This window comes from Pseudophryne corroboree, chromosome 8 (assembly GCF_028390025.1).
Source record: "Pseudophryne corroboree isolate aPseCor3 chromosome 8, aPseCor3.hap2, whole genome shotgun sequence".
Taxonomy (NCBI): domain Eukaryota; kingdom Metazoa; phylum Chordata; class Amphibia; order Anura; family Myobatrachidae; genus Pseudophryne; species Pseudophryne corroboree.
Window position 1 is genome coordinate 26,632,971 of NC_086451.1, and position 125,465 is coordinate 26,758,435.

The 125,465-nt window shown below is 47.5% G+C and overlaps 1 protein-coding gene and 1 pseudogene across 1 annotated transcript; one reads left to right on the forward strand and one right to left on the reverse strand.

Annotated features, from left to right (window-relative positions):
• The first annotated feature begins 46,143 nt into the window (after positions 1–46,143).
• Positions 46,144–47,082, forward strand: LOC134949718 (olfactory receptor 10C1-like; annotated as a pseudogene).
• A 2,778-nt stretch (positions 47,083–49,860) lies between these two features.
• On the reverse strand, positions 49,861–103,020 carry LOC134949719 (extracellular calcium-sensing receptor-like). The gene is made up of 6 exons (XM_063938472.1): positions 102,998–103,020; positions 102,402–102,687; positions 99,563–100,612; positions 59,686–59,898; positions 58,475–58,598; positions 49,861–50,838 (listed from the first exon to the last, which is right to left on the reverse strand). The coding sequence occupies exons 1-6, from the start codon at positions 103,018–103,020 to the stop codon at positions 49,940–49,942; spliced, it is 2,595 nt and encodes an 864-aa protein (XP_063794542.1). The 3' UTR covers positions 49,861–49,939.
• Between the last annotated feature and the right edge of the window lie 22,445 nt (positions 103,021–125,465).

A 125,465-nucleotide genomic window follows, 5' to 3' on the forward strand; every position in this document is an offset into this window, starting at 1 on the left:
TGCGGGAGTCTTGGGGAGCGGTAAAAGAACCTAGTAACGACCCTGGACAGTAATATAAACATTGTTGTTTTTTTACATTGGATACTGTAAGGAATACAGTATTAATATCTAACACTACAGATGATCTCTAACTATAGATGGTCTCTAGCATAGGCTGTATCAAACATTTAAATAATTTAAATAAAAGGTCAGGAAAAGGTTAAACATATCATAATAAATAAATACACAAACATAATAGAACCAGTACTGCACTTTCTAAGCACACATTCTCCCACCTCATGGTAAGGCTCCTGTCTCTTCTTCCTGGTAGCTACTCTCTGGTCCAATGCACTAATTGAGGACTCAGATCCACACACACAGCAAACTTGGTAGAACTGGGGCATGTGCAGCAGCTCTGCAAAGTCCCTTAAATGACACGATGTGGCGGCAGCTCTAGGAATCGTACTATATACCATAGCTATTGTTGGCATGATTTGATCCACTTGCCAAGAAAAGGGCAACTGGAAACCCCCCCCCCCCCCTCTGCGTTTGCCTATTTGCCTATTGCCTTTTCTATATGAGCCATAGTGATGCTCATTAAAATTGGCAATGTAATGGCTACCATAATGCACAGTCATACATTGTAGCAGTACATCGCCCCTAATTGAATTGACACGTTCGGTATTCAACAAGAGACTCTCCTGCTGCTGTGTAACTACACATCCCAGCATGCCAAAACACAGTTTTAGCAGAACTTCATAGTAAACTATGCCAGTGCATGCTGGGATGTGTAGTTCAACAGCAACTGGAGGGCCGCATGTAGCATACCCCTGCCATAGTGTTTTCTTACACAGTGCTTCTCAAATCCAGTCTTTAGGAGATACTAACAGCGCATGTTTTCCATATTTCCTTGCTGGTGCACAGGTGTTTATGCATCACTGACCGACACATTTTAAAAGATCCACAGGTGGAGACCTGAAAAACATGCACTGCACAGCATGGAAACCCCATTTATTAATATGTGACCTCATTTGATCACAGAGTGGGGACAGAGCTCTGTGTTTAGCCTAGCAATCCAGTGTAATAACGCGTAGCAACCAGCGAGTGTGTCTGTTGCTAGGACACAGCAGTTCAGTATTTCTGCCTCTTCTATGGAGGCTTTCATTATTTCTTACAGGAGTGCTGGATCAAGTCCTTGTGATGTCCCACAGTCAGGGATAGTCCTCCTGCTACTAGGCTGACAGCCATTCTGATCACATGATCCCTCAGGGGTCACAGGAGGAAGTGGCTGGGGCAATTCATTTACTCTGACCCCTTGCAATTCTATGTGGGGCTGGGGCAACCAAGAACTCAGGCAACCGAACCCAAAAGGATTTGGTTGCCTGGTGGTCCCAGAAGTGCCATAATGAAAAAATTAGAGATGAGCACCTGAAATTTTTCGGGTTTTGTGTTTTGGTTTTGGGTTCGGTTCCGCGGCCGTGTTTTGGGTTCGAACGCGTTTTGGCAAAACCTCACCGAATTTTTTTTGTCGGATTCGGGTGTGTTTTGGATTCGGGTGTTTTTTTCAAAAAACACTAAAAAACAGCTTAAATCATAGAATTTGGGGGTCATTTTGATCCCAAAGTATTATTAACCTCAAAAACCATAATTTACACTCATTTTCAGTCTATTCTGAATACCTCACACCTCACAATATTATTTTTAGTCCTAAAATTTGCACCGAGGTCGCTGTGTGAGTAAGATAAGCGACCCTAGTGGCCGACACAAACACCGGGCCCATCTAGGAGTGGCACTGCAGTGTCACGCAGGATGTCCCTTCCAAAAAACCCTCCCCAAACAGCACATGACGCAAAGAAAAAAAGAGGCGCAATGAGGTAGCTGTGTGAGTAAGATTAGCGACCCTAGTGGCCGACACAAACACCGGGCCCATCTAGGAGTGGCACTGCAGTGTCACGCAGGATGTCCCTTCCAAAAAACCGTCCCCAAACAGCACATGACGCAAAGAAAAAAAGAGGCGCAATGAGGTAGCTGACTGTGTGAGTAAGATTAGCGACCCTAGTGGCCGACACAAACACCGGGCCCATCTAGGAGTGGCACTGCAGTGTCACGCAGGATGTCCCTTCCAAAAAACCCTCCCCAATCAGCACATGATGCAAAGAAAAAGAAAAGAAAAAAGAGGTGCAAGATGGAATTGTCCTTGGGCCCTCCCACCCACCCTTATGTTGTATAAACAAAACAGGACATGCACACTTTAACCAACCCATCATTTCAGTGACAGGGTCTGCCACACGACTGTGACTGATATGACGGGTTGGTTTGGACCCCCCCCAAAAAAGAAGCAATTAATCTCTCCTTGCACAAACTGGCTCTACAGAGGCAAGATGTCCACCTCATCTTCACCCTCCGATATATCACCGTGTACATCCCCCTCCTCACAGATTATCAATTCGTCCCCACTGGAATCCACCATCTCAGCTCCCTGTGTACTTTGTGGAGGCAATTGCTGCTGGTCAATGTCTCCGCGGAGGAATTGATTATAATTCATTTTAATGAACATCATCTTCTCCACATTTTCTGGATGTAACCTCGTACGCCGATTGCTGACAAGGTGAGCGGCGGCACTAAACACTCTTTCGGAGTACACACTTGTGGGAGGGCAACTTAGGTAGAATAAAGCCAGTTTGTGCAAGGGCCTCCAAATTGCCTCTTTTTCCTGCCAGTATAAGTACGGACTGTGTGACGTGCCTACTTGGATGCGGTCACTCATATAATCCTCCACCATTCTATCAATGTTGAGAGAATCATATGCAGTGACAGTAGACGACATGTCCGTAATCGTTGTCAGGTCCTTCAGTCCGGACCAGATGTCAGCATCAGCAGTCGCTCCAGACTGCCCTGCATCACCGCCAGCGGGTGGGCTCGGAATTCTGAGCCTTTTCCTCGCACCCCCAGTTGCGGGAGAATGTGAAGGAGGAGATGTTGACAGGTCGCGTTCCGCTTGACTTGACAATTTTGTCACCAGCAGGTCTTTCAACCCCAGCAGACCTGTGTCTGCCGGAAAGAGAGATCCAAGGTAGGCTTTAAATCTAGGATCGAGCACGGTGGCCAAAATGTAGTGCTCTGATTTCAACAGATTGACCACCCGTGAATCCTTGTTAAGCGAATTAAGGGCTGCATCCACAAGTCCCACATGCCTAGCGGAATCGCTCCCTTTTAGCTCCTTCTTCAATGCCTCCAGCTTCTTCTGCAAAAGCCTGATGAGGGGAATGACCTGACTCAGGCTGGCAGTGTCTGAACTGACTTCACGTGTGGCAAGTTCAAAGGGCATCAGAACCTTGCACAACGTTGAAATCATTCTCCACTGCACTTGAGACAGGTGCATTCCACCTACTATATCGTGCTCAATTGTATAGGCTTGAATGGCCTTTTGCTGCTCCTCCAACCTCTGAAGCATATAGAGGGTTGAATTCCACCTCGTTACCACTTCTTGCTTCAGATGATGGCAGGGCAGGTTCAGTAGTTTTTGGTGGTGCTCCAGTCTTCTGTACGTGGTGCCTGTACGCCGAAAGTGTCCCGCAATTTTTCTGGCCACCGACAGCATCTCTTGCACGCCCCTGTCGTTTTTTAAAAAATTCTGCACCACCAAATTCAAGGTATGTGCAAAACATGGGACGTGCTGGAATTTGCCCATATTTAATGCACACACAATATTGCTGGCGTTGTCCGATGCCACAAATCCACAGGAGAGTCCAATTGGGGTAAGCCATTCCGCGATGATCTTCCTCAGTTGCCGTAAGAGGTTTTCAGCTGTGTGCGTATTCTGGAAAGCGGTGATACAAAGCGTAGCCTGCCTAGGAAAGAGTTGGCGTTTGCGAGATGCTGCTACTGGTGCCGCCGCTGCTGTTCTTGCGGCGGGAGTCCATACATCTACCCAGTGGGCTGTCACAGTCATATAGTCCTGACCCTGCCCTGCTCCACTTGTCCACATGTCCGTGGTTAAGTGGACATTGGGTACAACTGCATTTTTTAGGACACTGGTGAGTCTTTTTCTGACGTCCGTGTACATTCTCGGTATCGCCTGCCTAGAGAAGTGGAACCTAGATGGTATTTGGTAATGGGGGCACACTGCCTCAATAAATTGTCTAGTTCCCTGTGAACTAACGGCGGATACCGGACGCACGTCTAACACCAACATAGTTGTCAAGGACTCAGTTATCCGCTTTGCAGTAGGATGACTGCTGTGATATTTCATCTTCCTCGCAAAGGACTGTTGAACAGTCAATTGCTTACTGGAAGTAGTACAAGTGGGCTTACGACTTCCCCTCTGGGATGACCATCGACTCCCAGCGGCAACAACAGCAGCGCCAGCAGCAGTAGGCGTTACACGCAAGGATGCATCGGAGGAATCCCAGGCAGGAGAGGACTCGTCAGAATTGCCAGTGACATGGCCTGCAGGACTATTGGCATTCCTGGGGAAGGAGGAAATTGACACTGAGGGAGTTGGTGGGGTGGTTTGCGTGAGCTTGGTTACAAGAGGAAGGGATTTACTGGTCAGTGGACTGCTTCCGCTGTCACCCAAAGTTTTTGAACTTGTCACTGACTTATTATGAATGCGCTGCAGGTGACGTATAAGGGAGGATGTTCCGAGGTGGTTAACGTCCTTACCCCTACTTATTACAGCTTGACAAAGGGAACACACGGCTTGACACCTGTTGTCCGCATTTCTGGTGAAATACCTCCACACCGAAGAGCTGATTTTTTTGGTATTTTCACCTGGCATGTCAACGGCCATATTCCTCCCACGGACAACAGGTGTCTCCCCGGGTGCCTGACTTAAACAAACCACCTCACCATCAGAATCCTCCTGGTCAATTTCCTCCCCAGCGCCAGCAACACCCATATCCTCCTCATCCTGGTGTACTTCAACACTGACATCTTCAATCTGACTATCAGGAACTGGACTGCGGGTGCTCCTTCCAGCACTTGCAAGGGGCGTGCAAATGGTGGAAGGCGCATGCTCTTCACGTCCAGTGTTGGGAAGGTCAGGCATCGCAACCGACACAATTGGACTCTCCTTGTGGATTTGGGATTTCGAAGAATGCACAGTTCTTTGCTGTGCTGCTTTTGCCAGCTTGAGTCTTTTCATTTTTCTAGCGAGAGGCTGAGTGCTTCCATCCTCATGTGAAGCTGAACCACTAGCCATGAACATAGGCCAGGGCCTCAGCCGTTCCTTGCCACTCCGTGTGGTAAATGGCATATTGGCAAGTTTACGCTTCTCCTCCGACAATTTTATTTTAGGTTTTGGAGTCCTTTTTTTACTGATATTTGGTGTTTTGGATTTGACATGCTCTGTACTATGACATTGGGCATCGGCCTTGGCAGACGACGTTGCTGGCATTTCATCGTCTCGGCCATGACTAGTGGCAGCAGCTTCAGCACGAGGTGGAAGTGGATCTTGATCTTTCCCTAATTTTGGAACCTCAACATTTTTGTTCTCCATATTTTAATAGGCACAACTAAAAGGCACCTCAGGTAAACAATGGAGATGGATGGATTGGATACTAGTATACAATTATGGACGGGCTGCCGAGTGCCGACACAGAGGTAGCCACAGCCATGAACTACCGCACTGTACTGTGTCTGCTGCTAATATATAGACTGGTTGATAAAGAGATAGTATACTCGTAACTAGTATGTATGTATAAAGAAAGAAAAAAAAACCACGGTTAGGTGGTATATACAATTATGGACGGGCTGCCGAGTGCCGACACAGAGGTAGCCACAGCCGTGAACTACCGCACTGTACTGTGTCTGCTGCTAATATATAGACTGGTTGATAAAGAGATAGTATACTCGTAACTAGTATGTATGTATAAAGAAAGAAAAAAAAAACCACGGTTAGGTGGTATATACAATTATGGACGGGCTGCCGAGTGCCGACACAGAGGTAGCCACAGCCGTGAACTACCGCACTGTACTGTGTCTGCTGCTAATATAGACTGGTTGATAAAGAGATAGTATACTCGTAACTAGTATGTATGTATAAAGAAAGAAAAAAAAACCACGGTTAGGTGGTATATACAATTATGGACGGGCTGCCGAGTGCCGACACAGAGGTAGCCACAGCCGTGAACTACCGCACTGTACTGTGTCTGCTGCTAATATATAGACTGGTTGATAAAGAGATAGTATACTCGTAACTAGTATGTATGTATAAAGAAAGAAAAAAAAACCACGGTTAGGTGGTATATACAATTATGGACGGGCTGCCGAGTGCCGACACAGAGGTAGCCACAGCCGTGAACTACCGCACTGTACTGTGTCTGCTGCTAATATATAGACTGGTTGATAAAGAGATAGTATACTCGTAACTAGTATGTATGTATAAAGAAAGAAAAAAAAACCACGGTTAGGTGGTATATACAATTATGGACGGGCTGCCGAGTGCCGACACAGAGGTAGCCACAGCCGTGAACTACCGCACTGTACTGTGTCTGCTGCTAATATATAGACTGGTTGATAAAGAGATAGTATACTCGTAACTAGTATGTATGTATAAAGAAAGAAAAAAAAACCACGGTTAGGTGGTATATACAATTATGGACGGGCTGCCGAGTGCCGACACAGAGGTAGCCACAGCCGTGAACTACCGCACTGTACTGTGTCTGCTGCTAATATAGACTGGTTGATAAAGAGATAGTATACTCGTAACTAGTATGTATGTATAAAGAAAGAAAAAAAAACCACGGTTAGGTGGTATATACAATTATGGACGGGCTGCCGAGTGCCGACACAGAGGTAGCCACAGCCGTGAACTACCGCACTGTACTGTGTCTGCTGCTAATATAGACTGGTTGATAAAGAGATAGTATACTACTAATATTATATATACTGGTGGTCAGGTCACTGGTCACTAGTCACACTGGCAGTGGCACTCCTGCAGCAAAAGTGTGCACTGTTTAATTTTAATATAATATTATGTACTCCTGGCTCCTGCTATAACCTATAACTGGCACTGCAGTAGTGCTCCCCAGTCTCCCCCACAATTATAAGCTGTGTGAGCTGAGCAGTCAGACAGATATATAATATATATAGATGATGCAGCACACTGGCCTGAGCCTGAGCAGTGCACACAGATATGGTATGTGACTGACTGAGTCACTGTGTGTATCGCTTTTTTCAGGCAGAGAACGGATATATTAAATAAACTGCACTGTGTGTCTGGTGGTCACTCACTATATAATATATTATGTACTCCTGGCTCCTGCTATAACCTATAACTGGCACTGCAGTAGTGCTCCCCAGTCTCCCCCACAATTATAAGCTGTGTGAGCTGAGCAGTCAGACAGATATATATAATATTATATATAGATAATAGATGATGCAGCACACTGGCCTGAGCCTGAGCAGTGCACACAGATATGGTATGTGACTGAGTCACTGTGTGCTGTGTATCGCTTTTTTCAGGCAGAGAACGGATTATAAATAAAACTGGTGGTCACTATCAGCAAAACTCTGCACTGTACTGAGTACTCCTAATGCTCCCCAAAATTAGTAAATCAAGTGTCTCTCTAATCTATTCTAAACGGAGAGGACGCCAGCCACGTCCTCTCCCTATCAATCTCAATGCACGTGTGAAAATGGCGGCGACGCGCGGCTCTTTATATAGAATCCGAGTCTCGCGATAGAATCCGAGCCTCGCGAGAATCCGTCAGCGTCATGATGACGTTCGGGCGCGCTCGGGTTAACCGAGCAAGGCGGGAAGATCCGAGTCGCTCGGACCCGTGAAAAAAAACATGAAGTTCTGGCGGGTTCGGATTCAGAGAAACCGAACCCGCTCATCTCTAGAAAAAATATAATCCACTATAAAGGCTCTGAATAATATACACCTAGACTTGCTAGATTATTGCACCATTAGCGGCTGCCTCTCTCGATACATATTAAAAAAATCTGGAAAAACCAAGTCGCACAGCGCACAACACCAATATAGAAAAAGCTGATAGGGCAATGCCGTGAGATTTCTAAAATTAAAAATTAAATCAAATGTAAATGTTTGCTGATCACCACAGTCAAATTGAAAAAACATATACAATAAATATCATATCAAGGTCACTCATAGGAGTCTGTTGCTACGTTACTATGCAAGAATCTCAGCTAAAAACTAGAGATGAGCGCCTGAAATTTTTCGGGTTTTGTGTTTTGGTTTTGGGTTCGGTTCCGCGGACGTGTTTTGGGTTCGAACGCGTTTTGGCAAAACCTCACCGAATTATTTTTGTCGGATTCGGGTGTGTTTTGGATTCGGGTGTTTTTTTCCAAAAACACTAAAAAACAGCTTAAATCATAGAATTTGGGGGTCATTTTGATCTCAAAGTATTATTAACCTCAAAAACCATAATTTACACTCATTTTCAGTCTATTCTGAATACCTCACACCTCACAATATTATTTTTAGTCCTAAAATTTGCACCGAGGTCGCTGTGTGAGTAAGATAAGCGACCCTAGTGGCCGACACAAACACCGGGCCCATCTAGGAGTGGCACTGCAGTGTCACGCAGGATGTCCCTTCCAAAAAACCCTCCCCAAACAGCACATGACGCAAAGAAAAAAAGAGGCGCAATGAGGTAGCTGTGTGAGTAAGATTAGCGACCCTAGTGGCCGACACAAACACCGGGCCCATCTAGGAGTGGCACTGCAGTGTCACGCAGGATGGCCCTTCCAAAAAACCCTCCCCAAACAGCACATGACGCAAAGAAAAAAAGAGGCGCAATGAGGTAGCTGTGTGAGTAAGATTAGCGACCCTAGTGGCCGACACAAACACCGGGCCCATCTAGGAGTGGCACTGCAGTGTCACGCAGGATGTCCCTTCCAAAAAACCCTCCCCAAACAGCACATGACGCAAAGAAAAAAAGAGGCTTTTTACTGATATTTGGTGTTTTGGATTTGACATGCTCTGTACTATGACATTGGGCATCGGCCTTGGCAGACGACGTTGCTGGCATTTCATCGTCTCGGCCATGACTAGTGGCAGCAGCTTCAGCACGAGGTGGAAGTGGATCTTGATCTTTCCCTAATTTTGGAACCTCAACATTTTTGTTCTCCATATTTTAATAGGCACAACTAAAAGGCACCTCAGGTAAACAATGGAGATGGATGGATTGGATACTAGTATACAATTATGGACGGGCTGCCGAGTGCCGACACAGAGGTAGCCACAGCCGTGAACTACCGCACTGTACTGTGTCTGCTGCTAATATATAGACTGGTTGATAAAGAGATAGTATACTCGTAACTAGTATGTATGTATAAAGAAAGAAAAAAAAACCACGGTTAGGTGGTATATACAATTATGGACGGGCTGCCGAGTGCCGACACAGAGGTAGCCACAGCCGTGAACTACCGCACTGTACTGTGTCTGCTGCTAATATATAGACTGGTTGATAAAGAGATAGTATACTCGTAACTAGTATGTATGTATAAAGAAAGAAAAAAAAACCACGGTTAGGTCACTGGTATATACAATTATGGACGGGCTGCCGAGTGCCGACACAGAGGTAGCCACAGCCGTGAACTACCGCACTGTACTGTGTCTGCTGCTAATATATAGACTGGTTGATAAAGAGATAGTATACTCGTAACTAGTATGTATGTATAAAGAAAGAAAAAAAAACCACGGTTAGGTCACTGGTATATACAATTATGGACGGGCTGCCGAGTGCCGACACAGAGGTAGCCACAGCCGTGAACTACCGCACTGTACTGTGTCTGCTGCTAATATATAGACTGGTTGATAAAGAGATAGTATACTCGTAACTAGTATGTATGTATAAAGAAAGAAAAAAAAACCACGGTTAGGTCACTGGTATATACAATTATGGACGGGCTGCCGAGTGCCGACACAGAGGTAGCCACAGCCGTGAACTACCGCACTGTACTGTGTCTGCTGCTAATATAGACTGGTTGATAAAGAGATAGTATACTACTAATATTATATACTGGTGGTCAGGTCACTGGTCACTAGTCACACTGGCAGTGGCACTCCTGCAGCAAAAGTGTGCACTGTTTAATTTTAATATAATATTATGTACTCCTGGCTCCTGCTATAACCTATAACTGGCACTGCAGTAGTGCTCCCCAGTCTCCCCCACAATTATAAGCTGTGTGAGCTGAGCAGTCAGACAGATATATAATATATATAGATGATGCAGCACACTGGCCTGAGCCTGAGCAGTGCACACAGATATGGTATGTATGTGACTGAGTCACTGTGTGCTGTGTATCGCTTTTTTCAGGCAGAGAACGGATTATAAATAAAAGTGGTGGTCACTGGTCACTATCAGCAAAACTCTGCACTGTACACTACTGAGTACTCCTAATGCTCCCCAAAATTAGTAAATCAAGTGTCTAAACGGAGAGGACGCCAGCCACGTCCTCTCCCTATCAATCTCAATGCACGTGTGAAAATGGCGGCGACGCGCGGCTCCTTATATAGAATCCGAGTCTCGCGATAGAATCCGAGCCTCGCGAGAATCCGACAGCGTCATGATGACGTTCGGGCGCGCTCGGGTTAACCGAGCAAGGCGGGAAGATCCGAGTCGCTCGGACTCGTGAAAAAAAACATTAAGTTCTGGCGGGTTCGGATTCAGAGAAACCGAACCCGCTCATCTCTACTAAAAACACCCTGAAGAATTGAGATAAAAAATATTGTTTCTGTGCAGAGTAAATACTGGCTGCTTTTGCATGTTTGCACTGCAAGTTAGATTTCAGTTTGGACACACCCCACCCAAATCTAAGTCTCTCTGCACATGTTACATCTGCCCTACCTGCAGTTCAGCATGGTTTTGCCCAGGTGCTTGCTTTTTTGCTTTATTTACAGACATTGGTTTCTACGTAAGGACTAAATCTCCTTAACCTAATAAAAAAAGCTTAATATTTGGAGTTAAAGTTTACCTGATGTTTCTTCCTCCCTTTAGTACACAGGCCCTCTTGTGGGGAAATGTCCATGAGCAAGATGGTTTCCGGCAATGTCTCTTCTGCCTTTTAGTACGGGGATCACCTATGGATACAGAATGTTAGTCCAATACTGGAATTCCAAAATGGAGTGACACATGTTTCGTTAACTGCAACTTCATCAGAGGAATAACACTATAAAGTCCCTGCACCCATTTTGTCTGGATACTTTTTGTTGAAATTGTTGCTCCTAGCATCATATCCTTGAGTGCCGAAGTCATATTTTATAAGGTAATCTCCCAAACTCTGCCCCATCTTAAACATTATGTGCAGTGGGGACCTGGGCACGTACCCCCCCCCCTTTCCCCCCTCAACCGTTTACACTACAGTGAGCGACCGTTCTGGGGGTAAGTATATACAGCTACGAGGGGGCAGAATAGAGCAGGGGCAGGGCAGAGCGGCAGGCAGAGAGAGAGAGGCAGGCAGGACGGGGTCAGAACAAGGCGGAGCAGTGGGCAGTAGGAAATGACCTCGCATACACTGGGTCCTTTAACTTGCCTAATGCCCCCCACTGTCATTTAGCTGACCCTGGTGTCAAGGACTGCCTAGTATTAGCACTAGCCCAGAAGTTATTGGTGGTCATTCCGAGTTGTTCGCTCGCTAGCAGTTTTTAGCAGCCGTGCAAACGCTATGCCGCCGCCCACTGGGAGTGTATTTTAGTTTAGCAGAATTGCGAACGAAAGGATCGCAGCGCGACTACGAAATATTTTTGTGCAGTTTCAGAGTGGCTTCAGGCCTACTCAGCGCTTGCCATCACTTCAGACTGTTCAGTTCCTGTTTTGACGTCACAAACCCGCCCAGCGTTCGCCCAGCCACGCCTGCGTTTTTCCTGACACGCCTGCATTTTTCCAAACACTCCCTGAAAACACCCAGAAACACCCTCTTCCTGTCAATCACTTTGCGGCCAGCAGAGCGACTGAAAAGCTTCGCTAGACCCTGTGTGAAACTGCATTGTTCATTGTAATAGTACGTCACGCGTGCGCATTGTGCCTCATACGCATGCGCAGAAGTGCTATTTTTTGCCTCATCGCTGCACAGCGAACGAATGCAGCTAGCGATCAACTCGGAATGACCCACCTTGTCCATAGCAACCATCATTTTATAGAATGTACTTAAAAACTATAAGCTTATTGGTTGCTATGGGCAACTCACGTTTTTGGATTATTTTAGTTCAGTGATGGACAGAGGGAGATACAGTATAACTTACCTGCTAGAACCGGCCGGTGTGGACCCTGAGCTGTTCGGGAAGGAGCTGTCCGTGGTTCTGTTTGAGACTAGAATTTATATTGTGACTGATCTGCTGGGAAAACGTTTGGCAGCTGTACTGGGATTTTCTGCAACGCCTCTTATCCTGCTGCCCATTTATCATTATAATTAATCGCAGCGTCCACACCATATATTTTATTTTGATGATTATAGTTTCTGAACTGTAATTGCACCACATTATATAATTATTATTAATTTAACATGCAGCATTATGGATATTGCTGCCAGAAATCCACTGGGACTGTTCCAAATCTTTTTATCTCAAAGGCCAGGTCCCCGTATTAGAAACAGCTGCCATAAGAATCATTTACATTCTAACTTTATTGATCAGAGGGAATACACCCCCCATAGTGCACACTGCCGGGGAATTAGTTAATTATAAATGTCTTTTAAAAAAAATTCCTCAAAAACTACCTAATCAGCAAGACGTAATATTATAGATCAGTGTTTGTTTGAGATGTTTTGGGCAGAAAAATCTTCCTGCATAAGTGTGACAGGTATCACTCATGACCATGTGGTTAGAGAATTCAGCTCATTTAACTATATAACTCTCAGTCTGTGGCTTCCCGCTGCCTCCATTCCCCTCCTCACATCATGTCACTGCCCCTGTCACATGCAGCCCTGTCCTCACTGACACATCACTCATCTCCTGATATACTCTGTGCTGCTGGGGACCCTGCTCCTCCCACTATATAACTCTCAGTCTGTGGCTTCCTGCTGCCTCCATTCCCCACGTCACATCATGTCACTGCCCCTGTCACATGCAGCTCTGTCCTCACTGACACATCACTCATCTCCTGATATACTCTGTGCTGCTGGGGACCCTGCCCCTCCCACTATATAACTCTCAGTCTGTGGCTTCCTGCTGCCTCCATTCCCCTCCTCACATCATGTCACTGCCCATGTCGCATGCAGAACTGTCCTCACTGACACATCACTCATCTTCTGATATACTCTGTGCTGCTGAGGACCCTGCTCCTCCCACTATATAACGCTCAGTCTGTGGCTTCCTGGAGCCTCCATTCCCCTCCTCACATCATGTCACTACCCCTGTCACATGCAGCCCTGTCCTCACTAACACATCACTCCTCTCCTGATATACTCTGTGCTGCTGGGGGACCCTGCTCCTCCCACTATATAACGCTCAGTCTGTGGCTTCCTGGAGCCTCCATTCCCCTCCTCACATCATGTCACTACCCCTGTCACATGCAGCCCTGTCCTCACTAACACATCACTCCTCTCCTGATATACTCTGTGCTGCTGGGGGACCCTGCTCCTCCCACTATATAACGCTCAGTCTGTGGCTTCCTGGAGCCTCCATTCCCCTCCTCACATCATGTCACTGCCCCTGTCACATGCAGCCCTGTCCTCACTAACACATCACTCATCTCCTGATATACTCTGTGCTGCTGGGAATCCTGCTCCTCCCACTATATAACTCTCAGTCTGTGGCTTCCTGCTGCCTCCATTCCTCTCCTCACATCATGTCACTGCCCATGTCACATGCAGCCCTGTCCTCACTGACACATCACTCATCTACTGATATACTCTGTGCTGCTGGGGGACCCTGCTCCACCCACTATATAACTCTCAGGCTGTGGTTTCCTGCTGCCTCCATTCCCCTCCTCACATCATGTCACTGCCCCTGTCACATGCAGCCCTGTCCTCACTGACACATCACTCATCTCCTGATATACTCTGTGCTGCTGGGGGACCCTGCCCCACCCACTATATAACTCTCAGGCTGTGGTTTCCTGCTGCCTCCATTCCCCTCCTCACATCATGTCACTGCCCCTGTCACATGCAGCCCTGTCCTCACTGACACATCACTCATCTCCTGATATACCTTGTGCTGCTGGAGACCCTGCTCCTCGTACTATATAACTCTCAGTCTGTGGCTTCCTGCTGCCTCCATTCCCCTCCTCACATCATGTAACTGTCCCTGTCACATGCAGCCCTGTCCTCACTGACACACCACTCATCTCCTGATATACTCTGTGCTGCTGGTGACCCTGCTCCTCCCACTATATAACTCTCAGTCTGTGGATTCCTGCTGCTTCCATTCCCCTCATCACATCATGTCACTTCCCCTGTCACATGCAGCCCTGTCCTCACTGACACATCACTCATCTCCTGATATACTCTGTGCTGCTGGGGACCCTGCTCCTCCCACTATATAACTCTCAGGTTGTGGCTTCCTGCTGCCTCCATTCCCCTCCTCACATCATGTCACTGCCCCTGTCACATGCAGCCCTGTCCTCACTGACACATCACTCATCTCCTGATATACCTTGTGCTGCTGGAGACCCTGCTCCTCGCACTATATAACTCTCAGTCTGTGGCTTCCTGCTGCCTCCATTCCCCTCCTCACATCATGTCACTGTCCCTGTCACATGCAGCCCTGTCCTCACTGACACATCACTCATCCCCTGATATACTCTGTGCTGCTGGGGACTCTGCTCCTCCCACTATATAACTCTCAGGCTATGGCTTCCTGCTGCCTCCATTCCCCTCCTCACATCATGTTACTGCCCCTGTCACATGCAGCCCTGTCCTCACTGACACATCACTACTCTCCTGATATACTCTGTGCTGCTGGGGACCCTGCTCCACCCACTGTATAATCAGTCTGTGGCTTCCTGCTGCCTCCATTCCCCTCCTCACATCATGTCACTGCCCCTGTCACATGCAGCCCAGTCCTCACTGACACATCACTCATCTCCTGATATACTCTGTACTGCTGGGGACCCTGCTCCTCCCACTATATAACTCTCAGTCTGTGGCTTCCTGCTGCCTCCATTCCCCTCCTCACATCATGTGACTGCCCCTGTCACATGCAGCCCTGTCCTCGCTGACACATCACTCATCTCCTGATATACTCTGTGCTGCTGTGGACCCTGCTCCTCCCACTATATAACTCTCAGTCTGTGGCTTCCTGCTGCCTCCATTTCCCTCCTCACATCATGTCACTGCCCCTGTCACATGCAGCCCTGTCCTCACTGACACATCACTCATCTCCTGATATACTCTGTGCTGCTGGATACCCTGCTCCTCCCACTATATAACTCTCACTCTGTGGCTTCCTGCTGCCTCCACTCCCCTCCTCACATCACATCATGTCACTGCCCCTGTCACATATAGCTCTGTCCTCACTGACACATCACTACTCTCCTGATATACTCTGTGCTGCTGGGGACCCTGCCCCTCCCACTATATAACTCTCAGACTGTGGCTTCCTGCTGCCTCAATTCCCCTCCTCACATCATGTCACATGCAGCCCTGTCCCCATAGTGACAGCTCATTGTGGGTCAGATGTGTTAAGTAGTGATGAGCGGGTTCGGTTTCTCGGAAACCGAACCCCCCCGAACTTCACGCTTTTTACACGGGTCCGAGGCAGACTCGGATCTTCCCGCCTTGCTCGGTTAACCCGAGCGCGCCCGAACGTCATCATCCCGCTGTCGGATTCTCGCGTGGCTCGGATTCTATCGCGAGACTCGGATTCTATATAAGGAGCCGCGCGTCGCCGCCATTTTCACACGTGCATTGAGATTGATAGGGAGAGGACGTGGCTGGCGTCCTCTCCGTTTAGAGTAGACTAGAGAGTAGTAGAGACACTTGATTTACTAATTTTGGGGAGCATATTAGGAGTACTACTTGCTGATAGTGTGACCAGTGACCTCCAGTTTAATTAATCCGTTCTCTGCCTGAAAAAAAACGATACACAGTGTGACACAGTCACATACCATATCTGTGCTCAGCCTCAGTGTGCCCTCAGTGTGCTGCATCATCTATGTAATACTGTATATCTGACTGTGCTGAGTGCTCACTGCTCACACAGCTTAATTGTGGGGGAGACTGGGGAGCAGTTATAGCAGGAGTACATATTTTAACAGTGCACACTTTTGCTGCCAGAGTGCCACTGCCAGTGCCAGTGTGACTGACCAGTGACCACTGACCACCAGTATATTGTGATTGTCTGCCTGAAAAAGTTAAACACTCGTCGTGTGGTGTTTTTATTCTATAAACGCATTCTGCTGACAGTGTCCAGCAGGTCCGTCATTATATAATATATACCTGTCCGGCTGCAGTAGTGATATATATATATTTTTTATATCATTATCATCCAGTCTATATTAGCACTGCAGCAGACGCAGTACGGTAGTCCACGGCTGTAGCTACCTCTGTGTCGGCAGTCGCTCGTCCATCCATAACTGTATACCACCTACCCGTGGTGGTTTTTTTTTTTTCTATCTTCTTGATACTAGTAGCTTACTTTAGGAGTCTGCAGTGCTGAGCTGACAGTGTCCAGCAGGTCCGTCATTATATAATATATACCTGTCCGGCTGCAGTAGTGATATATATGTATATTTTTTATATCATTATCATCCAGTCTATATTAGCAGCAGACACAGTACGGTAGTCCACGGCTGTAGCTACCTCTGTGTCGGCAGTCGCTCGTCCATCCATAATTGTATACCACCTACCCGTGGTGTTTTTTTTTTTTCTATCATCTTGATACTAGTAGCTTACTTTAGGAGTATGCAGTGCTGAGCTGACAGTGTCCAGCAGGTCCGTCATTATATAATATATATCTGTCCGGCTGCAGTAGTGATATATATATATATTTTATATCTCATTATCATCCAGTCTATATTAGCAGCAGACGCAGTACGGTAGTCCACGGCTGTAGCTACCTCTGTGTCGGCAGTCGCTCGTCCATCCATAATTGTATACCACCTACCTGTGGTGTTTTTTTTTTTCTATCTTCTTGATACTACTAGTAGCTTACTTTAGGAGTCTGCAGTGCTGAGGTGACAGGATAGTGTCCAGCAGGTCCGTCATTATATAATATATACCTGTCCGGCTGCAGTAGTGATATATATATATATTTTTTATCTCATTATCATCCAGTCTATTTTAGCAGCAGACGCAGTACGGTAGTCCACGGCTGTAGCTACCTCTGTGTCGGCAGTCACTCGTCCATCCATAATTGTATACCACCTACCTGTGGTGTTTTTTTTTTTTTCTATCTTCTTGATACTACTAGTAGCTTACTTTAGGAGTCTGCAGTGCTGAGCTGACAGTGTCCAGCAGGTCCGTCATTATATAATATATACCTGTCCGGCTGCAGTAGTGATATATATATATATTTTTTATATCATTATCATCCAGTCTATATTATCAGCAGACGCAGTACGGTAGTCCACGGCTGTAGCTACCTCTGTGTCGGCAGTCGCTCGTCCATCCATAATTGTATACCACCTACCTGTGGTGTTTTTTTTTTTCTATCTTCTTGATACTACTAGTAGCTTACTTTAGGAGTCTGCAGTGCTGAGCTGACAGTGTCCAGCAGGTCCGTCATTATATAATATATACCTGTCCGGCTGCAGTAGTGATATATATATATATTTTTTATCTCATTATCATCCAGTCTATATTAGCAGCAGACGCAGTACGGTAGTCCACGGCTGTAGCTACCTCTGTGTCGGCAGTCGCTCGTCCATCCATAATTGTATACCACCTACCTGTGGTGTTTTTCTTTTTTTCTATCTTCTTGATACTACTAGTAGCTTACTTTAGGAGTCTGCAGTGCTGAGCTGACAGTGTCCAGCAGGTCCGTCATTATATAATATATACCTGTCCGGCTGCAGTAGTGATATATATATATATATATTTTTTATATCATTATCATCCAGTCTATATTAGCAGCAGACGCAGTACGGTAGTCCACGGCTGTAGCTACCTCTGTGTCGGCAGTCGCTCGTCCATCCATAATTGTATACCACCTACCTGTGGTGTTTTTTTTTGTTTCTATCTTCTTGATACTAGTAGCTTACTTTAGGAGTCTGCAGTGCTGAGCTGACAGTGTCCAGCAGGTCCGTCATTATATAATATATACCTATCCGGCTGCAGTAGTGATATATATATATATATTTTTATATCATTATCATCCAGTCTATATTAGCAGCAGACGCAGTACGGTAGTCCACGGCTGTAGCTACCTCTGTGTCGGCAGTCGCTCGTCCATCCATAATTGTATATCACCTACCTGTGGTGTTTTTTTTTTTTTCTATCTTCTTGATACTAGTAGCTTACTTTAGGAGTCTGCAGTGCTGACAGTGTCCAGCAGGTCCGTCATTATATAATATATACCTGTCCGGCTGCAGTAGTGATATATATATATTTTATATCTCATTATCATCCAGTCTATATTAGCAGCAGACGCAGTACGGTAGTCCACGGCTGTAGCTACCTCTGTGTCGGCAGTCACTCGTCAATCCATAAGTATACTAGTATCCATCCATCTCCATTGTTTACCTGAGGTGCCTTTTAGTTGTGCCTATTAAAATATGGAGAACAAAAATGTTGAGGTTCCAAAAATAAGGAAAGATCAAGATCGACTTCCACCTCGTGCTGAAGCTGCTGCCACTAGTCATGGCCGAGACGATGAAATGCCAGCAACGTCGTCTGCCAAGGCCGATGCCCAATGTCATAGTACAGAGCATGTAAAATCCAAAACACCAAATATCAGTAAAAAAAGGACTCAAAAATCTAAAATAAAATTGTCGGAGGAGAAGCGTAAACTTGCCAATATGCCATTTACCACACGGAGTGGCAAGGAACGGCTGAGGCCCTGGCCTATGTTCATGGCTAGTGGTTCAGCTTCACATGAGGATGGAAGCACTCAGCCTCTCGCTAGAAAAATGAAAAGACTCAAGCTGGCAAAAGCACAGCAAAGAACTGTGCGTTCTTCGAAATCACAAATCCACAAGGAGAGTCCAATTGTGTCGTTTGCGATGCCTGACCTTCCCAACACTGGACGTGAAGAGCATGCGCCTTCCACCATTTGCACGCCCCCTGCAAGTGCTGGAAGGAGCACCCGCAGTCCAGTTCCTGATAGTCAGATTGAAGATGTCAGTGTTGAAGTACACCAGGATGAGGAGGATATGGGTGTTGCTGGCGCTGGGGAGGAAATTGACCAGGAGGATTATGATGGTGAGGTGGTTTGTTTAAGTCAGGCACCCGGGGAGACACCTGTTGTCCGTGGGAGGAATAGGGCCATTGACATGCCTGGTGAAAATACCAAAAAAATCAGCTCTTCGGTGTGGAAGTATTTCAACAGAAATGCGGACAACATTTGTCAAGCCATGTGTTGCCTTTGTCAAGCTGTAATAAGTAGGGGTAAGGACGTTAACCACCTCGGAACATCCTCCCTTATACGTCACCTGCAGCGCATTCATCATAAGTCAGTGACAAGTTCAAAAACTTTGGGCGACAGCGGAAGCAGTCCACTGACCAGTAAATCCCTTCCTCTTGTAACCAAGCTCACGCAAACCACCCCACCAACTCCCTCAGTGTCAATTTCCTCCTTCCCCAGGAATGCCAATAGTCCTGCAGGCCATGTCACTGGCAATTCTGACGAGTCCTCTCCTGCCTGGGATTCCTCCGATGCATCCTTGCGTGTAACGCCTACTGCTGCTGGCGCTGCTGTTGTTGCTGCTGGGAGTCGATGGTCATCCCAGAGGGGAAGTCGTACTCGTAAGACCACTTTTACTACTTCCACCAAGCAATTGACTGTCCAACAGTCCTTTGCGAGGAAGATGAAATATCACAGCAGTCATCCTGCTGCAAAGCGGATAACTGAGGCCTTGGCATCCTGGGCGGTGAGAAACGTGGTTCCGGTATCCATCATTACTGCAGAGGCAACTAGAGACTTGTTGGAGGTACTGTGTCCCCGGTACCAAATACCATCTAGGTTCCATTTCTCTAGGCAGGCGATACCGAAAATGTACACAGACCTCAGAAAAAGACTCACCAGTGTCCTAAAAAATGCAGTTGTACCCAATGTCCACTTAACCACGGACATGTGGACAAGTGGAGCAGGGCAGGCTCAGGACTATATGACTGTGACAGCCCACTGGGTAGATGTATGGACTCCCGCCGCAAGAACAGCAGTGGCGGCACCAGTAGCAGCATCTCGCAAACGCCAACTCTTTCCTAGGCAGGCTACGCTTTGTATCACCGCTTTCCAGAATACGCACACAGCTAAAAACCTCTTACGGCAACTGAGGAAGATCATCGCAGAATGGCTTACCCCAATTAAACTCTTCTGTGTATTTGTGGCATCGGACAACGCCAGCAATATTGTGTGTGCATTAAATATGGGCAAATTCCAGCACGTCCCATGTTTTGCACATACCTTGAATTTGGTGGTGCAGAATTATTTAAAAAACGAGAGGGGCGTGCAAGAGATGCTGTCGGTGGCCAGAAGAATTGCGGGACACTTTCGGTGTACAGGCACCACGTACAGAAGACTGGAGCACCACCAAAAACGCCTGAACCTGCCCTGCCATCATCTGAAGCAAGAAGTGGTAACGAGGTGGAATTCAACCCTCTATATGCTTCAGAGGTTGGAGGAGCAGCAAAAGGCCATTCAAGCCTATACAACTGAGCACGATATAGGAGGTGGAATGCACCTGTCTCAAGCGCAGTGGAGAATGATTTCAACGTTGTGCAAGGTTCTGCAACCTTTTGAACTTGCCACACGTGAAGTCAGTTCAGACACTGCCAGCCTGAGTCAGGTCATTCTCCTCATCAGGCTTTTGCAGAAGAAGCTGGAGACATTGAAGGAGGAGCTAACACAGAGCGATTCCGCTAGGCATGTGGGACTTGTGGATGGAGCCCTTAATTCGCTTAACAAGGATTCACGGGTGGTCAATCTGTTGAAATCAGAGCACTACATTTTGGCCACCGTGCTCGATCCTAGATTTAAAACCTTCCTTGGATCTCTCTTTCCGGCAGACACAAGTCTGCTGGGGTTCAAAGAACTGCTGGTGACAAAATTGTCAAGTCAAGCGGAACGCGACCTGTCAACATCTCCTCCTTCACATTCTCCCGCAACTGGGGGTGCGAGGAAAAGGCTCAGAATTCCGAGCCCACCCGCTGGCGGTGATGCAGGGCAGTCTGGAGCGACTGCTGATGCTGACATCTGGTCCGGACTGAAGGACCTGACAACGATTACGGACATGTCGTCTACTGTCACTGCATATGATTCTCTCCCCATTGAAAGAATGGTGGAGGATTATATGAGTGACCGCATCCAAGTAGGCATGTCAGACAGTCCGTACTTATACTGGCAGGAAAAAGAGGCAATTTGGAGGCCCTTGCACAAACTGGCTTTATTCTACCTAAGTTGCCCTCCCACAAGTGTGTACTCCGAAAGAGTGTTTAGTGCCGCCGCTCACCTTGTCAGCAATCGGCGTACGAGGTTACATCCAGAAAATGTGGAGAAGATGATGTTCATTAAAATGAATTATAATCAATTCCTCCGTGGAGACATTGACCAGCAGCAATTGCCTCCACAAAGTACACAGGGAGCTGAGATGGTGGATTCCAGTGGGGACGAATTGATAATCTGTGAGGAGGGGGATGTACACGGTGATATATCGGAGGATGATGATGAGGTGGACATCTTGCCTCTGTAGAGCCAGTTTGTGCAAGGAGAGATTAATTGCTTCTTTTTTGGTGGGGGTCCAAACCAACCCGTCATTTCAGTCACAGTCGTGTGGCAGACCCTGTCACTGAAATGATGGGTTGGTTAAAGTGTGCATGTCCTGTTTATACAACATAAGGGTGGGTGGGAGGGCCCAAGGACAATTCCATCTTGCACCTCTTTTTTCTTTAATTTTTCTTTGCGTCATGTGCTGTTTGGGGGGTGTTTTTTGGAAGGGCCATCCTGCGTGACACTGCAGTGCCACTCCTAGATGGGCCAGGTGTTTGTGTCGGCCACTAGGGTCGCTTAGCTTACTCACACAGCTACCTCATTGCGCCTCTTTTTTTCTTTGCGTCATGTGCTGTTTGGGGAGTGTTTTTTGGAAGGGCCATCCTGCGTTAACTGCAGTGCCACTCCTAGATGGGCCAGGTGTTTGTGTCGGCCACTTGGGTCGCTTAGCTTAGCCATCCAGCGACCTCGGTGCAAATTTTAGGACTAAAAATAATATTGTGAGGTGTGAGGTGTTCAGAAAAGACTGAAAATGAGTGGAAATTATGGTTATTGAGGTTAATAATACTTTGGGATCAAAATGACCCCCAAATTCTATGATTTAAGCTGTTTTTTATGGTTTTTTGAAAAAAACACCCGAATCCAAAACACACCCGAATCCGACAAAAAAAATTCGGTGAGGTTTTGCCAAAACGCGTTCGAACCCAAAACACGGCCGCGGAACCGAACCCAAAACCAAAACACAAAACCCGAAAAATTTTCGGTGCTCATCACTAGTGTTAAACCTGGAGAAGTGATAAAGCAGTGATAAGTGCAAGGTGATAACGCCCAAGCCAATCAGATCCAATATGTAAATTTACATATTGGAGCTGATTGGCTGGAGCGTTATCACCTTGCACTTATCACTGCTTTATCACTTCTTCAGGCTTAATACATCTGCCCCAGAGTTCAGTAAGGTCAGCGCAATGATGATAACTACAGACCTGCTGGTTCTCAGACACAGCTTATGGAATGCAGGATACAGGATACATGACTCAGCAGAGTGCTGCTGCCACCCACTGGTCACATGGTAGAAAGCAGAGAATCCTGACACTACTGTATTTAAACATAGTACTCTACAAGATGCATTACCTAATGAGAAGAACGTAAAGCGCTGTCTCGCTGGCTATCACATGAGCAGGGAATCAGAAAGCCGCCTGCTTATTTTTAGAATTATAAAGTTTCAAGTAGATTTTATTTGTTTTTTTTAAAAAGAACAATTTCATTGCAGTAATCCGCTAAATGCTTTATTCATTGACTAAACCAGTATAAATGCTCTTGTTCTGTTATCACCTTCATCGTACTGTACCCTTGTGATCCATATTACATAGGCTGCACCATGCTACGACATGCGGATAAGTCACACGTACCAGGTTTCACCATCATTAAGGCTCGTTATTAAATAAAGGAGAAAATGACTTTATTGTAGATAAGGGGCAAAAATATCTGTACCTTATTTCATGCAACAACAAAAATATGACTGAGCATGACTTGCAAATGTACACAGGCATGTTTTTTTGCACTTATTATACCCCTATAGTCAGTAGATATCTTTTTAATCCATCCCACCCAAATCAAGAGGCGTAACTGTGTGAGGCAATGGTGTTGTGCTCTTTAGGGGGGCACCTCTCCTCCAGTTCCGTGACAACATTCAATTAAGTGAATGGACAGTCACCGCTATCTCTTCCGTGGCCGACTCTCCTCCCCCACTAGTCGCTGCACCTTACAAGTCACACCCTCTTTATTATAGGTGCACATTTTAAATGTGTCATACCCAGGATTAGAACCCACAACCTATTATACTGGAAGCCGGCACCTTACTGATGGAGCTATTCGCTCCTGTATATGAAGCATGAGAATTTTAACTATTATGAAGTTACTTCTCTAACAATTACTAGTAACTTCATATAGTTAGAATTCTCATGTTTCCTATACAGGAGCAAATAGCTCCATCCTGGGTATGACACTTGTAAAATAATTGTCAGAGAAATAATCAGCATTGTGAGTTTCTGAGCAGATCTATGTAGTGTGTGGCTGCACACTACATAGATCTGTATAGTTGCAATGGTTTTGAATTGGCAATTCTAAGTAGCTTCATATGATTAGAATCTGCAACCTTGCTACGCAAGCTCTATCACAGTAGCGGATCTTGCCACGGGCAAGCAGGACTTTTGCCCGGGGCGTCGCCTTCTGGAGGGCGCTGGTGCCATCCGGAGGGCGCCGCACCATGGCAAGATCCGCCACTGCTGTGCCCTCCGCTGCCCGCTGTGTCCCCCGTCTGTGCCCCCTGTGATGGGAACTAGACGCGTAGCGTCTCGTTTCCCTTCGTGGAGAGTACCTTGCTGAGCGGTGCGCAATGACGTCATCGCGCACCGCACAGCAAAGGTCCTCTCCACGAAGGGAACTAGACGCTATGCATCTAGTTTCCCTTCGTGGAGAGGACCTTTTGCTGTGCGGTGCGCGATGACGTCATTGCGCACCGCTCAGCATTTAAGCGGCGCTACTACTGTACAGGGGGCGTAACTGACCACGCCCCCTGTATTAAGCCACGCCCCATTTCCTGCCCGGGACGCAGAGCGGGCTTGAACCGGATCTGCTCTATCAGTAAGGCATCTGCCTACAGTGTAACAGGTCATGGGTTCTAATCCTGTGTATGACTGCTAAGAAATGTGTAATTTAAAATAAATGACAATTAAATGTATATATAAATGTTTTCAGAACATTCTCTCTCTCTCTCTCTCTCTCTCTCTCTCTTTATTTTATGTATATTTAATACATACATATATACATATATTTATCTATATATAGGGGAGTGGGGCACCAATATGTATATTGCCTCTGGGGCGAACTTCTGCCACGGCCCAAATCTAACTCTCTCTGCACATGTTACATCTGCCACACCCGCACTGCACATGGGGGCTAGTTCAGACCTGTTCGCTGCTGTGTGTTTTTGCACAGCGGGCGATCAGGTCTGAACTGCGCATGCGCCACAGTGTGCCGGCGCATGCCAGAGATGCTATCGGCATCTCAGCCCAGTGGTCGCCTCTGCCTGATTGACAGGCAGAGGCGGTCCCTGGGCGGGAGGGGGCGGGCCTGCGACGTTCGGACGCTCGTTCGGACGCTGGTTTGGGGGTGTGGTACGTTCATCGCAGGCGTGCCCAAAATGTGTGGGGGGGCGGACTGCAGTGGCTGCGTGACGTCACACGCAGCCGCTGCGACCCGGAGAGTGACGGGTAGCTCCCTGCCAGTGTGCAGGAGTGGCACTGGTAGCTACTCTTCAGGATTCAAAAGCATCCCCGCTGTGTGCAGGTTTCATCCAATGAGGCAAGGGGAGTCTACACCCTGGACAGGGACTGCACTGAAATAAGCTGACTGCAGTGCGGCTTTTTCATTGGCCACTGAGGACCACGCAGCTGTCTCCCCACAGTAGTTTTCTGGAGCTCTGTGGAAATAATTGTTTTGTATTGAGATATTAAGTGGACGATGTTTGAAAGTGGATACAGTAGGGTATGATTAATATAATATAATGTGCGCTACGTTATATTATTAGTGAGGTCTGATATGTTGGAGAGTATAGGATTGTTGGTCTGTATATAATATATATTGTTTTTGGCTCTTTGTAAATCATCTCCATGGTAAATAAGACTGCTCATTAATAACTGAATCCGGTTGCATTGGACAAAAGTTGCCCTGTAAATGTTGATAATATCTAAGAAAATGAAATCCACATTTTTATAATTATTATTATGGTTTATTTATATGACACCACAAGGGTTCTGCAGCGCCTAACAGAGGACATAAATGAGCAAAAACAAGAAGACAACGACTTACAGTACAAGAACAATGTAGGACAAGAACATGGTATATAAACAGTGTGGCATCAAGGGACAGGATACTGAAGTAATCATCAGGGTGTAAGAAAATTGAGGGTAATGTGACGTTAATCTAGGTATAGAGTAGGAAATAGTCTACGAGAGAGAAAAGCACATGAGGGGAGAGGGCCCTGCTTGTGAGAGCTTACATTCCAAAGGGGGTGGGCAGACAGACAAGAACACAGAAGGGGTAGAAGTGAGCCATGTAGCAGAGTTTTAGAATGAGAGACGCCTGGGTTTGGGAAAGAAGTGGGTCTTGAGAGCACGTTTAAAGTTTTGCAGAGAGGTGGAGAGTCTGATAGTGAGAGGTAGAGAATTCCAGAGGTAGGGAGCACCACGGACAAAATCTTGGATGCAGGAATGGGAGGAAGTAATCAGTAGGCATGAGAGGTGGCCTGAAGTTATGGAGCGAGGGGGGTGGGTGGGAGTGTAAAGGGCGATAAGGTCAGAGATGTAACTGGGAGAGGAGTGAGTGAGGATTCGGAAGGAGAAGGGAAGCCAGTGAAGGGCTTGTAAGAGAGGAGAGGTGGATGTAGTGCGCTTGGTGAGGATAATGAGCTGGGCAGCAGCATTGAGGATAGATTGGAGTGGAGAGAGGTATTTGTCAGGGAGGCCGGATAGGAGGAGATTACAGTAGACCAGTCTGGAGATGACCGTGAGTGGATGAGCGTCTTAGTGGCATCCTGGGTGAGAAAGGGTCTGATCCTGGAAATATTTTTGAGATGGAAATGACAGAACTGTGAGCAGGGCCGGATTAAGCCTTGGGGTGATAGGGGCACTTAAAACAGGGGGGCCCTGGTGGAAGGTGGGGGATGTATATTAGATTGTGCAGACCTCTCAACATGTCCCATTTCAGGAGGGACAAAATGCTCTCTACCTGGACTTCCCTCTTAATATATGATTGATGTCACCTGTGTTGATAAGAAAGGTGTTTCAACACAAGCGTTTGCAATCATAAATTAAGAAAGAAGTACAGGTAGAAAGCATTTTGGCCCTCCTGGAATGGGTCAAGGGTGGGAGGTACAGATTGTGTATATTAAATTTAAACCAATGGTGTATATTAGTTTTAAACTAATAGTTTACTAATGCTTGGGTACTGTTTATACAGTAGCTCCACCTAACTGAAAGACAACTATTTTAGAAAATGTTCTTGTAGTGGAACAAAGACAACTAAGCCTTAAAATACACATAGAAAAATAAAATAATTTATCTTGTCAGCAGCCTCTGTACTACTTACACACTGGGACAGGACTCAGGAGGACTCTCTGTGTGTGTCTATCTCTAGGCCTAAATGGCTTAGTTGCAAGAAAATATAAACAGGACTCAGACACTTAGGCAGGAAGGAGGAGAAGCTGGGATCCCTGTGTCACTTACAGCTCTCTCCACCCTTCTATCTCTCCTCTTGTCACAAAGCTCCATCTGTAGCTCATGAAACATGATATTCCTGTGTCTCTGCCTGTACTGCATACTGTCCTGCTCCCATTCTGGCTTTCACATTAAGAGGGAATGCTAGTGATATCAGTGTGCTTTGGCCGAGGGGGCCCCTGATACAGGGTGGCCCGGTGTACAGTATGCCCTGCTTCCCCCCTTAATCTGGCTATGACTGTGAGAGGTGCTGAATGTGTGGTTTGAAGGAGAGGGATGAGTCAATGATAATGATGACATAATACATGGGGGCTAAAGGAGATGGTAGTGCCATTAATAGAGAAGTTGTGAGAGGTGAGGTTGTGCGAGAGGGAGGGAGGGAAGATAACCAGCTCAGTATTAGACATGTTAAGTTTAAGAAAGCGCTGGGACATCCAAAAGGAGATAGCGGAGAGACAGCTGGAGATACGAGTGAGAAGAGATGGAGAGAGGTCAGGGGAGGAAAGGTAGATTTGAGTATCATCAAAATAGAAATTATATTGGAATTCAAATGAGCTCACCTAAAGAGGATGTATAGAGAGAGAAAAGGAGAGGTCCAAGAATAGAGCCTTTGGAGACACCTACTGTTAGTGGAAGTGGGAGGGAGGTGGAGTCATGAGAGGAGACAGAGAAGGAAAAATCAGAGAGGTAGGAGGACAGCCAGGAGAGGGCAGTATCACACAGACCAAGGGAGTGAAGGATTTGCAGGAGGAGAGGGTGGTCCACAGTGTCAAAAGCAGCAGAGAGGTCAAGAAGAATAAGCAGAGAATAGTGGCCCTTAGATTTGGCAACATGGAGGTCTCTGCAGACTTTTGTGAGGGCAGTTTCAGTTGAGTGAAGAGAACGGAAACCAGACAGGAATGGGTCCAGCAGTGAGTGGGAGAAAAGAAAGGAAGCCAGGCGGTTGTAGACAATTTGCTCTAGGAGTTTGGAGGTAAAAGGGAGGAGAGAGATGGGTCGGTAGTTGGAGAAAGCATTAGGATCAAGGGTAGGTTTTTTTAGGAATAGGAATGACAAGGGCATGCTTGAAGGCAGAGGGGACAGTGCCTGATGAGAGGGAGAGACTGAGGAGGTGGGCAAGATGGGAAGAGGCAAAAGGAGAGAGGTAGTGGAGGTGGTGGGGGGTGGGGGTGGATGAGGGCTATTACTTCATCTCCAGATACGTTGGAAAAAGAAGTCAGAGCTAGTGAGATGGATAAGGAGGGGTGGCCAGGAAAATGAGGGGGCAGATTGTTGAGGGTCTGTTGGGAAGTGATGTCCTGACGTATGGAGTCAATTTTGGATGTGAAGTAGGTGGCAAAGTCAAGGGCAAAGAGGAGGGAAGTCAAGGTAGGAGTGGGCAGAGGAGGTAGTTGAATATTGGGAGGACATGAGGTTCTTGAAGTATGACTGTGAAGAGATGGAAAGGGAAGCACTATGATGAGAACATATATTAAAATAAAGGAAGTCGACTTTAGAGCAGGATTTCCTCCACTGCTGCTCAGTGGTACGTGAACATTTTGGCAGATATCTGGTGAATTTGGTTGCGGTGTTGATCTGCGAGGGTGATTAGTGGTCGCTGGAGCAACAGAGTCAAGTGCGAAGTAAGGGAGGCATTGTATAGGGAAGTGGCTTGTTCAGGAGAGAGAGAATATGATCGAGAAGTGAGTCAAACACTGAGGAGAAGGAAGCAGTGTGGGTGGCCTCAATGTAATGCTTAGTGATGGCAGCCTTGGGAAGTCTTGGCACATAGTTGCAATTCACCATTTTTGGTTAAAACCAACAATTACAGATGGAAGAAAGCTATTCTAGGACATCTCAACTAAAGAATAGCTTGTTTCCATCTGTAATTGTTGGTTTGAACCAAAAATGGTGAATTGCAACTATTTGTGTGACCTGGATTGTAATTCCGTTGTTCTTTTACAATTACAATAAAGAATATCTATCTATCTATCTATCTATCTATCTATCTATCTATCTATCTATCTATCTGTCTGTCTGTCTGTCTGTCTGTCTGTCTGTCTGTCTGTCTATCTATCTATTGAAAATCTAAGTGAAATATTTGTCATAATGTCAGTGTGTAATGTTATGGGGATGTCTGCACTAATGATTTTGTAAATGTAATGAAGCATTGATTTCCTTAGAGTTGCTGAAGCTCAGTTAATTGATTGAAGAGGGGTCCTGGTGTCTGAACCACTGGCCGGAGGATCTCTGCGCTCCAAGCTGTTTGCACGCTTGCATCCAACCCACACCAACGGGAGGAATACAGCGCTGACGTCAGTGATAGAGCCGCTGAGCACTATGTGCGGCAGAGACGGAGCCCGGCGGGAGATGTGGCAGCTGCACAAACCGGTGAGATAAGCTATCTCTACAGTTCACCTGCAGTGGACATTCAAGTTACTGTGCAATCAGTTTATTTCATAAGAATCTCATCCATAATTATTTTATGCTTAGACGGGGACGCCTGTCAGAAGCTAATTAGCTGGAAAGCTTCCATAGGAGACTTGATTCTTTGTTACATATTCAGCCTGATTCTAAGGCAGAGACACTTTGGACACATTGTATCACTACGCCGTCCCAGCGGGAGGTGAAAAAGCATTTATCAACTGTATGCATTTCCTCTAGATATGTTTGGGCTGTGAAAATAAGTGTTCCATATACGTGTACTTAAGTATTTAGGAGGCTGATTAATATAATTTGCTACTAAGAATTGTTCACTGTGGAGCTAATTAGAGCACCTATTGCATGCTATATTGTTCTAATCAGCAATCTAGTATTCATTACCAGTGCAATCACAAGGTACCTGTGATAAAGATCACTGAAGAAATAGGCTTTGTAGATATACATATGTCAAAGTCGAAAAATATAGTAATTCACAATGCCTTGTACTAACCCCAATGCACATGCCCGCTGCTCGTGCATTCAGTCAGGTGTGCGTGCACATGTCCGCAAATTGCGTAAACTCGCTCCGGCGATTACGCGCGGTATATGCATATTTACGGTAGAGTTTATGAGCTTGTAGCGGGCGACTCGTTTATAGCATAGTTAACCCATATAGCGTGTTTTATAGGTAATAGTCCCCTTAATAATATCTGCAAGTATGTTTAGTGTAACTGGTTCATGGACATGGGGATTCCCCTTTGCATGATACGAAGGGTCAGGCAAAGGTTGAACGGTGGTGCCTAGTATCCAACGGAAGAGTATTTTATTAGAAACATTCCGGTGTTGGTTAGGAAGAGATTAATCGCTCCTGCGTATAGTTATGTTTATAAGAAGCTTATGGACATTTACTGTATTTGCAGTTCATTATCCATGCAGCGGGAATCCAGTGGATACCTCCCACCTGAGCAGTTTGAAATAGTCACAGCCCACCTGTTCGAATCCACCTATGACCTTTTGTTATAATGCAGAGTCACATTCCTGTGTCCAATGAACAATAAGATTATAGGGACCATTGTGTTGTACTGTAGGATGTGTATATAAAGACCCCCATAGCGAGACCAGCCTCACTTCTCTCTACAAAGGTTTTCCCCGTGATGACTGAGAGCTGGTTTCCAGATAGCGCCTGCGAATCATTCCCACGTGTGTAAGTTTCTCTGTGGCCATTTCGTTACTCTGTGTGTATGCAATTGTTCTCTTCTTGTTATCCTTTAAGTGTTTGCCATTTATTCTCTTTTTGTTTATCTGTGTTTGCGATCGTTCACTGTTGTTTATATTTCTGTTTAGTTATTCTGTTTAGTTATTAATGTTAGGTCTGTAGTGTATGAGCTGTTACTGTTTTCCCCTTTTACGTACAAAATATCATCTATAAAGGTGTTGGAACCTTAGCAAGCAGTGTGTGTTTCACCAGTTATTATAAAGGGTTTCTGAGTGTCTCAAATCGCTCAATCAGCTTTCATATACTCAAGGTTAATCAACGTTACTTTGTGGTAATATTACAGTACTAAGGTTTACAGTATAAGCATACCCTTACAGTGTTCATTGAAAAGGTTTAAAGGTTAACAACTGTGTGTACGCTCGCTGCGTGGATTCCATACACTCAGCGCAGCGTGTGTACGCAACGTGCGTACCACATACGGTTCTTTATACGCAAACTGCGTATAAAGTACGCAGCACGTGCACGTGGTTTAGCGGCCATTACGGCTACACGGTATTAGTATATAGCTTATGTTAAAAGGTAGATATTTGACTCTATCAATTGGGGCCTCGTCCGTCCTCCTCATATCCACAGCTTGGCGGAACCAGGCAGACTTTATCTATCAGCAAAGGGCGGGAAGGTAGTATCCCTTGTATCCGTGTTTGTGGTTGGGGACACAGTAGTGCTGATTAAATAAGCGTCTGCTCCACTCGGTTTGCAGGAATGCTGGTGGGATCCGGAACCGAAAGGTAAGAACATACAGCTATTGTTTTAATTCTGGTTTAAGTTTCTGTATTGGTACAAATTGCATACGCAACATACACGCACACACCGGTACTTTCATTTGGTGTATTTTTTCCTATCGCACCATCCTGTTTGCCATTTGCATTTGATAACGCACTGAGAAAAGTTGCTGCTATTTTAGTTCAAAGTAAAAAGTAATACTTAAAGGGAGTAATTGTAAAAACACGCACACAGCCTGGCCTAGTTAAAGGTTGATACAGTGGAATCTGTGTGGTGTTTGGTAAGCGATTATAGTTAAATATCATTTGCATTTATAGAAGCGTGTTATTTGTGTTACTGCGGACGTATCTGGCCCGTGTACACGTGTCTCTCACCGAGTGCGAGTCAAGCGTACGCGACGCAAAAGGTCACACACGTAGCGTGTTTACGCAGCGTGCGTAAGGGTACGCCCACTAGATACAAATCACACAATTGCATTATTTTAGTAGGTGATCCATACGATAATAGCACAATTTCTTTTAATTCCCAAAACTAGTTTAAAAGGTTCCTTCTCTTGCTGCAGCTCCTCTGGGATTAATCTGTGTTACCTGAATGAAAGTAATTTTCTGTACAGAAAAATCAAAGTATATTTGAAGAAGCGTGTGTATGCAAGTGAATTTCTCTTTGGGTGAACCCTCAGAAAAGTCGAGATCTCGTGGAAGACGCCCGTGAAGTGATATCACGTGGTGGCGTGGGAGGCATCTCACGTTAAACAGTAAATAAGGTAAAAAGGAGCAATTAGTGTTACAGTAGACCAGGAGGTCCGCTGAAAGTAAGTATAGTGGGCGCAACCCACAGAGGGGGGGTTGGCGCAGTACCCATATAGGCCTGGTAAGCTCCGGCTGAAGGTTTCGCAGCCTAAACAACCGATTCCGTTGGTCGTTCAGCGTATAAATAATAGTTATTTATACGCAGTGCGACTTTACCGCATGTAATTGTGTGCATTAGTTTGTTACCTTGATACCCAATTACGCAATTTGCGTACGCTTTGTGGGATCATAAACGCTATTTATACATTCTAACGTGATTTGTGTAGGTTTTTTTTATTTTAAGGGAGGTTCGCTGATCACTCAGGAATTCTCCAACAACCGATACTTACTGGGGAGGGTAATCTACTCCCACACGCCCCAGTAAATACAGGTTACATAGGGGCCCTAGGTTGAGTACGCCAGCGCTAAAGCAGTTTCTGGGTGTATTAGTCAACGTGGGCGAGAGTGAGTGAAGGCACTCGTCGAACTTTCACCGTCACTTTACCCAGGGCAATTTGTTTTTTTTGTGGGCATTAGCTGAGAAGGCAATACCTGCAAATAATGGGGGCCAGTTGCTCAAGTAAGGGACGATCAACCAAGGTTCAGGTTGATGTAGTACCCCGACCTGCTGGGTCGGCCAGGTACATAATGTGTGAGAAATATGGTTCACACGCCGAGGTTTTATGCAATGAATGGGAACGTATGACTGTGAATGATGGGGAAAAGTTCCCCAGGGTGGGCAGTTTTAATCCCGAGGTGTTGCACAATTTAAGAAGAAGGATATGTCTAATAAAGTCCGGGAAGCAAAGAATTAGACATTATGATTATTTACAGTTATGGCAACAGGAAGGTGAGATTCAAAAAGGATTAGCTCAAGCAGCTGGTTCCAATCCTATCAGGAAACTGATAGCTACCGCACCACCACCACCATACATAACAGGAGAGAAAATGGCTGCAGAGAATGACACCGGGGTATATGATAAAAATGTACTTGATAAATGTGTTAGTGATAAGAGTAAAATGGATAAGTGTATTGATACTCATGTTAACCCGTGCAAGTTGTATCACATCTTAAACTTCCCCCAGGATTGCGAGCAGGAAGATGAACCTACCACAATATCGGCACTCTCTCTAGCAGCCACCTTAGCAGAGACTACAGTGGGCACGGCCCAACCAGTAAGAGGAGTAGCAAAGGCCCCTAGTGGAGGGACAGGTGAGGTCGTGTCGGCAGGTAAGTACGGCACTGTACACTACGCAGAAACAATTACACCACATATTGTAGAATCAACCCAGAGGGATGTTATTGAACTTAATCCTGTCAGGGTAATTGCGGTCCCAAATGGGAAAACTGACACTTCGGGAGTCACTCCCGTCAGAAACATTGCAATGCATTGCCCCTTTTCCCGGACAGAATTAAGAGCAATTATGTCGGAATTCCCAGATCCTAGGAAAGATCTAGTTGCATGCCAAAGGTTCGTTAGAGAACTGGGTAATTCCGCAGAACCCAATAACAAGGATTGGCAGACAGTGCTGAGGGCATGTTTGCCCCCCAACATTGATTCTGTGAGATTTATCACTGATTGTGTGTTAGATGAAGAGATGCCCCTCACTGATGAGTACAATCAGGAGAATGTAAGACGTATAAACCTGCAGTTAGGAGCATATTTCCCAGCTGTTGTCAAGTGGAACAAAATCTTCTCCATAAAACAAAAAGAGGGAGAAATGGCTTCTGATTATTTCCATCGGGCACTGCAGGAAATGGCTAAGTATACAGGAATAGAAGACATTAAGACAAATGTGAATCATAGAGAAGTAGCAGTTTCTATGTTAATGGATGGTTTAAAGGAAGTATTAAGGACGAGGGTACAGACCACCCAACCATGTTGGCGAGGTTTGTCGGTGGCTACTTTGAGAGAGGCCGCTATTGACCATGATCGGAACATCATGAGACACAGGGAGTCACAGGGCGATAAGCTGATGGCAGTGAGTATACAAACCCTTACAACTAAGCCACCTCAGTATAGGCCCCAGACCCCTGTGGGTAAGTCAAATGTAATAACATGTTACAACTGTCGGAAAGAGGGACACATGGCACGGAATTGTATGTTTAAAGACACACACAAGGTATATCAACCCCCTAGACAACGACAAGACACACGTCATTGGGATCAGGGACCGCAGAGACGGAGTTATGAGCCACATGCAGGGGAAACAAAAAGGTATCCACCAAAAAGAGACTGGCAAGTCTCTGATAATTCCAAATTGCCTCCCTCACATGTTGTAGCTGCCAACGCACTCCAGGGAGGTCACCACATACAATAGGGGTGGGGCCACATCTGTGGTCTGCAGCCAGTGAAATTAATTGCGAGCCTTGGTAGTGAACCCGAGGTCACAATTGATGTAGCTGGTAGATCTCTACCTTTCCTTGTAGATACGGGGGCGGCCAAGTCAGTGATAAATTCAACAGTGGGTATGAAGACCACTGGTAAGACAATTTATTGCCATGGGAGTAACAGGAGTAGTACAACACTACCCTTTAAGCAAACCAGCAGAGATTACGATAGGGCCTTTGCAGACCAAGCATTCCTTTTTGCTAGCTGCATCGGCTCCGACTAATCTACTTGGGAGAGATTTACTGTGCAAGATGGGATGTGTCATATATTGTACTCCTGGAGGTGTATTCTTAGATATTCCCGAGAATCATGCTCAGAAAGTACAGGATATGCTAGATTCCCCACAAAGGTTAATGATGCATACTGCTGTTACAGGTAAGTGTCCGTCCAAGGTAGAAGAGATGATTTCCCAGATACCGGAATCACTTTGGACCAAGGATGGACAAGACACTGGATTAATGGCAAATGTAGCTCCTGTAGTAGTTCAAGTAAAAGATGGTAGGATAGCTCCAAAAATCCCACAGTATCCTCTGAAGCCAGAGGTGGAGTTAGGAGTTTACCCAGTAATAGAACGATTGCTACAACAGGGCATTCAGGTTAGAACGTCCAGCACTGCCAATAGTCCCATCTTTCCTGTGAAAAAGAGTGGGGGGAGGGGTTACAGGTTAGTGCAGGATCTAAGGGGGATCAACAATATAGTTGAGAGCCAATTCCCTGTAGTGCCAAATCCAGCTGTCATCCTTATGCAAATCCCTCCCACTGCCAAATTTTTCACTGTAATTGACCTCTGCTCCGCCTTCTTCTCTGTACCTCTGCACCCTGACAGTCAATATTTGTTTGAATTTACATATAGAGGAGTACAGTACACCTGGACTCGTTTACCACAAGGTTTCATCGACAGCCCAAGTATTTTCTCACAGGCTTTGCATGATTGTTTACAATCCTTTCAACCTGAGAGTGGATCAATATTAATACAGTATGTAGACGACTTACTGCTGTGTTCTGATTCACTCGAATCATCCTTGAGAGACACGAAACAGCTTCTGTTTCATCTTTCGGATACAGGACACAAGGTTTCAAAGGACAAGTTGCAATTATGCCAAACCAAGGTAAAATATTTGGGGCATTGTTTGACACAAGGACTGAGACACCTCACTACTGATAGAGTACAGGCAATTCACGACATGACTCTGCCACAGACTCAGCAACAGATTCGCACATTCCTAGGAATGTGTGGGTACTGTCGTAACTGGATCCCAGGATTTTCCATACTGGCCCTACCTTTGCAGGAGATGGTCTCATCAAACAAACCAGATCGGATCTCGCACACAGATGAGTCTGAACTGGCGTTTGAGAGACTCAAGCAGTGCCTAACGCAGGCACCAGCATTAGGTATGCCAGATTATGGAAAACCCTCTGAACTGTACGGTACGGAAAATGCTGGATGTGCGGCAGGTGTCTTAACCCAGAAGCACGGTGATGCCAGCAGGCCGGTAGCCTACTACAGCGCTCAGCTAGACACGGTAGCGCGATCCCTCCCCACATGCCTGCGAAGTGTTGCAGCGATAGCATTGCTAGTGAGTAAAAGCGAAGATATAGTGCTAGGACACAACCTCACAATCCATACACCTCATGCAGTGTCAGCATTATTAAATTCTGCCCAAACCAGACATGTCTCATCAGCACGGTTTACAAGGTGGGAATTGGCATTAATGGCCCCTGTAAACATCACCATAAGGAGATGCAGCGCACTAAATCCGGCAACGTATCTCCCAGGTGTGCCTGGACAGGCACAAAGGGTGGGGGATGAGAATGATGGCGAAGGAGGATTTAGTACAGACACTGACTCACATGATTGTATGGAATATTTGACCCAAAATTTCACGGCAAGGCCTGACATCAGTGACAATCCACTGGAAGGTGTAGATTTTACTTTCTACACTGACGGTAGTAGTCAAAGACAGACAGACTTGGCAGACTTGTGTACTGGATACGCAGTCGTAGATGACAAAGGTACCATAGAAGCGGAACCCCTAGGCCCACCACACTCAGCACAAGTTGCCGAGCTGGTTGCTCTAACCAGAGCGTGTGAATTGGCTAAAGGTAAGTCAGCCAATATCTACACGAATTCTAGGTACGCCTTTGGAGTAGTTCATGATTTCGGGGCCCTATGGCGCCTTAGAAATTTCATGACGGCAGCTGGCACACCCGTGGCACATGCAACCCACATCAAAAGACTTTTGGCAGCAATACAAGAACCTGACAGAGTGGCTGTTATCAAGTGTAAAGCCCACACATAAAGCCAAGACCCAGTGTCACTTGGTAACAGCCGAGCAGACGAAGCTGCTAAATCAGCAGCCAGTACCCCCATACAGACAGACACCACTCAACTGATGGTATTTAATACTGTACACACACAGAAATTGTGTGAAATGCAAAATTTGTGTTCACCACAAGAAAAGGCAGTTTGGAGGTCAAAAAGATATGGCCAGGAGTCCTCAGGACTCTGGACAGATGGACAGGGTAAGCCAGTGGCACCCAGAGCATACCTTCCAAGTCTAGCGGAAGCGGCACATGGGCTGACTCATCTAGGCAAAGAAGGAATGTGTAAGTTGGTAAGAGCCTATTGGTGCGCCCCAGGATTTTCTTCCCATGCGGGAAAAAGAGCGATGACATGTCTCACCTGCTTGAGGAAGAATATCGGAAAGGCAATACCAACAGAGCCATCCCATATCCCTCCTACAGATGGTCCTTTTCAGGTAATACAAATCGATTTCATACAATTACCACCTTGTAGAAATTTAAAGTATGTATTGGTTTGTATTGATGTATTTTCAAATTGGGTTGAAGCATTCCCCGCTGCCACAAATACCGATACGTTTACTGCAAAGAAAATTGTGCAGGAATTTGTGTGCAGGTACGGTATCCCTAGGATAATTGAAAGTGATAGGGGTACCCATTTTACAGGTGAAGTCTTTCAGGTAATGTGTAAATTGATGGGATTTAATAGTAAGCTGCATACTCCATATCGCCCCCAGGCGAGTGCGAAAGTAGAAAGAGTAAACAGCACTATTAAGAACAAGTTGAGCAAAGTGATGGCTGACACAGGATTGCTGTGGCCAGAAGCTTTGCCACTTGTATTGTATAGCATCAGAACCACTCCCAGGTCCCCTCTTAATCTGTCTCCCTTTGAAATTCTTTTTGGTCGACAACCCCATGTAATGATTGACCCCCAGGATGATTTGAAATGTAACAATGAAGTAACTGTAAAGTATCTGGTTAAAATGAGTAAGCAGTTGGTCGCCTTTTTACATTTGCATGCTCGGGAGGTGCCTGGGGAGTGGAGGAGGAATCCACTACTGTGGAACGTTAAAAAACTATGGACTGATATGCGTAATAAACTAGATTTGAACTCCCACAAATCACTGTACCTTCCGTTCATGGCTAATCCAGACTTCCAGGAGGGTAGGGCGCATTATCCATTCAACATCTGGCGGATGGGTGGTGTCTCCAAAATAGCTCATTTGGTGGATTTGCAAAGCTTGGGGCCGCTCACATTCCAGGAAGCCACTGCTAGACACCCTGTTCTACTGGCCTATCCGGTGGCCTTTCTACTAGCCCAACATTATGTTTCTACTACTATTGGCTGTTTATCACCTATGGATTGGAACAATCCGCTAGATAAACTACTGCAACAAGCCCCTAGAGTTAGGAAGGCAATATCAATGGCATATGGGTACTTTAGGACTGTTCTAGACTACTCTACGGGACAGGGAGGTATCCGGTCCAGGACGGAATGTCTCCTGGGGATCGAGACGACTGACTTGCTCACGGCCCATGTAAAAGCATGTAAACTGTTTCCCTCTTCTAGATGTAAAGAAATGTCTCTCAATATTTTGCACAGGACTTATCTATCGCCTCATAGACAATGTCTCATAGGGCTAGCTGACACACAGGCTTGTTGGAAGTGTGGTTCTCCCCAGGCAGACCTTTATCACTGCCTGTGGACATGCCCTCTGATTAGACAGTTCTGGATAAGGATAAGGAATTACTTAACGAATAACCTAGTGAATTATTGGAGTTTGTACCCACAATGGGCGCTTTTCGGTATATTCTCCCCGGACCTACGTCTCTCTCAGGGAAGTAGAAAGCTACTGCTAGCAGTTAGTATAGCAGCCAGAAAGGCTATTCTGCAAGTATGGATTGCTAGGGATCCACCTACACTTTCGTTGTTTAAGGCCAAATTATTCTATCTTTTTCGGATGGAATGGATAGGATGTTTGCTAGACAAAGATACTAAGATACAGAGATTCTTTGAAGTATGGGAAAGCTATATAACGACCTTGTCTACAGCAGTCAGGACACAGCTCCATAACTCTTTCTCTAATACAGAATGGTTTTTGACTAGAATGATTGCGGGAGATCCGCCGATTGTGCTATTGGACTGAATGCCATTTTCAGCTCGGTAGACGACCGTGAGGGAGTTGGCAAACGGACACGGGTTTTGTTGTGTTTTTTTTTTTTTTTTGTTATCCTCACTTTTGTGTCTGGGGCAGCTGACCAGACCAGCTCTTAATCTAATGTTTACTGAAGCCCAGAGAGACATGTTCCATATAAGTGTAATATGGTTGTTTGGACTGTCTTTAAAATGTCTCTTGATTGGGAACTTTGTTGTATTAATATTTACTCCCCTTTCGCTTTTTCCTATTTGATATAGGGTTGACCTACTGTGAAAATTTTTGTATGTATTGCATATATTGCTTCAATAAAAATATGTTTAAAAAAAAATGAGTAAGCAGTTAAGGAATCAAAATGACAACCTAAAACTAGTGATTCCTGATCTGCCAGACAGTAATTGTCATGACATTGAACCTGGGGATTATGTAATGATTCGAAACTTTTTACGCTCAGGTTGCCTTATTGACAGATGGGAAGGACCATTTCAAGTCTTACTGACCAGCACGACAGCGTTAAAGGTTGCAGAGAGAGAGACTTGGGTCCATTCGTCTCACTGTAAGAAGGTCGCTGATCCAGAGAGGTCCCGTGACAAAGAACAGACGGTAGAGGAAATTGTATCACTAGAGTGTCTGTTCCAGGAAGGTTGAGACGGCACCTGAGCACTGAAAACAATAAGATCGGAGGCGGTTGTCGAGCCAGAATTTCTTTTTCCCTATTGTTATTTTCTCCAGCTCCCATCTCCCTCCTATTCTCCTCCCTCCCTTCTTATTCTTCTCCTTTTCCTCCTCTAAGATGGACTTACCCCAAGAGACTGTGTTCCGGATTTTCCTGTTGACCCTGTTGTTGACCAGAGCAGTCTGTTTCGGTGAGAGTACCAGAGAGGCCAAAGAAGGATCTGGAATGGGTTCTGATGATCAGGATGGAGGCGTAGAATTCCAAGAGCAACACAATCACCGAGCAAAGGCGAGTATCAGAAAACGATCTGGTAGCCATGTTATTCATAGACATTGTGAAGGATTGTTAGCTGAAGAGAATTGCATCTGTAAGAATTGTAAAAACATAGTTGAGGATGATTGCATCAAGCAATGTCAGTCCAGTTTCAATATCAACATGGACCAACATCCATTGAGTGACTATCACGCATTAGTGGGTAAAGTGTTAAATCAGACAGACTGTTGGGTATGCTCTCAAGTACCTCAAGGTCATAGAAAGTCAGGACTAGTGCCATATCCTTTAACGGTAGATGAGGTATTTGAGTTAAAGGGTGGGAGACCGGTGGACAAGAGATTTAATATTTCTAGTCCTCCTAGTTTAAAGCTCCACCAATACCATGTAGATAGGTCCCTAATATGTTTTAACATTTTCAATCCCCGAAAGCCGGGAAATTGGGAAGTGTCATGGAACAACCAAACCATGACCTTTTCACATAGAGCCGACAGAATGCCCATAGATTCAGAGCTTATACGCCACATAGCCGACAGTGGAAAATATTTCCGGTATAGGTACACTCTAGGAAGTAGGATCATGCGAGTTGGAGAAGTATCACCAGGATACTGTGCACATGTCATACAGCCTGATACGTGTACTAGACAAATGAGAGAGTTAGGGATAGGACTGTTCTCGTGGAAGGTTTGTAATATGGTTATGTCATTTTCTATCCCATATGTCCTCCCCGATGATGCATATTTCATATGTGGGAGGAAGGCGTATAAGTGGCTTGCCCCAAACTCAGAGGAATTGTGTTACGTTGGAAAAGTACTGCCTGAAATAATGACCATTGCCCATAACAAAATGAAAGACATTCACAGCAGTGCCCAAGCTCCTTACACTCACACTCATTACGAACACATCGTTAAAAGACACCTTGTAGATAGGACAGAGCATGCGGCCTCTGATTTGATTCACGAATCCACCGGGATTCAATTCACCCGTACCGCCAGAGAAGTTATAAATTATAGGTATATTAATGCGCTAGCGAACCTGATAGACAATATCACCGAAATGTATGATGACACCTTCAGATATACTGGAAGAGAGCTACAAGCCTACAAAACAGAGCTGGTCCAGCATAGAATGGTTCTCAATTACCTCAAAGCGGTAACAGGCGGGTATTGTGTCACCCTAGCAACTCAGTATGGCGTGAAATGTTGTACATATATCACTAACAGCACTGAGGACCCAACAGAGGTTATAGATCGAAAAATGGATGATATATTGCAATTGAAGTGGGAGTTTCGAAGGAGGCACAATCTTACACTCGCTGCTGTGGGTAATGAATTGACTGGCTGGGTGTCATGGTTGAACCCACGGAATTGGTTTTCAGGTTTAGGCGAATGGGCTCAGGGAGTCATCATGGATGTAGGAAAGTTCCTCTTGTGTATTCTGGGAGTTGTCATACTGATTGGCCTGGTATTCAGATGTGTTCGGATTTTAACAAATTGCAAGCGTAGTACAAAGGTGATGAGTCTGAGGAGTGAGGGCATTGTGACAACTACTAATTTGATATATGACCCGTCAATCGAGATAATGTTGTGATAAAATGTGAATCCACGGTCCGTTTCTTTCACCCGTTTCTCCTTTGATTTTCTCCGAGGTACCAAGAGATCCACCTGGAGGAAGAATTTGATGACCATTTATACAAGACCACTGATGAACTGTGTCACAGACACCTAATGAACTTTTAGAGACTGTAATTTTTTTATGGACACTTGAAGAAGCTTTCGATTGCCAATAACCGCAAAGCTACAGTAAAGATACGACAATCCGGACGACAATCCAGACAAGACATCAACAAGACCCCAATCGGCGAACACATACATGATCATATGACTGCATTTATAACGCATGTTTCTTATCTTCATCTCTACTATCTTCAGGTAGTGACACACATAGTCGACAGGGAATATAGACACATATATCAGCACTCACATATTCTCCCCCCCTTCATGTATCATCAACTAATGTGCACCCCATTTGTTGCAACCAAAAGCCGAAGAGAGCTCGGTAGAGTTTGACAGCCCATCCACAGACCCTTAATACGGGATAAGAAGGATTCAAATGTATACTTCGCAATACCTCGAAGCACGTGCACATGGTTTAGCGGCCATTACGGCTGCACGGTATTAGTATATAGCTTATGTTAAAAGGTAGATATTTGACTCTATCACATATTATGTTTTAGCTTTTTAAGTGTTTATATTAACAGTTATCAATACAAAATAAATACAATTTTATCTATCCTTTATTGTGGACAGCGCTTCCAATCTAGTTCTTTCTTGTCACAATAAATATATTGGGAACCAACAACCCAATAACTTGAGAGCGGCAGTCCTTAATAAGGAGAGGAGTATTAATGAACTGATAAAGCATTTTAGCAATTTGAGTTGGGACAGCTGACACACATAATGGGAGTATAACACTCTCGTCCCTTGCATCAATTCACCGCTTAATACATGCTAATACCTTGTTTGCTTTTTTTGCTGCAATCCTACTTTGGGTACAACTGCTAAGTTTGTTATCTATGTGAACACCTAAATCTTTTTCCAGTACAGAATTCCCTAGTTTCTCCCCATTTAGTAAGTAGGTAGGTAGTGTTCTTATTCTTGCTTCCGTATTACTTTACATTTTTCTATATTGAACCTCATTCTCCATTTTGAAGCCCATGCTCCAAGTTTAAATAAGTCGTTCTGCAGAGACTCAGCATCCTCCACCGAATTTATAACCTTACACAATTTGGTATCGTCTGCAAAAATTGACTCTATGCTCTCTAGACCTACTTCTAGATCATTTATGAAAATGTTGAGCAATAGTGGTCCAAGTGCAGACCCTTGTGGCACGCCGCTGAGTACCTCAATCCATTTCGAAAAAGTTCCATTTACCACCACTTGCTGGTCCCTTTTATCCAACCAATTGCTCACCCAAGTGCATAATGTGTTCCCTAGTCCAAGTTCTCTAGTAATGGCTTTTGTTTCCTTCAGTGTTGTCTTTCCTTCTAGGGAAGCCATTCCGTCTCTATTTAATTTCCCTCCCGATGTTGTGATTTCATGTAGTGTAACCATTCCATCTAATGGTGTATTATCTTATTATGGATCCATTCTGTATAGCAGTGCTTCTTTATACTTCATAATTGTTCTGTGGTATGGATGCTGGAGTTCATGTGACCAATGCTGGAATCCCAAAACCACTCAGGAAACCAGAACTGACAGCTGACATCCGGAAAATTTCTCTAATGAAACTGAAACGTTGAGGAAGTCTCCGCTGACGTTAATTAGTGATCTGCTGTGAGTGTCACCTCGTACCCCGTGCATTACATATTCTGTTGGGAGGGCACCCAGCCAGTTGCTTTTATGGAGTGGAGAGTGCAGAGTCTTTGACTATATATATGTATATTACACTCTTCCACACACACACCACATCTTGTCCACACTAACAATCAAAGAGCCTGAGAACCTGTCCTCTCATACCTTGCTTACTCTCACCCCTCTTAATGTCACCACCCATGACCTAACCACATGTAGGTGTCCTCATGTGTTGCCATTTAGTCAGATGGAGTGACCTCTAACCCACCATAGGGCCACTTTCTTGGGCTGGTCACAGTACCCTTACCAAGAGACAAACCATCTGGATAATGGTAATGAGAGGATAGGTATTGCCCTGACCCACTGCTCAAAACAAAATGGTTGACTGTAGACTTAAATCATCTCCCTGCAGTGGAAGGGCCCATTCATCACATCCCTTCATAGTAGGGAATAGTTTCCCGAATGGTAAATGGTTGGGGGAGTATCTACCACATGCTAAAGCCCTGTTTTATGGAGTCTCAGCCACTATCACTTACTCCCCCTCAGGCCTATGCAGCCTTCTAGAGGAGACCCCTAGAGAAGCCATATTCTAGTCTCATAATTCTTGTTACTGAGCCCTCCCTTCTCATGTAGTGGCTCAGAGATAAGCCATTCCTACAAGTTTAGTGTTGCTTTTATAGTCAACCTATTTTTTCCAATTTACTTGAGTTTGATGTTCTTCAAATTTCGCCCATTGTAGTGTTTTACGTTTCTGGGACTGGGGTGCTACTTCCTATTCTGGCTCATCCCATTTTCCGATAACCATTACAAAACAGTGGATGTTCCGGCACAATGGTATTTACGCTTGCAGATAAGTAAAGCTATACAAACCAGGAGTTTTTTTGATGCATCGTGCAATGGAGTAAAGAACAAAAATAAATAACACACAGGGGACAATTTTTGTTGGGATAATCTGCCATAAAGCAACTGGGAGAGAGACCTATTATATCCCCAATGTATAGCTGATGCCTAGAAAAAGAGCTTGTCAGCCCGAACACTTACATCATTTAACTACATGCCGAAGGTGGGCAATTCTCTGTATGTTGCATGCAAATCTTCCTCCTGAAGATCATACGCAGCTCACCAAATCCTGCAGAGCTTTCTAACTGAGTAGATCAGTGGTTTCCAAACTTTTTTGAATCACTGCGCCCTAGAATATCAGAATTTTTTTCACTGCATCCCTAGGCCAAAAATTTCTTATTGAGACATTTAGAAATAAATATTCCATCCTTAGGGTCAGTTGTGTGGTGAGGGACAACATTTGCTTCTGTTTGGCCACATATTTTATGACTGGCAGCCACCAGCACAGGTTTTGCCTATTATATTGACCATGAATAATTTGAATTGGTCCTGGACCACCAACCCAGGACACCCCTGCAAGTGTCCCCAGGCACCCCAGGGAGCCACGGCACACAGTTTGGGAACCTCTGGAGTAGATGTTCTGTATTGATGGTCTTGCACACGATATACATTGTTCTGCTTGGATTTCTCACACAGAATGTAGAGCACTCTATACATATCCCCTAGTATAGCATGACAACAAATTACATTATCATTTTGCCGTAAAGACACAAATGGAGGATTCAATTAAATGTAAACAGGTCAGAAAAAGTTCTATAGCCCTGGCTCCTAATTCTGGACACCTTTTAGCCTTTCAGACAGCCCCAATGGTCAATTCTTACTTCAACAATAGCAATAAACCAGATACAGCTGCTGTTTTATGTTGTATAATTTAAGACCCAATGTTTTGTTTTTTGGGGTTTCTTTTAAAGGAAAAGTGGGGTAAGAGCTTTTTCATTGTAAAAATCAGTTTTTGTAATGGAGCATCACCGTTGCATAGCCACGTCTATTATTTACTGAATTTAACAAACCAGAAGCGTTTAAATGAATGAGGGTTGTAATGTCATGACAGGATGTGTGTTGAGACGAGTTACATGATGCCATGGTCATGTGACCTTTTAGCAATGGCCGCTATGCCCGAGACTGGTCTGGTATAGAAACTAGCAGATCATCTCACATTTAACCATAATATGATTAACATGTATGTATAGCACTATCTTTATACTGTCACCTTAAACTTCTGATTAATCTGCACTGGAAGAACATTTATATCCGCAGTGCCTTGGTGCTACTCCTGGATACGGGTAACGGATGAGTTTCAAAAACTTTATTTGTGTTATATAATCATTTCACTTGCGCTTTCACTCGCAGTTCTCCACAATGCAAAGTGCCCCTTGATTTGAAAAACTATTGTGCTATTTTTACAGGGAGGACATACAGAGCTAAAAAAGACATATTTGAGTAGAATGCTCTTTTAACAATTTTTTTTTCTTTTTAATTTTTGCAACCGCACAGGTTCCGTTCCCAAATTAAGATACGTGATGATAGCACTGAGAATCTGAGAAGATAGAGCCAGTAATTGTGTAAAAAAATGCATAGTAAAAGATTAGTCGTCGAGATGCGCTATGCTAATTTCGTCTACCGCTAATGATCATCGTAGGAGGATATATATATATATGTACAAATGAATGTAAAAAAGTGCAACAATTCCCTCTCTTGTGCGTTTAATGAGGATCAATCTTTGCTACTTTCATTGGTGGTTTCTTGACGTCATGCTGTTTATCCAATAACATTCTATATTCCATATTCATTGTCAGCCATCACTGACCCGTCACCTAGTCCACCATACTCCGGTACTGTTTGTCAAGCAGGATGAAGGCTGATCGCCAATGACCACAATGAGTAACCAAACCACGGTGACCAGTTTCTTAATTCTTGGCTTCTCAGCTTTCACAGAAGTCTGGCTTCCGTACTTCGTCTTCTTCCTCTTCGTTTACCTGGTCACTCTGATGGGTAATGGGGCAGTTGTCTACATTGTGCACTCAGACCATGCTCTCCACTCCCCCATGTACTTCTTCCTGTGTAACTTGTCCATCCTGGAGACAGTGTACTCATCTGTCACTCTTCCGAACATTCTTAAAAACCTGGAGTCAGGGGATAAAAGAATTTCGTTCCTTGGCTGCGCCATCCAGATGTTCTTCTTTCTGTTCTTAGGGACCACCGAGTGTCTTCTCTTGGCTATTATGGCATTTGATCGTTACACAGCTATCTGCCAACCGCTCTTCTACAATATGGTGATGAGCAAGCAGAGGTGCGGCTACCTGTCTGCTTTGGCGTGGTCCTCCGGCGCGCTTCTTTCCTTAGGGCAGACAACCTTTATCTTTACGCTACCCTACTGTGGTCCTAATGTCATTGACCACTTCTTCTGCGACATACCTCCAGTCCTAAAGCTGGAATGCTCAGAAACCTACCTGAACGAGATTGCCATTTTCAGCGTGTGTGCGGTCATCCTCTTGACGCCCTTTCTCCTGATTCTTGCATACTACACCCGAATGATCTCAACCTTACTGAAAATGACTTCGGTGGAAAAGCTGGGGAAGGCATACTCCACTTGTGTGTCCCACCTGATGTCAGTCACTCTCTTCTATGGCACAGCCTCGTTTATGTACTTACGACCCCGATCCCTGTACTCTCTACACACTGATAGGTTCCTAGCACTCTTTTATAGCGTAGTGACTCCCATGCTGAACCCACTCATCTACAGTTTAAGGAACCAAGAAGTCAGAGGGTCACTGCAGAAGATCATCAAGGAGATTCACAATTAACACAAAAAATAATAACACAAACCAAAAATCTAATCTACGGATTAAATAAATGTTCAGGCAACCTGTAGTCTTCTCTTAACTTTGCAGCTGAACCTTCAAGGCTTGAGCTGATCTTCCTTGATTTACAAAATTGATTAAAGATGGTGGGCAAGGAAGTCTTTTGTTTTGGTGGCATATACTGGAGCTTAAATTGTTGGAAACAGTTGAGGATGGTTGGTGATATGGTGTGAGTGACTAAGGGGTCTAATTACTAAGCCTTGGATGGAGCTAAAGTACCAGTCAATCAACTCCTAACTGCCATGTCACAGGCTGGGTTTGAAAAATGACAGTTAGGAGCTGATTGGTTGATACTTTATCTGCATCCACTTTATCTCTATCCAAAGCTTAGTAAATAGTAAGTAGGTGACTGACTGACGGAGTGAGTGGGAATGATGATAAGGTAAGTGGAACATGTAAGGTACCTAAAATGTCCTCAGCAAATTGGACTGTAAGCTAAGCATTGTCTTTCTTCAAATTTATAAAATAATACCTAGACCATTTATTAAAAGGGTAAACAGTATCTTAGGGTTCGTAAAGCCATTACTCATCATATTTTTATTACATTTTAACCTTAATTTATGCAACACCAACATTTTACACAGTGCTCATAAACATTGGACATCTTTTTCACATTACTGGAACTCCAACTGGTTCTGCTGCAAGGCCAACTGGCAAAAAGTGCACCTCCGATTTAGGGGTCACGTCGCAAATCAATATAACTTTGAATATGGGCGTATATAACTATATATCCGCCGTTCCTGTAAACCTATCTTGGTAGCCATATGCGCCCAATTTATACCAAATCTGTATCATACTCTTAACTTAATGAGTCCAGTGCCAGCTATCTTATACTGCAGCCTGTCCATAACCGGGTACTGTTAATGTTGGTATACATTTTCATACTTAGACAAATATATTTAAAATATTGTTTTTAAATGGCTATAGTTTTTTAAAATAACTTTATTAACACTCCCCAATACGTTACATAAAAAAATAGTATGCAACAATATAAAGATCAGATATTGGAAACCACCCCACAGGTGGCCTTATTTAGGGTTAGGGTAACACCTCCAACTGAAGTGTCCTAACTGACGTCTGCCCATGAGTTGCAAGTAGTAAAGAACAAAGAGGCAAAACTTGGAGAGAGATAAAGTAGAGAAAGATAAACTACCAACCAATCAGCTCATGGCTGTCATCTTTCAAACACAGCCTGCAAACTGACAATAGCTGATTGGTTGGTACGTTATCTCTCTCCAAGGTTTATTACATAAAGATGGAGCCTCGCTCATCTAGGCTTCTCTGCTGCGCCTAGGTGCACCACGGCTTATTAGCATAAACCTTTCATCTATTGTTCTCAGCTGCAATACAATACACAGAGAACAATACAGCAGGGGATTAAGGGGGTCATTCCGAGTTGATCGTAGCTGTGCTAAATTTAGCACAGCTACGATCATGTTCCCTGACATGCGGGGGGACGCCCAGCACAGGGCTAGTCCGTCCCGCACGTCAGTTCGGCTTTCCCTCGCAGAAGTGCAAAGGGTATCGCACAGCGGCGATGCCTTTGCACTTCAGGAGTAACTCCCGGCCAGCGCAGCTTTAGCGTGCTGGCCGGGAGCTACTCCTCGCTCCCCGGCCCGCAGCGGCTGCGTATGACGTCACACAGCCGCTGCTGGCCTCCCCCACGAAATAGCGGCCACCGTTTCACCTCCCCCCGCCCAGCGATCGCCCCTGCCTGTCAATCAGGCAGAGGCGATCGCAGCCCTGCTACGGCCTTCGGCCATCTGGCATGCGCAGTAGGGACCCGTTCGCTCGGCTGCGACAAAAAGCAGCGAGCGAACGGGTCAGAATGACCCCCAAAGCCCAATGTCCTCTGTTTGGCCATCGACCAGATAACCTTTTGTAGTGCATCTTTAGTAAGGCGACAAGGGGTGCTCTAAGAACCAAAAATATGACCCTGCAGGTGCTACCTTGGGGTCTCGTGTGTCTATTCTTCAGCGACTATTCCTATTTATACAGTTTAGCGCATGCCTTGCGTTCTAGATGGCGTTCTTTGGTAAAGGCAAGTGAGGTGCAATCATGCATCTTGTATTGTGTCCATGTATAAAAACAATATTTAATATTGCAGGATGAAATGATCTTTAATGGGTGTAGATGGAACATTTAGGGATATGTACATTGTGTAGCTGGTGGGTCTGAGAACTTTATTTCCTGCAAAAATTAACTGATTTTACAGCTGTCAGTGGGACCCCTTTGTTTGTTTGTTTTTTATTTTTTTATGAGGTCAATATAAAATATGAATATAATATGTATATAATATGAACATTTATAGCGACACATGTAGTCATTGTCTACATAAGATATACAGAATATAAGGCTCAAACAAGCAACTTGTTAGGCTCCTCTTTGTAGTGCAGAATGTTCCACAGCCGGGGGTATATATATGGTATTGGTTACATATATTGTTCATAGAATTTGAAGACTGTGCACACATATCGTGTAAGAAAATTTTGGTGAAAGCCAAAAATGGAACCCTCCCCCCCATGCAAATCCATTGTTTGCACTTACTCCAAGGGATAAAATTACTAAGATGGGAGTTCTATTTAAGATGGGATGTTGCTCATGGCAACCAATCAGATTCTAGTTCTCATTGATCTATCACCTTCTAGAAGATAATACCTGGAATCTGATTGGTTGCTATGGGCAACATCCCATCTTAAATGGAACTGTCATCTTAGTAAATTTACCCCCTAGTGATGACTACGGGATACCCCGCTCCTTCTGCTGCAAGGTAACTCCCATTATTTAAAAATATTTCTTGCAGTGTCTAATTTTATGCATTTGACCTTAAATATTCTCTTGTGTTCATTGATGGCTTCAGGAGGATGACATTGCATTTGGGGCCAAATATAAAGCACAGAAGACCAAAACTGGACAGTAATATGGCAAATATCTCACTGGCAACAACGTACTTGCCCTTAGTGCTGAGATAGGTGGGAATAAAACTCGCCCAGACACTGAGGAAGGTCAGCATGCTGAAGGTGATGTATTTGGCCTCATTGAAGCTGTCCGGTAAGTTCCTAGCCAGAAAAGCGACAACAAAACTGATCGAGGCCAAGAAGCCCAAGTATCCTATGGTGCAGTAGAACATGATGACGGAACCCTCGTTACATTCCATGAGGATGACACCAGTTAAGACATGATAATTAGGCTCTAGAAATGGTGGGAACCTGACCAGCCACACAAGGATAATTATCACCTGGACACAGTTTGAAGTAAAGACAACGAGAAGGGCTGTCTGGAAACCAACCCACGCCCTCAAATTACTGCCAGGTCTGGTGGCATTAAAGGCAATGACAACGATGATGGTTTTGGCCAAGATACAGGAGATACACAGCGAGAATATGACCCCAAAGAGAGCTTGCCTGATGGTGCAGGTCAGTCTGGATGGGCGGCCGATGAATGCCAAGGAGCAGAGGAAGCAGAATGTTAGGGACAGTAGGAGGAGGTAGCTGAGGTTGCGGTTATTCGCTTTCACCACTACAGTGTCCCGGAACCTGAGAAACACGCACAGCACCATCATTGTGGCCAAAGAGAAGATCACTGAGAATGATGCCATCACCAGCCCCAAGGGTTCCTCATAGGAGAGGAATTCGATGACCTTAGGAACGCATTTGGTTCTTTCATTATTTGACCACTGGTCTTCTGGACAAATGAAGCAAGACATAGAATCTGCAAAATAATATTGAGTAAATAAGATCACTACACACAAAAAAAAACATGAATCCCTGCTATTTGGGTGGGTTATATTGTTTCTGTGCAGGGTAAATACTGGCTGCTTTATTTTTACACTGCAATTTAGATTTCAGTTTGAACACACCTCACCCAAATCTAACTCTCTCTGCACATGTTACATCTGCCTCACCTGCAGTGCACATGGGGGGTCATTCCGAGTTGATCGCTCGCTAGCAGTTTTTAGCAGCCGTGCAAACGCATTGCCGCCGCCCGCTGGGGAGTGTATTTTCGCTTTGCAGAAGTGCAAACGCCTGTGCAGCAGAGCGGCTGCAAAATCTTTTTGTGCAAAGCAAGACCAGTCCTGCAGTTACTCTTCATGTGCGTTGATTCTAACGACGGAGGGACGGCTTTTGACGTCACACACCTGCCCAGCGTTCGCCCAGCCATGCCTGTGTTTTCCCCCGACACGCCTGCGTTTTTCTAAGCACTCCCTAAAAACGTCCGGTTGACACCCAGAAACATCCTCTTCATGTCAATCTTCTTGCGTTGTGCTGTGCGACTAAAAGCTTCGCTAGAATCTGGGCAAAACCACAAAGAACTTTGTACCCATACATCGTGCGTGCGCATTGCAGTGCATACGCATGCGCAGATTAGCCATTTTTCTCTATCGTCCTAGTGGATGCTGGGGTTCCTGAAAGGACCATGGGGAATAGCGGCTCCGCAGGAGACAGGGCACAAAAAGTAAAGCTTTAGGATCAGGTGGTGTGCACTGGCTCCTCCCCCTATGACCCTCCTCCAAGCCTCAGTTAGATTTTTGTGCCCGGCCGAGAAGGGTGCAATCTAGGTGGCTCTCCTAAAGAGCTGCTTAGAAAAGTTTAGCTTAGGTTTTTTATTTTACAGTGAGTCCTGCTGGCAACAGGATCACTGCAACGAGGGACTTAGGGGAGAAGAAGTGAACTCACCTGCGTGCAGGATGGATTGGCTTCTTTGGCTACTGGACATTAGCTCCAGAGGGACGATCACAGGTACAGCCTGGATGGTCACCGGAGCCTCGCCGCCGGCCCCCTTGCAGATGCTGAAACAAGAAGAAGGTCCAGAATCGGCGGCATGAAGACTCCTCAGTCTTCTTAAGGTAGCGCACAGCACTGCAGCTGTGCGCCATTTCCTCTCAGCACACTTCACACGGCAGTCACTGAGGGTGCAGGGCGCTGGAAGGGGGGCGCCCTGGGAGGCAATGAAAACCTATTTTTGGCTAAAAATACCTCACATATAGCCTCCGGGGGCTATATGGAGATATTTAACCCCTGCCAGAATCCGTTAAGAGCGGGAGACGAGGCCGCCGAAAAAGGGGCGGGGCCTATCTCCTCAGCACACAGCGCCATTTTCCCTCACAGAAAGGCTGGAGGGAAGGCTCCCAGGCTCTCCCCTGCACTGCACTACAGAAACAGGGTTAAAACAGAGAGGGGGGGCACTAATTTGGCGTTAGAAATATATAAAAAAGATGCTATAAGGGAAAACACTTATATAAGGTTGTCCCTATATAATTATAGCGTTTTTGGTGTGTGCTGGCAAACTCTCCCTCTGTCTCTCCAAAGGGCTAGTAGGTCCTGTCCTCTATCAGAGCATTCCCTGTGTGTGTGCTGTGTGTCGGTACGTGTGTGTCGACATGTATGAGGACGATGTTGGTGAGGAGGCGGAGCAATTGCCTGTAATGGTGATGTCACTCTCTAGGGAGTCGACACCGGAATGGATGGCTTATTTAGGGAATTACGTGATAATGTCAACACGCGGCAAGGTCGGTTGACGACATGAGACGGCCGACAAACAATTAGTACCGGTCCAGACGTCTCAAAAACACCGTCAGGGGTTTTAAAACGCCCGTTTACTTTAGTCGGTCGACACAGACACAGACAGGGACACTGAATCCAGTGTCGACGGTGAATAAACAAACGTATTCCTTATTAGGGCCACACGTTAAGGGCAATGAAGGAGGTGTTACATATTTCTGATACTACAAGTACCACAAAAGAGGGTATTATGTGGGATGTGAAAAAACTACCGTAGTTTTTCCTGAATCAGATAAATTAAATGAAGTGTGTGATGATGCGTGGGTTCCCCCCGATAGAAAATATGGGCGGTATACCCTTTCCCGCCAGAAGTTAGGGCGCGTTGGGAAACACCCCTTAGGGTGGATAAGGCGCTCACACGCTTATCAGAACAAGTGGCGGTACCGTCTATAGATAGGGCCGTCCTCAAGGAGCCAGCTGACAGGAGGCTGGAAAATATCATAAAAAGTATATACACACATACTGGTGTTATACTGCGACCAGCGATCGCCTCAGCCTGGATGTGCAGAGCTGGGGTGGCTTGGTCGGATTCCCTGACTAAAAATATTGATACCCTTGACAGGGACAGTATTTTATTGACTATAGAGCATTTAAAGGATGCATTTCTATATATGCGAGATGCACAGAGGGATATTTGCACTCTGGCATCAAGAGTAAGTGCGATGTCCATATCTGCCAGAAGATGTTTATGGACACGACAGTGGTCAGGTGATGCAGATTCCAAACGGCACAAAGGTGTATTGCCGTATAAAGGAAGAGGAGTTATTTGGGGTCGGTCCATCGGACCTGGTGGTCACGGCAACTGCTGGAAAATCCACCGTTTTTTACCCTAAGTCACATCTCTGCAGAAAAAGACACCGTCTTTTCAGCTTCAGTCCTTTCGTCCCTATAAGAGTCATATCTGCCCAGGGATAGAGGAAAGGGAAGAAGACTGCAGCAGGCAGCCCATTCCCAGGAACAGAAGCGTTCCACCGCTTCTGACAAGCTCTCAGCATGACGCTGAGACCGTACAGGACCCCTGGATCCTACAAGTAGTATCCCAGGGGTACAGATTGGAATGTCGAGACGTTTCCCCTGCGCAGGCTCCTGAAGTCTGCTTTACCAAGGTCTCCCTCCGACAAGGAGGCAGTATGGGAAACAATTCACGAGCTGTATTCCCAGCAGGTGATAATTAAATTACCCCTCCTACAACAAGAAAAGGGGTATTATTCCACACTATATTGTGGTACTGAAGCCAGAAGGCTAGGTGAGACCTATTCTAAATCTAAAAAAATTTGAACACTTACAAAGGTTCAAATCAAGATGGAGTCACTCAGAGCAGTGATAACGAACCGGGAAGAAGGGGACTATATGGTGTCCCGAGACATCAGGGATGCTTACCTCCATGTCCCAAATTTGCCCTTATCACTAAGGGTACCTCAGGTTCGTGGTACAGAACTGTCACTATCAGTTTCAGACGCTGCCGTTTGGATTGTCCACGGCACCCCGGGTCTTTACCAAGGTAATGGCCGAAATGATGGTTCTTCTTCGAAGAAAAGGCGTCTTAATTATCCCTTACTTGGACGATCTCCTGATAAGGGCAAAGTCCAGGGAACAGTTGGAGGTCGGAGTAGCATGATCCCGACAACAAGTCTCCTGTGCTTAGGGATGATTCTGGACACAGTCCAGAAAAAGGTGTTTCTCCCGGAAGAGAAAGCCAGGGAGTTATCCGAGCTAGTCAGGAACCTCCTAAAATCAGTGCATCATTGCACAAGGGCCATGGTAAAAAAATGGTGACTTCCTTCGAAGCAATTCCAGTCGGCAGATTTCATGCAAGAACTTTTCAGTGGGATCTGCTGGACAAATGGTCCGGATCGCATCTTCAGATGCATCAGCGGATAACCCTATATCCAAGGACAAGGGTGTCTCTCCTGTGGTGGTTACAGAGTGCTCATCTTCTAGAGGGCCGCAGATTCGGCATTCAGTTTTGGATGTTGGTGACCACGGAGGCCAGCCCGAGAGGCTGGGGAGCAGTCACACAAGGAAAAAATTTCCAGGGAGTGTGATCAAGTCTGGAGACTTTTCTCCACATAAATATAGCTAAGGGTAAATTTATAATGCTCTAAGCTTAGCAAGACCTCTGCTTCAAGGTCAGCCGGTATTGATCCAGTGGGATAAAACATCACGGCAGTCGCCCACGTAAATAGACAGGGCGGCACAAGAAGCAGGAGGGCAGTGGCAAAAACTGCAAGGACTTTTCGCTGGGCGGAAAATCATGTGATAGCACTGTCAGCAGTGTTTCATTCCGGGAATGGAAACTGGGAAGCAGACTTCCTCAGTAGGCACGACCTCCACCCGGCAGAGTGGGAACTTCATGAGGAAGTTTTCCACATGATTGTAAACCGTTGGGAATTACCAAAGGTGGACATGATGGCGTCCCGTCTGAACAAAAAACGGGACAGGTATTGCGCCAGGTTAAGAGACCCTCAGGCAATAGCTGTGGACGTTCTGGTAACACCGTGGGTGTACCAGTCGGTGTATGTGTTCCATCCTCTGCTTTTCATACCTAAGGAACTGAGAATTATAAGACGTAGAGGAGTAAGAACTATACTCATGGCTCCGGATTGGCCAAGAAGGACTTGGTACCCGGAACTTCAAGAGATGCTCACAGAGGACTTATGGCCTCTGCCGCTAAGAAGGGACTTGTTTCAGCAAGTACCATGTCTGTTCCAAGACTTACCGCAGCTGCGTTTGACGGCATGGCGGTGGAACGCCGGATCCTAAGGGAAAAGGCATTCAGGAAGAGGTCATTCCTACCCTGGTCAAAGCCAGAAAGGAGGTGACCGCACAACATTATCACCACATGTGGCGAAAGTATGTTGCGTGGTGTGAGGCCAGGAAGGCCCCACGAAGAAATTTCAACTCGGTCGATTCCTGCATTTCCTGCAAACAGGAGTGTCTATGGGCCTCAAATTGGGGTCCATTAAGGTTCAAATTTCGGCCCTGTCGATTTTTCTTCCAGAAAGAATTGGCTTCAGTTCCTGAAGTCCAGAAGTTTGTCAAGGGAGTATTGCATATACAACCCCCTTTTGTGCCTCCAGTGGCACTGTGGGATCTCAACGTAGTTCTGGGATTCCTCAAAACACATTGGTTTAAAACCAGTCAAATCTGTGGATTTGAAGCATCTCACATGAAAAGTGAACATGCTCTTGGACCTGGCCTGGACCAGGCGAGTGTCAAATTGGTGGTTTTTTTCTCAAAAAAGCCCATATCTGTTTTTCCATTCGGACAGGGCAGAGCTGCGGACTCGTCCCCAGTTCTCTCCCTAAGGTGGTGTCAGTGTTTCACCTGAACCAGCTTATTGTGGTGTCTTGCGCCTACTAGGGACTTGGAGGACTCCAAGTTGCTAGATGTGGTCAGGGCCCTGAAAATATAGGTTCCAGGACGGCTGGAGTCAGGAAAACTGACTTGCTGTTATCCTGTATGCACCCAACAAACTGGGTGCTCTTGCTTCTAAGCAGACTTTTGCTAGTTGGATGTGTAATACAATTCAGCTTGCACATTCTGTGGCAGGCCTGCCACAGCCAAAATATGTAAATGCCCATTCCACAAGGAAGGTGGGCTCATCTTGGGCGGCTGCCCGAGGGGTCTCGGCTTTACAACTTTGCCGAGCGGCTATTTAGTCAGGGGCAAACACGTTTGTAAAATCCTACAAATTTGATAACCTGGCTAAGGAGGACCTGGAGTTCTCTCATTCGGTGCTGCAGAGTCATCCGCACTCTCCTGCCCGTTTGGGAGCTTTGGTATAATCCCCATGGCCCTTTCAGGAACCCCAGCATCCACTAGGACGATAGAGAAAATAAGAATTTACTTACCGATAATTCTATTTCTCGGAGTCCGTAGTGGATGCTGGGCGCCCATCCCAAGTGCGGATTATCTGCAATACTTGTACATAGTTACAAAAATCGGGTTATTATTGTTGTGAGCCATCTTTCAGAGGCTCCGCTGTTATCATACTGTTAACTGGGTTCAGATCACAGGTTGTACAGTGTGATTGGTGTGGCTGGTATGAGTCTTACCCGGGATTCATAAATCCTTCCTTATTGTGTACGCTCGTCCGGGCACAGTATCCTAACTGAGGCTTGGAGGAGGGTCATAGGGGGAGGAGCCAGTGCACACCACCTGATCCTAAAGCTTTACTTTTTGTGCCCTGTCTCCTGCGGAGCCGCTATTCCCCATGGTCCTTTCAGGAACCCCAGCATCCACTACGGACTCCGAGAAATAGAATTATCGGTAAGTAAATTCTTATTTTTTCACTGGTCGCTGCGCTGCGAACAACGGTAGCTAGCGATCAACTCGGAATAACGTCCATGGTTTGGCCCAACTGCTAACAAATTTGCTGCTGCAATCAACTCTCAACTAGCTACGATCGCCTCTGCCTGATTGACAGGCAGAGGTGGTCGCTGGGCGGGTGGGAGGCAGAACGGCAGCGTTTGGCCGCCGTTTTGTGGGCGCGGTCCGGCCAACGCAGGCATGGCCGGACCGAACGGGGGGCGGGCCGCAGTGGCTGCGTGACGTCACACGCAGCCGCTGCGGGCCGGGGAGTGATGAGTAGCTCCCGGCCAGTACGGTAAAGCTGCGCTGGTCGGGAGCTAATCTTGAAGTGCAAAGGCATTCTGTAGGGGAACTTCTGTGGGGGGGAGGGGGGGGGGGGTTGGCACTGACATGTGGGGCGGACTAGCCCTGTGCTGGGCATCCCCCCGCATGTCAGTGTGAATGATCGTAGCTGTGCTAAATTTAGCACAGCTACAATCATCTCGGAATAACCCCCATTGTCATTAAAATGCATTGAGTCTCTATCAGAAGCAGATAGCACTGGGAGTTCTGTTTCTAAGGTTCTACCCACAATTGTAAATTATTTTCTGATTCTCTCATTCCTTATAAATATAAATAACCTGCACCCCTATCCTATCCTAGAGGTGCCCTGTATGGTAATATTGATTGATTGGCTCCATATAAGTTATCAATCATGTCTCACAGGGCTCTAATAAAAGGGTTGTGGAAATTAGCTATTTAATGTCAACAAAATCTGTGGCATGCTGCACCACGCAGGCAGAAATATTACACGCAAGTCACTTTAATCCCTATAATTCTGCATTTTAAAATAAATCTATCTATGTAACACCCCCCTGCTGCCTCCCCACACCGCTAACCTGTCTGCTCCCTCCCAGAGTGTGGATCAATGTGTGAAATGTGTATTGAGAGCCTGATATAGATGCAGCCGCAACTTCAATGGTGTCACAGCTGAGCTATTATCAGCAGAATCCGCATGCGTCGCGGCTGAAGTGCGCACCCGCCAAGAGACCTTTGCGATGCCGCTTGCGGTGAGGAGTCAGTCGCAGAGTACATAACAGGAAGGGGACATTTGGGGGAGGTAACGGGGAGTGTCTGCAGAAACAGACGCGCCGTGACCGTTTTCAGGGCGTGTCTCGGCACGTGACTGTGAAGCCGTACGCATAAAACATGGCGCCAGTGCTGCAGCTTCCGCTGCTTTTCTGCATTAGCCGTGGAGACACTCAGGGAGTCGGTGTTCCTCGAATCTGCGTTGCAGTTGCGACGGGGTACTCAGTTGCTGAGCATGTTGTGATGGCTTTGGAGGGCCGTCTGTGTGCACTAGTGGGCGGCTGCTACACTTGCGATGCCGCACAGTTCCGTCACTAAAAAAGGTCACTGCTGCGTCGGCATTGCGAATGCATCTCAATCAGGCCCTGAGTCAGTATTGAGCAGAGAGTGGGACTAATACTCACTTGTTTGGTTGGAAATCATCCCCTCTGGGCACAGAAGGCAGTCAAAGCAACAGACCGGCTGACCTCTCCGCGGCGTCTTCCTGTAGCCAGGAGGGCAGTCAGAGCTGCAGACTGATTTTGGAACCTGGTATATCAAACAGAACAAATACAGCATCTAAACTTTCCTTTTATTTGACTCATTTTTAGAATAAGGCACATAAGTGTATAGTATTAAGCAGAGCCGGTTCTACACCTTGTGGCGCCCAGTGCGAAAGTTTCCACTGACCCCCCACCCCCCCAACCCCCACCCGCGGCAAAACAGTTCACGAAAAATAGGGGCGTGGCTTCATAGGGGAGGGTCGTGGTCACAGTTATGTCCCCAGTAGCTGTGCCCCCAGATTTGCCCCAAGTAGTTGTGCACCCCAGTTGATTTGCCCCCTGTAGCTGTGCCCCCTGTACTTGGCCCCCCTGTAGATTTGTCCCCAGCAGCTGTGCCCCCAGTTAATTTGCCCCCAGTAGCTGTTCCCCCTGCAGTTGTGCCCCTAGTACTTGTGCCACCTGTAGTAGTGCCCCCAGTAGCTGTTCCCCCTGTATCAGTGCCCCCAGTATGTGCCCCCTGTAGTTGTGCCCCCTGTAGACCTGCCTCCAGTAGCTGTGCCCCCGGTATGTTCCCCATGAAGTAGTGCCCCCAGTAGTAGTGCCCCTAGTAGTATTGCCCCCAGTATGTGCCCCCTGTAGTAGTGCCCCCAGTATGTGCCCCCTGTAGTAGGGCCGCTTTGAAACCCTAAAAAAACAACAACACTTACCAGCCTCGCTCCTGCTTCCGGACCGCTGCCGCTGCTGCTGCTGTCTCCTGGCGCCGGCTCCTCTCTATGGGAGAGACATCATGACGTCTCTCCCATAGCAGCGCCGCACTGACACTAGGGTTCAATTTTGACCTCTAGCGTCAGTCAACGACACCGGCTGCAGCGGGCGCACACGGCGCTCGCCGCAGCCGGTGGCCGGGGAGCGGGGAGGCAGGATTATTAGTGGCTCTTGCCACTGCGGCTGCGCCCCCAGGGTAGCGGCGCCCCGGGTAAAAAGCCTGCTTGCCCGTGGCAAAAGCCGCTACTGGTATTAAGTAATAAAGCTATGGACATAAAACGTAATACATAATCTCTATCCCTAAAACACTTTACGAAAACAAGATTGTTTTAATAGTGCATGGTACTAGCATGAAAACGGAAATTCACCTTGCCCGGTCCTCCAGCCCAGTAGATGGCGCTGTTATTACTGGAGAATCCCTGACTGGGGCTGACCGTCCCGACTTTCACATATTTACCAATGTTGTCTTCTAGCTGCCAATTCAGAATATCAAAGTAGCCGTTGATGTCTCCGTTAGCATCAAATGACACTTCTTCGCCGGCAGTGTTGACAAAATGGACTCTTCTCAAGTGATAAAGAAGCTGAAATAAAAACATAATAACATTTGTTACGCCACAGCAAGGAATAAAGAGGAGACCACAAAATCCACGTTCATTAATGAATCATAATCTGAGGAGAATTATGGTTTTGAGCTGAGAGCTCTGCAGATACTAACACTCAGGGGTCTTGGATGCAGATAAAGTACCAGCCAATCAGCTCCTAACTTCCATGTCACAGCTGGGTTTGACAAATGACAGTTAGGAGCTGATTGGCTGCTACTTTATCTCCACCCACTTTACCTCCATCCAAGGCATGGATTCAGCATATACCGTATGCACAATTTTGTCCTCATAATTGTCAGGATTTAGATTTTCTTTTGGAAGGTGGGGGGGTGGGGGGGGGATTCTATCTTGAGGCAAAGGTATAATTTGGTATATATACACAAAATATCAGAATATATATCTAGCACTGACTAGTCTTTTTCTTGACCTCTGCATAGGTTTATCTCAAATATTTATGTGACTTCAATTACCAGCATGCACATGTCTGTGTTCCCAGGGTACCAAGGGAAAGAGGGTAGGAATATTGGGGGTCATTCTGAGTTGTTCGCTCGTTATTTTCTTCCGCTACAGAGCGATTAGTCGCAAACTGCGCATGCGCAATGTACGCAGTGCGCCTGCGCCAAGTAAATTAGCACAAAAGTTTGGTATTTTACTCACGGCGTAACAAAGTTTTCTCTAACGTCCTAAGTGGATGCTGGGGACTCCGTAAGGACCATGGGGAATAGCGGCTCCGCAGGAGTCTGGGCACATCTAAAAGAAAGCTTTAGGATTATCTGGTGTGCACTGGCTCCTCCCCCTATGACCCTCCTCCAAGCCTCAGTTAGATTTCTGTGCCCGACGAGAAGGGTGCACACTAGGGGCTCTCCTGAGCTGCTTAGTGAAAAGTTTAGTTTTAGTTTTTTTATTTTCAGTGAGACCTGCTGGCAACAGGCTCACTGCATCGAGGGACTAAGGGGAGAAGAAGCGAACTCACCTGCGTGCAGAGTGGATTGGGCTTCTTGGATACTGGACATTAGCTCCAGAGGGACGATCACAGGCCCAGCCTGGATGGGTCCCGGAGCCGCGCCGCCGGCCCCCTTACAGAGCCAGAAGAGCGAAGAGGTCCGGAAAAATCGGCGGCAGAAGACGTTCCTGTTTTCAATAAGGTAGCGCACAGCACCGCAGCTGTGCGCCATTGCTCTCAGCACACTTCACACTCCGGTCACTGAGGGTGCAGAGCGCTGGGGGGGGGGGGGGGGGGGGCGCCCTGAGACGCAATAAAAACATGATAAAAATACCTTACATGGCAAAAAATACATCACATATAGCTCCTGGGCTATATGGATGCATTTAACCCCTGCCAGAATATACAGAAAAACGGGAGATAAGGCCGCCGAAAAGGGGGCGGAGCCTATCTCCTCAGCACACTGGCGCCATTTTCCCTCACAGCTCAGCTGGAGGGAAGCTCCCTGGCTCTTCCCTGCAGTCACTACACTACAGAAAGGGTTAAAAAAGAGAGGGGGGCACTAATTAGGCGCAGTATTAAAACATACAGCAGCTATAAGGGGAAAAACACTTATATAAGGTTATCCCTGTATATATATATAGCGCTCTGGTGTGTGCTGGAAAACTCTCCCTCTGTCTCCCCAAAGGGCTAGTGGGGTCCTGTCCTCTATCAGAGCATTCCCTGTGTGTGTGCTGTGTGTCGGTACGTTTGTGTCAACATGTATGAGGAGAAAAATGATGTGGAGACGGAGCAGAGTGTCTGTAACAGTGATGTCACCCCCTAGGGGGTCGACACCTGAGTGGATGTACTGTTGAAAATTACGTGACAGTGTCAGCTCTGTATAAAAAACAGTGGTTGACATGAGACAGCCGGCTACTCAGCTTGTGCCTGTCCAGACGTCTCATAGGCCGTCAGGGGCTCTAAAGCGCCCGTTACCTCAGATGGCAGATACAGACGCCGACACGGATACTGACTCCTGTGTCGACGGTGAAGAGACAACTGTGATTTCCAGTAGGGCCACACGTTACATGATTGAGGCAATGGAAAATGTTTTACACATTTCTGATAATACGAGTACCACCAAAAAGGGGTATTATGTTCGGTGAGGGAAAAACTACCTGTAGTTTTCCTGAATCTGAGAAATAAAATGAGGTGTGTGATGATGCGTGGGTTTCCCCCTGATAACAATTGATAATTTCTAAAAAGTTATTGGCAGTATAGTATACACTTTCCCGCCAGAGGTAAGGGTGCGTTGGGAAACACCCCCTAGGGGGGATAAGGCGCTCACACGCTTGTAAGAACAAGGGCTCTACCCTCTCCTGAGATGGCCGCCCTTAAGGATCCTGCTGATAGAAAGCAGGAGGGTATCCTAAAATGTATTTACACACATACTGGTGTTATACTGCGACCAGCAATCGCCTCAGCCTGGATGTGCAGTGCTGGGTTGGCGTGGTCGGATTCCCTGACTGGAAATATTGATATCCTAGATAAGCAGTGGCGGAACTGTGGGAGGCAGTGGAGTCGGCTGCCGCCGGGCTCCTGACCTCAAGGGGGCACCTGTCCTCCATTGCCTCCCACTGCCCGATAATCAATCGCCGCTCTGCCAAATGTGGATGGAGGATCGGTGTCAGTGTCGTGACACGGCTGCAGCAGCTGCCTCCTCGTATCCACAGAGACGAGCTGGCAGCTGGCTGCAGCTAGGGGGAGCTCCAGCGCACAGCTGATCACAGGCACTTCCAAAAGAGCTGGCCGTCTATAGCTCTCTCTTCCTCCATCCTGCTGCTAGCCGAAGGTAGGCACTGGCACCACCTGCCTCATGCTGCTGCACTGTGTGTGGTGTGTGTGTGGTGTATGTGTGTGTATGGGGTTGATTACTGGGGGTATCTTTAATAAATATTGGCAACACTGACTGTTTATGTGTGTTGATAATTTTAAGGGAGGTGTGTGTGTGTGTCTGTGTGTTTTAACGAAAGTTGTGTGTTTAAGTGAAAAAGACGTGTGTGTGTGTGTGTGTGTGTGTGTGTGTGTGTGTGTGTAATTAAATGAGGCGTGGTGTGTGTAATTGTGTGTAAGTGTGTGTGTGTAATTGTGTGTGTAATTAAATGAGGTGTGTGTGTGTAATTGTGTGTGTGTGTGTGTGTGTGTGTGTGTGTGTGTGTGTGTGTGTGTGTGTAATTGTGTGGGTAATTAAATGAGGCGTGGTGTGTGTGTGTAATTGTGTGTGTAGTTGAAAGAGGCATGTGTGTGTCTGTTTAATTGAAAGAGGCATGTGTGTGTAATTGTGGGTGTGTAACTGTGTTTGTGTGTAATTGAAATAGGCGTGTGTGTATGTAAGTGAAAGGCATGTAAGTGTGTAAGTGAAAGGCATGTGAGTGTGTGTGTGTGTAATTGAATGAGGCGTGGTATGTGTGTGTGTGTGTGTGTGTGTGTGTGTGTGTGTGTGTGTGTGTGTGTGTAATTGTGTGTGTGTAATTGAAAGAGGCATGGGTGTGTCTGTTTAAGTGAAAGAGGCATGTGTGTGTGTAATTGTGTGTGTGTGTGTAATTGAAAAAGGCGTGTGTGTGTGTAATTGTGTGTGTGTAATTGAAAGATGCATATGTGTGTAAGTGAAAGAGGCATGTGAGTGTGGGTTTACGTGAGAGGCATGTAAGTGTGTGTAAGTAAAAGACATGCATGTGTGTGTAAGTGAAAGATGCGTGTGTGTAAGTGAAAGGCGTGTGTGTGTAAGTGAAAGATGCATGTGTGTGTGTGTGTAATTGAAAGAGGCATGTGTGTGTCTGTTTAATTGAAAGAGGTTTGTGTAAGTGAAAGAGGTATGTGTATCTATGGGATCAGTACTAAATGCCGCCGGCCGGAATCCCGGCGGTCGAAATACCGACGCCGGAATCCCGACCACACAATCCCGACAGGGGTGGCGAGCGGAACGCAGCCCCTTGCGGGCTCGCTTCGCTCGCTACGCTGCGGGCACGGTGCCTCGCTACGCTCGGCACACTATTATATTCTCCCTCTATGGGTGTCGTGGACATCCACGAAGGGAGAATATGTCGGGATTGTGGCGGTTGGGATTCCGGCGTCGGTATTTCGACCGCCGGGATTCCGGCCGGCGGCATCTTGACCGCATCCCGTATCTATACTACTATTGTGAAAGTACTATTGTGAGTACGCTGCTACTGTTCACCCCAAGTACCAGATATCTACATATGGTGTGTGTGTATATATATATATATACTTGCAATTGTCGGATCGGCACTCTCCTAGCGATGGATATGTTGCTCAGGTGCCATCTGGAGGAATTAATGCAGGTAGCAAACTGTGTAACAAACAGCGGCACTCAGAGACTGACACAGCGTGAATAAAGTGCTGGTGCTTTTAATTCATGGCTGGTAACTCCAACGTTTCGGGGCGCGCAAGCCCCTTTTTCAAGGTGAGCCAAATATATATATAAAAGTGCCGGCACTCTCTCCTCCTCCAGTTAATGCCCAGGTGCCTCCTAACAGGTCTGTGGGACCTTGTAGCTAAATCAATGAAGTGGCACTCACGGGACTTGATTGATAAAAATAAGACTCAGGACACGGCGGTCTCAGCTGAAAGATCTTTCATCTGAGACCGCCGTGTCCTGAGTCTTATTTTTATCAATCAAGTCCCGTGAGTGCCACTTCTTCATTTTATATATATATATATATATATATATATATATATTCCTATATGTATAGGGGGGGGGCACCAGCATTTTATCATGCCTCCGGGCGACTGGGGCGAACTTACGCCACTGTAGATAAGGACAGTATATTATTGCCTATAGAGCATTTAAAAGATGCATTTCTATATATGCATGATGCACAGCGGAATATTTGCCGACTGGCATCAAGTATAAGTGCGTTGTCCAATTCTACCAGTAAAGTGGTCAGGTGATGCGGATTCCAAACGGCATTTGGAAGTATTGCCTTTGAAAGGGGACATTTGGGGTCGGTCTTTCAGACCTGGTGGCCACGGCAATAGCTGGGAAATCCACGTTTGTACCCCAGGTCGCCTCTCAAAATAAGACGCCGTATTATCAGGCGCAGTCCTTTGTTGGCAAGCGGACAAAAGTTTCCTCTTTTCTGCTCGTGACAGAGGGAGAGGAAAAAGGCTGCAGAGATCAGCCAGTTCCCAGGACTTTCCCGCCTCTGCCAAGCCCTCAGTATGACGCTAGGGCTTTACAAGCTCAGGCACGGTGGGGGCCCGTTCTCAATGAATTTCAGTGCGCAGTGGGCTCACTCGCAAGTAGACCCCTGGATCCTTCAGGTAATATCTCAGGGGTACAAATTGGAATTCGAGACGTCTCCCCCTCGCCGTTTCCAAAAGTCGGCTTTACCGACGTCTCCCTCTGACAGGGAGGCAGTTTTGGAAGCCATTCACAAGCTGTATTCCCAGCAGGTGATAATCAAGGTACCCCTCCTGCAACAGGGAACGGGGTATTATTCCACACTATTGTGGTACCAAAGCCAGACGGCTCGGTGAGACCGATTCTAAATCTTTGAACACTTACATACAGAGGTTCAAATTCAAGATTGAATCACTCAGAGCAGTGATTGCGAACCTGGAAGAAGGGGACTACATGATGTCTCGGGACATCAAGGATGCTTACCTTCATGTCAAAATTTACCCTTCTCACCAAGGGTACCTCAGGTTATGGTACAGAACTGTCACTATCAGTTCAGACGCTGCCGTAGGGATGGTCCACGGCACCCCGGGTCTTTACCAAGGTAATGGCCGAAATGATGATATTCCTTCGAAGGAAGGGAATTTTAGTTATCCCTTACTTGGACGATTCCCTGATAAGGGTAAGATCCAGGGAACAGTTGGAGGTCGGTGTAGCACTATCTCAGGTAGTGTTGCGGCAGCACGATTGGATTCTCAATATTCCAAAATCGCAGCTGGTTCCGACGACTTGTCTTCTGTTCCTAGGGATGATCCTGGACACAGTCCAGAAAAGAGGTGTCACAACTGAGGGCCTGAGCTGACGGGAGGCAGCCTCAGTTGTAGGGGCTGAGATGTACCGGAACCTGGGAGGTTGTATCAGACCCCTGGACATGTAAGTAACATGAATAATAACTGCCCGAAGGCGTGACCACGACAACTTGGATAAAAGTCAATGATGTTTATTATGACAACTCCGCAACACAGCAGCAGTAAAAGAAAACGTAAAAGTCAGCAAAGAATAAATACAGTTCCTGGGTACTACAGGATGGCAGGAGCCACAGGGCACTGGTAGTGTGAGATAGTTCTTATGATCTTCTAGATGGAAAGTCCTTACCAGGCCCGACTGTAGCAATGGAGATAACCCAGGATTGTGCCAGCTGGTGTTCCAGGAAAAGCTGGGTTGCTGAAGATAAAACAGCTGCTGTGGATACTGGCTGGAACCAGACTGTTGTTAGCACGGAGTGGATACTGGCTGGAACCAGTTAAATAATAAATGAACTTGGGAGCGATGAAATATGAACTGAAATGTAGAACTTGAGAGCGGAGAAATAATAATACCGGTGGAGAGTGGTAAAGTGTAGAAAGGACACCGGCCCTTTAAGGGAAGCTGTACTCTGCTGGAAGCTGAGCTGGAAGCAGGTAATGTTGTAGCTGGAAACAGATGAATCCACAATGGATTGGAGAGTCAGGCTACACCGCAGGTGGAATGCTGGTGCGGGTCTCTATGGTGGAAGTCTTGAGACAGGAGCTGGAACCTGGAAGACAATCACAGGAGAGAGACAAACAGGAACTAGGTTTGACAACCAAAGCACTGACGCCTTCCTTGCTCAGGCACAGTGTATTTATACCTGCAGCAAGGAAGGGATTGGCTAGGCAATTATGCAGATTATCAATACTGAGAACAGATTGGTGGAAATGATCATCTGACAGAATCCAAGATGGCTGCGCCCATGCAGACACTTGGAGGGAAGTTTGGTTTGTAATCCATGTGCTAATGAAAACAGTAATGGCGGCGCCGGCCACCGGAGACAGGAGGCGCCAGGCTGACAGATGCAGATCCAACCACGCGGACACAGCGGAGGCCGCGGCTGACGTAATCGCCACTCAGACACTCTGCATGCAGAAGTTCAGGGACGGCGGCGGAGGCCGCGGGAGACGCCATGCCAGGTGTAATATGGCGTTTACTGTGACAGCGTCCCAGAGTGACAGGAGAGGATACAGGAATGTACACATCAGGATAACAGATGGGATCCGGTCCAGGAGCGCTGAGCCAGCCTTAGGAGGCATCTGATGGGTAAGAAATGGCGTCCAGATACCCGGATCGTGACAGCACCTCCCCCTTTAGGAGTGGCCCCAGGACACTTCTTTGGCTTTTGAGGAAACTTGGAATGGAATCTCCGGACCAAGGCAGGAGCATGGACATCAGAAGCATTGGTCCATGAACGTTCCTCAGGACCATAACCCTTCCAGTCAATAAGATATTGTAGTTGACCGTAACGGTGACGTGAGTCCAGGATCTTGGCCACTTCATACTCAACGCCTCGATGAGTTTGGACTTTCGGAGTTGGAGGAAGTGAGGAATGAAACCGATTCAAGATCAGCGGTTTCAACAGGGAAACATGGAATGTCCTGGGTATTTTTAAGAAGGGAGGCAACTGGAGTCTGTAAGCAACAGGATTGATGACTTGTTCAATCTTGAAAGGACCGATATAGCGAGGTGCAAACTTCATACTGGGAACTCTTAACCTCAAATTCTTCGTGGATAACCATACCCGATCACCCACCTTGAGAGCAGGAACTGCTCGACGCTTCTTATCCGCAAACTTCTTGTACCTGAACGATGCCTTGAGCAGAGCTGATCGTACGCTCTTCCAGATATTGGCAAACTGATGCAAGGTGATATCCACTGCGGGAACAGAAGTTGCTGGAAGCGGTTGGAACTCAGGGACTTTAGGGTGGAATCCAAAGTTAGTGAAGAATGGTGTTGAAGCAGATGAAGAATGATACTGGTTGTTATGACAGAACTCGGCCCAGGGAAGTAATTGAACCCAGTCATCTTGAGAGGAGGACACATAGATGCGGAGGAAGGCCTCCAAGTCCTGATTCACCCTCTCGGTTTGACCATTGGTCTGAGGATGGTAAGCCGTGGAAAACTTTAGCTTGACTTGGAGGACTTGACATAAACTTCGCCAGAATTTGGCTGTGAATTGAACTCCTCGATCTGAGATAATTTCTTCAGGAAGACCGTGGAGTCGGAAGATCTCTTGTATGAATACTTGAGCCAACTTGGAAGCTGACGGAAGACCGGTGAGAGGAATGAAGTGTGCCATCTTGGTGAACCGGTCAACTACCACCCAGATGGTATTGAACTTGTTGCACATGGGTAAATCTGTAATAAAATCCATCGACAAATGGGTCCAAGGTCGACGGGGAACAGATAGTGGAACCAGTTGCCCCGCAGGCGACTGGCGGGATACCTTATGTTGAGCACACTTTGGGCAAGATGCAATAAACTCCAAGATGTCCTTTTTCAGAGTTGGCCACCAATAGGACCTAGAGATAAACTCCAGGGTTTTTTGGATACCTGTATGTCCGGCAAAACGGGAAGCATGGGCCCAATGCATGAGCTTCTTCCTTAGCATCGGTTTCACAAAACTTTTCCCTGATGGGGGCGTAGAGTCCATCCCTACCGTGGAGAATGCCAACGGATTTATAATAGGATGCTTGTCTGAAGACTCTGACTCATTTTCTTGCTCCCATGAGCGGGAAAGGGCATCGGCCTTGCGATTCTGAGAGCCCGGACAGAACTGGAGTTTAAAGTCGAACCTGGAAAAGAAAAGTGCCCATCTGGCCTGACGAGGGTTGAGACATTGTGCGCCTTTCAGATATAAAAGGTTCTTGTGGTCTGTAAGTATGGTGATTGAATGAGAAGCTCCCTCCAACAGATACCTCCACTCTTCTAGAGCGAGCTTGATGGCTAGCAACTCCTGGTCGCCAATGGCATAGTTGCGCTCAGCTAGGGAGAACTTCCGGGAGAAGAAACTGCAAGGGTGTAAATGGCCATCTTTAGCCCTCTGAGATAACACCGCTCCTACTCCAACGGAGGAGGCATCCACCTCTAAGATGAAAGGAGAGTCGATGTCAGGCTGTTTCAGAACAGGCGCAGAGATGAACCTTTGTTTTAACAGATGAAATGCTTGCATGGCTTCTTCAGACCACTTGGACGGGTTAGCACCCTTCTTAGTGAAAGCAGTAATAGGCGCCACAATGGTGGAAAAGTCTCGTATAAACTTTCGGTAATAGTTGGCGAACCCTAAGAACCTCTGGACCCCTTTGAGGGTTAAGGGTACCGGCCAATTTTGGATTGCTTGTAGTTTCTCAGGATCCATCTCTAGTCCGGAACCGGACACAATGTACCCTAGAAACGGAATGGACTTGACTTCAAAGACGCATTTTTCTAATTTGCAATAGAGATGATTGACACGGAGATGGGACAGAACCTCTTTAACCCAAAAACGATGTTCCTCTAAATCGTTGGCAAAAATGAGGATATCGTCTAGATAGACCACGACATGACGGTATAGAATGTCTCTGAAGATCTCATTGACAAAATGCTGGAAGACAGCTGGAGCATTGCTCAATCCGAAGGGCATGACGAGGTACTCATAATGTCCGTCACGGGTGTTAAAGGCGGTCTTCCACTCGTCACCCTCACGGATCCGGATGAGATTGTATGCACCTCTCAAGTCCAGCTTTGTAAAGATGGTAGCTCCGCTAACTCTGTCAAAGAGCTCAGTAATCAGGGGTAAAGGATAACGGTTCTTGATGGTAATGTCGTTCAAACCTCTGTAGTCAATGCACGGCCGCAGACCACCATCTTTCTTTTTTACAAAAAAGAAGCCTGCGCCGGCTGGAGAAGAAGAAGGTCGAATGAACCCCTTTGCTAGGTTCTCTTTAATATATTCCTCCATAGAATGCGTCTCAGGCAGAGACAACGGATAAGTTCGGCCTCGAGGTGGAACCTTCCCTGGAACGAGATCAATCGGGCAGTCCCATTCTCTATGAGGAGGAAGGATATCAGCAGAAGCTTTACTGAACACATCCGTGAAATCTTGATATGGAGGAGGTGGAACATCAGACGACCTGGGGGAGGAAGAACAGACAGGCAATACTTTAAACAAACATGTCTCAGCACAGGAGGAACCCCATGCCAGGATTTGCGTAGTCGTCCAATCAATTGTAGGATTGTGAAGACGGAGCCATGGAAGGCCCAGGACCACAGGATGTGTGGCTCTTGGAATCACTAAAAAAGAAATAAGTTCGGAATGAAGAACTCCCACTCTCAGACGAACTGGTAGAGTCCTTAAAGAAATAACTGCATCAAAAATTTTGCTGCCATCCACGGCAGTTAAAGAAATGGACGAAGGAAGTCTCTCGGTGGGTAGGGACCACCGTTTAACATAGGCTTCGGTAATAAAGTTCCCAGCTGCTCCGGAATCAAGGAGGGCAATGACGTTCCGATAACGTTGAGCAACTTGAAGCGAGACTGGGAGATTACAATCTTGAGGAGATGGAGAGGAGATCATTACTCCTAGCCGGCCCTCTCCTTGGCGAGCTAGGATTTGGAGTTTCCCGGACGTTTGGGACAGGCATTAATGGTGTGAGACGGAGCTGCACAATAGAGACAGAGAGACTCGGAGAGACGTCTTCGGCGCTCAGCAGGAGTTAAACGGGAACGGCCAAGTTGCATGGGCTCATCTTTAGATGGTGACAGTTGACGAGGAGGAGGAGCAGAAGATTTTGGAGCAGATGATCTTCCACGCTCAGTTGCTCTCTCTCTGAAACGTAAATCAACTTTCGTGCAGAGTGAGATTAGCTCATCTAACTTAGAAGGTAAGTCTCTGGTAGCTAACTCATCTTTAATACGCTCAGATAAGCCATGCCAGAATGCAGCATACAGGGCCTCGTCGTTCCATGCCAGTTCGGATGCCAGGATCTGGAACTGTATCAGATATTGTCCTACAGTACGTGACCCCTGGCGTAAACGGAGAATCTCGGATGAAGCTGAGGTTACCCGGCCTGGCTCGTCGAAGATGCGCCTGAATGTTGACACGAAGGCAGTGTAGGAAGATAGCAGGGTGTCGGACCTCTCCCATAACGGTGATGCCCAATCAAGGGCTGAGCCACTGAGAAGAGAAATAATGTAGGCAATTTTTGTACGGTCACCGGGAAAATTGCCAGGTTGTAGCTCAAACTGAATCTCACACTGGTTGAGAAATCCCCTGCAGAATCTTGGAGATCCGTCAAATTTTGCTGGCGTTGGAAGATGAAGACGTGGAGCAGAAATGGGTAAGGTGGGTGGGGTTATAGCTGGAGTCACTGTGGTTGACGCACCAGACGCGCCTGATCCACGGAGAGTTGTCTGAATCCCATCCAGCCGAGTAGAGAGATCCTGGAGACAGCGGATGATGTGGCCCTGTGCAGCCTCCTGATGTTCTAGTCGGGCTGCCAGTTCTTGCATCGGCCTGGCCGCTTGATCCTGGTCTCCGGCTGGATTCATTAGGTCAGTGCTTACTGTCACAACTGAGGGCCTGAGCTGACGGGAGGCAGCCTCAGTTGTAGGGGCTGAGATGTACCGGAACCTGGGAGGTTGTATCAGACCCCTGGACATGTAAGTAACATGAATAATAACTGCCCGAAGGCGTGACCACGACAACTTGGATAAAAGTCAATGATGTTTATTATGACAACTCCGCAACACAGCAGCAGTAAAAGAAAACGTAAAAGTCAGCAAAGAATAAATACAGTTCCTGGGTACTACAGGATGGCAGGAGCCACAGGGCACTGGTAGTGTGAGATAGTTCTTATGATCTTCTAGATGGAAAGTCCTTACCAGGCCCGACTGTAGCAATGGAGATAACCCAGGATTGTGCCAGCTGGTGTTCCAGGAAAAGCTGGGTTGCTGAAGATAAAACAGCTGCTGTGGATACTGGCTGGAACCAGACTGTTGTTAGCACGGAGTGGATACTGGCTGGAACCAGTTTTAAATAATAAATGAACTTGGGAGCGATGAAATATGAACTGAAATGTAGAACTTGAGAGCGGAGAAATAATAATACCGGTGGAGAGTGGTAAAGTGTAGAAAGGACACCGGCCCTTTAAGGGAAGCTGTACTCTGCTGGAAGCTGAGCTGGAAGCAGGTAATGTTGTAGCTGGAAACAGATGAATCCACAATGGATTGGAGAGTCAGGCTACACCGCAGGTGGAATGCTGGTGCGGGTCTCTATGGTGGAAGTCTTGAGACAGGAGCTGGAACCTGGAAGACAATCACAGGAGAGAGACAAACAGGAACTAGGTTTGACAACCAAAGCACTGACGCCTTCCTTGCTCAGGCACAGTGTATTTATACCTGCAGCAAGGAAGGGATTGGCTAGGCAATTATGCAGATTATCAATACTGAGAACAGATTGGTGGAAATGATCAGCTGACAGAATCCAAGATGGCTGCGCCCATGCAGACACTTGGAGGGAAGTTTGGTTTGTAATCTATGTGGTAATGAAAACAGTAATGGCGGCGCCGGCCACCGGAGACAGGAGGCGCCAGGCTGACAGATGCAGATCCAACCACGCGGACACAGCGGAGGCCGCGGCTGACGTAATCGCCACTCAGACACTCTGCATGCAGAAGTTCAGGGACGGCGGCGGAGGCCGCGGGAGACGCCATGCCAGGTGTAATATGGCGTTTACTGTGACAGCGTCCCAGAGTGACAGGAGAGGATACAGGAATGTACACATCAGGATAACAGATGGGATCCGGTCCTGGAGCGCTGAGCCAGCCTTAGGAGGCATCTGATGGGTAAGAAATGGCGTCCAGATACCCGGATCGTGACAAGAGGTGTTTCTCCCGGAAGAGAAAGCCAGGGAGTTATCCGAGCTAGTCAGGAACCTCCTAAAACCGAGCCAAGTCTCAGTGCATCAATGCACAAGGGTTCTGGGTAAAAATGATGGCTTCCTACGAAGCAATCCCATTCGGTAGATTCCACGCAAGAACTTTCCAGTGGGACCTACTGGACAAATGGTCCGGGTCGCATCTTCAGATGCATCAGCGGATAGCCCTGTCACCAAGGACAAGGGTATCCATCCTGTGGTGGTTGCAGAGTGCTCATCTTCTAGAGGGCCGCAGATTCGGCATTCAGGACTGGGTCCTGGTGACCACGGATGCCAGCCTGCGAGGCTGGGGAGCAGTCACACAGGGAAGGAATATCCAGGGCTTATGGTCAAGCCTGGAGACATCACTTCACATAAATATCCTGAAGCTAAGGGCCATTTACAATGCTCTAAGCTTAGCAAGACCTCTGCTTCAAGGTCAGCCGGTGTTGATCCAGTCGGACAACATCACGGCAGTCACCCACGTAAACAGACAGGGTGGCACAAGAAGCAGGAGGGCAATGGCAGAAGCTGCAAGGATTCTTCGCTGGGCGGAAAACCATGTGATAGCACTGTCAGCAGTATTCATTCCGGGAGTGGACAACTGGGAAGCAGATTTCCTCAGCACGACCTCCGCCCGGGAGAGTGGGGACTTCACCCAGAAGTCTTCCACATGATTATAAACCGTTGGGAAAAAACTCAACAGGTATTGCGCCAGGTCAAGGGACCCTCAGGCAATAGCTGTTATGGCTCTGGTAACACCGGGGGTGTACCAGCCAGTGTATGTGTTCCCTCCTCTGCCTCTCATACCCAAGGTACTGAGATTGATAAGATGGAGAGGAGTAAACACTATATTCGTGGCTCCGGATTGGCCAAGAAGGACTTGGTACCCGGAACTTCAAGAGATGCTCACGGAGGATCCGTGGCCTCTACCTCTAAGAAGGGACCTGCTCCAGCAAGGACCCTCTCTGTTCCAAGACTTACCGCGGCTGCGTTTGACGGCATGGCGGTTGAACGCCGGATCCTGAAGGAAAAAGGCATTCCGGATGAAGTCATCCCTATCCTGATCAAAGCCAGGAAGCATGTAACCGCAAAACATTATCACCGCATTTGGCGAAAATATGTTGCGTGGTGCGAGGCCAGTAAGGCCCGACGGAGGAAATTCAACTGGGTCGATTCCTACATTTCCTGCAAACAGGAGTGTCTGTGGGCCTGAAATTGGGGTCCATTAAGGTTCAAATTTCGGCTCTGTCAATTTTCTTCCAAAAAAAAGAACTAGCTTCAGTCCCTGAAGTTCAGACGTTTGTAAAAGGGGTACTGCATATACAGCCTCCTTTTGTGCCTCCAGTGGCACTTTGGGATCTCAATGTAGTTTTTGGGTTCCAAAAGTCACATTGGTTTGACCCACTTAAATCTGTGGAGTTAAAATATCTCACAGGGAAAGTGGTCATGCTGTTGGCCCTGGCCTGGGCCAGGCGCGTGTCAGAATTGGCGGCTTTATCCTGTAAAGCCCTTATCTGATTTTCCATTCGGACAGGGCGGAATTGAGGACTCGTCCTCAGTTTCTCCCTAGGGTGGTTTCAGCGTTCACCTGAACCAACCTATTGTGGTGCCTGCGGCTACTAGGGACTTGGAGGACTCCAAGTTGCTAGACGTTGTCAGGGCCCTGAAAATATATGTTTCCAGGACGGCTGGAGTCAGGAAATCTGACTCGCTGTTTATCCTGTATGCACCCAACAAGCTGGGTGCTCCTGCTTCTAAGCAGACTATTGCTCGTTGGATTTGTAGTACAATTCAGCTTGCACATTCTGTGGCAGGCCTGCCACAGTCAAAAATCTGTAAATGCCCACTCCATAAGGAAGGTGGGCTCATCTTGGGCGGCTGCCCGAGGGGTCTCGGCTTTACAACTTTGCCGAGCAGCTACTTGGTCAGGAGCAAATACGTTTGTAAATTCTACAAAATTGATACCCTGGCTGAGGAGGACCTGGAGTTCTCTCATTTGGTGCTGCAGAGTCATCCACACTCTCCCGCCCGTTTGGGAGCTTTGGTATAATCCCCATGGTCCTTACGGAGTCCCCAGCATCCACTTAGGACGTTAGAGAAAATAAGAATTTACTTACCGATAATTCTATTTCTCGTAGTCCGTAGTGGATGCTGGGCGCCCATCCCAAGTGCGGATTGTCTGCAATACTGGTACATAGTTATTGTTACCAAAAAATTCGGGTTATTGCTGTAGTGAGCCATCTTTTCTAGAGGCTCCTCTGTTATCATGCTGTTAACTGGGTTCAGATCACAAGTTGTACAGTGTGATTGGTGTGGCTGGTATGAGTCTTACCCGGGATTCAAAATCCTTCCTTATTGTGTACGCTCGTCCGGGCACAGTATCCTAACTGAGGCTTGGAGGAGGGTCATAGGGGGAGGAGCCAGTGCACACCAGATAGTCCTAAAGCTTTCTTTTAGATGTGCCCAGACTCCTGCGGAGCCGCTATTCCCCATGGTCCTTACGGAGTCCCCAGCATCCACTACGGACTACGAGAAATAGAATTATCGGTAAGTAAATTCTTATTTTTTCATTGTTCTGCTGATCGGAGTGTGATTGACAGGAAGTGGGTGTTTCTGGTCGGAAGCTGGACGTTTTCTGGGAGTGTGCGGAAAAACGCAGGCGTTTCTTGGAAAAACGCGGGAGTGTCTGGAGAAACGGGGGAGTGGTTGGGCGAACGCTGGGCGTGTGTGTTACGTCAAACCATGAACGAAACTGACTGAACTGATCACTATTTGTGAGTAGGTCTGGAGCTACTCAGAAACTGCTAAAAAATTTCTATTCGCAATTCTGCTAATCTTTCATTCGCAATTCTGCTAAGCTAAGATACACTCCCAGAGGACGGTGGCCTAGCGTGCGCAATGCTGCTAAAAGCAGCTAGCGAGCGAACAACTCGGAATCACCCCCATTGGGTGCAAAGGCCCTTGACCTGGGTCTCCAGTCAAGCAGGAACCCAGGAATGTTGTACCTCATCCTCTACCTTGTGTGAGGCACAGCCATACTTACATGAGACTGTGACGGACTGATATTAACAACACGCTTAGGGGAGTATGTACCAGGCATTGGAGAGAGAAAAAGTGGAGAGAGATAAGTACCAACCAACCAGCTCCTAACTGCCATGTTACAGGATGTTTGAAAAATGACAGTTATAAGCTGATTGGTCGGTACTTTATCTCTTTCCACTTTATCACTCCCCAAGACTTAGTACATATGTACCTTAGGGGGACATATACTAAGCAGTGATAAGAGCGGAGAAGTGAGCCAGCGGAGAAGTTGCCCATGGCGATCAATCAGCACCATACTTGCCTACTTTTGTAAAGTAGTTTCAGGGAAATTGTAATCGGTAGCAGTATGCAGCGCGCGCCGCTGAGGGGGTATCATGGTCCGCCAAAAGTGCATGTCTAGCTCCACGTATGGGCGTATCTATTACCACTTAGGGGTGTGTCCAGCAGTGGCCGATGAAATCTCCAGTATGAAGTTGCATATACAACTTGCAAATAACATTTGTTACTTTTAAGCGAGGCCAGTGAAAGAGATTGGCTTCCTTTTACACTAACCCAGTGGTTCTCAAACTGTGTACCGTGGCACCCTGGGGTACCTCACGACACTTGCAGGGGTACCTTGGATTGGGGATCAAGGACTAATTCAAATTATTTATGGTCAATGTAATAGGCAAAACCAAAAACAAGTATCTAGACAAACAGAGGCAAGTTCTGTCCCCCACCACATAATTAAACCTAAGGAGGAAATATAAACACAATTTACTTAACTTTATATTTCTTTCAAAATTTCTCTGTAATAAACTTATGGCCTAGAGGTGCCATGAAAAAAACTCAGATATTCTAGGGTACCGTAATGTTAAAAAGCTTGGGGACCACTGCTCTAACCCAAGATCCATATGCCGATAGGAAAAAGGGGAGAAACTGGGTGCTGAGTGTCACAGCATTACCTGCCTCCAGAGAGAGCACTCACTGACAGCCATGTCAAAATCCCCATCTCTCTTCTATTCCTCCTGTCTCCAACTATACCTACTGTCTTCCCCTATTTCCCCCTATTCATTCCATCTCACCATATTATTCCTTTACTCTACCCGTCTCCCCCTATTCTTCCCCTATTTCCCCCTATTCATTCCATCTCACCATTGACAATTCTAAATACTTTTGTCGTATAAACAACCCTTTATGAAGTCTAAGAACACTGTACGCTGTTTGCTTAAGAAGTACCGTAATGGTACGCTATTTGCGTAATGATCGCTCCGCCGTAGGCGAGACGCTCAAGCGTCACGTTCGCTCACGGCCCAGTGATCACAGGACACGTTATTGGTTATGACTAGAGTAATGATTCGCTATGGCGTAGCATACGCTCGAGACCACGAGGAGGTCACCAGCGGCGCAGACGCTCACAACGCTATACCTTAATGTTTAAACCTTATACCAATGAAATACACAGAATAACTTAATGTGAATACAGGGTGTAAGTGCAACCTTGTGTAACCTGACTAACTACAAAGCTGCTTGAGCGTCACCGACGCTCAAGTGAACACTTAACACTATAGAAAATACACAGATACTGGTTTAGGTTCCAAAGCCTATTAACTGTATTATATCTAATATACTTGTAAAAAGGGGATAACAGTACAAATGATACACTACAATATAACAGAGACTTCCTAACCACAGAACTAAACAATAAATACAAAAAGACAATACTACACTGACCTAAATGCAATACAATACTAGCCTAGTCTAGGGGAGATATGAGAGAACAGAACAGAGAGAGAGAGAGAGAGAGAGAGAGATGAGAGAAATTGGCTCACAGAAAGACAATGTTTACGGAGAGAAACTTACGCACAAAGGGTATGATCGCCTGCGCCTCGATATCCAGCTCCCGGCTATCAGCAGATAACCGTTGATGAGAGAGTGAGAGCTGGATGTGGTCGGCCTGCCTATTTATGCCCCACACACAATGCAATCTCATGGTCCTACAATCCCATTGTCCATTGGCCGAAGGAATTCGGCCCTGCATCATAACAAAAGGTCATAGGGTGATTCATACAGGTGGGCTGTGACGATTTCCAACAGCTCAGGTGGGTGGGAAACTGGGTTTCCCGCCGCATACCTGAGTATGTGTAAATAATAGAAATGGACATAAACTTCTTATGTCCATAACTATTCGCACGAGCGATTAATACGCTCCAAACCAACACCGGAATATTACTAATTAAATACTCTTCCGATGGGTACCAAACACTGCTGTATGATTCCTGTCAGACCCTTCGTACAATACAAAGAGGGATTCCTTTAACCAGGGACCTTCTATTTTAACCAAACTTTCAGAATCTATCAAGGGGACCATGATCTACAAACTACATTAATTGTGAACATTTGTAACGAATGAGTCGCACGCTACGACTACATAAACTCTACCGTAAATACGCATACCGCGCCTGCGAGTGCACGCTATTGCGGGTATGCGCCTTCACGGGAGAGCGTACGCATGCGCAGCGCGGACCAGTGTGCGGTGCAAATATGGCAACGTGCATAGAGACATTTTTCTGACTTTGACAGTCCACCCTTTGGCAGTCAATAATAACTGCCACCTTCTAAAATATTTAAGGAGAAAAATGTAAGTCAGGGGTTAATTGATTTCCATGGTTGGGTAGGGGAGAAGAGTGGAGTAGGTGTGAAGAGGGTATGACCTAGTGAGAAAGTAGAAGCATGTGTGTATGAGTCCATGTTTGGAGGGTCATGTATCATCGTGCCGTACGTGTGGTAAATCTAGCTTCGAGGTATTGCGAAGTATACATTTGAATTCCTTCTTATCCTGTGGTACAGGTCTGTGGATGGGCTGTCAAACTCTACCGAGCTCATTTCGGCTGTGGTTGTAACAAAATGGGGATGCACATTTTAGTTGATGATACATGAATGGGGGAGGTATGTGGTTGCTAATATCTGTGCCTGTATTCCCTATCGTCTATGTGTGTCGTTACCTGAGGGTTGTAGAGATGAAGATAAAGAACACTTACGAAAAATGCAATGATATTCTATGTCAGGGAAATGTACATCTGTTGTTGAAGTTGTGTTCGGTATCTGTTGAGAGTCGTCTTCTTTGCGCTGTTTTGCTCCTTAGGCATGAGCAACAAGCTTTGTCAGTGCCATCAGATTTACAAAAATGTTGGGCTAGCGTGAGTTTAAAAATACTAGGGAAACTGGGGATCCATGGCAAAGTTCATCAAGTGTCCATATTTAAAGTTGTCAAATCTTCTTCTTTGGTGCTTGTCTGTTGTCTGTATAGCGTCTCGTCAACTTCCTCGTCCAAGGGGGTCTTTGTATCTTGGAGAAAAGCAGAAAAACAGGTGAAAGAAACGGACCGTATAATCGCATTTTCATCACATTCTGGTTTCTATCATTGGGTCATAAATCAAATCCAGGTTAATTACGGTTTCCTCGCTCCTCAAGCTCATCACTCTTGTACTTTGTTTGCACCTCATTAAAGCCTGCCCGCATCTAAATATCAATCCAATCGATATAACGACACCCAAGATACATAGTAGAAACTTTCCAACATCCATTATGACTCCTTGAGCCCAGTCTCCTAAACCGGAGAACCAATTTCGCGGGTTCAACCATGAGACCCAACCAGTCAGCTCATTACCTACAGCAGCAAGGGTGAGATTGTGTTTTCGACGAAATTCCCACTTCAATTGGAGAATATCGTCCATCTTTTGGTCTATGACCTCTACCGGGTCCTCGGTGCTATTTGTGATATACGTGCAACACTTTATGCCGTACTGTGTTGCCAATGTAACACAATATCCGCCTGTTACTGCTGTAAGATAATTAAGAACCATCCTATGCTGAACTAGTTCTGTTTTGTAAGCTTGAAGTTCTCTTCCAGTGTATCTAAACGTGTCATCATACATTTCAGTGATATTATCTAACAAATTGGCGAGTGCGGAAATGTATCTATAATTCATCACACCTCGAGCGGTACGAGTGAAATCTAACGCTACCAGAACCTGAATCCCGGTGGATTCGTGGATAAGATCAGAGGCCGGATGCTCTAACCTTTCTGACAGTTGTCTTTTAACTCGGTGCTCGTAATGAGTGTGAGTATAAGGAGCTTGGGCACCACGGTGTATGTCCTTCATTTTGTCATGTGTAACAGTCATCACTTCAGGCAATACTTTTCCAATATAACACAATCCTTCAGAGTTTGGGGCAAGCCACTTGTACGCCTTTCTCCCGCATATGAAATATGCGTCATCGGGGAGAACATAAGGGACGGAGAAGGACATGACCATGTTACAAACCTTCCAGGTGAAATCTCCTGACCCTAATTCTTCCATCTGCTTAATGCACGTATCAGTTTGTACGATATGTGCACAGTATCCTGGTGATACCTCTCCAACTCTAGTAATCCTATTTCCTAAGGTATATCGATACCGAAAAGATTTTCCTCTACTGGCTATATGGCGTACGAGCTCTGTATCTGTAGGCATTCTATCTGCTCTGTGTGAAAAGGTCATGGTGTGGTTACTCCATGACACTTCCCAGTTTCCCGGTTTTCTAGGATTGGAGATGTTAAAACATATGAGGGACCTATCCACATGGTATTGGTGGAGCTTCAAACTAGGAGGGCTGGAGATGTTAAACCTCCGGTCCACCGGTCTCCCACCACTTAGCTCAAGTACCTCCCCTAACGTTAAAGGAAATGGTACTAGCCCTGATTTGCTGTGACCCTGAGGTACTTGAGAGCATACCCAACAATCTGTTTGGTTTAACACGTTACCCACTAAGGAGTGATAGTCACTCAATGGATGCCGGTCCATATGGATATTAAAACTGGATTGGCATTTCTTTATGCACCCATCTTCAACCAGATTATCACAGAGCCTACAGATACAATTTTCTTCAGCTAACAATCCATCACAATTTCTTCTATCGGATCGTTTTCTGATACTCGCCTTTGCTTGTTGGTTTGGTTGATCTTGGAAAACTACGCCTCCATCATCATAATCGGAACCCATTCCAGAACCTCTTTCGACCTCTATGGTACTCTCGCCGGAACAGACTGCTCTGGTCAACATCATGGTTAACATCAAAATCCGGATCACAGTCTCTTGGGGCAAGTCCATCTTTGAGGAGGAAATAGAGAAGAATGAGAAGGGGGAAAAAGAAATTTTAAGGGAGAGGGGCTGGGAAGTGGAGAAAAACAATAAAAGGGAGAAGGGAGTCGACAACTGCTTTCGGTCTTCAAGGCTCAGGTGCCGCCTCAGTCCTCCTGGAACAGACACTCCAGTGATACAACCTCTACCGTCTGTTCCTTATCACGGGACTTCTCTGGATCGGCAACCTTTTTGCAGTGGGATGAATGGACCCAAGTCTCTCTCTCAGCAACCTTCAATGCTGTGGTGCTAGTCAATAAGACCTGGTATGGTCCTTCCCATCTATCAATAAGACAACCTGAGCGTAGAAAATTTTGTATCATTACATAATCCCCAGGTTCAATGTCATGACAATTACTACCTGGTAAATCAGGAATCACCAACTTCAGATTATCATTTTGATTCCTCAACTGTTTACTCATGTTAATTAAGTATTTTACAGTTACTTCATTGTTACATTTCAAATCATCCTGAGGGTTAATCATGACATGCGGTTGTCGACCAAACAAGATTTCAAAAGGAGACAGATTAAGGGGGGACCTGGGAGTGGTTCTGATGCTATACAAAACAATGGGTAAAGCTTCTGGCCACGTCAATCCTGTCTCTGTCATTACTTTACTCAATTTATTTTTAATAGTGCTGTTCACTCTTTCGACCTTCGCACTCGCCTGTGGACGGTACGGAGTGTGCAGCTTACTATCAATTCCCATCAACTTACACATTCCTTGAAAGACATCACCTGTAAAATGGGTACCCCTATCACTTTCAATGATTCTAGGGATACCATATCTACATACAAATTCCTGCACAATTTTCTTAGCTGTAAACATAGCGGTATTTGTAGCTGCTGGAAAAGCTTCGACCCAATTCGAGAAAACATCTATACAAACAAGTACATATTTCAAATTTCGACATGGGGGTAATTGAATGAAGTCAATTTGTATTACCTGGAAAGGGCCGCCGGCAGGTGGGATATGGGATGGTTCTGTAGGTATTGCTTTTCCAATATTCTTTCTCAGACAGGTAAGGCATGACATTGCTCTTTTACTCGCATGAGAGGAGAATCCTGGGGCGCACCAGTATGCTCTTACCAATTTGCACATCCCCTCCTTGCCTAGATGAGTCAGCCCGTGAGCTGCTTCAGCCAGACATGGAAGGTATGCCCTGGGGGCCACCGGTTTACCATGTCCATCCGTCCAGAGCCCTGAGGACTCCTGGCCATATCCCTTTGCCTTCCAGACTGCTCTTTCCTGTGTGGAACACAAATTCTGCATCTCACACAACTTCTGTGTGTTGATGGTATTAAATACCATCAGTTGTGTGGTGTCTGTCTGTATGGGGGTAGCAGCTGCAAGCTTTGCGGCTTCGTCTGCTCGGCTGTTACCAAGGGATACTGGGTCTTGGCTATATGTATGTGCTTTACATTTGATAACAGCCACTCTGTCGGGTTCCTGTATCGCTGTTAGAAGCCTTTTTATATGAGCTGCATGCGCTATCGGTGTACCAGCCGCCGTCATGAAATTTCTGAGCCGCCATAGGGCTCCGAAATCATGTACTACCCCGAAGGCGTATCTAGAATCGGTGTAGATATTGGCTGACTTACCCTTAGCCAATTCACATGCTCTGGTTAGGGCGACCAGTTCAGCAACCTGGGCTGAGTGAGGTGGGCCTAGCGGTTCCGCTTCTATGGTGCCTTGGTCATCTACGACTGCGTATCCAGTACACAAGTCTCCCGAGGCTGACTGTCTGTGACAACTACCGTCCGTGTAGAACGTGAGTTCTGCATCTTCCAGTGGATTGTCACTGATGTCAGGCCTTGCGGTAAAATTTTGGGTCAAATATTCCATACAATCATGTGTATCTTCCTTTGCATTAAATCCTCCTTCCCCATCACTCTCACCTTCCACCCTTTGTGTCTGACCAGGCACACCTGGGAGAAATGTTGCAGGGTTTAATGCACTGCATCTCCTTATGGTGATGTTTACTGGGGCCATTAATGCCAATTCCCATCTCGTAAACCTTGCTGATGAGACGTGTCTGGTTTGGGCAGAATTCAATAAGGCAGATACCGCATGCGGTGTATGGATTGTGAGGTTGTGGCCTAGCACGACATCTTCGCTTTTTGTCACTAGCAATGCTATCGCCGCAACGCTACGCAAGCATGTGGGGAGGGATCGCGCTACCGTATCTAGCTGAGCGCTGTAATATGCAATTGGCCTGCTGGCGTCACCGTGTTTTTGTGTTAGTACACCTGCTGCGCACCCAGCACTTTCTGTTCCGTATAGTTCAAAGGGTTTCCCATAGTCTGGCATACCTAGTGCTGGTGCCTGCGTTAGACACTGTTTGAGTCTCTCAAATGCTGTTTCGGATTCGTCTGTATGCGAAATCCGATCAGGTTTGTTTGAGGAGACCATTTCCTGCAAAGGTAGCGCCAATATGGAAAACCCTGGGATCCAATTACGGCAATACCCACACATTCCTAGAAACGTCCTGATCTGTTGTTGGGTTTGTGGCAGTGTCATGTCTCTAATGGCTTGGATTCTATCAGCGGTCAGGTGTCTCAGTCCTTGTGTTAGACAGTGTCCCAAATATTTTACCTTAGCTTGGCATAATTGCAACTTGTCTTTGGAAACCTTGTGACCTGTGTCTGAAAGATGAAACAGGAGCTGTTTCGTATCCTTCAGGGATGCCTCCAATGAATCAGAACACAGTAGTAGATCATCCACGTACTGTATCAACACTGATCCACTCTCCGGTTGGAAAGACTGTAAACAATCATGCAAAGCCTGAGAAAATATACTTGGACTATCTATGAAACCTTGGGGTAACCGAGTCCACGTGTATTGGACTCCTCTGTATGTGAATGCAAACAAATATTGGCTGTCAGGGTGCAGAGGTACCGAAAAGAATGCGGAGCAGAGGTCAATAACAGTGAAAAATTTGGCAGTGGGAGGAATTTGCATTAGGATGACAGCTGGATTAGGCACTACGGGGAACTGACTCTCAACTATTTTGTTAATCCCCCTTAGATCTTGCACTAGCCTGTAACCCCTCCCCCCACTCTTTTTAACAGGGAAGATGGGACTATTTGCTGTGCTGGACGTTCTTACTAGAATGCCCTGTTGTAGCAAGCGCTCTATTACTGGGAAAACTCCTAACTCCACCTCTGGCTTCAGAGGATACTGTGGGATTTTTGGAGCTATCCTACCATCTTTTACTTGTACAACTACTGGAGCTACGTTTGCCATTAATCCAGTGTCCTGTCCATCTTTTGTCCAAAGTGACTCTGGTATCTCAGATGTCATCTCTTCTACTTGGGATGGATTCCTATTTGTCATAATGGAATGTGACATTAATTTTGATGGGGAGTCTAACATGTCTCGTACTTCCTGAGCGTGATTCTCAGGGATGTCCAAGAATACACCTTCAGGAGTACAATAAATGACGCAACCCATTTTACATAGTAAGTCTCTTCCCAGGAGATTAGTTGGTGCCGATGCAGCCAGCAAAAAGGAATGCTTGGTATGCAAAGGCCCTATTGTAATCTCGGCTGGTTTGCTAACAGGGTAGTGCTGGACTACTCCTGTTACTCCCATGGCTGGAATTGTCCTACCAGTGGTTCTCATGCCCACTGTCGAATTTATCACTGACTTGGCCGCCCCTGTGTCTACAAGAAAGTTCAAAGTTTTACCAGCTACATTGATTGCAATTTCTGGTTCGCTTCCAAGACTAGCAATCAACTTAACTGGGTGCAGATTACAGGTATGGCCACACCCCTATTGGGTATGCTGACCTCCCTGAATCCCGTTGGCAGCAACTACTTGTGAGGGGGTTAGCTGGGAACTACCAGAGGCATGCCAATCTCTGTTCGGGGGATATCTTTTTGTTTCCCCTGTATGTGGCTCAAAACTCCGCCTCTGTGGACCCTGCTCCCAATGTCGTGTGTTGTGTTGTTGTCTAGGGGGTTGAAAAGATCTTTGTACATTCTTTGTTCTACATTCTCGTGCAAAGTGTCCCGGTCTGTTACAAGAAAAACATGTTATTACACTTGCCTTACCCACAGGATTCGGTGGTACATACGCAGGCTGCCTTGTGGTCAGCGCCTGTATACTTACGGACATCAACTTATCACTTTGCGATTCCCTGTGCCTAGTGATGTTTCTGTCGTGATCAATAGCAGCCTCTCTCAATGTGGACACTGACAGACCTCGCCAACATGGCTGCGTGGTCTGTACCCTAGCTTTTAATGTTTCTTTCAAACCATCCATCAGTACAGATACTGCTACTTCTCGATGGTTTGGGTTGGTCTTAATGTCTTCTATACCAGTGTACTTTGCCATTTCTAATAGTGCCCGGTGAAAATATTCTGTTGCCGTTTCGGACTCCTTTTGCTTAATGGAAAATATTTTATTCCATTTAACAACGGCAGGGAAATACTCCTTTAGCTGTAAATTTATCCTTTTTACATTATCCTTGTTGTACACGTCTGTAAGCGGTACATCTTTATCCAATGCACAGTCAGCTAAAAATTGAGTTGCGTCAACATTGGAAGGTAAACAAGCTCTTAGCAGTATCTGCCAATCCTTGTTGTTGGGTTCTACAGTGTTACCTAGATCCCTGATGTATTTTTGGCTAGCAACTAAGTCCTTTCTGGGGTCAGGAAATTCGGACACTATTGTTCTTAATTCCATTCTGGAAAATGGAGTGTACATGGCAATGTTCCTTATGGGAGTGGCTCCAGACACATCTGTTTTTCCATTGGGAACTGCTATTACCCTTACAGGAGCAATTCTAACAGCCTCTTCCTGTGTAGATTCTACAGCTTGTTGTGGTACAATTGTTTCAGTGTAGTGCATGGTGCCGTACTTACCCGTTGACACGACCTCACCTATCCCTCCGCTAGGGGCTTTCACTAATCTCGTGGGTGTCGCTGTGCCTACTGTGGTCTCTGCTATGGTGGCTGCAAGAGAGAGAGCTGAAATTGTTGCTGAATCGTCTTCTTGATCACACTCCTGAGGAAGGTTCAAAACAGGGTACATCTTGCACGGGTTAATACTTGCATGAGTTATTTGGTTAACATCATTAACATTTACAGGGTTACTAAGAGTTTGTGTTTTACAACCCAGTGCGTTTCTCTCCGCAATCAACTTCTCTCCTGCAATGTATGGTGGAGGAGGAGCTGTGGCTATCAGCTTCCTGACTGCCCCAGATCCTGCCGCCAGAGCCAAACCTCTCTGTATCTCACCTTCCTGGTGCCATAACTGTAAATAATCATGATGTTGAATTCGTCTCTTTGCTGATTTTACGAGACATATCCTCCTCCTTAAATTTTGTAACACTTCTGGACTAAAGCTACCTATTCTTGGGAATTTGTCCCTGTCTTGTACAGTCATTCTCTCCCATTCATCACATAAAGATTCGGTGTGACTTCCATATTTTTCACACATTACATATCATGCCGACCCAACTGGTCGGTTCACAGAATCAACCTGAACCAAGGTTGATCGCCCCCTACCTGAGCAACTGGCCCCCATAGTCTGCAGGTGTTGCTTAGTCCTCCTTGGATCTCTGTATCAAGGTTTTCAGCAAGCCTTTACAGACAACCAAATTACTCCACAGTAGGCCGGCGGTGGCGGTTTACCGAGTACCCCACTCACTCGCCCACCTCGACCAATACGACCTGATCACACCGACGTGGTGCTGGCGTACTCGATACAGGGCCCCTATGGAACCTTCAGTTTACTGGAACATATGAGGGTTACCCGCAGGACACTTACTCTTTCCAGTAAAGTTGGGGTTGTTAGATAGTTCCTGAGTGACCAGCGAACTTCCCTTCCAAAAATAAAAAATTACACAAATCACGTCAGAATGTACAAATAGCGTTTGTGACCACTTTACTCTAATGGTATTAGGTCAGATTACTAACTACTGCACACAATTACGTGCGGTCCAATCGCTCAGTACACAAGCACTACTTGTTATGTACTGAAAGATCAATGGAATCGATGTTTCCGGCCGCGATTCCTTCAGCAAGAGCTTGTATGGCCTATATGGGTTCTGCACCAACACCCCAGGCGTTGTGCCACTGGACTTTTATAGCGGACCTTTTACCTTACGACCTCCTGGTCTTGTTACCTTATGGTCCGCTATACTCTAATGCTCAAATATTATTTAACCAGGGATGCCTCCCTAGCCACCGTATATGTCACTTACACGTATGTCCCTTGACGAGTACCCGGCTTTCCTTTTGGTTCCACCTTAAAGTTGTATAAACTTATGTATACAAAACCACACTCACTCAACACATGTACACTTTGTTTCTATATCTATTTCTGCGCAGAAATTGTCTTCAGTCCAACAGTGTTACCAATTGGGAGCAGGATCTGTTAAACTAAATTTCAGATTTTTTTTTTTTTCAAAAATAGATTTGCGTTATTTACCGCTTCGCGTTATCTACCGCTGTGCGTTACTTATCGCCTTTGCGCTAATTATCGCTTTGCGCTAATTCACCTTTTTCGTGACTTGAGCTACGTGAGCGTAACCGGACGCTACGTTGCGTAATGTACGCTGCGTGCGTCTGCCTTTTGGATTGCGTACGCTAGTCTTTGTTAGCGACACGTGTACGCAATGCAAAGATCCACCGTAACACAATATATACTTTTATCAATGTAAATGATCCCTGATCATCTACCGCAATCCACACTGACTGCCTTGTCTCCTAGACAAATCGTGTGTTGTTCTATACTTTAACTATTACCTTTATTATGAAATAACAGCAAATCTCTTTTTAGCACTTTCTATCAACTATAAAAATTGGCAAACAGGAATAGTGATATACGAAATTGAAAAAGAAATGCAGATAAATGTATGCGTGCGTGTATACGCAAGACAGAAGAGAAATAAAACAGTTTTTAAAAGACACAAGCGTTTTGTTCTTACTTCCGGTTCCCGGATTCCTTCAGCACTCTTTATCTAAGCGAAGCAGACGCTTATCCCGTCAGCACTGGGAGACAACCTCCCACCCTTTGCTGGGGGATAATGTCTGCTGATCTACCTAGTGCAGATATGAGAAGGATAGGACGAGTCCCCAATTGACAATTCTAAATACTTTTGTCGTATAAACAACCCTTTATGAAGTCTAAGAACACTGTACGCTGTTTGCTTAAGAAGTACCGTAATGGTACGCTATTTGCGTAATGATCGCTCCGCCGTAGGCGAGACGCTCAAGCGTCACGTTCGCTCACGGCCCAGTGATCACAGGACACGTTATTGGTTATGACTAGAGTAATGATTCGCTATGGCGTAGCATACGCTCGAGACCACGAGGAGGTCACCAGCGGCGCAGACGCTCACAACGCTATACCTTAATGTTTAAACCTTATACCAATGAAATACACAGAATAACTTAATGTGAATACAGGGTGTAAGTGCAACCTTGTGTAACCTGACTAACTACAAAGCTGCTTGAGCGTCACCGACGCTCAAGTGAACACTTAACACTATAGAAAATACACAGATACTGGTTTAGGTTCCAAAGCCTATTAACTGTATTATATCTAATATACTTGTAAAAAGGGGATAACAGTACAAATGATACACTACAATATAACAGAGACTTCCTAACCACAGAACTAAACAATAAATACAAAAAGACAATACTACACTGACCTAAATGCAATACAATACTAGCCTAGTCTAGGGGAGATATGAGAGAACAGAACAGAGAGAGAGAGAGAGAGAGAGATGAGAGAAATTGGCTCACAGAAAGACAATGTTTACGGAGAGAAACTTACGCACAAAGGGTATGATCGCCTGCGCCTCGATATCCAGCTCCCGGCTATCAGCAGATAACCGTTGATGAGAGAGTGAGAGCTGGATGTGGTCGGCCTGCCTATTTATGCCCCACACACAATGCAATCTCATGGTCCTACAATCCCATTGTCCATTGGCCGAAGGAATTCGGCCCTGCATCATAACAAAAGGTCATAGGGTGATTCATACAGGTGGGCTGTGACGATTTCCAACAGCTCAGGTGGGTGGGAAACTGGGTTTCCCGCCGCATACCTGAGTATGTGTAAATAATAGAAATGGACATAAACTTCTTATGTCCATAACTATTCGCACGAGCGATTAATACGCTCCAAACCAACACCGGAATATTACTAATTAAATACTCTTCCGATGGGTACCAAACACTGCTGTATGATTCCTGTCAGACCCTTCGTACAATACAAAGAGGGATTCCTTTAACCAGGGACCTTCTATTTTAACCAAACTTTCAGAATCTATCAAGGGGACCATGATCTACAAACTACATTAATTGTGAACATTTGTAACGAATGAGTCGCACGCTACGACTACATAAACTCTACCGTAAATACGCATACCGCGCCTGCGAGTGCACGCTATTGCGGGTATGCGCCTTCACGGGAGAGCGTACGCATGCGCAGCGCGGACCAGTGTGCGGTGCAAATATGGCAACGTGCATAGAGACATTTTTCTGACTTTGACACCATATTCTTCCTTTACTCTACCCGTCTCCCCCTATTCTTCCCCTATTTCCCCCTATTCATTCCATCTCACCATATTCTTCCTTTACTCTACCCGTCTCCCCCTATTCTTCCCCTATTTCCCCCTATTCATTCCATCTCACCATATTCTTCCTTTACTCTACCCGTCTCCCCCTATTCTTCCCCTATTTCCCCCTATTCATTCCATCTCACCATATTCTTCCTTTACTCTACCCGTCTCCCCCTATTCTTCCCCTATTTCCCCCTATTCATTCCATCTCACCATATTCTTCCTTTACTCTACCCGTCTCCCCCTATTCTTCCCCTATTTCCCCCTATTCATTCCATCTCACCATATTCTTCCTTTACTCTACCCGTCTCCCCCTATTCTTCCCCTATTTCCCCCTATTCATTCCATCTCACCATATTCTTCCTTTACTCTACCCGTCTCCCCCTATTCTTTCCCTATTTCCCCCTATTCATTCCATCTCACCATATTCTTCCTTTACTCTACCCATCTCCCCCTATTCTTCCCCTATTTCCCCCCATTCATTCCATCTCACCATATTCTTCCTTTACTCTACCAGTCTCCCCCTATTCTTCCCCTATTTCCCCCTATTCATTCCATCTCACCATATTCTTCCTTTACTCTACCCGTCTCCCCCTATTCTTCCCCTATTTCCCCCTATTCATTCCATCTCACCATATTCTTCCTTTACTCTACCCATCTCCCCCTATTCTTCCCCTATTTCCCCCTATTCATTCCATCTCACCATATTCTTCCTTTACTCTACCCGTCTCCCCCTATTCTTCCCCTATTTCCCCCTATTCATTCCATCTCACCATATTCTTCCTTTACTCTACCCATCTCCCCCTATTCTTCCCCTATTTCCCCCTATTCATTCCATCTCACCATATTCTTCCTTTACTCTACCCGTCTCCCCCTATTCTTCCCCTATTTCCCCTTATTCATTCCATCTCACCATATTCTTCCTTTACTCTACCCGTCTCCCCCTATTCTTCCCCTATTTCCCCCTATTCATTCCATCTCACCATATTCTTCCTTTACTCTACCCATCTCCCCCTATTCTTCCCCTATTTCCCCCTATTCATCCCATCTCACCATATTCTTCCTTTACTCTACCCGTCTCCCCCTATTCTTCCCACTATTTCCCAATATTCATTCCGTCTCATCATATTCTTCCTTTACTCTACCCGTCTCCCCCTATTCTTCCCCGATTTCCCCATATTAATTACATCTCACCATATTTTTCCTTTACTCTACCCATCTTCCCCTATTCTTCCCCTATTTCCCCCTATTCATCTCATCTCACCATATTCTTCATTTACTCTACCCGTCTCCCCCTATTCTTCCCGTTTCCCCCTATTCATTCCATCTCACCATATTCTTCCTTTACTCTACCCATCTCCCCCTATTCTTCCCCTGTTTCCCCCTATTCATTCCATCTCACCATATTCTTCCTTTACTCTACCCGTCTCCCCCTATTCTTCCCCTATTTCCCCCTATTCATACCATCTCACCATATTCTTCCTTTACTCTACCCATCTCCCCCTATACTTCCCCTATTTCCCCCTATTCATTCCATCTCACCATATTCTTCCTTTACTCTACCCGTCTCCCCCTATTCTTCCCCTATTTCCCCCTATTCATTCCATCTCACCATATTCTTCCTTTACTCTACCCGTCTCCCCCTATTCTTCCCCTATTTCCCCCTATTCATTCCATCTCACCATATTCTTCCTTTACTCTACCCGTCTCCCCCTATTCTTCCCCTGTTTCCCCCTATTCATTCCATCTCACCATATTCTTCCTTTACCCGTCTCCCCCTATTCTTCCCCTATTTCCCCTTATTCATTCCATCTCACCATATTCTTCCTTTACTCTACCCGTCTCCCCCTATTCTTCCCCTGTTTCCCCCTATTCATTCCTTCTCACCATATTCCTCCTTTACTCTACCCGTCTCCCCCTATTCTTCCCCTATTTCCCCCTATTCATCCCATCTCACCATATTCTTCCTTTACTCTACCCATCTCCCCCTATTCTTCCCCTATTTCCCCTTATTCATTCCATCTCACCATATTCTTCCTTTACTCTACCCATCTCCCCCTATTCTTCACCTATTTCCCCCTATTCATTCCATCTCACCATATTCTTCCTTTACTCTACCCGTCTCCCCCTATTCATCCCCTATTTCCCCTATTCATTCCATCTCACCATATTCTTCCTTTACTCTACCCATCTCCCCCTATTCTTCCCCTATTTCCCCCTAATCATTCCATCTCACGATATTCTTCCTTTACTCTACCTGTCTCCCCCTATTCTTCCCCTATTTCCCCCTATTCATTTCATCTCACCATATTCTTCCTTTACTCTACCCGTCTCCCCCTATTCTTCCCCTATTTCCCCCTATTCATTCCATCTCACCATATTCTTCCTTTACTCTACCCATCTCCCCCTATTCTTCCCCTATTTCCCCCTATTCATTCCATCTCACCATATTCTTCCTTTACTCTACCCATCTCCCCCTATTCTTCCCCTATTTCCCCCTATTCATCTCATCTCACCATATTCTTCCTTTACCCTACCCGTCTCCCCCTATTCTTCCCCTATTTCCCCTTATTCATTCCATCTCACCATATTCTTCCTTTACTCTACCCATCTCCCCCTATTCTTCCCCTATTTCCCCTTATTCATTCCATCTCACCATATTCTTCCTTTACTCTACCCATCTCCCCCTATTCTTCCCCTATTTCCCCTTATTCATTCCATCTCACCATATTCTTCCTTTACTCTACCCGTCTCCCCCTATTCTTCACCCTATTTCTCACTATTCATCCCATCTCTAAAAAAACAACCAAAGAGGCCGCGCATGTGAATCCATTATTACCGGTGGTTCAATTTCTAAAAATAGTTTTAATAAGCACAAATCACCATATTACATAAAAATTCAAACAATGCATCTACTTAATAAAAAAATGAATATTATATGCAGCTTAATATCTCTATTGAGTCCTCGGAAACACAGTTATTACAACAGCATAAGCCGACCCCCAGAGACTGTTCAGAGAAGATATTAAGTAACATTCTAAATCACTGTCAATTGCAACAATGTGACCGCTGTTACTAGATAACTATTTGCATCCTTGCAAGTGAAGTTAGTACAATAGTGAAGCTGGCAATCCTCTACGTTTAGATGGGATCCGGATTGAAAGTCGACAGTAACTAGGTCGACAATGTCTAGGTCGACCACTATTGGTCGACAGTAACTAGGTCGACAGGGTCAAAAGGTCGACATGTTCTAGGTCGACAGGTCAAAAGGTCGACATGAGTTTTTCACAATTTTTTTCTTTTTTTGAACCTTTTCATACTTAACGATCCACGTGGACTACGATTGGAACGGTAATCTGTACCGAGCGAAGCGGCAGCGGAGCGAAGGCAGCATGCCCGAAGCATGGCGAGCGAAGCGGTGCACTAATTGGGGTTCCCGGTCACTCTACGAAGAAAATGACACCAAAATAACATTAAAAACATGTCAACCTTTTGACCTGTCGACCTAGAACATGTCGACCTTTTGACCCCGTCGACCTAGTTACTGTCGACCAATAGTGGTCGACCTAGACATTGTCGACCTAGTTACTGTCGACTTTCAATACCACACCCGTTTAGATGTAGTATACTGGATTGCGATAATAAGTACTGGGGTTCTAGAGGTAGTTTAAACAAAGTGTTTCATTCAGTAATTCCATCTGGGATAAATAAAGCTGGTGACTGGGAAGTGAGGTTTTATATTAATTCATATTAGTTGTAATTGTTCCACCATTAATGTCACTCGTTCATACTCACTGCACACGGTCCAAAGTACTGTTGAATAGCGCCGGGAGTTTGCTCCCAGCGCTGATCAATACAACGACGAATGACCCTCAAATGTCGGGAATTCTTTTCTCATTCCCAGGGAATGAGAGAAGAAACCCGACAAAAGTGCTGCCGTGCGGCCGGCGCAAGGCTGATTCTGTCGGGAATCAGCATCGCCGCGGGTAGTTAAGTCGGAGAATGCCCATTCTCCCAACAAAACTACCTGTTAAGTCGGCGAGAACGGGCCATCGCCGACTTAACTGGAGCTGAATTGAATAGCCATTCAACTGTCGGAGAATAGAATTGACCCCAAACTGTGGCAATGGATGTAGGTGCACTTCCCCTTTTGGTGGCGTGTATTTTGATAATGCCGTGTAGATAAGGGTTATTTTCCTGAGCCTCCTCAGGTGCCGAAGCTTAATCCACACTTGTGGCCACTCACTTTAACTGCAGCTACTCCGATGGCGTGGGGTGCAGGGCTCCGTAATGGTCAGGGTGAAGGCTTTTATTCTTCTGCTCTATAAGGTAGAATACTGCCTTTTATGTTTTATGTGCTGACTAAATTTCATACAATAAAGTGAAACGTTGATTGAGAAAAGTCATGCAGACTATGTGAATCCGCTCTGCAAATTAATTAGACCTGTGAGTCTGCAGCAATTTCTCTGAACATATATAAATATACTGCAGGGGCAAGCGCAGGATTTTTAGGGGGGGGGGGGGGGGTTGGATGTAGGTAGTAGTGGGAAGTAAGGGGCAGGATGGGAGCAGTAGTGCAGAGCAGGGGGCAGAATGTAGGTAGTAGTGGGAAGTAAGGGGCAGGATGGGAGCAGTAGTGCAGAGCAGGGGGCAGAATGTAGGTAGTAGTGGGAAGTAAGGGGCAGGATGTGAGTAGTAGTGCAGAGCAGGGGGCAGAATGTAGGTAGTAGTGGGAAGTAAGGGGCAGGATGGGAGCAGTAGTGCAGAGCAGGGGGCAGAATGTAGGTAGTAGTGGGAAGTAAGGGGTAGGATGGGAGTAGTAGTGGGAAGCAGGGGGAAAGCTTGGTGTAATAGTCATGAGGTACCGTAGGATGGGAGTAATAGTGCATAGAAGGCTGGGAGTAGCAGTGTGGGAGAACGAGAGGGGATCAGTATGTAATCCCGCTGGACGAAAATACCGACGCCAGAATCCCGACCACACAATCCCGACAGGGGTGGCGGTAGGAACGCAGCCCCTTGCGGGCTCGCTTCGCTCGCCACGCTCGGCACACTATTATATTCTCCCTCTATGGGTGTCGTGGACACCCACGGAGGGAGAATATGTCGGGATTGTGGTGGTCGGGATTCCGGCGTCGGTATTTCGACCGCCGTGATCCCGTCCAGCGGGATGTTGACCGCATCCCAACGAGAGATGTTGGGGTGAGAGAGACATGGAAAGAGAGTGAGATGTGGGGGAGAGAGAGTGGGAGGGGTAGAGTGAGATGACAGAGAGACACAAGGGACTGATGGGGACTGAATCCTGCAAGGCTGCATGCTGCTCCACAGTCACACGATTAGCTGCAATGTCCAGTTCTCGCCTCCTCTGCCCTCTGAGATGAGTTCCTTGTGCGGCCACACTGCTGTCACTCACTGTCTGACTGCGGGCCGCGCGGTGCTTTACTCTCTGACAGCGGCTACCCACCGGAAATCCCGCTGCGCCAAATTTGTCCCCAGGCTAGTAGGACATCAGAATTGAAGACACGTTGCTGTGCCCGCCCACCTGCACCACCCAGCAGATCACACGCGGCTGTCAGCTCCCGACTCTGAGTGGGAGCTGAGAGATGCGCGCTGCAGTTCCCCCAACGATGTTACCATGATTCGGGCATACACAGCTGCAGTGCCGGCTCCTCCATTCAACAAATAAAAAATCAGTCAGCTGCGCCGATATATCGGTGTGCAGGGGGGGTTTCCAGGTACTCGGAAACCCCCCCTGCATGCGCGTATGTACTGTATATATTACATACATTCTTTCCATATTAAAAATAATTGCTCCTGAAGGTGGAAATATTATATATATATATATATATATATATATATATATATATATATATATATAATGTTGCAAATGCATTTACATGGCAGCAATGCTATTCCCAAATGCATACAGTACTTTTATTTACTATGAACTTTGGGACTTGAATGCAGAACTTGCAGCAGGACTTCAAGTTGTTCAGTGGGACCAGGCACTTTGCACAATTAAGCCCCGCCCCTGCCACAATTTACCGCAATTTGCGGGCCTATAGGGCGGGGGTGGAGCCAAATAGGTTATATGGAAAATGCAATGCATTGCCTCTACCACCTCCTCACAGGCCTGCGAATCGTGTCAAAATGCCGGAGAGGGAGGGGAGGGGGGGGGGGGGGGTGTGATGGGCCACAATCAAGGACAGCGGTCACTAGAAAAAAAAACATATGGGGGAAGGGGCCACTGGCAGAGTGTGCAGTTCGGGACCCTGCGTGCCTCAGGACAAAATACAACGCCGCAGCCTGATGCTCACACCGCTAGTGGCTCCCGGGATATGGCTGCGTGCATGTTCCGGTTACCTGGGTGATGGCCCGTCTCCTTATCAGTTCCATTATGTGAATCTCAGCGGCTGCCTTCTGTGCCTTACAGGCGCCTGCAGCAGGTACCTGGGTCTTCACACTCCTCTATCTATCTATCACACAGGGGTTGAAGCACGCGGTTACTTTTTCCATGCATGGCCTGCCCCCCGGCTGTTCAGGTCTCGCACATGCGCAGTCTGTAATCTCACTAGGGGCAGGGGGAAATGCGGCAGGACTAGCAGGGCTTCGGGGCAGCGGGAGGCTAAAGTAAAAATCGGGAGCCTCCCGCTAAATGCGGGAGGGTAGGCAAGTCTGATCAGCACTGAAGTAACATCTATCATTTGCATACTATAAAATGATACAGAGCTGCTGATTGGTTGATGGGGAAATTTCTCCACTGGCTCACTTCTCCGCTCTTTTCACTGCTTAGTAAATTTTCCCCTTAGTCTCCCTCTTTCCTAAGTGTCAGGGCCCACTATTTATAACTAGGTGCTTCATCGCGCCCTACGGGCGCTCTTCACACCGTCGCTAGGGGCTACGCCCCCATAACCCTTACATGCCTATCTGGGGTTCAATATTTGTATTATATGGAGTATTACCTGCATTCCTTTGTTAGTGGTTAAATATTGCACAATGAAAGGGCGTGCAATGGTGAAGGAGGCGCAGCCCCTTGCGACGGCGTGAACAGCCCCTGCAGGGCATGATGTACAGAATGTAGCGGGTGCGGGGGGGACTGCGAATGGAGGAGGGTGTCTGTAGATGCTGCGGGTGGAGGGGTGGGCCAGGACAGGGGCGACAGGGCCAGGACAGATATGACAGGGACAGGATAGGGGTGACAGGGCCAGGGTAGGGGCGGCAGGACCAGGACAGAGGTGACAGGGCTAGGATAGGGTTGACAGGGCAAGCACAGGGGTGACAGGGCCAGGATAGGGGTAACAGGGCCAGGATAGGGGTGACAGGGCCAGGATAAGGGTGACAGGGCAAGGCCAGGGGTGACAGGGCCAGGATAAGGGTGACAGGGCCAGGATAGGGGTAACAGGGCCAGGATAAGGGTGACAGGGCCAGGATAAGGGTGACAGGGCCAGGATAAGGGTGACAGGGCCAGGATAAGGGTGACAGGGCAAGGCCAGGGGTGACAGGGACATGACAGAACACAGGGCACGGGAGAGATTGGTATTAGGGACAGAACAGTGGTGGCAGACAGATGTGTCTTACAGGAGTCACTGCTGCTGGCTGCTGCTGTTCCACTCCAGCCTGTTGGGATCTGCTGCTGGTGGAGACTTGGCTTGGCTGACTCTCTCTCTCAGGCTGGAGTCCTGCTTCCTCTGCCCATCCGCATCACCCCCCCCCCCCCCCACTCCTCAGTCACATACCGCGGACCTTGCGCGGCTGCCGGGCACTGTGATAAGGGGAGACTGGGAGTGACTGGTTAGCCCCCAGGAGACGCTGCGGCTGGAGGGAGGAGGGGGTCGGAGCCTGCAAGCAGCGCGGACTTCTGCAGCGCTACCCGCCGGCTAAAGTGTGTGAAGAAGCTGGGTGCACCTCACTGCGGGTGGCAGCGCAGCAGCTAGCTGTGGGGTTGCCGGGGCTGGAAATAACAGAGGCAGTACGGAACCTGCACAGCGTCAGGTGCCCCACAAAACTGCAGCTAAGAAGCGTGGAGTGTGCCAGAAAGTGACGCTCCTCCGTGCCAGAGAGCCCCTGCTGAGTATGCTGATGTGGGGGGGTCAAGCACACAGTGAGCCGGTGCCCGTCTGTCTGTACGGCATACCCCCTCACTCACCCCCATACCTCCCAACTGTCCCGATTTGCGCGGGACAGTCCCATTTTTGAGGGTCTGTCCTGCTGTCCCACCAGCGGGCCGCAGTTCCCTGCGGTGTTGAGGGGGGGGGGGGCAGTTGGGAAGCTCCTGTACTCGCTGTTCTGCTTAGCAGAGCAGCGGTGAATAGACTATTTAGTGGAGACAGAGGGAGAGGGGGCATCAGGGGGTAGGGATTAAGGGGGTGGGGGTCCGGCAGCAGAGCCGGATTAAGGGGGGGGCCCAGGGGGTATGTACTGCGGGCCCCACAGTTTTAGGGGGCCCCCGGCTGGAGTAGCTCTGTCCCAGCTCTGAAGCTCCCCCGTCCTGCCAGCAACAGCATTGTCCTACAGTCAGCACACGCTGCTGCGTATTGGCAGGTCTGTGGTGTTGCAGGGAGGCAGCAGCCTCCCTGCTTTTTTCTGCCTGTGCGGGTGTGTAAGGGGGAGCGACCACCCCCTCTGGATTTACCCCTAGCTGAGGGGCCAAAATCCCATTTTTAAAAAAAAAACTATTCCCGGAATTTGCATAAGGGGGCGTGGCCACGTGGGCACGATTAGACCACGCCCCCAAACCCACAGCAGGCACAGCAATGAGATAGGCCCCCCTGTCTCAAGTGCCCTGGGCCCCCCGGACTCATAATCCACCCCTGGGGGCATGCCAGCAGCTCACAGAGCGCTGGGCATGCCCCCTCACTGACGAAAACGGGGGCGTGGCTCACGATCGTGGGTGCTCCCGCGAAGCCACGCCCCCTTTCGTTGGCCACGCCCCCTTTTCATTGTGCGTGTGTCCCTCCTTCTGCCTGAAGAAAGCTGGGAGGTATGCACCCCTGCCTGTGCCATGCCCATACCATCTGCTTCTGCTCCTAGTCTCCTATAGATTTGCCCAGATCTGTGACTCATTTGACTAACTCCGCCCAGTGTTGTGACTCCGCCCAGCGTTAGCAAATGAAGCACAAAGTCACAGATCTGGGCTATTATATAGGAGATGTGTTTTCGCCCCCCTCACATTATGGCTTGTCCCCCCTTTAATCAGTTACAGGCTACCTCCTCTTCATTACATTATTCCAATAGCTGTCACTTTTTTAAAGTGGCAATCATTTACATTGCAAAACCAGGCTGATCTTGCAGTGTAAATGATTGCCACTTTAAAAAAAACCTGCAAAACCTTACCCAAATCTCTCACTTTCTGAAACTCTCACTCTATTACATTTGGCCCCATATGTTAGACAGACATTAGGTCGACAGGGTCAAACGGTCGACATGAAAGGGTAGACAGTATAAAAGGTTGACAGGGTCAAAAGGTCGACATGAAAATGGTCGACACAAATAAAGGTAGACACCATGTTTTTTTTATTTTTGTGGTTTGTGTGGATAGTTTTGTCATCTGGGACCCCCAAATGTAGAAAGGCATCCCCTCACGGGGCTCGCCACAAGGTTTATAACCAACTCTGTGCCGACATGGATAGAGAAGATATGAAATAGTCTAAAAACATGTAAAAATTTTTAAAAAGTGTCTATCTTTTGTATGTCGACCATTTTCATGTTGACCTCTTGACTGTCGACCTTTTGACCCCGTAGACCTAAAGTCTGTCTAACATATGGTGTCTATCTGTTGACTGTCTCACTAGACACTGTCTATCTATCATCCGGATACCATTTTGGATGGGCAGTGACTGAAAAAAGAATCTAGGTTTTAATAAATGGTGCAAGCTCAGTGGTCCCGCCCTCTTCCTCTGCTGTGTTCCGGTTGTGTGCACCGCAGCAGGGAACCTGGGCCTGCCATACGGCCACTATCACTAATCACTGCTCTGTCTTTGCTTTGCCTGTTCCACTTTGCACATGCACAGCAGCAGCAGCACCCTGATAACAGCGGGAGGGCACTCGTACAATAACCTACCCGGGAAACCATCATGTATGTTACCATGGAAACATGTTTCCATGGACATCCAGTGCTGCAAGCCATGACGGGGATGTGTGGCTGAGGTTATGTGTTGGTAAGATGTGGGGCATGGGAATACAGTAGCTACGTTTACCTGCCAAGGTTTAATATCATGTTTATCGGCACAAGACTTCCCAGCGAAGGGTCCTTCGTCAGGTTCACAGATCAGCAGGTTGTGGAGGGCATGAGCAATGGCGTAGAGAGCATTGTGAGCCGAATACACGGCTTGTGAGGTCGGGTCATTGTACTCCGTGATGTCATCTGTCACCAGCTTCTCCAACCCCGTACAAACCCGGCTGCCTGGGCCTACAGCAGATGATACACTACTATTGGTCTCACCCACAGCCCACCTGCAGTTAAATAATATCTCCCAAAACTGTTGGATGGAGAGCATCCTGGAGTATGTGGAAGGGTGGACAGACTGGAGGAAGCTGGAGAAGTGTGGTAGTGTATTTCGACTTCTTGCGATCCCTATGGTGCCGTTGAGAAGGTCCCAGTACTGCTTCTGCTTGAATATTGGAGTGGTGAACCAGGCTTCGGTGCCAATCCAGACTTTTCCAAAGAGTTTATGTTGAAGGACCCCGATGAATATCATGCTAGCCTCTGCGTGGGAGCAGTAGAGAATTACCACGGTGGCTTTTGATCTGCGCACCGTTTCTATGATCGTCGGGAGAACCGCTATGCTGAGAACGTAGTCGACCGTTTCAAAAAATGCTATGCAAATCCCGTTCCTGGTGGCCTCACGTTTGAGGGTTGTACCCGCTTGCAGGTAATAGTCTATTGAGGAAATAAAGATCCCTATCCAAGTCCAGCCAAATTTCAGGCACATTTCAATCACTGCTTGCGGCTGATTCGCAACACTGACGCTAGTCCTTAAGAATGATGGAAAGTCCAGTTTGTTACTCAGGGCTGGAACGGAGGCTATATAGCTGATCTGGAAATATATACAAAATACCATTCTTTACACTGAGCTACCACTTCATACTTCCTAAAAAATATCTTTACATCTTACATAATATATAAACTTCTGTATGTAATATTGGCACCAACAGTTATCTTTGATGTCTTTGTTTATAATCAGTGAGTTCTGATGCCATAACTTCAATGCTCATTATTAGGCCAGCCCGTAGCCAGATTAAGGGGGGGTCACAGGGCATACAGTACCCCAGGCCCCTATTTGTTAGGGGGCCACCCAGCCAGAGCACACTGACATCGCTAGCTTTCCCTCTCACGCAGCAGCAGAACCAGACAGCCAGAATGCTAGGAGGGCAGTATCCATTGCAGGCCTAGTTTAAGGTTTTATGGGCTACCGATTGAGCTGTCATGAACAGCGAAAGCCGGTGTGCCTCACCCCCCCTTCCCCTGCCTTCCCCAATGGCTCACACTGCAGCAATGGAGATGGGAGTAGGACCTTTGCCCTAGCGGGAAAGGTGCAGACCAAGGGAAGGGCAGGGCTGTATTATTAGTATTAGAATGAAAGCCTGCAGCTGCGTCCTTTTATGTAATTATAGCACTCTATAGTGACTAGATAATAGAGGAGAGACAATGGGGGTCATTCCGAGTTGTTCGCTCGCAAGCTGCTTTTAGCAGCATTGCACACGCTAAGCCGCCGCCTACTGGGAGTGAATCTTAGCATCTTAAAATTGCGAACGAAAGATTCGCAATATTGCGATAAGACATCTCTGTGCAGTTTCTGAGTAGCTCGAGACTTACTCTGCCAGTGCGATCAGTTCAGTGCTTGTCGTTCCTGGTTTGACGTCACAAACACACCCAGCGTTCGCCCAGACACTCCTCCGTTTCTCCAGCCACTCCCGCGTTTTTCCCAGAAACGGTAGCGTTTTTTCCCACACGCCCCTAAAACGGCCTGTTTCCGCCCAGAAACACCCACTTCCTGTCAATCACATTACGATCGCCAGAACGATGAAAAATCCGTGAGTAATATTCCTAACTGCATAGCAAATTTACTTGGTGCAGTCGCAGTGCGAACATTGCGCATGCGCATTAAGCGGAAAATCGCTGCGATGCGAAGAAATTTACCGAGCGAACAACTCGGAATGACCCCCTATGTATGAAACCTTGGAGAGAGGTAAAGTGGAGTAGTTGCCTAAAGCAACCTTGCAGATACTAACTGTCAGTTCAAGACTGTCCTAGATAAATGACAGCTATAAGCTGTTGCTATGGGAAACTTTTCCACTTCATCTCTCTCCAATGCTTGATACATACCCCAAATGAAGTCTAAATGTTAGAACTATATACTCAAGGGGTGCTCACTGGTCACACAGCAAAAATCTGAAGTTGGGCCCATCAAATGCTTGTCCCACCCCTTTCCCGAGGCTCCCATCATGCACAGGGAATTCACATGCACAATAAATCCTGTTTGGGGCCTCACTATGCAAGTCCTGAGCATTCTCAGAAGTAGCCCCTCCCTCTGGTGGCTCCTCCTCACATATGTGCCACACCCCCTGCTCTCATAGGTCCACTCTCGCCTAAACATTAACGAAGAACCGTAGCAGGAATAAAAGAATTGGGTAATCTTGATTTCTGGATGACGTTTTCATTTTGCAATCAACATATTCAAGATGTTACTTTAACTATACATTGCTTTGTGTACTATGGGACATACAAAAACATAGATTAAAAGGTGTCATTCCCTGGCCCTCAAGTATCCTTGCAACATCTCATTCACGTCATTGCACGGACTTAACAGTCTCAAGTCTACTTACCTGAGGTAACCTCCAAAGGCCAAGTACTCTTCCTATTGCCAATGACGAAGTTGATATATCTCCGATAACAGCCGGTGGAAGCGGCCGGGCGGCACAGTTATAGTTTGGGGCATAGTTCCCACCTGAGGTCAGCTGGAAAGTGGCCTGAAGAGCAGGTGGCTCGGAGTAGCAGGAGTCATACATCTGGAAGCCCAGTGTGATGTTTGGTAGAAGATACGGATCTTCGTTGATTTCTTGGACCGCGAAAAGCAAAGCCAGAGCCGACTTGTACAGTTCTGACCTAAAACTAGAGACAACAGATATATATTAGCCCTAATCCACCATACCATAGAGAGGTTCCACCTAGAGATAAAGAGGCCAACATAAAGTGTAGGGGTATACAGCAATAAGGTACCATACTGGAGATAGATGGTGTCTCTTGTAATAATCTTTCCTAAACCAAGCGATATCTGTTAAATCCCATACTGATTTCTACTGAACCTGAAAACTTATCTTATACCCTATATATCCCATAATGATCTCTCCTGAACCTGGACATTGATTGAAGTTACAGTCTCTACAAATCTCTTGAAGTTTACGTTGCATCTTGTTCTCACCTCCAGTAAACGGGTGGCACCATTGCTGCCCCTGTCACGACACCTGCTGCATCCTGCGGATACTTGGTGCCAACGGACCCTCCCCCGCAGTGTGACATCATGACGTTACTTGTTCAGAGGGGCAGGGCTGGCACAGGGCATAATATTGCCCAGCTCTTGGACTGCAAATTGTATATTGTGCTGATCTCTCCTGAACTCGGAGATAGAAGTTATGTTGTTTACTGATCTCTCCTGACCATGGGGACAGCAATAATATCATGTTCTGACTTCCCATCAGCCCAGATACAGAAGTTACACCATATACCAGAGGTTCCCAAACTGTGTGCCGTGGCTCCCTGGGGTGCCCGGGGCCACTTGCAGGGGTGCCCTGGGTTGGTGGTCCAGGACCAATTCAAATTATTCATGGTCAATATAATAGGCAAAACCAGTGCTGGTGGCTGCCAGTCATAAAATATGTGGCCAAACAGAAGCAAATCTTGTCCCTCACCACACAACTGACCCTAAGGATGACATATAAACGCCATCTACTTAATGTAATATTTCTTTCTAAATTTCTCAATAAGAAATTTTTGGCCTTGGGGTGCCGTGAAAAAAATTCTGATATTCTATGGCGCCTTGATTCAAAAAAGTTTGGAAACCACTGGCCTATGCTGATCTCTCCGCAGACTGGTGGCACAGGCTACGTCATATCCTGGTCTCATTACAGCCCAAAGATATAAGTTACATCTGAGAGGTTTCCTGGCCTTATAGATTTAAGTTACAAGCCGTACTGATATCTTCCTTATGTGGGGATTTAAATAGGGGTCTATTCATGAAGCAGTGAAAAGTGTGGAAAAGTGAGCCAGTGGAGAAGTTGCCCATGGCAACCAATCAGCATTGAAGTAACATTTATCATTTGTCTACTATACAATTGTATGGAGCAGCTGGTTGCCATTGGTAACATCACAGGCTCACTTCTCCACTCTTTTCACTGCTTCATGAATAGACCCCATATTATTCTGTCATCTGATGAGTACTGAGCTACACATTATATAGTACATCATCTTCTAATATATACTGAGCCTGGATATACCAGCAGCATCACGTATTGATCTCACGAACTGGGTTATATGATAACACACTATATAGCATAGTGTTATGTATAAAAGGCAGGTAAAGGAAGACACACAAAGGGGGAGATGTAACAAATCTTTGAGGGAAATAAAGTGGAGAAACTGGCCATGTCTGCTATAGGGAACTAGTTCATTTAATCTCTCTCCAACACTTGATACATCTCCTCAAAAGTGAGATCATGTCATGGAGTTTGTATGTTCTCCCCTTGTTGTGGGTGGTGTTCCTCTGGGTGCTATTATGCTGAGGAGTATATATGAGCTATATAAATAGTTGTTAATAAAGAAATAACTCATGTGACTCCATAGTAGATCCACAGGATCTATCAACCCACTGACGGCACACATGAGGGTCCAATGGAAACACTCCAAATTGCAAAGTAACCTTCTGGCTCGCTGAATCCTGGACAGGAGATGACCCCCCCACAAGCACCAATATGGGGAACCGGCCTGCTAGGTCCGGATGTCATGACAATGTTGGTAGATGTATCACAGAGATCCGGTCTCTAGGTCGACACTATCTAGGTTGACCACTATTGGTCGACAGGAACTAGGTCGACAGGGTTTCCAGGTCGACATGTTCTAGGTCGACAGGTCAAAAGGTCGACATGAGTTTTTCACAATTTTTTTCTTTTTTTTATAACCTTTTCATACTTAACGATCCACGTGGACTACGATTGGAACAGTAATCTGTGCCGAGCGAAGCGGTAGCGGAGCGAGGCACCTTGCCCGAAGCATGGCGAGCGAAACAAGGGGACGCGGTGCACTAATTGCGGTTCCCGGTCACTCTACAAAGAAAACACCAAAAAAACATTAAAAAACTCATGTTGACCTTTTGACCTATCGAAGTAGACCATGTTGATCTAAAGTTCCTGTCGACCCAGAGACCCTGTCAACCTAGTTACTGTCAACCAATAGTGGTCGACTTAGACACTGTCGACCTACAGTAGTTACTATCTACCTTCCATACCACACCCGTATCATATTGGTAAACAGTGTTCTTCATATACTGTACGTACCCAGCATCAGTCCTATATCCCAAAGGAATGCAAACCAGATATACAGTATTCACTAGAAAACCAGTAACCAGTGTATAAAATACCCTACTTTATAAAATACAGCCCATTAAATATTAGTACTCACAGGACACATGGACGGGGATCCGGGCGGCTGGAGAATAGATTGATCGGCTTAGTTGTGCTGGAACTTATAGGATTGACCATGCCTAACACGACGTCTCCTTTCTCAGTGTAGTATGTCCGAGATGGGACGGAGAGGAGACACTTCGGTGCCAGTGCCACAACACAGCAGAGAGGCAAGGCCAGGATACACAGCTGGAAGTGGACACACATTACCGATCTGACGAGGAAGGAACGACAAAGTCTCTAGATAACCTGGAAAGAAGTGTATTGTGCACTGGCAGACGCAGGATTTCGAGAGGGGGGGTTTCCAAATGAAGTCCACAATCTCCCACTCTGTGGAACATTAGAGGAAGTACGAGAGTCTTGGGGAGCGGTAGAAGAACCTAGTAACGACCCTGGACAGTAATATAAACATTGGTTTTTTTTTACACTGGATACTGTATGGAATACAGTATTAATATCTAACACTACAGATGATCTCTAACTATAGATGGTCTCTAGCATAGGCTGTATCAAACATTTAAATAATTTAAATAAAAGGTCAGGAAAAGGTTAAACATATCATAATACATAAATACACAAACATAATAGAACCAGTACTGCACTTTCTAAGCACACATTCTCCCACCTCATGGTAAGGCTCCTGTCTCTTCTTCCTGGTAGCTACTCTCTGGTCCAATGCACTAATTGAGGACTCAGATCCACACACCTAGCAAACTTGGTAGAACTGGGGCATGTGCAGCAGCTCTGCAAAGTCCCTTAAACTGCGTGATGTGGCGGCAACCCTAGTAATCGTGGGGGTCATTCCGACCTGTTCGTATGCAGCGGTTCTTTGCTGCAGTGCGAACGGGTCCGGAATTGCGCATTCGCGACGTTGCCCAGCGGCAGGGGTTGCCAGGCAACGACACTAGCAACAAAGAAAGTGGTCGCATCGGCGATCGCAAGAAGATTTACAGAAGGAAGGCGTTCCGGGGCGTCACCTGTCCGTTGCCGGCCATTTTCGGGGAATGGTAAGGAAAAGGCAGGTGTGTCCAGGAGAACGGAGGGCGGATGTCTGACGTCAAAGCCGGGACCTGCATCGCAGAGATCGTCGCACAGGGTAAGTATGTCCAGGGCTAGTCTTCTTTTACACAAAACTTTTTAGCTAAGCAGGGCTGCACAAGCAATCGCAGCCCTGCTGAGCTAAAATACACTCCCCCATAGGCGGGGATTAGTTGATCGCAGCAGCAGCAGCAAAAAGTTGCTGGCTGCGATCAACTCGGAATGACCACCTGAATTATATACCATTGGTATTGTTGGCATAATTTGATCCACCTGCCAAGAAAAGGGCAACTGGAGCTGCTATGTAACTACACATCCCAGCATGCCAAAACACAGTTTTAACAGAACTTCATAGTAAACTATGCCAGTGCATGCTGGGATGTGTAGTTCAACAGAAACTGGAGGGCCGCATGTAGCATACCCCTGCCATAGTGTTTTCTTACACAGTACTTTTAAAATCCAGTCCTTGGGAGATACTAACAGCGCATGTTTTCCATATTTCCTTGCTGGTGCACAGGTGTATTCATCACTGACCAACACATTTTAAAAGATCCACAGATGGAGACCTGAAAAACATGCACTGCACAGCATGGAAACCCCATTTATTAAAATGTGACCTCATTTAGAGCTCTGTGTTTGGCCTAGCAATCCAGTGTAATAACGCGTAGCAACCAGCGAGTGTGTCTGTTGCTGGGACACAGCAGTTCAGTATTTCTGCCTCTTCTGTGGAGGCTTTCATTATTTCTTACAGGAGTGCTGGATCAAGTCCTTGTGATGTCCCACAGTCAGGGATAGTCCTCATGTTACTAGGCTGAAGGCCATTCTGATCACATGATCCCTCAGGGGTCACAGGAGAAAGTGGCTGGGGCAATTCATTTACTCTGACCCCTTGCAATTCTATGTGGGGCTGGGGCAACCAAGAACTCAGGCAACCGAACCCAAAAGGATTTGGTTGCCTGGTGGTCCCAGAAGTGCCATAATGATAAAAAATATAATCCACTATAAAGGCTCTGAATAATGGCCCTCATTCCGAGTTGATCGCTCGCAAGGCGATTTTAGCAGAGTTACACACGCTAAGCCGCCGCCTACTGGGAGTGAATCTTAGCTTCTTAAAATTGCGAACGATGTATTCGCAATATTGCGATTACAAACTACTTAGCAGTTTCAGAGTAGCTTCAGACTTACTCGGCATCTGCGATCAGTTCAGTGCTTGTCGTTCCTGGTTTGACGTCACAAACACACCCAGCGTTCGCCCAGACACTCCTCCGTTTCTCCGGCCACTCCTGCGTTTTTTCCGGAAACGGTAGCGTTTTGATCCACACGCCCATAAAACGCCGTGTTTCCGCCCAGTAACACCCATTTCCTGTCAATCACACTACGATCGCCGGAGCGAAGAAAAAGCCATGAGTAAAAATACTATCTTCATTGTTAAATTACTTGGCGCAGTCGCAGTGCGAATATTGCACATGCGTACTAAGCGGAATTTCACTGCGATGCAATGAAAATTACCGAGCGATCAACTCGGAATGAGGGCCAATATACACCTAGACTTGCTAGATTATTGCACCATTAGCGGCTGCCTTTCTCATAGTCAAATTGAAAAAACATATACAATATCATAAACAAGGTCACTTATAGGAGTCTGTTGTTACGTTACTATGCGAGAATCTCCGCTAAAAACGTCCTGAAGAATTAAACCAACAGATATTGTTTTCTGTGCAGGGTAAATACTGGCTGCTTTTGCATGTAGCCCACAAATGTTTATTTTTACACTGCAAGTTAAGATTTCAGTTTGGACACATCCCACCCAAATCTAAGTCTCTCTGCACATGTTACATCTGCCCCACCTGCACTGCAGCATGGGTTTGCCCAGGTGCTTGCTTTTTTGCTTTGCATTGGTTTCTACGTAAGGACTAATGGGGATATTTACTAAGCAGTGATAAGAGCGGAGGAGTGAGTGGGGAGAAGTTGCCCATGGCAACCAATCAGCACTGAAGTAACATCTACAATTTGCATACTATAACATTATACAGCGCTGCTGATTGGTTGATGGAGCAGCTTCTCCACTGGCTCACTTCTCCGCTCTTATCACTGCTTAGTAAATGTCCCCCGATATCTCAGTTCCGTCATTTGGAAAGAAAATCCATCCGACATAAACTAATAAAAACAGCTTAGTATTCAAAGATAAAGTTTACCTGATGTTTCTTCCTCCCTTTAATACACAGGCCCTCTTGTGGGGAAATGTCCATGAGCAAGATGGTTTCCGGCGATGCCTCTCTCGCCTTTTAGTACGGGGGTCACCTATGGATACAGAATGTTAGTCCAATACTGGAATTCCAAAATGGAGTGACACATGTTTCGTTACCTGCAACTTCATCAGAGGTATAACACTATAAAGTCCCTGCACCCATTTTGTCTGGATACTTTTGCCGAAATTGTTGCTCCTAGCATCATATCCTTGAGTGCCGAAGTCATATTTTATGAGGTAATCTCCCAAACTCAGCCCCGTCTTAAACATTATGTGCAGTGGGGACCTGGGCATGCACCCCCCCCCCCCCCCCCCAACTGTTTACACTGCAGTGAGCGACCGTACTGGGGGTAAGTATATACAGCTGGGAGGGGCAGGATAGAGCAGGGGCAGGGCAGCAGGCAGAGAGAGAGAGAGAGGGAGGCAGGCAGGACGTGGTCAGGATAGGGCGGAGCAGTGGGCAGACGGAAATGACCTCGCATACACTGATGAGCAGATGTATTAAGCTCGGTGAAGTGATAAAGTGGAAGGTGATAAAGGACCAGCCAGTCAGCTCCTAACTGTCATTTTTCAAACCCAGCCTGTGACATGGCAGTTAGGATCTGATTGGCTGGCACTTTATCACCTTCCACTTTATCACTTAACCGAGCTTAATACATCTGCCCCTGAGTCCTTTAACTTGCTTAATGCTACCCACTGTCATTTAGCCGACCCTGGTGTCAATGACTGCCTAGTATTAGCACTAGCCCAGCAGATATTGGCGGTAATTCCGAGTTGTTAGCTCGCTAGCTGTTTTTAGCAGCCGTGCAAACGCTATGCCGCCGCCCACTGGGAGTGTATTTTAGCTTAGCAGAAGTGCGAATGAAAGGATCGCAGAGCGACTACAAACTTTTTTGTGTGCAGTTTCAGAGTAGCTCAAAACCTACTCAGCGCTTGCAATCACTTCAGACCATTCAGTTCCTGTTTTGACGTCACAAACACGCCCTGCGTTCACCCAGCCATGCCTGTGTTTTTTTCCTGGCACGCCTGCGTTTTTCCAAACACTCCCTGAAAACGGTCAGTTGACACCCAGAAACACCCACTTCATGTCAATCACTTTGCGGCCAGCAGTGCGACTGAAAAGCTTTGCTAGACCCTGTGTGAAACTGCATCGTTCATTGTAATAGTACGTCACGCGTGCGCATTGTGCCGCATACGCATGCGCAGAAGTGCAATTTTTTTGCCTCATCGCTGCACAGCGAACAAATGCAGCTAGCGATCAACTCGGAATGACCCCCCTTGTCCATAGCAACCATCATTTTATAGAATGTACTTAAAAACTATAAGCTTATTGGTTGCTATGGGTAACTCATGTTTTTGGATTATTTTAGTTCGGTGATGGACAGAGGGAGATACAGTATAACTTACCTGCTAGAACCGGCCGGTGTGGACCCTCAGCTGTTCGGGAAGGAGCTGTCCGTGGTTCTGTTTGAGACTAGAATTTATATTGTGACTGATCTGCTGGGAAAACGTTTGGCAGCTGTACTGGGATTTTCTGCAACGCCTCTTATCCTGCTGCCCATTTATCATTATAATAATCGCAGCGTCCACACCATATATTTTATTTTGATGATTATAGTTTCTGAACTGTAATTGCACCACATTATATAATTATTATTAATTTAACATGCAGCATTATGGCTATTGCTGCCAGAAATCCACTGGGACTGTTCTAAATCTTTTTATCTCAAAGACCAGGTCCCCGTATTAGAAACAGCTGCCATATGAATCGTTTACATTCTAACTTTATTTATCAGAGGGAATGCACCCCCCATAGTGCACACTGCCGGGGAATTAGTTAAGTAAAAATTTCTTGAAAAAATATCCCTCAAAAACAACCTAATCAGCAAGACGTAATATTATAGATCAATGTTTGTTTGAGATGTTTTGGGCAGAAAAATCTTCCAGCATAAGTGTGACAGGTATCACTCATGACCATGTGGTTAGAGAATTCAGCTCATTTAACTATATAACTCTCAGTCTGTGGCTTCCTTCTGCCTCCATTCCCCTCCTCACATCATGTCACTGCCCCTGTCACATGCATCCCTGTCCTCACTGACACATCGCTCATCTCCTGATATACTCTGTGCTGCTGGGGACCCTGCTTCGTTCACTATATAACTCTCAGTCTGTGGCTTCCTGCTGCCTCCATTCCCCTCCTCACATCATTTCACTGCCCCTGTCACATGCAGCCCTGTCCTCACTGACACATCACTCATCTCCTGATATACTCTGTGCTGCTGGGGACCCTGCTTCGTCCACTATATAACTCTCAGTCTGTGGCTTCCTGCTGCCTCCATTCCCCTCCTCACATCATTTCACTGCCCCTGTCACATGCAGCCCTGTCCTCACTAACACATCACTCATCTCATCTCCTGATATACTCTGTGCTGCTGGGGACCCTGCTTCGTCCACTATATAACTCTCAGTCTGTGGTTTCCTGCTGCCTCCATTCCCCTCCTCACATCATGTCACTGCCCCTGTCACATGCAGCCCTGTCCTCACTGACACATCGCTCATCTCCTGACATACTCTGTGCTGCTGGGGACCCTGCTCCTCCCACTATATAACTCTCAGTCTGTGGCTTCCTGCTGCCTCCATTCCCCTCCTCACATCATGTCACTGCCCCTGTCACATGCAGCCCTGTCATCATAGACACATCACTCATCTCCTGATATACTTTGTTCTGCTGGGTGACCCTGCTCCTCCCACTATATAACTCTCAGTCTGTGGCTTCCTGCTGCCTCCATACCCCTCCTCACATCATGTCACTGCCCCTGTCACATGCAGCCCTGTCCTCACTAACACATCACTCATCTACTGATATACTCTGTGCTGCTGGGGACCCTGCTCCTCCCACTATATAACTTTCAGTCTGTGGCTTCCTGCTGCCCCAATTCCTCTCCTCACATCATGTCACTGCCCCTGTCACATGCAGCCCTGTCCTCACTGACACATCACTCATCTCCTGATATACTCTGTGCTGCTGGGTACCCTGCTCCTCCCACTATATAACTCTCAGTCTGTGGCTTCCTGCTGCCTCCATTCCCCTCCTCACATCATGTCACTGCCCCTGTCACATGCAGCCCTGTGCTCACTAACACATCACTCATCTCCTGATATACTCTGTGCTGCTGGGGACCCTGCTCCTCCCACTATATAACTTTCAGTCTGTGGCTTCCTGCTGCCCCAATTCCTCTCCTCACATCATGTCACTGCCCCTGTCACATGCAGCCCTGTCCTCACTGACACATCACTCATCTCCTGATATACTCTGTGCTGCTGGGGACCCTGCTTCGTCCACTATATAACTCTCAGTCTGTGGTTTCCTGCTGCCTCCATTCCCCTCCTCACATCATGTCACTGCCCCTGTCACATGCAGCCCTGTCCTCACTGACACATCACTCATCTCCTGATATACTCTGTGCTGCATGGGGGACCCTGCTCCTCCCACTATATAACTCTCAGTCTGTGGCTTCCTGCTGCCTCCATTCCCCTCCTCACATCATGTCACTGCCCCTGTCACATGCAGCCCTGTCCTTACTGACACATCACTCATCTACTGATATACTCTGTGCTGCAGGGGGACCCTGCTCCTCCCACTATATAACTCTCAGTCTGTGGCTTCCTGCTGCCTCCATTCCCCTCCTCACATCATGTCACTGCCCCTGTCACATGCAGCCCTGTACTCACTAACACATCACTCATCTCCTGATATACTCTGTGCTGCTGGGGACCCTGCTCCTCCCACTATATAACTTTCAGTCTGTGGCTTCCTGCTGCCTCAATTCCTCTCCTCACATCATGTCACTGCCCCTGTCACATGCAGCCCTGTCCTCACTGACACATCACTCATCTCCTGATATACTCTGCGCTGCTGGGGACCCTGCTTCGTCCACTATATAACTCTCAGTCTGTGGTTTCCTGCTGCCTCCATTCCCCTCCTCACATCATGTCACTGCCCCTGTCACATGCAGCCCTGTCCTCACTGACACATCACTCATCTCCTGATATACTCTGTGCTGCATGGGGGACCCTGCTCCTCCCACTATATAACTCTCAGTCTGTGGCTTCCTGCTGCCTCCATTCCCCTCCTCACATCATGTCACTGCCCCTGTCACATGCAGCCCTGTCCTTACTGACACATCACTCATCTACTGATATACTCTGTGCTGCAGGGGGACCCTGCTCCTCCCACTATATAACTCTCAGTCTGTGGCTTCCTGCTGCCTCCATTCCCCTCCTCACATCATGTCACTGCCCCTGTCACATGCAGCCCTGTCATCATAGACACATCACTCATCTCCTGATATACTTTGTGCTGCTGGGTGACCCTGCTCCTCCCACTATATAACTCTCAGTCTGTGGCTTCCTGCTGCCTCCATACCCCTCCTCACATCATGTCACTGCCCCTGTCACATGCAGCCCTGTCCTCACTGACACATCACTCATCTCCTGATATACTCTGTACTGCTGGGGACCCTGCTCCTCCCACTATATAACTCTCAGTCTGTGGCTTCCTGCTGCCTCCATTCCCCTCTTCACATCATGTCACTGCCCCTGTCACATGCAGCCCTGTCCTCACTGACACATCACTCATCTCCTGATATACTCTAGGCTGCTGGGGACCCTGCTCCTCCCACTATATACTCTCAGTCTGTGGCTTCCTGCTGCCTCCATTCCCCTCTTCACATCATGTCACTGCCCCTGTCACATGCAGCCCTGTCCTCACTGACACATCACTCATCTCCTGATATACTCTGTGCTGCTGGGGACCCTGCTCCTCCCACTATATAACTCTCAGTCTGTGGTTTCCTGCTGCCTCCATTCCCCTCCTCACATCATGTCACTGCCCCTGTCACATGCAGCCCTGTCCTTACTGACACATCACTCATCTACTGATATACTCTGTGCTGCAGGGGGACCCTGCTCCTCCCACTATATAACTCTCAGTCTGTGGCTTCCTGCTGCATCCATTCCCCTCCACACATCATGTCACTGCCCCTGTCACATGCAGCCCTGTCATCATAGACACATCACTCATCTCCTGATATACTTTGTGCTGCTGGGTGACCCTGCTCCTCCCACTATATAACTCTCAGTCTGTGGCTTCCTGCTGCCTCCATACCCCTCCTCACATCATGTCACTGCCCCTGTCACATGCAGCCCTGTCATCATAGACACATCACTCATCTCCTGATATACTTTGTGCTGCTGGGGACCCTGCTCCTCCCACTATATACCTCTCAGTCTGTGGCTTCCTGCTGCCTCCATTCCCCTCCTCACATCATGTCACTGCCCCTGTCACATGCAGCCCTGTCATCATAGACACATCACTCATCTCCTGATATACTTTGTGCTGCTGGGTGACCCTGCTCCTCCCACTATATAACTCTCAGTCTGTGGCTTCCTGCTGCCTCCATACCCCTCCTCACATCATGTCACTGCCCCTGTCACATGCAGCCCTGTCCTCACTGACACATCACTCATCTCCTGATATACTCTGTACTGCTGGGGACCCTGCTCCTCCCACTATATAACTCTCAGTCTGTGGCTTCCTGCTGCCTCCATTCCCCTCTTCACATCATGTCACTGCCCCTGTCACATGCAGCCCTGTCCTCACTGACACATCACTCATCTCCTGATATACTCTAGGCTGCTGGGGACCCTGCTCCTCCCACTATATACTCTCAGTCTGTGGCTTCCTGCTGCCTCCATTCCCCTCTTCACATCATGTCACTGCCCCTGTCACATGCAGCCCTGTCCTCACTGACACATCACTCATCTCCTGATATACTCTGTGCTGCTGGGGACCCTGCTCCTCCCACTATATAACTCTCAGTCTGTGGCTTCCTGCTGCCTCCATACCCCTCCTCAAATCATGTCACTGCCCCTGTCACATGCAGCCCTGTCCTCACTGACACATCACTCATCTCCTGATATACTCTGTACTGCTGGGGACCCTGCTCCTCCCACTATATAACTCTCAGTCTGTGGCTTCCTGCTGCCTCCATTCCCCTCTTCACATCATGTCACTGCCCCTGTCACATGCAGCCCTGTCCTCACTGACACATCACTCATCTCCTGATATACTCTGGGCTGCTGGGGACCCTGCTCCTCCGACTATATACTCTCAGTCTGTGGCTTCCTGCTGCCTCCATTCCCCTCTTCACATCATGTCACTGCCCCTGTCACATGCAGCCCTGTCCTCACTGACACATCACTCATCTCCTGATATACTCTGTGCTGCTGGGGACCCTGCTCCTCCCACTATATAACTCTCAGTCTGTGGCTTCCTGCTGCCTCCATTCCCCTCTTCACATCATGTCACTGCCCCTGTCACATGCAGCCCTGTCCTCACTGACACATCACTCATCTCCTGATATACTCTGGGCTGCTGGGGACCCTGCTCCTCCCACTATATACTCTCAGTCTGTGGCTTCCTGCTGCCTCCATTCCCCTCTTCACATCATGTCACTGCCCCTGTCACATGCAGCCCTGTCCTCACTGACACATCACTCATCTCCTGATATACTCTGTGCTGCTGGGGACCCTGCTCCTCCCACTATATAACTCTCAGTCTGTGGCTTCCTGCTGCCTCCATTCCCCTCCTCACATCATGTCACTGCCCCTGTCACATGCAGCCCTGTCCTCACTGACACATCACTCATCTCCTGATATACTCTGTGCTGCTGGGGACCCTGCTTCATCCACTATATAACTCTCAGTCTGTGGTTTCCTGCTGCCTCCATTCCCCTCCTCACATCATGTCACTGCCCCTGTCACATGCAGCCCTGTCCTCACTGACACATCACTCATCTCCTGATATACTCTGTGCTGCATGGGGGACCCTGCTCCTCCCACTATATAACTCTCAGTCTGTGGCTTCCTGCTGCCTCCATTCCCCTCCTCACATCATGTCACTGCCCCTGTCACATGCAGCCCTGTCCTTACTGACACATCACTCATCTACTGATATACTCTGTGCTGCAGGGGGACCCTGCTCCTCCCACCATATAACTCTCAGTCTGTGGCTTCCTGCTGCATCCATTCCCCTCCACACATCATGTCACTGCCCCTGTCACATGCAGCCCTGTCCTCACTGACACATCACTCATCTCCTGATATACTCTATGCTGCTGGGGACCCTGCTCCTCCCACTATATACCTCTCAGTCTGTGGCTTCCTGCTGCCTCCATTCCCCTCCTCACATCATGTCACTGCCCCTGTCACATGCAGCCCTGTCATCATAGACACATCACTCATCTCCTGATATACTTTGTGCTGCTGGGTGACCCTGCTCCTCCCACTATATAACTCTCAGTCTGTGGCTTCCTGCTGCCTCCATTCCCCTCACATCATGTCACTGCCCCTGTCACATGCAGCCCTGTCCTCACTGACACATCACTCATCTCCTGATATACTCTGTACTGCTGGGGACCCTGCTCCTCCCACTATATAACTCTCAGTCTGTGGCTTCCTCCTGCCTCCATTCCCCTCTTCACATCATGTCACTGCCCCTGTCACATGCAGCCCTGTCCTCACTGACACATCACTCATCTCCTGATATACTCTGGGCTGCTGGGGACCCTGCTCCTCCCACTATATACTCTCAGTCTGTGGCTTCCTGCTGCCTCCATTCCCCTCTTCACAGCATGTCACTGCCCCTGTCACATGCAGCCCTGTCCTCACTGACACATCACTCATCTCCTGATATACTCTGTGCTGCTGGGGACCCTGCTCCTCCCACTATATAACTCTCAGTCTGTGGCTTCTTGCTGCCTCCATTCCCCTCCTCACATCATGTCACTGCCCCTGTCACATGCAGCCCTGTCATCATAGACACATCACTCATCTCCTGATATACTTTGTGCTGCTGGGTGACCCTGCTCCTCCCACTATATAACTCTCAGTCTGTGGCTTCCTGCTGCCTCCATACCCCTCCTCACATCATGTCACTGCCCCTGTCACATGCAGCCCTGTCCTCACTGACACATCACTCATCTCCTGATATACTCTGTACTGCTGGGGACCCTGCTCCTCCCACTATGCTGGGGACCCTGCTCCTCCCACTATATAACTCTCAGTCTGTGGCTTCCTGCTGCCTCCATTCCCCTCTTCACATCATGTCACTGCCCCTGTCACATGCAGCCCTGTCCTCACTGACACATCACTCATCTCCTGATATACTCTGGGCTGCTGGGGACCCTGCTCCTCCCACTATATACTCTCAGTCTGTGGCTTCCTGCTGCCTCCATTCCCCTCTTCACAGCATGTCTCTGCCCCTGTCACATGCAGCCCTGTCCTCACTGACACATCACTCATCTCCTGATATACTCTGTGCTGCTGGGGACCCTGCTCCTCCCACTATATAACTCTCAGTCTGTGGCTTCCTGCTGGCTCCATTCCCCTCCTCACATCATGTCACTCAGGGCCGTCTTTTTGTATGGGCTCAATGGGCTCTTGCCCAAGGGCCCCAGGAGTATAAGGGCCCTAGACTGAAAGCTGAAGGTCCCCTCTTTCCAGGGGTACCAGATTTTTGAAAATCGGCCCTAGGAAACCAGAGATATCTGACTTCAAAGCAGTGATCCCCATCCAAGCCTGTTAATTGCTCTTCCCAGCCAGATATCTTGGGCTCTGTATGACTTAGAGTTTTTATGAAGGTACTTTCAAAAGTTGGGACTCTCCACTTTCGGTGGACACTAGCAGCTTGTCTCTACTATGCCCAGAATCAGATATATCAGCCTTCGAGCAGCTGGTCCCTGTGTGAGAGGTGCGGCTGCGGTGTGGTGGTGCCTGCTGCCGTGCAGGTGTAGACTCGGTACTCACCAGGCGCCGCTCTCTCTCACCTTCAGGTACCGGAACCTTCAACGGACCTGGAAATCTTCAGTCGGATCCGGACACGGCGATTCCCTCTCGGAGCTGACCGACGACCAAGCTGAGGAGAGAATGGTTTACCTTAAAGGGGGGGAATCGACCCTTCTTCCACTGGAACAAGGGATACCCCAGGGGTGACCGCGACCTTCACCGGTTGGGTGAAAGGTCATCACTGGCACAAAGCCTCAGCCACCCAGCTTTCACACACTCGCGCTCTCGCACGTAGTGTGATGAAAGGGATTCTCACGTCCGTGAGCAATCCTGACTCCGGCGCTCGGGGACAGACAAGGGACAAACGTACACGGATGCTACTCACCGTCACAAGTCTTGCACTCCGATCTTCTCCACTTACAGGTCCCTGTAAGGAGGCAAAGAGAAACAGCCGTGCAGGGCCTAACTCTACCCTAGTGTCACACCCTATACTAACTACAACGGCAGAGCCCTCAAACTAGCTCTGTGGCTGTGGTGCAACAAAACTATGCAAACACAGACAATTTGCCCTGCACGGTAACAACATACATCACAATATCAGAATGCAAGATCACACGGTGTTGTCCCTTTAAATCCCTACCTGCCGCTGGAAGGGGGTGGGTGCCACACGGCCTGCCCACCTAAACACCTCCGGGTGGCCCGAGCCTAGTGCCCAGTGCCACCTTTATTCACCTTGGGGGGGAACTTACTCGCTGGGCCTAGCGCCCCCTGACTACGCTCAGGCCGGAGGCCTGACTTCGCCCACGGGCCTAGCGCCCGCCTAACTTGCTGCCCGTTGGGTGACCTGGGCCTTGTGCCCAGGGTCACCTTATCTGTACCTACTTGGCCAAAATACACTAGGGCCTAGCGCCCTCTAATGCCCCACAGGCCTAGTGCCTGATATACCCCCGGGCCTAATGCCCGTCCCTGGTGGTCGAGGGAGGAAAAGGGAGGGGGTGAAGTTGCCTCACTGAGGCCTCACCTGCTCCAGGGATCTACGATGCCCTCTTCGGCCGCTGGCCCGTCCTGGCCAGCGGCGCCGCCGTCGCATCGCCGCGTCCAGCCGCCGCTGGACATCTTCTTTCCCAGGGCTGGAGTCTTCAGGCCTCTTCCGCGGCCACCCGAGCTCCGTCTTCTTCCTCGCGCCGCCGGGATCTTCTGCGCTCCGGCGCGCCGACGACCGTCCTCGCTGTTCCCACCCGTCTCCCTTGCCGCTCTTCGGCGCAGCCTTTTCTTCAGGCTCCCGCCCGGCGTCTGACGTCAGACGCCGGGGGCGGGGCCTATGACGCGGCGAGCGCCGATTGGCTCGCCGCGTCCCTCTCCGATTGGCTGCCGCTCCGGGAGCCGCGATTGGCTCCCGGAGGGCGCCAAGATTCAAACGCCCCTGGTCCGGTGCAGGGAAAAGGGTAATCCCTGCACCGGACACCCGCCGCCACGCACCCAGCGCTGGGGACAGACAAGCTGCCCCAGTGCTGTCCCCAGCTAGGGACAGCACCACAGATGTGCCCACAGGGCACATCTCTACATTTCCCCCCCCTTTTTCCTTTGTAGTCCCTACAAAGTTCTCCACGACGTCCATTGTCCGCGGGTCAGGGAATTCCGAGGTCCCTCCGGCGAGGTTGTGTTCAAGGGCCCAGCCCGGACAGGCTGTGACCCCACATCCTTCCACCTCCAGCTCCGGGTTCCTCTTCTTCGTTCCTCCTGACCTCCATCGGTGGATCCTCTGGGGAAGTGGCATCTCCCCACGGTCGCTCAACGTGGGCCACCAAGGGGAATCTTCCTCCACGGGGACAGCAGTCCCCCACTCTTGGCCTTCGATATCGTCTGTGGCTTCGTCCCTGTCTTCCGGTTGTGGTATCGACCACCACCCAACAGCGGAATCCTCCGGGGCATCCGTTTCCTCCCGGGCAACAGCCACCACATGTCGCATTTCCTCGTGGGGCATCTCCAAAGGTCCTGTGTCTTCCTCTGGAACGGGTCCTCCCACGGCATCGTGATCCTCTCCCCGTACGTCCGTCCATTTCGGCACTCCCGGCAGGTATTCTTGCTCCAGGACTATCTCCTCCTCTTCACGGAGGGCATTCAACTGGGAGCATGACTCCACCCGATCCTGCCAGTCACTCTCGTCGGCGCTTCCGATGCCAGAGTCGTCCTCCATCTGTTCTGGGAGGGATTCGTCGGCGGACAGCTCACCGTAGTCCGAGTCTTCCTCCGATATCTGGACTGGGGTATTATTTTCCTCCTCAGCGTACTTAGTCCTTTCCGCTGGCACCTCTGTTTCCTCAGCGTACTCCTTCGCTTCCGCTGGATTCTTTACCTCCGCAGCGTACTCCTTTGCTTCCGCTGGCATCGTTACTTCCTCAGCGTACTCCTTCGCTTCCGCTGGCACCTCTGCTTCCTCAGCATACTCCTTCGCTTCCGCTGGCATCGTGACTTCCTCAGCGTACTCCTTCGCTTCCGCTGGCATCTCTTCTTCCTCAGCGTACTCCTTCGCTTCCGCTGGCATCTCTTGGTACCCAGGACACTCCTGTTCCGCACGTCCTGGTCGTGGACGGTTCCATCGCGGGGAGATTCCGGACATCTCCGTCACTGGGTCTTCACGCTTTTCTTCGCAGCGTGGTCTCCTCACCTCCCCGTCGTCCACCTCCGCCTTATGCGGGAAAGAATTCTGCCTTACTGGGGTCACTTTCTTGGGACAGAGTAGGTCCGCAGCATCTTCCCAGGGGCACTCACTGGCCGCATGTCCTGGTCGCCGACACTTCCAACAAGGGAGGGCCACTGCCGCCTTCTCCAAGACGGGTTCCTGGTCCACCTCCTTCACTGGGGAATCTTCACCCGTTGGTTCCGGCTCAGAGGAAATGGGTACCTGCGAACTACCTTCAAGCAGGGTCTTCCGCTCCATTTCCCTGGTTTCCTCCTCCCATCTCTGGGCGCGACCATCCGCAATCATCCGGTCTTCATTCCACGGACAATCGGGAAGCGCATGTCCTCTCGCCTCGCAGAGCGCACACACAGGCTCTGCAGTCACCCGGTCCCAAAGTTGCTGACGAGATTCCGTCATCTGCTTCACCGCGGCCTCGTAGTCCGTCCTGTCTTCCGTCCATGGACATTCCAGGAGCCGATGTCGGGGATCTCCACAGCTTTCACACCGGGAATCAACCTTGTCTTCGCTCCACTCTTCGTCCCAGGGACAACTGTTATGCTCATGCCCGTAGTTTCCGCAGAGCAAACACCAGGACTCATTCTTCGCTTGGCCCTTCTGACGTCTTCGGTCCGCTTCCTGGACCACCTTCTTTGGGGACGTCTCTCGCCAAGTACACTCGCTGGCAAAGTGCCCTGTTTGCCGACATTTCTTGCAGAGCGTCACAGCGGCCTTCTTGCGCCCCTTCTCCCGGCGCTCTTCTTTTCCACGCTGGATCGACCGCTGCACCATCTTCAGGATGTCTGCCCCAGACACCGTCACCCAGTCGCTCTGGTCCGCACACATCCGGGGGTGAGTCTTCTCCGGAGCCGTCCGCAGGGAGGTCTTCTTGGTGGCGTTCCGCATCGTGTCCGTGATCCGGTCTCTTCGATCCTGCCGACTACGCCAAGTGTGAGAGGTGCGGCTGCGGTGTGGTGGTGCCTGCTGCCGTGCAGGTGTAGACTCGGTACTCACCAGGCGCCGCTCTCTCTCACCTTCAGGTACCGGAACCTTCAACGGACCTGGAAATCTTCAGTCGGATCCGGACACGGCGATTCCCTCTCGGAGCTGACCGACGACCAAGCTGAGGAGAGAATGGTTTACCTTAAAGGGGGGGAATCGACCCTTCTTCCACTAGAACAAGGGATACCCCAGGGGTGACCGCGACCTTCACCGGTTGGGTGAAAGGTCATCACTGGCACAAAGCCTCAGCCACCCAGCTTTCACACACTCGCGCTCTCGCACGTAGTGTGATGAAAGGAATTCTCACGTCCGTGAGCAATCCTGACTCCGGCGCTCGGGGACAGACAAGGGACAAACGTACACGGATGCTACTCACCGTCACAAGTCTTGCACTCCGATCTTCTCCACTTACAGGTCCCTGTAAGGAGGCAAAGAGAAACAGCCGTGCAGGGCCTAACTCTACCCTAGTGTCACACCCTATACTAACTACAACGGCAGAGCCCTCAAACTAGCTCTGTGGGTGTGGTGCAACAAAACTATGCAAACACAGACAATTTGCCCTGCACGGTAACAACATACATCACAATATCAGAATGCAAGATCACACGGTGTTGTCCCTTTAAATCCCTACCTGCCGCTGGAAGGGGGTGGGTGCCACACGGCCTGCCCACCTAAACACCTCCGGGTGGCCCGAGCCTAGTGCCCAGTGCCACCTTTATTCACCTTGGGGGGGGTACTTACTCGCCGGGCCTAGCGCCCCCTGACTACGCTCAGGCCGGAGGCCTGACTTCGCCCACGGGCCTAGCGCCCGCCTAACTTGCTGCCCGTTGGGTGACCTGGGCCTTGTGCCCAGGGTCACCTTATCTGTACCTACTTGGCCAAAATACACTAGGGCCTAGCGCCCTCTAATGCCCCACAGGCCTAGTGCCTGATATGCCCCCGGGCCTAATGCCCGTCCCTGGTGGTCGAGGGAGGAAAAGGGAGGGGGTGAAGTTGCCTCACTGAGGCCTCACCTGCTCCAGGGATCTTCGGTGCCCTCTTCGGCCGCTGGCCCGTCCTGGCCAGCGGCGCCGCCGTCGCATCGCCGCGTCCAGCCGCCGCTGGACATCTTCTTTCCCAGGGCTGGAGTCTTCAGGCCTCTTCCGCGGCCACCCGAGCTCCGTCTTCTTCCTCGCGCCGCCGGGATCTTCTGCGCTCCGGCGCGCCGACGACCGTCCTCGCTGTTCCCGCCTGTCTCCCTTGCCGCTCTTCGGCGCGGCCTTTTCTTCAGGCTCCCGCCCGGCGTCTGACGCTGGGGGCGGGGCCTATGACGCGGCGAGCGCCGATTGGCTCGCCGCATCCCTCTCCGATTGGCTGCCGCTCCGGGAGCCGCGATTGGCTCCCGGAGGGCGCCAAGATTCAAACGCCCCTGGTCCGGTGCAGGGAAAAGGGTAATCCCTGCACCGGACACCCGCCGCCACGCACCCAGCGCTGGGGACAGACAAGCTGCCCCAGCGCTGTCCCCAGCTAGGGACAGCACCACAGATGTGCATACAGGGCACATCTCTACACCTGCTCCAGCTCCACACGCCTAATATGCAGTTTTATATATTTGTTGGTGTAAAGCTCTGGCTCCTGAACTCTGATACCCAAGTCCCCAAAACCTCCTGAAAGGTGTGACTCTCTAATTTGTTATCCCAGTCAAAGCTAAGAAATCTTTTTCCAGATATCTGTAGTCAAGCAAACTGCTCTCTCACCAGAAAATGATGAAAATTAAGCCCACTCCACTATCGACCCCTCCCTTATGTATTAAACACCCCCTACCACCCTGGAAGTCATGTACCGGGGCCACTTAATTCAGCCCAATGCCACCTTCTACAGTTTAGTGTTCTACCTCCCACCCCATCTGTGCAGTAAAGGAGTAATTAGCAGAAATTACTGCTCCAGGTCCTACATGCTGAGCGGAAGATAAAACACCCCCTACCGCCCGTGGGACATCAAAGCTGCCGCTGATAGCACCCCCACTCATGGAGGATGGGTAGGGGCCCCAGTGTATTGCTGTGCCCAGGGGCCCACACTGCTGTTAAGACAGCCCTGATGTCACTGCCCCTGTCAGATGCAGCCCTGTTCTCCTTAGCACAATCACGCCCAAGACTGGAGCATCTGGATGCAGGACTCGGCACATGCGCGTCCAAAAAGAGGGAAGTCCCATAGTGACAGCTCATTGTGTTCAGTAAGGTCAGCGCAATGATGATAAATACAGACCTGCTGGTTCTCAGACACAGCTTATGGAATGCAGGATACAGGATACATGACTCAGCAGAGTGCTGCTGCCACCCACTGGTCACATGGTAGAAAGCAGAGAATCCTGACACTACTGTATTTAAACATAGTACTCTACAAGATGCATTACCTAATGAGAAGAACGTAAAGCGCTGTCTCGCTAGCTATCACATGAGCAGGGAATCAGAAAACCACCTGTTTTTTTTTAGAATTATAAAGTTTCAAATAGATTTTATTTGTTTTTTAAAAAGAACTATTTCATTGCAGTAATCCGCTAAATGCTTTATTCAGCGACTAAACCAGTATAAATGCTTTTGTTCTGTTATCACCATCATCGTACTGTACCCTTGTGATCTATATTACATAGGCTGCACCATGCTACGACATGCGGAAATGTCACACGCACCAGGTTTCACCGTCATTAAGGCTTGTTATTAAATAAAGGCGGAAATTACTTTATTGTGTAGATAAGGGGCAAAAATATCTGTACCTTATTTCATGCAACAACAAAAATATGACTGAGCATGACTGTAAGTGACTTACAAATGTACACAGGCATTTTTTTTTGCACTTATTATACCCCTATAGTTAGTAGATATCTTTTTAACCCATTTGAACACACCCCACCCAAATCCAGAGGCGTAACTGTGGGAGGCAATGGTGTCGTGCTCTTTAGGGGGGCACCTCTCCTCCAGTTCCGTGACACCATTCAATTAAGTGAATGGACAGCCACCGATATCTCTTCCGTGGCCGACTCTCCTCCCCAACTAGTCGCTGCACCTTACAAGTCACACCCTCTTTATTATAGATGCACATTTTAAATGGGTGGTCTGTTCTGTATGCCGAATGTCGGGATACCGGCGCCATGGGCCGTGGCAGCAGCACCCTCCCCCCAAGACTTTCCAGATAGTGGGCATGTCCAGCCTCTAGGGGGAAGTTAAAAGGAAATAAAATTAAATATTATGAGCACATTATATGGGTGGTCTTCTGTATGCCGACTGACGGGATCCCGGCGCACAGTATACCGGCGCCGGAATCCCGACACTCGGCATACCGACAACTATTCTCCCTCGTGGGGGTCCACGACCCCCCTGGAGGGAGAATAAAATAGTGTGGCGCACACAGCGCGCCTCCAGCTTGGCAAGCCCTCCTTTGCGCCTGCCACGCTGTCAGTATGCCAGCGTTCGGGCTCCCAGTATGCTGGTTGCCGGCATACCGTACTACACCCTTTCAAATGTATCATACCCAGGATTAGAACCCGCACCCTATTATACTGAAAGCAGGCACCTTACTGATGGAGCTATTCACTCCTGTATATGAAGCATGAGAATTTTAACTATTATGAAGTTACTTCTCTAACAATTACTAGTAACTTCATATAGTTAGAATGGGTGGTCTTCTGTATGCCGGCGGTCGGGCTCCCGGCGCTCAGTATACCGGCGCCGGGAGCCCGACAGCCGGCATACCGACAGCCGGCATACCGACACTTGTTTTCCCTCGTGGGGGTCCACGACCCCCATAGAGGGAGAATAAAATAGTGTGGCGCGCGTAGCGCGCCACCGTGCCTGTAGCGTGGCATGCGCAGCGAGCCCGCAAGGGGCTCATTTGCGCTCGCCACACTGTCGGTAAGCCGGCGGTCGGCCTCCCGGCGCCAGTATGCTGGTCGCCGGAAGCCCGACCGCCGGCCAGCCGTAGTGAACCCAGTTAGAATCTCATGCTTTCTATACAGGAGCAAATGGCTCCACCCTGGGTATGACACTTGTAAAATAATTGTCCGAGAAATAATCAGCATTGGGAGTGACTGAGCAGATATTTGTAGTGTGTGGCTGCACACTACATAGATCTGCCTAGTAGCAATGGTTTTGAATTGACAATTCTAAGTAGCTTCATATAATTAGAATCTGCAGCTTTGCTGCACAGGAGCAAATAGTTCTGTCAGTAAGGTGTCTGCTTTCAGTGTAACAAGTTATGGGTTCTAATCTTGTGTATGACTGCTAAGAAATGTGTAGTTTATAATAAATGACAATTAAATGTTTATATACATTTTTTTTCAGAACACGCACGCACTCTCTATTTATTTTATGTATATATAATACATACATACATACATATATTTATCTATATATAGGGGGGCGGG

What these genes read in the sequence shown, in the direction of transcription:
- LOC134949719 (XM_063938472.1), bottom strand. Translation starts at nt 103,020, where the DNA reads ATGGTGCCACCCGTTTACTGGAG. An exon ending in GTGCCACCCGTTTACTGGAG is followed by an intron (nt 102,688 to 102,997) that starts GTGAGAACAAGA and finishes TGTTGTCTCTAG; the next exon opens with TTTTAGGTCAGAACTGTACA. An exon ending in GCCTTTGGAGGTTACCTCAG is followed by an intron (nt 100,613 to 102,401) that starts GTAAGTAGACTT and finishes ATATATTTCCAG; the next exon opens with ATCAGCTATATAGCCTCCGT.